Consider the following 120,654-nt stretch of genomic DNA (forward strand, 5'->3'; position numbering starts at 1 on the left):
CTTCACAAGGATTCTACATGGACTTTACATACTAAAGGTGGGAGAGGGAGGAGCATCGGTTTCTTCACGTGTTCTATGAAGGTTATAAATATATCTTCAGCTCTATGCCTTTTGTAATGATGAATGGTTGTTGTTGGACTTGAATCCTTTGATTAAAAGAGAAAGTTAGAATCAGTGAGAAGAAGAGGAAGCAAGAGATGGTAAATTTTCATAAGAGAGGAAAGAAGAAGAAGATGACAAGAACAGAGAGTTCATGTCTAGCTAGAGGAAGAAGATGAGTCAACGACAAGAAGAAGAAGAAGAAGAAGCAAGTCGACGAGTCAAGAAGAAGACTAAGAAGAGTGGCGTTAAGAAGCAATGGGCCACAAGTTTGGCTAAGCCAACACGAAAGAGTGTTGTGTTGGTTAGAGTCTAATGTAAGTTGCTTAATTAGAGGTGTAACTGTGTAAGTGTGTGTGTGTGTGTGTGTGGAAGTGTAAAAGGATCCCAAGTTATCAATGTAAAGTGTAAACAATTAGTTTATCTCCTCTATCGTAGAAGAAGATGAGAGAAAGAGGGAGCAACGTTTTTGCTTCAGTTTGAGCAGAGGTGGGAAACAGAGCATAATAGAGAGAACAAGGAAAGAAAGCTTCGCTACTGTCTTTCTTTTTGCTCTTCATCGTTTTTACTTTTTACAATTGAACATGATGTCCTTTTATATCTGCATATTTACGCATATCAAATATAATCTGCATAACAGTGTAATAGAAGTCGGCCGAGTGATAAAAAGAAAAGAAAATAAATAGAGATTATTATTAAAACAGGCATTCCAACAAATGAATCTTCGTATTTAGGCATCGCACATCGGGAGGCATGGAAATAAGTTAATTCGGTACTGTTGCTGACTTATTTACCCTTCAACCGATGTTTGGATACGAACTAAATGACGTCATCACATGAACACAAACCTTAATACACCAGTAAAGAAGATTTAAAAAGGGAATACTAAACCCTAATCAAGGACTTATAAACCCAAACAGATTAATATACAATAGATTAATCATAAAAAAATATATAAAAATGAACCCTAAATCTACACTAACACGGCTTAATTCTTTATTTTATTATTTGTCAACACTCCTAATATTAGAATATTTGACATATAAAATAAAATTAATTTAACTAAAATTGTGTAAAATAATTAAATTATTAGGAAAAATATAACTTAATTACAGCGTATAAATTACTTATTATGTATTTATAAATAAGATTTTAAAAGAGAATATTAAATCCTAATCAAAGACTTATAAACCCAAACAGATTAATATACAGTAGATTATTCATAAAAAATAAAAAAAAATTAAATCCTAAATCTCTGCTAACACGGGTTAATTCTTCATTTTATTATTTGTCAACACTCCTAATATTAGAATATTTGACATATAAAATAAAGTTAATTTAAATAAAATTGTGTAAAATAATTAAATTATTAGGAAAATATGACTTAATTACAGCGTATAAATTACTTATTATGTGTTTATATTCCTTAATTTTTTATAATAATTAAAAATCAAAGTATAATCTTAAACACTCGATAAAACAAACTAAATATAACAAACAAATGGTCATACAATTTACTGCGGATTAAAAATTAATATAAACATTTAGTCGCACAAGCAACCAAAAAAATTAGGACAATACTTGGGTTCACCCCTAGGGGTGAACCTCTTCATTCACCCCTTTATAAAATAAGTAAATAAAATTTGTATATATTATTATAAAATTAAAAATTTAAACCGCTCTTTTATGAACCCAAACCGATAGATAATTTCATTCTAATTGTAAAATCTAAACCCTAACTCTCTCATTTGTAAACCCAAACCGACGTATAATTTCGTTCTAATTGTAAAATCTAAATCATAACCATCTCATTTGTAAACCCAAACCGACATAGAATTTTATTCTAATTGTAAAATCTAAACCCTAATCAAGGACTTATAAACCCAAACCGACATATAATTTTGTTCTAATTGTAAAATCTAAACTCTAACCACCTCATTTATATACCCAGATCGACATATAATTTCATTTTAATTGTAAAATCTAAACCCTAATTCTTATTTATAAACCCAAACCGATATATAACCTCGTTTAATTGTAAAATCTAAACCAAGTCAATATTTGATTTTTCTTAAATAAATAAAAGTATACAAAATTTGTTTCCTTATATTTGTTTTGTTTTTTAATTTAGTTTTGATTTATTTTTAAAGAAAATATTAGATAGAACATTTTAAGGAAACAAATATTTCAAAAACATTAAATTTTTTCAAAAACATCCAAACAGAATAAATGAACTGTGCAGATTAGTAGATTTGAGTGGGAGTCTCAGTTTGAGAGACAAATGATCTGGTTACAATCGTAGGGATAGGATAGTCTTTGTACACGAGAGGAGTACCTGAATGCGAAGATAAGTACTCTGAGTACCTAGATCAGAAGATTTGTTTATTGTCTGTGCTCTTTTCGTAAATAACTCAAATAAATATTAGATAGTTTATGAATTGGGAGGTTTATTGGGAGGTTGAGTTCTTAAATTTTTTATGAATTAATTGTGTGCTGTTTGGAATATAAGAACCTATAATCTCTTAGATAAAATTTTCTCTTTTATTGGTAGGTTCTTATTTTGGGTCTCTTATTTTTGAAAATATTGTTTCTTATTTTTGAAAATATTGTTTTTTAAAATTTTAAAATTTTAAATAGAATAGAAGTGGTATAAATGTGTAAACATTTAAGATTTTATAAAAATAAAAAAAAAATATTTCATTTTTATTAATTTTCAAACATAATAAAACATTAATACACATTACAACGAGAGTCACAAGAGTCAGATATATTATTATGCCACTGAAACACATCATTTTGTACTATGTTACAATACTTACACATGAAGCTTTGGGGCTAGCAGTGTACGCCTCACAGTTCTCAACCTCACCCCGTCTCCATCTCTCATAGAACAAAAAGAACTTCACAACCTCGTGACCGAGGTTCACATTCTCCGTCTTGCACTCTAAGAAGTCAGAGACATCCCTTGGAGAAAGGTTTGGACCAAGCTTGAAGTGACCAATGGCTTCTATAATCCCACTTGCACACCTCTCCTTTGCATGGATCACTTTTGGGTTGTCTTTTGCATTTTCAGCATGCCACTTCAACAGCTCTTCTTGAGCATTGCTTACCTGGGAGAACAAACTAACAATTCTCAACATCGATATGAAAACGAAAATGCAGAGAGATGGCTGAACATGATTTGAAAACAAAAAAACCAACCATGACGCCATAAACATCAGGAATGCTAAACAGTTCAGCATCGTTTCCTGAGTCGCCACAAGCAAGAGTATTAACAGGGAGCTTTCCTTCAGTCTTCAGCTTCTTAAGCAGATACGCAAGCGCTTGTCCCTTTCCAGCACCTTGTGGTAAAATATCCAAATCCATACCTCCACTGTAAATGATTTTGACATCCAACTGAAACAACCAACATAAACAATCTGTTAAGTAACAAAACCTCAATAGAGAACAACACAAAAGCTGCAGATGCTACAATAGCATTATCAAATCAAAAACTCACCCCACGTTTCTCAAACCGTCGTGATAACTCCTTAGTAACTTCCTGAGCCTTACTCTTATCAACATAAAAGCTAACCTTGTGTGGCCTCTGCTCAGTTTCAGCCTACAAATCAGCAATTGAGTAACCATTGAGTAAACCACTAGAGAGAGAGAAAGAAACTTTTGTAAAACCAGTGAGAGAGTGAGTACCTGAAGCTTCAACTCAGAAAACTTGCAAGCTTCTTCTTTGACAATACCCAAATCCCATTTATGGTTCAAAGTATCAACCCAACCATGATCAGGAACCATAGAGTTACCATAAGTAATCGTTTCACCTAACCAAAAGAAACAATTAAACAAGCTTATTTGATATTACTACAAGCTAAATCAAACAAGAACAATGTACTCTTAAATTATACAATCATGTGTCAAGAACACAAACAGTTACAAAAGCAGTGATATTGAAAGAGATATTGTTTTGACAAAATCAGTTAAATCGGCGAGACATGAAGGCCAAATCTTTTCAAATTCATCATAATCGGAGATTAAGAAGACAACATCTACTAAACATATGGATCATATCAGAACACATGAACACCAAGAACCCTAATTTTCTAACAAACATAAAAACCCCCTAAATTGCGATCAAAAATCAAAGTACCCTAATCATAAAACACTAATCGGGACTGATTCAATCACTAATTGTATTGATAAACTTACCATATGATTCAAATTGCTTCAATCTCTTCTGATTGAGTGGGATCCAAATTCAAATCGCCTCTCATAGATCCTCTCGGAGACAAGGCATCGTCGATTCAATCGACGGAGAGAGAGAGGAAAAAAGAAAAACTTCTGATTGAGTGGAATCCAAATTCAAATCGCCTCTCATGAATCCAGATTCAATCGCAACCGAGAGAGAGAGAGCGCGAGAGCGAGAGAGAAAGAGAGGAAAAAAGAAAAAAATCGAAGGGGAAATGTTTTTTTTTTCCTTTTTGTATTATTCTTTCAACCAACCGAATGGTGACACATACCGCCCCTTAAACCAAGATTCAGTCCTTTATATAAGGGGAGATCTTACCATTTTTCTTCATTTCTGATTATTTTTTTTTTAACAAAAGACTAAGAGCTCTTCCCTGAACCCCCGATAAATAAGGCCTTAGAGCTTCTCCAACGATAAGGATGTTATTTTGAGGTTTTTAAATTTCTTAAGAATATATTTTGTACTTTTTGAAAATAAGAATTTGTGAAAGACTAATTAAAATTTTGCCCCTCCAATGGTGAAACTCTTATTGGGTTCTTAATTTTGAAAAAAATATTTGTCAAAAATATTATTTATGAAATGAAAATATTTTAAGTAAAACATAATTCCACTCTTTAGTGAGAATCTGACACAAGAAAGTGTGCAACTTCATACTTTGTTGCTATGTATCCGAATTTGGAGGAGCTGTATTCCTATGTACTCCTGTTAGTTTATCCGTTGCAGCTTTCTGATGCAGCCTTACCATTCTTCTACAACATTCTCTGCAACAACAAACACAAATCGACTCAAAGATCAGTTTTATGTATGTGATTTCGTTATGAAGATCAATCTTTTAGGATTCCCTTTTGTGCAAATGGATAATAATGACTTACAGGAGCTGATGTTCTGAGTAGTGACTGTGGAATTCACAAGTGCTGTTTCATTCATTGAAGCCATGGATTGCACATTGAGCTGTGTACACTGCAGTGGCGGCTAGCAAGGATGGTGAATACCGAAGCATTTCGTAGTCCACAAGGGCAAGCTCGATCAAGAACGACGCCAAGATCTCAAGCTGTTTCAAGTAAACAAAATAGTTGTAATTCATAATGTTTGATGAGTATATGTTAAATTACGTACAAGTCACTGATAGATTAACTGATTTACCTTCTTTGTCTCTTCTTGAGGTCTGCACATATTCAAAAAAAATCTTAGATCTTCTCTCTTTTCTCAGCCAAAAACAAAATCAGGTCTGCACATAAGTTAATGTAGTGAGATAAGCCTCTTCTCTTGTTAACAACGCAAGTATAAGCTTTTGAACCAACGAGATTCTGGTTAATCACACTCAATGCTCCTCTCCTGTTCTGTCTCTTCATCTCTATTCCGACTTTTCTGCTTCTCGTATCATAATCATCTGACAAAAAAAACCCAGAAGAAAAAAATCAGATTTTTTTTCATGTTTTTGAAACCGTAGAATTCTGTGATTCTCTATCAAACTCGTTTTTACAAACTACCTTCAAGATGAATCTCTATAATGGGTTTGGCAACGAGATTACGATTATTCACTGGATTAGCCATTCTTTTTTTTTTTTTCTCGATTTGGATAGTGTTCCGTGGAGAAACACCTGGCAAACCAGTAAACTTAATCGCCATAATGATCAGATTAATTCCAATCTGCTACTCTCAAACAATAGACAAGACCGATGGAAACAAACAATTTATGCCTAAACTCATCTTCAATCATGGATAATTTCATTAATCCTAAGTTTAATCATCATGCCTATCACATAAATAAATTACGATACGAAGAACCGTAATTTTCAAAATCAAATACCCAAATCTCTAAACAACTAATTCATACAAACAGAAATAGAAACGTACCATGACAAAGACAATTGTATAAGTTTCGATTTGGTGAAGGAGACTCATCGTTTTCCATGAATTGACTGGCCGATTCGCTGACCACAGTCGACGTTGAAACTTGGCAACGGTGGAGATGATGTTAAAACGTCCGATCACCTCAGATAACCATAAGCTACTCCGATTGTCGTTCTGATGGTCGATCTCACAAAGATATTATCGGGAAAGAGAGAGAAGGAAGAAGAAAATGAGTCGATTATAATTTTTTTTGAAGTATTAAAACATCATCGAACTAGAAGCTGACACGTATCAATAAGAGCTACCTCTTTTTGATCCAAAATTAGAACTGCCTCTTATTCTTTTCTGTGTTTTTGATTTATTTTTTGCCCAATTTTAACATAAGAGGCTTGATAAGAGGCCCCGTTGGAGAAGGTCTTATCCATCCATCTCCAAGGTCGGCTGCTAATTTTTGTGGGGATCCCTTTCTAATAATAGAAAATCGAATTAAAAATATAATATTGTAGAAGGAAACTATATAAAGGATGATAAAGATAAGTACGACTTCGACAAATGGAGATTTATTATTCATTCCTCTCTATATTATTTTAATCATGTGCCTGTCGCTTTTACGACCAACACCCCCAAATTAATCCCCGCTACTCCATTCACGTGTCACAAATCTAACGGCTAAGATCTTGAGTCTACTCGAAGGAGTAGGGTACATACAGAACAGTCACAGGCTACTACTCTACACTCATTTCACTAACCACCAAATTCCACAATTTATAACAAATCACAATGAAATCCATTTTGTTTCAAAATAACCCCGAATCTTTATAATAAAATCGAAAATTCCGGGATGTTTTTGATAAAATAAAAAACTTTAGGGCTTTATTCATAAGATTTAAAGACAACAGGGGTTTTTGAATATGTCTCTCTGCTTCGAGATCTCTACTATGGTGTCTATCTCAATCTCTCTTTGTTCAGTGAAAAGATCATAACAGCTAATTATAGAATACTTCTTCTGACGGAAAACATAAAAGAGAGGATTTTTTTCATCTTCTTGAGTTACCGGAGAATAAAGACGGTTCCTTTTTCACTGATTTGACTTACCCGGATAAAGATGGCGGCCGTACCGGAGATAAAGATTATGAGAAGCGAGAGCTTGGGACATCGGAGTGACGTGTCGAGCCCGGAAGCTAAGCTAGGTATGCGTGTGGAAGATCTCTGGGATGAGCAAAAACCACAGCTGAGCCCTAACGAGAAGCTCAACGCCTGCTTCGAGAGTATCCCCGTCTCTGCTTTCCCTCTCTCTTCTGATTCTCAAGGTATATGAGGATTTTGATGATGTGGGTTTTTGATTTTGATCATGAGCTGATCTTTAGTTGGATAAATAGTGTTAAAGTTTGAGGATTGATCATGTTCATGTATGGGGGAATATGGGATGTTGATGGTTGACTCATCTATGGAAGATTTGGAAATTGATTGCTGATTTTGATATACTTATTATTAATGAGTTTCGTGATCTCTTGATATGCCTAGTATTTGTTGGTGAATATTTATTTCAAATTTGTGATCAGAAGTCAGAATTTGGAAACCAGTTCAATCAGTTCAATTTAAGGAATCAGGACTAGTTCTTGATTGTTCAGTTTCTAGGTCCTATTCTTGAAAAATCTTCTCATGTACCTACCAAAAGTAGATAAAGAGTTGTTGTTGTGCTAATATTTCTTTGTGGTTTCTCTCCATTTAGACATCGAGATTAAATCAGATACAAGTTTGGCTGAAGCTGTTCAGACACTATCGAAATTCAAGGTCTTGAGCGCGCCTGTTGTAGATGTTGATGCCCCTGAAGACGCCAGTTGGATTGATCGCTACATCGGTATTGTAGAGTTTCCAGGCATTGTTGTCTGGCTTTTGCATCAGGTAACTCTTCTTCCCTTTTCACCTTCGCCTTTTTTTTTATCTGAAGAATATGTGAGAAGCGACCTATTATGTTCATGTCTTTGCTTTTCTTGTCTACTTAAAAAAAAAAAAAACAGTTGGAGCCTCCATCACCAAGGAGCCCTGCTGTTGCAGCTTCAAATGGATTTTCTCATGATTTCACCACCGATGTTCTAGATAATGAAGATTCAGCAATAACTTCTGGAAACTTCTTTGAGGTCCTTACTTCTTCAGAGCTATACAAGAATACCAAGGTGAGGCTTGTAATCTTTATCAAGGGGATAGAACCTTTTTCCCCAGATTATGGCTTCTGAAATGCATTGAATATTCTCTCTAACAGGTTCGAGATATCTCTGGAACATTCCGCTGGGCACCGTTTCTGGCTCTGCAGAAGGAGAACTCCTTTCTAACCATGCTATTGCTTCTTTCTAAATACAAAATGAAGAGCATTCCGGTGGTTGATTTAGGTGTAGCAAAGATTGAGAACATAATCACACAATCAGGAGTTATCCATATGCTGGCAGAATGTGCAGGGCTTCACTGGTTTGAGGATTGGGGAATCAAAACTCTCTCTGAAGTTGGTCTTCCCATTATGTCAAAGGATCATATCATAAAGGTCAGTGTGTAACCTTACTCATAAGTCATATCACCGTTGAGTTCTTCTTCTAACAGATCATCATTTTCTATTTCAGATATATGAGGACGAACCAGTTCTTCAGGCGTTCAAGCTGATGAGGAGAAAAAGAATCGGAGGCGTACCTGTCGTTGAAAGGAAAAGTGAGAAGCCAGTAGGTAACATAAGCCTTAGAGATGTTCACTTTCTCCTCACTGCACCAGAGATCTACCATGACTACAGGTTAGTACTTCATAAATCCTTGTAATATATACCAAGTTTTGCCGCATTGTCAATCTTTAATGCTTTCTACTGATGTTTTTTTAGGTCAATCACAACAAAGAACTTCTTAGTAGCTGTTAGAGAGCATCTGGAGAAGCAGGGGGATACATCAGCTCCTATCATGAGCGGTGTGATCGCTTGCACTAAGAACCATACACTAAAGGAACTGATCTTGATGTTAGATGTCGAGAAGATCCATAGGATATATGTGGTAGATGATTCTGGTAACCTCGAAGGACTCATCACTCTCAGAGACATCATTGCAAGACTTGTCCATGAGCCATCTGGCTATTTTGGGGATTTCTTTGACGGCGTTATACCTCTTCCCCAAAACTACCGAGTTTGACAAAACAGTGTCTTTCTTGTGTAAATTGTCCTTGTTCTTTCCTAATGCTTCTGTCTGTTTGTGGCAAAGTTCTTGAATTTGTGTTATAAACTTTCAAACAGAAATAATAAAAGATGAAAGAGCCGGTCTTTGAGTGAATGAATATACGTCTGAAATACAGTAATCTTAAGATTCTAATATTTGGTCCTAAAATTGGAACAATTAGGTCTCTGGTTGGAGTAAGTGTTCTTCAAACTTAATCATGATCTGATCCATCTCCGGTTGATGCTTCCTAACCTGAAAATATTTTTGCTACGGTAAGATATAGATACCAAAACAAGATTTCCCATTACAATCATTGTATAGAAAAGTCATGAGATGATAATTCAAGAGACTTTAGTTACTTTGATGTTGGCCAGGGATAAGAGCTTGTGAGAGGCTACATAAATAACATCTGAGTCATTTGGTGTCTTTTCCACAAAATAGATGACCTCGCTAACACCAGACTGCAAGAAAGAAAGCTAAGATGAAAAGTCCACTTGACTCTGATGCTCTACTTGCATTAGAATGTTTAATAGGTCTAAATAGATCATTTGGGTTCTGGTGTTCGATATCAAAATGACAGGTTTGTTGGAGACATTAACCATCAAACGTTTCTATAGTTCCATTTTAGGATCCGAATTTGACACATCAATCCAAATAGTATGAAGAACATACCTGTATAATAACCTTTGCACATTCATTGCAAGGGAACATGGTCACATAAAGCTTCTGCAAGACATTACAGAAAGCAAAAACAAACCATCTCACACAAATATGACGGAACAGAAACCTCAGCAGAGACCACAGATAGCAGATTCTGACAATCAAATTATGTAGAATATTCGATATAAGAAACGAACCTGGCCGGCTGCAGATGCATGGTTTGTGTTTAGTATGGCATTTACTTCAGCATGACAAACATACCTACAAAAGTCAGAATCATAAACATCAGTGCTTAGCAATGAGCCAAAACGGATAAGAACTGTAAACATCTCACCGTATTACAGATTCCTAAATGAAAGTGTGCACAATACTCAGCAAAACAAGAAGTTAAAGGTTTAGCTGTAGTTTGCACATTGAGATTAGTACTTACGGATACTTCGTTTCCAATGGGTTCCCAGTTTTCGATTTCTGTAAAAATGGCATGAGCAAATTATCATCCAAAATACATCTAGGGGATAAAGTTACTTGCATTATCTCGAGAGATTCATTTCTTTACCATAACATTGTTTCTTTTCTTGAACCCATTATTACCCACACTTGTAGTTTACTGACTACTTTTGAATCAACTTCAGTAATTTTTCTTAGATTTAAGATGAATATAATACCTTGGCCCAAGGAAGTCTGTCATCAGAGCAGCCTCTTGGAAAACCATTATAGCCAATCCCTAGATGAAACATGAAAGCTATTTTAATTCATTGTTTTAACTGAGCCTTGCACCATATTGTTAGAATAAGCACAACTTTGGAGTGAAAACATGAAATAAACTACACAAAACCACAATGTTCCAAAAGAGATCAAAAGGACAAGTTTGATCCCTTTATCTTACCCAGAATTATACCATCTTGACTCACCAAACACGCACCAACCTGCCAAAGCATAAGAATAGGAAAAAAGACTGTAAATTTTGAATGCTTCCAGCAATTAAAATGAGAATGCACCACAAGACGAGATTCCAACCTGCCTGTTAGGATCCTTTGATCGTTCTGCTGATAAGAATGCAATCGCCATGAAATAATCGTCCCATGATAAGTACCTTTTTTTGTCACACCAATCAAAACCAAATTACTTACTAACATTAAAAAAAAAAAATCAAAAGCAACTTGAGATTTTTTTTTTTCTGGAAGTTGGAAAATTTCGATATGGGAACAACGAAATCGGAACAAAAACAGAAGAAATTAACGAAATTGAGACGAACCCTTTTCGTTTCAGAGGACTGAAAGGATCTTCAGGTGGGAATCTTCTGGAAATTGCGGTGATTTCGGTGGAACAACTACTAACTCGTCGGGATTTGGGGTTTTTAGGGTTTGGTGAGAAGGCGCGAAAGGCTAGTGCTGAAATCAAAGCACCGAGAACTGCAGAGGTAGAGACGAGTGCAATATCTCGAGAGTTCATTGGAGCTTAGAGAGAAACTCTTATCCTGCAAAAGATCTTTGCTTTGTTTTGGCTGTGTTGGGGCTCTTTCTCTTTATCTGTTTCACTCTTATCAACGGAACAAATGTCGCGGGAAACTAGAGAGTGAGAAGTCCCCTCCCCCGCCATTCCGGTTCAGGCTGGTTTATCGGTACCATATAAAATTGTCGGTTTATGGTGCGGTTGATAACCTGATTGGTTTTAAGTGACTGTGTTTTACACTTTTACTGTTTTCCCTTCTAAGCAGAGAAAATCAACAAAATTAGAGATTTTGCCCTTATTAGATTTTAGTTATTTTGAAAATTATTTATTGTGTTATAAGAGTATTTTACTGAACTGATAAATAAAAAATTTGTTCACCATCACATATCAGCTAAAAAAATGGTCCACAATCATAATATAAAACAAAATAAAATTATTCAAATCCAAATTTGAACTAACTCAAATTATACCATAAAGATTATCGAACTGTGACATTGACAACATAATTTCATACATCGAAATTAGTCAAACAAATTTTAAAAATCAACATATAAAAAAAACTGTATTATCCAATGTGATATTTCAATTGAAATATTTTATTTATTAATTAACATTATTTTTTGGGAGATTGACACTATGACACACTTTTGTAAGAAACTTAATCAATTGACACACTTTTGGTCTATGGCACACTTTTTGGCCAAATTTTCTACTGTTCACATGATTTTTAGACTATTTTAGCTCTGATTATATAAACAGATGTGAAACTAGAGAGAAAAATGCAGTTGAATTATGGTCCGTCCGATTCTAACTAAGGATTTGATCCGACGGCTAGAGATGAGTATAATTAAAATGAGGGGTTTGTGTGTAAGAAAGAAAAAAACAAAAAGTAAAAGTAGATAACTGGCATCCTAGACCATTCGATTTCAGTTACTAATTTAAATCTAATGGTTGAGAATGATTGAAAAAAAGACAGAAAAAATTTGCATCTCTCTCTTCTTGGTCTTCTTCCTTCTTCTTTTTTCCTTCTTCACTTTTTTTTTCCTCTTTCTCTTTGTGATCATTTTATTTAATTATTATGACATATATTTTCGATTTTGTTTTTATGATTTATTATAATTTTATTTTTTCTACATTTTAAGATCCATTTTACTATATTTAAAATGAATAATTATAATAAATATTATCCAATTATAGTTGAATATTTGTTAACTGTTATGTGGATGCAAAAATTGTTTTATCATGTGGATACTTATTTGTGGATGCCAATAGTTTCAATCGAATGGTTCTTATTATTTGTGACAAAATCCATAAAATATTTCATGTCCATAAAATCAAGTCCACATGGAAAATGAGTTATACTTGTGTTTTGGTGAAGTAGTCATTGTCAACTATCAAACAATTTTAACCTTATCATATCTCCTAAAAACCTAAGCATGAAACCATTTATACCCTATACTAAATCCTAAACCCTAAACCCTAAACCTCTAAACCCTAAACCCTAAACCCTAAACCTTGAACCCTAAATCCTAAACTTGAACCTTAAATCCTAAACCCTAAAGCCTAAATCCTAAACTTTAGACCTTAACTTTAGATCATAAACCATATTCATAAATTTAATTTCACAACAATTTTAACAAGTGTAACCAAATCTAAAGATCTTTTACTAGAAAACATGAAATTGACCTACCCCAACCACTAAACCCTAAACCTTAAATTAGGCCAAATTTTGGGCTTTTTGCATTACATTCTTTATAACTTTTCAAATTCATTGATGTTGTTCGCTATTATGTGGATGGTTAACATTCATACATGTGTACTTATTTTTGGATGATTAGAAAAAAGTATATGAATACATAATTAATTAAACAACTTGTGGTTTGTAAAGTAGTCATGGTTAACTATCAAACGATGATAATTTTTCATGTCCATAAAATCAAGTCCACATGGACGATAAGTTATACATGTCCACTTAAAACTAGTGTTTTTGTGGAATAGTCATTGTTAACTATCAAACAATTTTAACCTCATCATATCCCCTAAAAACCTATTCATTACATCAAACTGCTGTTTTTACCACATAATTTTTACTGCAAGTTACATCGAATAATAATATTCTGTGCAACTCAACTTTAATAAATCATGTTACCGATCAGAGAGCTCCTCATATCTGATTTAGGTGTATTGTTGTTGTTATTTCTCTATTTTTTTGTCAACGGAAAGGAAATTGCACTCATGCTTCCTTTTTTTTTTTATACAGTCTTCATGAAAGAAGATCTAGAAGCTTTGCTTATATAATGTGAGTTCAATTTGTTTTCTGGGTTTTGTTCTACATTTTGATTTCGTTTTCTGGATTTTGTTCATGTCTAATTCGTCTCCCCTTAATCCTCAAAACCAATAACGTCCACAAAATAATGACCATATGGTTAGTTTACATGTAAATTGACCATGTGATGTCCACGAGACAGTGACCATATGGTTAGTTTCTTTGTGGCATCAACAATCAATTCTCATATGTTGTTTTTTTAAAAGGTTGTCCACGAGACAATGGTCATATAGTTAGTTAGATGTAAATTGACCACATGATGTCCACGAGACAATGATCATATGGTTATTTTCTTTTTATCATCAACAACCAATTCTCATATGTTGTTTTTCTTAAGGGTTGTCCACGAGACATTGATGATATAGTTAGTTTACATGTAAATTGATCATGTCATGTCCACGAAACAGTGACCATATGGTTAGTTTCTTTGTACCATCAACAACCAATTCCCCTATGTTACCTTTCTTAAAATTCCTTGTGGAGAGAACGAAGCAAGTGAGAACGATAACAATAGAAGATGAATGGGAGATCTATGGTTTTTCCCTATTTCTCCTTTTATTTTGTAGTGAAATTTTTTTTTTAATATTTGGATTGAATGTTTTATTAGGATTAAAAACCAAATTGGATTTCATAATAATTTGGTATTTATCCAAGTCAAAGCTTTGTATCTAGAGAATGAAAATAAATTAGAGATATGAAAAAGAAGGTAAGACAGCATGTATTAGAATGATATCATGGAGGGAGGGAGATGAATTGAGTATCTAGAGTTTCCCTATTTTTGGTAGTAAAGATGTTCATTGGAAAGAGAAAGAAAGAGAGATGAAGATGATGGATCTGAAAAATTAAAAAATTATAAAACAAAAGAAAAAAAAGAAGAAGATAATGCTGTTAATAAAAAATCAAATAAAAAAATATTGTGAGGTTTGTTGAACAAGAGATGTGGCTAGTATGGTATTTTTGTTTTTTAAAATTGAGTATTATTGTATGCATAAAAAGAATTGGTTGAGAGAGAAGTGGTGTAGTTGAAGGGTGTTCTTGACAATTCAATCTAAGAAAGTGTGTTGTGGACAAAAAATGTGCTATTGTGATATTAAAGTTTCAAAAAGTGTGCTAGAATGCAATTTTTCCTTTTTTTTTTTTTTTGAAAAAAAAATAACATTTTATGTTGTATCAAGAGTTAGTACTTAATAGATAATTAGTGTAATGTAATAGGAAATAGATAAATTAAAACAGAAAAACAGAGGAAAATTAATTAAGTTTGGAAAATAACAGATAACTAGAATAGATTTATACATGAAACTATAAAACATAAGAAACAAATTAATAGTGTCAGATCCTTTCGTGGGTTTGGGTTGGTGGTTTGGCAATAGTGAGGATATGACAGTATTCCTGGGAGCTCGGTGTTCTCGTTATAGTCCTTCCCTCCTACATTCGGAGTTACAACATTTTTTCAATCTGCTGGATGATTTCAGTCTCCTCATAACTTCCTACCCTTCCTTCACTTTTACCAAGAACTCGCGTGCGTTAAATATGAGAGCTGATTGTCTTACTCGTTCTTCGAGAACTTTAGTTTCTGAATTTTTTTTTGTAAATTCGTATCATTCGGTGTGGACAACCAACCTCATAGTCATTTTCTAATTATATATTTGGTTGATAAAAGAAAAAATTAATAGTGTCCATAATATATACTTCAACTACTAAATCACCACAAAATAAATTGATTTAAGAGTAAACTGTTATATGACAAGAATTTGATTAAATGACTAAAATATTGAACTAAGCATATAGTGAGCTAGTTTGCTTTTGGAATCCATTAACCCACGTGCATCCCCAATTATTACACAACCCACATCCACATTTTCATATCCCCTATAAAGAAAAAAAGGATTAATAATCACAAAGTTATTAGTTACAAAATAACATAACAAAATGAGATAGATGATGAAAAAGTGAAAAGGTTTCTTCAAAAAGCCTCTCATGCCTCAATAACGTGATCCGTTATATCCCATCTCCGATCTGTCTTTTCTTCAACGGAGATTTTTCTCTGCACCTTAACTATTTTTTTCCTTTCTATTTATATCTTCGTTTTACTAAACTACCCTCCACAATTTTCACTTTACAATTGCTCCTATGTTAAAAGTAAAAAAAATGTTGCAATTGTAATTTATAGTTTTGCACGTAAAAACAACATTTATCACGATAAACTTAGAATTAAAATTTACGTTTTTTTACCAATGTTAAAATTAACAGATTGGTGTACAATCAAATCATTTCGTCATATCATATGGAACCACACTTGACATAATGGCGGTACGGTGGTCGTTTGTTAGTGGATTATCGAGAGAGGTTTGGTCCTTTGTCTATATATAAAACCCATTTATCAAACAACCTAACAGATTAGAACAAAGGGGGGCATGAGCGTAAATTACAAATAGGTAAATAAATATATATATGTGCACAGACAGACACACGAAGCAGCTTACATATAAAGTGATTGGTAATTGCCACCCCCACACTTATTGAGAAGTGCAGCCTTTTTAGCCAAAAAAAACAAACAAGAATACAAAAATGGCTGAACAACAACAACAAGATCATCACAAAGAGCTTCAGCTTTTGCCTTCTCCACCGTCGAGTGAATCTTCTGTGGTAAGGAAACAACGACAAACACTTATCACAACTGACCACCACCACCAACACAATCGTTCCTCATCCATGATCCACCACGATCTTGACCTTAAACTCTCCATCAGCCTCAGCTCTATCACAACGGCGGAGGACGAGCATCCAAGCGGTGGTGGTGGTGGTGTGGAGGCGCTGAAGTGGCAGGCGGCCGAGCAGATAAAGCTGGCGGCGATAGAGAAGGCTTACGCCGAGAGGGTTAGAGAGTTGACTCGCCGTGAGATGGAGATGGCTCAGTCTGAGTTTGCTCGTGCAAGGTAAATTAAAGCTATAGCTAGCTCCATATTCAAGTAGTAATTATAATTTCGGTTTGGTTCGGTCTTGTTAACGGTTTTGGATTGTGAACAGGGTGATGTGGCAGAAGGCGAGGGAGGAGGTGGAGAGAGCTGAGAGGTTGAAGGAGAGATCAATGACCAAGATTGATACGACGGCTTGCTTGGAGATCACTTGCCACTCTTGCAGGCAAAGGTTTAGGCCTTAATTTTTTTTTTTAAGTATTTCTTTGTTTCTCTTTAATTATATGGTATTATAAATTGAAATTTGAGAGAGATGTATTAAACTTTCATTAGTTTGAGAAAATAATTTGAAAAAATACATTCTTTTGCTTTTCATTTTTATTTTATTTTTTGTGATTAATTAATTTAGTTTGATTTCGTTTTCGAGTTTGGTAATATTCAGTCTTTTTTTTTTACTCAATGATATGCTCAGATAAGACATGATTTATGTCTCCAGCTACTTTACTTCCTCTTCTTTGCCAACATAAAAAGAACACAACATTCTTAATTGTTTGTTTATGAATTGATAATCACATACTTATATTAAAAACCATCTTTAGTTGAGAATGATGAACTAACAATTCAAATATAATTAGTTACAGTGTCAACATTAACTATGTCAATTCTGCAACGATCAGCTAATATGCTATCCTACATGGAGTATTAATTCTAACTATGACATAAATTAACCGACAGAGCAAACCTTATTACTGTGATCAGTTAGTTAATTAAACACTTGATTTATAAGTAACAAGAGATAGAGTGAATAATAAATAATGTACATATACTAACATTCGTAATAGAAGAATGTGGAAAATATAAAAAAGTACAATCGGCTGACGTCACATATATAGTTCATTTTATTTGTTTGTAACTTGTAATCATCTTTGAAAATGTTCGTTCAGTGGAGATTTCTGAAAATAAGTAATCAAACACACACGTAAAGACATGCATGGAGATAATGGGTATAATTATTGCATTACCATGCTCATTTTATCTACTTTAATTTCTTAGGTCGATTTAAATACTGCATGGGTATAATATTATTGTGTGTTTGTGCGTACGTACGTACATTTACAGAAACTAGAAAACTAATTATCTTATTTATAAGTCTCCTGTTTTTATTTACTAACATTTAATCTTCGTGGAAATGTAAAAGATCTGGATTAATCTAGGTGTATAAGTATTTAGTATTGTAGTGAGAAAGTCGAGATTATATTACCGTAAATTCAGATGTAGTTTTTTTTTCTTTGTGATATGTAATCATTGGATCTTTATAGTCCAGTGTTTATGTTAACTGTAAGAAAAATGAAACACAATACAATAAAATAAAATGAGACAGTACTACACGATTAAAATAGTATCCAAGAAAAGATAAGATACAAGCTGTTCAAAAAAAAAAAAAAAACATAAAATTCTTATATACGTATAATTAATAGCAATACACTTGGTAAGTGTTAAGTACTTGTGTCGTTTGATCTTGTTTTACTTTTTAAGTCAGTTAGAAGTGAGAACCAAGTGTTTGAGTTGCCAAGTCGTCCAAATTTGAGGATGAGCGAACTCTTATGCGTAGAGATCCACTACAAAATAGATCTAGCTAGAGAAGGACTATCTAATAAATCCTTGTAGTTGCCGCAAATAACATCGTATATTATATATATGAAGGCCATGAAACCCTAGTGTGCTCTTTAGATGTATATATAAAAAGATCTCTTTATATTGTCAACATATAAAGATCTTTAATTTATATATATATATATATATATATATATATATATATATTGTTTAAACAAAAAAACCTTACATATTACAAGCACAGTTCCATTCACACGCGTGTATAAATACACATGTACATGTACTTGTAGGTATAAAGAAATAGTATAGTAAACAAGATTCCAATTTGGGTACTAGTCTAATGCCAAATATTTAGTTATTGATATATATATGTGCAGCACTTCATAAAGTACTTTTCTTACATGCGTCTGAAGTTGCAATCTCTCTCAAGTGGTTTTTTTCTTCTCATGAGATCAGTTTTGAAATTTCTTCAACAACTAAACGAATTTGGTGTGATAGTTCAACTAGTTAGAAAATGACTATTTCGGGTTTATCTGGTTCAGCTTCGAACAGAATTATTATTGTTCTCGTTAAATAAAATAAAACAAAATTCGTTTTTTACAGAAAATTGCAAAGTGTGATATCTTATAATTTATAGATCTTGATAATAATTTAGTGGAACCTCTATAATTTCATACTCTTTAAATTAATACTCGTTATAAATTAATAATTTTTTTCAATCCCAAGTTGGACCGGTATATAAAATAACAAAATTCGATAAAATAAAAAATAAAAAACTTTTTTTTTGAAATCTTTTGTAAAAATATGGTCTCATCAATATCATAAATTAATAATGATATAAACTATATATATATAAAATTAAACTTTATTGGTGTTTGACTATTCTTGAATTTGCATCTTTGTTGCAGCCTATCTATAATTATTTTCATTGCATCATAATTTTTTTTTCAAATTGCATCCAAAAATTGTGGAGTTTTCTACACGCGACAATTGTTTCTTTACGTGTAATTGGTTCTAAAGATGCCGCAATAGTTTTTGGACTTCATCATAAAAGGTAGTAACATCAATTTCTTCTAAACTCTGAACTTCTAAACATTTATCATTTTCACCTGGATAATTTATTAAACTATTGATATCAATCCTATTACGATAGCCAAAATTATAAATTAAGAAAATTCTATAAAAGTGTGAATTATAACAAAAGTATCTTATTTTTAATTAAAAATATTCAAAATTATGAAAATAAAAAAATTTCTTTATAAATTAATATTTATTAATTTATCGATAAATTAAAACCTCTATAAATATAATTAATAAAATTTTGTGATCCCGACATTAGTAATTTATTGAGGTTTTACTGTATATATGATCATTAAGCTATTATAGTAACAAAATGGAGTGAAACATGAGGGGCCACGACTCATATTTTTGATGATAGGAACCTTTGATAATGAAAGATAGAAGCAAATGGATCAAAACAAAAGAAAAATAAAACTACAATCGATTTATCTAATTATGTTATTAAAAATGATAAATAATTGATGAGAGAATTACAAGACAACAAAGGGTGGGAAGGAGTCGGAGTATCCACTTGTTTTCAACTTCTTCTTCTTAGACCTTTCTCTATACACAAACTCCAGAGTTAATGTCGCAGAATTTACATTTTCTTTATCATATTCAAATTCAATTATTATTACTCTTTTTTGTTACTTAGTGCTTACAAAATATCACTTCCCATTGCCCAACATTCACCCAATTCGGCTTTCTAATTAAACTCTTGCTATATATGCTTGCACTGTTGCACATAACTTAAAGATATGCTGATTTTATTATTTAAGTTGCTAACTAAAGACAGAAGATTGAATGTAGTTAATTACCTTGGTTCAAAAACAGCTTAATTTAAACCAAAAACTTAGCTGAAGTTGATCGAATTCGTTTCCTCAATTCACCTTTTACTACTATCTCATCGTCCAAATTTAAGCCTATTTCTTGAATTAATGTATTATTTATATGTTCATATATTCTACTTTTTCTAAGAAGAAGAACCAATAGTAAAAGACATCTAGATTCATTGTTTTAGATCATCTAGTTCAATGAACTACTTTTTCTCCGTAAAGCCTTTTGAATATTTTTTTGGTGATTCCAAATAATCTCCTTGTTGTACGTAGTTATAATATTTACATGCCCTGTAAAAATATACTACTTTCATCTCTTATAATTCATAAATATTATGGAACCAAGCAGATGTATATGTATAAAACAAAAATCAATTAATTTAGTAAATTGTCGAAGGCGTATACAAAGATACATACATATATATAGATATTTGATGTACAGTCACGAATACGTACGTGTATGAATATTATGAGTGTGTCTCAACGTACATACCAGAAAAAAGTAGAAATATATAATCACAATTGAATTCACCAGAAGGAAAGAGATGTGTCTAAGAAATTGGAAGATAATGGAAACTGATAAGATACATCAATACACATAGCAATCTTGCCCATTGTGACACAACCTTAACATTTGTCTTTTCACATTTGTCTTTATACTCAATTTTTTACATATACACACATGCATATATATATATATATATTAGATATAGATATTAATGTGTATTGTATCAGCGTATCTCTACATAAATATGTTGTATGTACATCATACATACATGCACATACATATACATACATACATGTTTATCATCAGTTATATAGAATCAATCATATTGGTGTTTGTGAGAGAGAAAGAGATCAAAGAGAGCCATCATTTTCCAAGTGTTGTTTTCCTTTGTTCAGCTTTTTCACAAATTCATATATTTTCTGAATCCCATGTGGGATGGATCTTTGCTTGTCCCCTCTTGTTAGATTTTTTTTCCTTAAATTATAAATAAACCTCAGTCTAATTCTTTTCTACAATACAAACTATTTAATAATAATTTGTGTTGTCTCTTATAGTTTATATCCTTATGACAGAGATTTTTTTTAGTTTCAGTGTGTATATATTTTGTGGTCCTTACACAAGTTAGCTTCATTATTATGCATGTTTATCCCTTTGTGTTCATTATTATGCATGTTCATATCTCTCTACTTCCACCTTCTAGAAATGTAGGTATACTGAGAAAATTTTCATTTGTAACATATTTCAAATGTTTCATTTTCCATATTATATATCTCAGTTTATTTTAAATTAACAATTAGGTCTCTTCATCATGGATTGGAATATATAGTCAAGATTAATCTTGTACAACGTAGATATGAACCTTTGTATATCTGTAATTCTTAATTAAGTAATGTTTTTGAAAAGACAATATTAGATCTTTGATGATAGATTAGCTATTAATTGCTGCACATAAATAGAAGTATTAACTAGTTCTAATAATTGGGACAAAATAAAACAAGAAGAAGAAGCCAAGTTTGGTTGGATTTAAAAGAGAAAGGGACAATGCCCTTAGAATGGAAGGGAATGAAAAGACAGTGTTAGGGAAGGAAGAGGGGACAATGGATGATGGAAGTTACTCTCATCATGTGATCCATCACTACCTTATATCTAATTTTACGTATATTATTTCATTAAAGACCCAAATATTTACCAATTATATATATTTATATATGATTTCATGCATTCTTATTATTTATTTATGCTTATTCAAAATAATTAATTAACAAACAAGAAAAAGAAAAATATTATATTGTAAATGAGATAAAGATTGTTGTTTATATCAGACCATAATATTTTATATATATTGAAAATTTTATATCTAAAAGTGTAAATCTCCAGAGTTCCCCAAGTGTGCAAATGGACAGTAAACAATGGACTCATACCCATGTGGGCAAAGGGATAAAACTAAGCAATTACGTATTTGGGTAAAATCGATCTTTGACCTAGACCAACATAACAACTCTTGCACTAAGACTAGAACCACTATGCCACTACCTCGTGGTTCTTAAAAAATATTTTGAGAGATAAATAGTTTTGTTTTAAAGACTATAAAGTTCATGATCTAGTTTCTTGGTGATTGTCAATGTTTGATCGTCGTTCCGATATTAGCAGGACATTTTTCGAATGAGAGCATGAAAACTCGATTACCGAAAAACAGTCTCTTGGATCCATAAAATTACAAAGCAAAACATTTCAATTGTTTGCAAAAAAGAAAAAATCTTATAGAAGTACAATTTCATTGATGTGCGTGTATAATTTGAGATCAGCAATAGTATTATACAGTACTATACAGATGGCCCAAGTAGACAGAAGTGGCTAGTTTTGCAAATCACCCTTCTATATAACCTATAATTATTTTAAATATTTTTCTCTCATTGACAAATATCAAATAGAAAGAAAAAGTGAGAAAACTAAAAAATAAAATCCCAAGTCCAGAGATTTTATTTTGTATATAAATGGGCCAAAAGTAAAAAAAGGAGAGAAAGTGAGAGTCTTACTTTTAAATGTCTGAGAAAGGCGAAAGAGTCTCCCTCTTTGCACAAAAAGAAAAAAAAAAGGTCTCCCATTTTAATAGTAAGATTGTCTACCTTATTAATAAGATTGAGATTGAGATTGTCTACCTTATTAATAAGAGAGGTATGTATATCGTTTCGCTTGCAAAAAATGGGTTTTGTATTAGTAAAAGTTCATATTTTTCCCCATGCATGAATTTTTTCAAAACGACATTAAATTGAAACAAAAATATAAACTTCTAATGCTAAATTTAACATAAAAATATTCAGTTACTCCATTTTTGACTAACCATTGAATAAAGAGAGCATCAATGCATCATCTTTAAGAGATACTCTGGGGCACAAAATTTGATCACCAAAAAGGTGCTAATTTTTTTTTTTGGGAGATCTTAATTTCTAATTAAAATATGTAAATCCCTAACTATAATAAATTAATAAATTTTGTCAACAATAATAGATTAATTAAAGACTATAAAAGGGAGAAAAGGAAAATCCACATCCTGCCATCATAACCTCATGCTGGAACAAGAAATGAAAATAATTTAAATAACAATTATTTTTCTTTCTTTTTATTAAAATACAACTTTAAAACTAGTTTCTTTTCGGTTTATTATTACTTTAGTTTGAACTTTGAACTAAAAAGCTTTTGTACTACATAATAATAATAAAATACAAAAAACTTTTTGGATTATTTTCCAACTTCCAATGTCTGATTAGTGCTTCTGAATTTCTTTTTTGGATCATGTGAATCCTAAATCAGAAAAATCAACTAATACCTAATTCAAGTATATTTTTCAAACATCAATTTATAAGAGTTCTCTGTTTTTTTTTTTTCTTCTGACTTTGTAGCCGATGTTTTTATTAAGCTTTCTTTTCAGGCATTGGAGATAGTGCAGAGTTGAGAATTACTTTTTCTTGATAGATTGGAGAGACATGAACCGAGTTATATTGTTCAAACAAGTATATTAGAAATTTAGAAGTATGAGATATAAAAACTTTTAAATTCAATCACTCAGTTCTCCATTCGCAATAACCAAACCGAGCCATTCACAACAGTAAACCGAACCGGATTATTTATTTATATATGAAGGAAAACAAACACAACAGTAGCAGTAGTAGTCTGAGGTAACCAAAAAAGAGCAGTTCAACAACTAAGAAACTCAAATTACCAAAACACAAACTGGAAATTGCAAACTAAGTTTTTTACCATATGGATACAAGACCGTAAAACAGTTCTGAGTTTTTCATCTCTCAGTATTTCGTCCGGCCATCTCCTTCCGTTATGACATCATTGAAAGTGCCGCCACTTGGGATCATCGGCAACACATGCTCTTGGTGCGGACAAATCACATCCAACAAGTATGGTCCTGGGGTATCCAGCATTTTCTGGATAGCTTCTCGGAGCTCTGCTTTCTTTGTCACCCTCGCCGCTGGAATCCCGCAAGCTGATGCAAACTGCAGCATGTTCGGGAATATCTCGTCCTCCGCTCCCGGGTTACCAAGATATGTGTGAGCTCGGTTAGCTTTGTAGAACCGATCCTCCCATTGCATAACCATGCCAAGATGCTGGTTGTTTAGTATAAGTATCTTCACTGGGAGATTCTCTACCCTGATAGTGGCCAGCTCTTGTACATTCATTATGAAGCTTCCATCTCCGTCAATATCCACAACAATCGCATCAGGGTTCGCAACGGACGCTCCAATAGCAGCGGGAAGTCCAAAACCCATAGCTCCAAGGCCTGCTGATGATAGCCACTGCCTTGGTTTTTTGTACTTGTAAAACTGCGCCGCCCACATTTGATGCTGACCGACACCAGTGCTTATAATGGCTCTCCCATCAGTCAGCTCATCAAGGACCTGAATCGCATACTGTGGAGGAATAGCTTCCCCAAACGTCTTGAAGCTCAGAGGGAACTTTTGTTTCTGTTCGTTCAACTCACTTCTCCAAACCCCGAAATCAAGCTTAAGCTCCTCAGCTCGGTTCTCAAGAACCTTGTTCATCCCTTGCAAAGCCAACTTAACATCTCCACACACAGACACATGAGGAGTCTTGTTCTTCCCAATCTCAGCCGAGTCAATATCAATGTGAACAATCTTCGCCCTACTAGCAAAAGCCTCAAGCTTACCCGTGACACGATCATCAAACCTCACCCCAAAAGCCAACAACAGATCACTATGCTCCACAGAGTAATTAGCATACACGGTCCCGTGCATGCCAAGCATATGCAACGACAACTCATCATCACAAGGATAAGCACCAAGACCCATCAACGTACTCGCAACAGGGATACCAGTAAGTTCAACAAACCTACCCAACTCCTCACTCGAATTCAAACAACCACCACCAACATACAACACAGGCTTCTTAGATTCAGAAATCAACCTAACAATCTGCTCCAAATGAGAATCTTCCGGAGGTTTAGGCATCCTAGACATATAACCAGGTAACCTCATAGCCTGTTCCCAATTAGGAATCGCAAGCTGCTGCTGGATATCTTTAGGAACATCAACCAAAACAGGTCCAGGTCTACCAGAAGTAGCTAAAAAGAAAGCTTCCTCAACAATCCTAGGAATATCTTCAACATCCATCACAAGATAGTTATGTTTAGTGATCGAACGCGTCACCTCAACGATGGGAGTTTCTTGAAACGCATCAGTACCAATCATCCTACGAGGGACTTGACCAGTGATCGCTACAAGAGGAACACTATCTAACAAGGCATCGGCTAATCCGCTAACGAGATTTGTAGCTCCAGGACCTGAGGTAGCTATACAGATACCTGGTTTACCTGTGGATCTAGCGTAGCCTTCAGCTGCGAATACGCCTCCTTGTTCGTGACGTGGAAGGACGTTACGGATCGAGGAGGAACGAGTTAAGGCTTGGTGAATCTCCATTGATGCACCTCCTGGGTAAGCGAAGACTGTTTCTACGCCTTGACGTTCTAAAGCTTCGACGAGGATGTCAGCGCCTTTGCGTGGCTGATCTGGAGCGAATCGGGAGACGAATTTTTTTTTTTCGGGTTTGGTTGGTTTTGATGGAGGAGTTGTGGTTGAGACATTGGTGGTTGTGTTGAGCACGGCGGAGATGGAGAGGGAGGTTGATTTGATACCGCGGCGGCGGGAGGAGGAGGATTTGGTGGGGTTTAGTGCGAATGGGAGGGTGAACCTGGAGATTGGTAATGGTGATTTGGAGGAGGAAGGTTTTGTTGAGAAGGGGATCGAAGATGATGATGGTGTTGTTGCCGCCGCCATGGTTCAGGAGAAAGACGAAGCCAGAGAGAGAGAGAGAGAGAGAGAGAAAAACAGAGAGAAGAGACTTTTGTGTGAACCTGATGAATCGTTTAAAAAAAATGAGACTTGGGGGAGTTTAAGGGTTTTGTGATGTATTTACGGATTTGCCCTCAGGATTTGATTTGTGTCTTCTATATTTATAGATAGGGAATCTAGTCTTGTGATTGAGCCTTTGAATATACTAAAACTCTAAAAGAGTAAAATCCTAAATGTAGAATTTGTGGCTGAGAAATTTCTCAAAATCTATCTTTTTTCTTTTTGGTTGGTTAAAAGACTTAAGAGGATGAATACAAGTTGTGGTTGTCTTGATTGTGAGTTTTGAACCTAGGCGGCTGCAAGTTGGTTCTAAGAATTGGGACCAAAAAAACAGTTCGGATGATGATGATGATGACTTTGAGTTCCCAATTTGAAATTTTAAAAAGATACTCCTTGATGACGATATAATTTGCATACGTAAAAATGATGAAAACAGAGCAAAAATATAAGTGAAAATCGTATAATAAGAACATAAAAATTTGGCTACAAAAACATAGCAGGGGATAGAGCTTCCCACTGAGGCTGACAATGCCGTTCTTCTTGTCCTACTCCTCGGTGCATAGTCTGTAAAGGATTTCACAGTTTTAGATACTTTTACAAATGAGTGTTTATTTCAGAATTTCTTGCATGAAAACAACCCGAATTGTTGTAATACGCAAGTATGACTGAATAAGCAAAGAGGTAACAACAGAGACTCCATGACAGCACACAGAGAAAGAATTCAAGAACAAACAAAACTCTCAACTGTGAGAGAAGATAGAGAGCTAACTAAGATACAAGTGGACAGAAGCGTGGCAATAGCAGATCAGCAAAGCTCTAATCTTTTTGAAGCAATAAAGCCAAGAACTAGCTAAAATTCATCCTAAATTCCATAAGTCTTCCAATATCTACTCTATAACATCAACTTCTATCTACTAATGTCATTGACAAATCCATGAGCATCATAAAAAACCAAGAAATGTGGTTATTATATAGTCAATGATCCTTAAAAGCAATGGACAGAAGAAGTCACAGAACAAATTGAATCAATGCAATATATAATTCAAGAAACATAACCAAATATAAAGCGAGACCCATTACACATATTTGGCTATTATTACTAAGCACTAAGCAGATAGAAGAAGTGAAAAAAAAACCTGGTAAAAAGTAAGTATCCTAAGAAGATCCAACGATGATGTTGTTGATTGGGATGAAGACGAGCTTGACGAAGAAGCCAACGAATCCCATCACCACAAATCCAATCGCAGTACGCACAGCAACTCTCGTGAATTCTGAGAATCAAATCAAATCCAAATCAAATCACAGAAATTAAAGAAAATGAAATTCTCCAGATCCAATAAAAAAAATAAAAGTCTTAAAATTAGGCGTACCTTTGCGATCGGGTTTGTGACAGCGCTGGACGAGACGAATACTGCTCTTAGCGAAATCTCTGAAAGGATCGATTGCTGAATCAATGGCCTCCATGGTTTTCTTCTTAGATCGGATTTGGTATCGAAATTAGGGTTTCAGGAGGAGGAGGAAAGGTTCGTCGTTTTTGGTGTTGGCTGGGCTGGTTTTAATTTGACATTTTGACTTTTATATACTTTTGAGTTTTGTGTTCCATTGACTTCTCCTCCTCAATAATTACGCAATTCAGATTGATCCGTCCGGTCTGAACACAACTACTCCGGTTTAGTTTTTTTTTTTTCTTTTTCTTTTCTCTGTCTTCAACTAAATGATGACGTTTACAATTGATTTTGATGCTATATAATGTGTTTAAGAGTCCTTGCTCGTTTGAGCTAATTTTTTTGTTAAAAAGAAAAAAAAAAAAAGTGTTTAAGAGGGATTCCTATCATATTTCAGGAGTATTCAGAAGAGCTCGATTGGAATTTTTCAATAGTGCGTTCGCCCTAGCATTCTCTCTCTGGAACAACCTTTGCGACTTCTCTTCTCGGCAGCGTCGAATCAGATCGACGCCGCGGGCCTTTGCTCTGCCATCGCCATCCCCTCCTCTGTTTCCACGCTCTATTTTGGACTGCTCTCGAACCCACCGAAGGTTCACCGGTTCGCCAAGTTACTCCGGCCTTGCTACAGCTTCAATTCCTCTTCTCCCCTTCAGCTCATCTGGTGGGTCGTCTTGGTGAGGTGATTCTCTCGAGACCCCAGCCTTTCGACGACAAATCTGAGATCTTGGAGTGTCCTATGGTTCCTGCTTGCCGTCTATCTTACCGGATCCACTCTAAGTCATTTTTATCACCTCCTGTCTCTTTGGGTTCATCCCCAATCACCAAGTGTTCTACTTGGTTGATGTCGGAAGGGAGCTCTGTCTTGACGTCGGATCTGAGCGAGATGGTGACCGGAAAAGCTTTAACCCTGGCGACTCCTTTACCTCCTCCTACACCTCTGGCCATTTCAGTTCGTGGTGCTGCTCTTAATCTCATCGATCTGCCGTTTCACCTGCTGCAGTTTGAATCCACAAACCAAACCAGAATTATTTCTTCTCTGTCTTTTGGATCCAGGTTTGAGCCCAAATCACACTTGAGAACCCTGGTAGATAGAGCTCCTCGACTTGTTTTTGTTACATATCTGAGTCTGAAGTTTTTTAGACCCCCTAGTAGAGCATCGAGTACAACCCTTCCAGTTCCCTCTGCGTCTAGTTTTACTGGCCATAGAAACTGTAATAGCGTTGCTAAAGCCTCTATAGTTTGGGTAGTTCTCCATCCTTATCAAGATCAACTTATTAGTATGTACCAAAAGCTCACTGAAACCCCTAAACGTTACCTTTACCACTTGGTTCTTGGTACTAACCTAGTGCTGCTTATAACGTCTCAAGCCAAAACCGAATACAGGCTTTGTGTGGGACTCCTTAACCTCCATGGCTTTGAGCTTCATGTGAGGGAGGACCCACCTGCCATGCTTCGAGTTTTCTTGCATCTCACTTGCCTTAACCTCAGAACAACCTTATCCCTCTACCCCTTTCAACCGTCATTAATGTGTAAGCTTGGAGTATGTCTGTTTCAACAATGCAGTCTCGGCTACAAGCTTTGTGTGGGACTCCTTAACCTCCATGGCCAAGGGCTTCATGTGAGGGAGGATCCACCTGCTCTGTTACGACATTGTGTTTACCTCTTACGAGTCTTGGTAGTTTCACCACCTGTTAGGAGATTTGTGCCAAAATATCTAGCAATCCTTGATCACTTGGTCTTGAATTTTCTCCCGTTGGCGAGAACCACATCCCTCAGTTCCCTATTGTACCTCTTTTCTCAACGCTCCAATGCATTTTTTGTAAGAGCCATTGTTGATCACCTGCTAATCAAGGAAGTTGCGGAGCAAGTCTTCAAAGGCACTTCCACCTTGGTCCCAACAGATCTTTCAAGCCTTGCAAGCCTCCCAAAAATTTGCACCTCCTTGGAAAACTCATGGAACCTTTATCTATCTATGCTTTGTAATCTTGTTAACCCTTTAAATTTCACTTTGTATGAATTCTCCTCTTTGAGGCTTTAAGATTAATGCAAAATTTGTTTGACAAAAAAAAAAAAAAAAATTCAGGACTATTCAATGTAACATTTTAACTAATTTGTATAAAACTACCAAATTCTATGTTATTTAATTATGAATTTTAAAAAATCTTGTAAAATATATTGTAACTGAATTATATTAGTGATTTAAAATCTATTGTTATTCAAAATGTTTTGAGGATTTTAATTTTGATTGTTTTTAAGAATTATGGAAGGTTCTAATGTTTTTTTAAGTTAAAATACATTATTAAAAAGATTTTACCATCAAACTCATAGAAAAACTCGATTAAAATCAAATCACTCAAAATACAAGATTCATACATTCCTATTTTTAACTAAGAAAAAACCATTAGAATAGATTTATACATTTGTATTTTTAACTAAGAAAAAACCATTAGAATAAATTTATACATTTGTATTTTTAACTAAAAAAAAACCATTAGAATAGATTCATACATTTGTTTTTTTAACTAAGAAAAAACCATTAGAATAAATTTATACATTTGTATCTTTAACTATGAAAAAACCATTAGAATAGATTTATACATTTGTATTTTTCACTATAAAAAAACTATGATAATAGATTTATACATTTGTATTTTTAACGAAAATAGTTATTTCTATACCTTTTACGAACCCTTGCTTTCATTCATAACTATTATGTACATTCTAACCATCTTTACGATCATATGGTTCTTAAAACCATGAAATTGATTACTACTCACCGGAATCAAAATGATGGTTAAGTTGAGGAGTGATGATCTTATCTCATATGATAAACTAATATGCATAGGAATTTTTGATTTATCTCGAGTAACAACTGCCGACAAATTTTGTTTCAAAAAAGTCACAAACAAAAAAATGATTTTTATGAGTATGATTTTTTTTTAGATTTGTGTTGACAATTTTAGATTAATAGTATAGTACACAATCACGTTAACATTTAGATATAGTATTTAGAGGTAGGATTTAAATGTTTAAGATTTAAATGTTTCAAAATACTACTTTGAAAATACAATTTTCATAAGGTTAATGAAATATAATATAGGATCATCTAGACACGTAATTGTCGTATTGACATGTTGTCAAATGAGCTGTCGCCTTGGTGGCAACTTTTTGGCATTCACTTAATTTATCTTTCAACATTTACCATAACTGAGCAAAAATATGAAAAGCTTATCAAGTTAGAAGTCACCGAATTAATGAGTCAATCCAAACTTATATAAGAGCCTATATAGACTATAGTCACCATCATTTTCTACAAATCTCAACTTATCATTTATCAAATTATTAAAATTGTTTTCATTCTTTTTATTATAAAACCATAAGACAACTTTTATTTGGTTAGTAAAGTGAAATTGACAAAGACATGATTAAGAATTTTTTTTTTATATTATAGACATATTAGGTCGGAGAATCTATGACTGGTGGGAAGTGGTATGGTGGTGATCACGTTATACATATATCACAGCTTTAACAATTGTCACCATAACGGCTTTCACACTACGAGTCATTTTTTCCCTGAGACTACTGAAACAAACAAACAAACACGGATTTCTCGTGATAAACGGATTAGAACGAAGGCCAAAAAGAAAGAAAGAAAAAAGAAGAAGAAGATACAGTAACAAATTTAATATATTACAAAAAAATACGAATGAAATGGAAAATGAAATTTAACTTTGATTAGTGACAACCAGTTTGACTAGGAGTAAATGTAAATATATAAAAATTTAATTAATAATTAGGATTTCAAACACATCATTTATAGTCCAAGCATGACCATTAAAACCCAATGTAAGTGATTTCAATCAAAAATTAATATTTTCTTAGTTAAATGGAAAATTACATTAAAAATATCACTAAAACTCATATCATTTGAAATACAGTAAAACCTTTTTAAATTAATAATATTGGGACCATGACATTTTATTAATTTACTAGATAAGATCCACGTTATTATGCGGGTAAACATTATTGAGAATAATTAAGTAGTAATATACTTGTTTTTAGATTTTATCTTGTAACATTTTAATATTGAATATGAACCTCTCATATTTCATTTTAATATTCTCTCAGTTCATTATATAAGGGGGGTGTATTCAACTTGACATTTTAGGTGATTTGTATAAAAGTTACAAATCCTATGTTATTCAATCATGGATTTTAAAAAGTCTCTTGAAATCTACTGTTATTGAACTGATGATTTAAAAATCTACTTTAAAATCCACTATTATTCAAAACAGTTTGTGGATTTGGATTTTAATAAGTTTTAAGGATTCTGGAGGATTTGAGAAGATTTGTTTAGTTAAAAATACAGAAATCCAAATCTCATGGTTTTAGGTGGGATTTGAAAGAATTTTACCATAAATCATATCAACTTCCCTAAAATCTATCAAAATTCCAAATTTTCTAAATCCCATAGAATTCTCCAAAATCATTGTTTCAATACACCCCCCTAAGAGTTTTAAGGTTTTATTGCTCTATTTTATAATATTTTTTTTTTAATTTTCTATTTACAATGTTTATTAATATAACAATCTATGACTATTTGAACTATGCAGTAAATTTTCCTATCGGTTGAAATTTTATGAATGACATAATATTTATTGTTTATTAATCTTTGTGCTTTTACCCAAAAACTCTTATAGCACAAGGAGTACCATTTAAATATCTATACCAACATAATAAACCATATTTTAAGTTTAATTACACATTTCATCTTAATGCATAGAACTAAATATTTTATATCAAACACAATTAATACATCATATCAAATCTATATCTTAGTAAGAATTGAAAATAAAAATAAAAACTAACAAAATATAATTCGTAAAAAAAATTGAATCAACATTATTTAGGATATATTTGTTATGTTGCTATCTCATAAGTACTAATTTTACTTCATGTCATAATCAATTTTAAATGAGTGAAATTTATAAAATAAAAACATATATAAAGATATAAAGACATTCTCATCAAATAACTGAAGATTCATTCCTATAATTTATAATTTATTTTGAATTATCTTGTGTTTTAACATATCCGTTACAAAAATACATGTGTTGAAATTATAAAATCAAACATAAAAAGGACTAATATTCTTAAATGAATTTGTTTAAAATTATACATATTAATATTTGAAAATTTTTAAATCTAAAATAAATTTCATCGTCAGACATTAAGTTTCATACACTACAACAAATATGCACATTGTTAACCAGAGAAAAACGCTATCATAGGTCTTTGATAGCGTTTTCATGAGCGCTGTTTTAGGGCACTGTTATTATATGTACCCCATATACAATAGCACTTATTACGTATGCTATGTTATAAAAATATAACATAGCTTTAAGAAATTGCTATATTATCAAGATCATAATTTTGAAAAAATTTATACAACATTTGTTTTTTCGTGCTATGTTATAGTTTTATAGCATAGCTCTAATAAACTGCTGTATTATCAAGATTATAATTTTGCAAAAATTTATACAATATTTAATTTTTCGTGCTATGTTATACATATCTAATATAGCTGTTGCGAAATGCTGTTTTATCTTGTTTACTGTGCTATGGTATATTCTTTTATCATAACGTTTACCTGTACTTTTATAGCATTTTCTGATATGTGATTATAGCACACATAACCTGTTTTATAAAATCTCATAAAATCTGATTAATAAACGTCTCAGATCCAAAATACATAACAAAAGTCTCAAGAACATCAGTTTACCATCAAAGTCTCAAGAACATCCAAAATAAACAAGCAATCTCAAGTACTTAACATTACACAATAAAACCATCAGTTTAAGACATAATGACCTTGTTCTCTGGCCAAGCAATGCAGGAGCTAAGTGCATCTTCAATAATCTCTATTTCATCGGATGGCCTCCAAACTTTTACATTTTTCACCTTCACAACATCTATCCACACTTTAACTGCATTAGAACCCAAGCGAGTAAAGTGAACCTTATGTTCTGGATCATTTGTTCCCCATCGTCCTTCAGCCACAACCCTATTCTTTTCAGTTAAATCCATCAACTTGCACTTCTTATTCTCCTTGGAAATAACTTTATTAATGCGCTGCCATGTTTACAATATAAACCATCAGTCATCATATAATTAACAAAAACAACTTCATAACATATGAAAACACTTACTGGAGACTTCCTGAGAGGAGACTGTGATGGTAAAGTATTCTTTATTGGTGATATTGGACCCGTTGCATCATCAACAGGAGACTCAGAACCAGATGCAGACTTAGAAGACATAGATGCAGATTTGGCCTGCGATGCAGCCTTTGAAGCTGTTGCTGAAGTTTTGGACTCTGTAGCAGACTTAGAAGCTGTGGCTGCAGACTTGGCCTTTGATGCAGACAAAGAAGCATGTGATGTAGCATTCTGACCAGTTGGAGTTGAGGGATTTTCAAAATCAACCTTACTCAGGGGCCAAGATACGTAAGCCATCAAACAGTCCTCAAGAAATGACATTTCAGCTGTAGGTCTCCATAGTGATGTATCAGGCTGCTTTACTGAATCCACAAATACTTTAACTGCTTTTGGTCCAAGAGGAATTCCGTTAACCAACGCACTTGGTTCTTGTGTCTCCCAACGCCCCTCAGCAACAATGACGTCACCCTTAGACAAATCCAATAGTTTACATTTGTTTCCTTGTATACCCTGTTAAACACAATCAGTAAACAAATCCAATATAATTAATTAGCATTATAGACAGGGGTAATACATTGCTAACACATTGCTAGAAATTATAAAATACCATAGGGGCAATGTCTTCCATTTGGATGTTGTTGTCTACCAGTCTACACTTATCAGTTGGCCATGCGATTATATGTCCAACAGCTTCTTTCATATGAAAGATCTTTTGTGCAGGTCTCCATAGAAATGCATCTGGTTTATATGCAGCTTCAACTAACACTTTGAGATCATAAGGGCCAAGACGACAGTCATTCACTATGTCATCCGGATCAGAAGAAAGAATCCGACCCTCACCAACATTTTCATCAATGTCAGACCAATCAACAAACACACACTTAGGATGTGCTCTTTTGTTTACACTCTGCAACAATTTCATGAGCAACTAAGAATCATAAACGACACTAAGAAGAATCACTTAGCTGATATGAAAAGAAGTAAGAATATGTTACTCTTGCAGCTGAGTTTTCATCCATTTCAGCTTCTGGTCTCTGTAACATAAACAAAAATAACATCAATTTATATTACTCTAACTGGCTGATGAATAGTAGAGAACTCTTAAGTATCTAAATATCGGCACATAGAACACATGGTAGTCCAACAATATGATGTCAGTAATTCTCCCATAATATGACACCAAATCAACTACTTGTGAAGTATCCTTAGCACTAGATCTACACATAGCCGTTGCCTCATAATAAACACCACTGTTCTGACTCTGCCTTTCAAGTGAGTATGTGTGAAAACGTTGTCCATTAACTATATAACCAGTATAGGACCTTGCAGTACACCGTGGACCATATGCTAGCCATTTAACTATGTCTTCATGTCCATCAGAAGAGGCAGCAATCATTAACACATGCGTCGATCTTTTCATATCCCATATGAAAGCTCTTTAAAAATTTCTTGACATCATACAATGATGTGTGAAAGACATTACCATCTGGCAACATGCTTGGCAATGTCTGAAGCAGTTCATTGAAGCTCTTATCCGACCAGCCATTATGTGTCTTAATCCTAAACAAAGTCACAATAGCCGATAACTTGCTGTGGTTTGAACAGCTAGGGTATAGTGGGGTTTCAGCATCCCGGATCTTTGCAAGGAACTCATCCTCTTGTTGGTCCTCACCCTCTGCAATCTCACTTAAGTCGCCCACAGGTTGGTCAGCTAAGTCACCTCTAAAAGCCAACTCTTGATCAAAAAATTCAGCAGCTTTATATAACTCAAAAACTTCCTCATTCCACTGAGTTGGTTTACTTTGAAATTCATCTACTGACTTCACATCTCCATGATGATACCAATCACTATGCACCTTGTATGCCTCATCCATCCCTCTTATTACAAGATGCTCAACCACAACACTGTTTAACTGTCGTACTACATTACGACAGTCTTTACAAGGACATATTATCATTTCTATGTCACCTAAAGCCGCAGACACATCCCTTACAAATTTCCAAGCTCCACTTTTATAACCAGGATCAGCTCTTCAATGGATAATTAAAGAAAAAAATCATAACTAAAAGAACATCTTAAAGTATCCAAACCCAAAATAAAACCTAATTATGAAATATAATTCCTTACCTGCATAGATGCACCCATGCCTTGTCCAACATTATATGTTATAATATAAATTTTAACCTTTATAGATAAAATAGAGATACATATTATACAAAGCTCACATTAAGCAACAATTCAGACAATACTGCACTACTTCAGACACATACAGATGCTCTTAAACCAATATCTAACTGTGTAAAATCTCACTAATCTAATCACTATTTATACGAATCAGACTCAAAGGACAAAACATAGCAATCACCAATATTCGTGTGTAATAATAATGTTTAACTATTGGTTGAGTGATACTAACCTGTTGTGTGAGTACAGAGAAATGAGAAGCTTCAGTTCCCCAACATTTCAATCACCAACACTTGGGAAAAAAAAAAAATCGTTCAGTTTATGAAGGCGCAAATACTCAAATCCAAAAGCTATTTTTGAGTCAAATCTGTAAATAATCGAACCCTAACAAAACAGATGGATTCGAAACTCCACATTCTCAAAATCTGTAAATAATCGAACCCTAAAAAACAGATAACGAAATAAATCTAGATAAATCGAACCCTAACAAAACAGATAACTAAATCTGACCCTTATCGAAATCAAAAGCTGTTTGAAATCACAAATAATCGAAACAAATAACGAAATTAGGAGGAAGAAGAAAGACATGCCTCAAAAATGGATTCGAGCTATCAATTGCGATGGATATGGAGATTTAGGGCGAAATTGGGGCTTTTCACAAACGGCGAAATTGGGGCTTTTCACAAACGGCGATAAAACTGAAGAATTGATAAAAAATTTAGAAGAATTTGAGCACACACAGAGAATTTAGAAGAAGAAATCTTCTTAGGTTGAGCTTAGGTTGTAACGAGAGAGAGAGAGAGAGTGTGTCGAGTTTTTGGGTTTTTTTTTTATTTGGCGATTAAGTGAATAATTTCACTAAGTATTGGCGGACAAAAGTCACTTTTGTTTCCCGCTACATAATTTTCCTATCATAGCGTTAATAAGATGCTATTAAAAAGTAAGCGAAAAAAAATCTCATCTTTCATAGCAGTGACGGAAAATGAGCTATATCCGTCTGCTATCAATGTACATATTTGTTGTAGTGATAATCACATTTAACTATATATTTCATCGTAAAACCATAATTCACTTCTTCATGGATTAGAGTTAAAATTTTAATAAAAAAATCATATGAGCATCATATGAGATAATATGTATATTGGTTAGTATTTTAAATTTAACAGTAAATATAATCAGTTAACATCCACAAAATTTTTGGAAACCTAAAAATATCCTAAAAATTATGCTTCTATATGTCATAATTTCATAAGTAATACTTGTCAATTTTCATCAATTAACCATAATTCATTCCTACAAACTCATTTTTTATATTTTTTTTCCAGATTTCTCATATTACTACATGCATTAAGATCTTTAAAATAAAACATGTAAAACTATACTAATACACATCATGTATTGAATTTTTTTTCTTTTTAAGTTCATTTTCTTTCAAGGTTTTATGTATTTACTTACAATAAAATATTATATTACAATGATAAAGATAATTTATATCCGACTAAAATTATGTTATTCTTTTTAACTTTGTTATTCATTATTTATTGATTAATATACATGTTTAATAAATTAAGTTTTTGCTTACATATGTTAAATTTTATTGAGAATACACGTATAATATAATTAGCATACAATGGAAAATATATTGATTTTGTTAGTTTTTCTTTTTTATTTAGAGAAATAATTTTTTTTATAATAGAAACATGTAAAATCCTGTAAATATAATTACCTGTCCTACTACGTTTATTAAAAAAGAAATTTTTGACACGTGCCAACATCTAATCAATATATTTAACATGTTTCACGATATTGTTAATGAGTAACTTTGACATCAAGCTTTATATAATAAGATAGTGATATTAATTTATCTATTAATTAATAATAATTATTTTATAGTATATATTAATAATTATTAATTTTTAGATATATACTTTAATTGTTTAACTTTTTTAAAATTACGAATTGAGAAATTTTTAGCAAAATAAGATTAGCCTTTAGGATGTTATCAATTTAGAATTGAATTTGTAATATTTAGAAAACATTATTGACAATAAATTACATATAATCTATAAAACTATCAAAATGAAAATTGTGCATATGTAGAAATTGAAAACTTTAAAAAAACTTAGCTATATTTATGACATGTTATAAAATATTCTTTATCATTATAGTTTGAAATTACAACATAATAATTATTTATAGATATGAGTTTTAGAAGAAAATTCCAAATTTTAAAGCATATATATATATATATATATATATTAACATGATTATTAATTTATGATATTATTGGGACCATATTTTACATGGGAATTTCAAAAAATTATTATCTTATTATCTTATCAAATATTTTTGACACTGGTCCAATTTGGGACAAGCAAAATTTATTAATTTGTAGTGTTTATTAATTTATAGAATATTAATTTATAAAGGTTTTACTGTATAGGATTGAATACACACCCTTATTCTTTCTTTCATTTTTTGGCATCAAACATTCCCCAATCCAAAATTTTTTACTTTGTATAGGAAGCTTTCTTAGCTAACAAAACCTAAGTATTAAAACGTGAAAATATAAACTTTTTTGGATGCAACGATTGATGTGTGTAAAACGAGTTGGAACAGCTTTCACAACGCTAAGAAACAAACTTAATCGCAAACAGCTCAAAATTATAATGGATTAAACTGAAAATTTATTTAAAAAGGATATTAATTAATTCAATGGGATTATATGAAGCAATGGATAGAGACTACTTTGTTTTTTTGTCAGTTTTGACTACTTTGTTTAGAGAAAAAAAAAAAAGAACGTAACGTACGTGGCTGATCTATGCCTATATAACATAGCCCAAGAGTGTCGTGTTCTAGTGTGATTAAGTAAAGTGAGGGAAAAGCAAAGAGAGAGAGAGGGAGAGATCAAGATGAGAGGATCTAATCAGAAGATTCTACTGATGATGGTTCTGGTGGTTTTAGCCACAGCTCGAGGTGAAGAGACTGGTGGCGGGTTCGTGACATGGGCAAACAACAACTACCTGACATGGGGACATCAAGCTTTGGTTATTAATGAAACCTCTGAACTCCACCTCACCCTCGATCATAACTCTGGTTTCTCTTATATCTCTTTATTTCTTTGTCTCTATGTGTGATGAACCTGTGTGTCAAGACGATGATGATGATTGTTCTCATGTTCCTTTCAGGATCCGGGTTTGAATCCCAATTAATATACGGATCAGGATACTTCAACGTAAGAATCAAAGCACCACAAACCAAGTCTACGGGAGTCATTACTTCCTTCTGCGTACGTGAATCACATTCACTCATGTTTGTCTGAAATAAAGATGATGAAATTACGTACCTGACTAGCTTCTTGAAATATGTTTACTGCTATATGGCAGTTAATCTCCCGATCAAGCCGCCATGACGAGCTCTGTTTCCAGATATTGGGAAGGAATGGGTCACCGTATTTGCTAAATACGAATATGTATCTGTACGGTGTAGGAGGAAAGGATCAAAGGTTCCGTCTCTGGTTTGATCCAACCAAAGATTACCATTCCTACAGTTTACTTTGGAAGCCAAATCAACTTGTGTGAGTATCCTATAACACTTTTATCAGATCATCCCCTAATCCATTGATTAACATCGGTAACAAAAGAAAAAGTTTTTCCACATTTTCAGGTTTTATGTCGACGATACACCAATCAGGGTGTACAGGAAGAATCCAAATGCTTACTACCCATCGGCGCAGACAATGTTCCTAATGGGAAGTGTACGAAACGGATCGATAATTGACCCGAAGCAGATGCCTTACATTGCTAAGTTCCAGGCATCAAAGATTGAAGGGTGTCAAACTGACTTCATGGGAATAGATAAATGCACTGGTCCTTCATTCTGGTGGAATCGCAAACAGCTAAGCTCTAAAGAGAAGAAACTGTACATTAACGCAAGGAAGATGTACCTGGATTATGACTATTGTTCTGACAGACAGCGATATCCAAAGGTGCCTCAAGAATGCGCAAGTTACAGTTAGAGAAGGATCAATACCTGTCAAAGGGTTAAGCCTACAAAACAAAAATCTTGAGGAAAAAAAAACAACTTATGTTACTGTGACATGCTCTATATATAACTAGCTGTTTCCATCATTTAATCATCAACTAAAATAACAAATTTATTTTCATCGCTGCTAGTTCCATTGCTATGTCACAAGTTCATATACAGATACACATGTACACAGAACCAAGCTGGATAAATTATATTGGTTCAGATTGAGTTTGCTTGAGCTTTACAAACACTGAAACCTCTGAAAAGAACCTTACAAGTTACAAGACTGCATTTTTCTCAGAAGAAGTGAAAGAGGAGGAGCAAAATACGAGAATTAGAAACTGCACATTAGATATATAGTTAGGAGTGATTGTTTTGCTGCAATAACATATAAGTTACCAGAGAGAAATAAGAGTTTTTTTTACTCCTTCTTAATGTAAAGCCTTTTAAATTGAATTCAGGCATAATCTATCAGACACATCCAAAATTCAAGGCAAGGTCGACTAATAACATCTGCTGTCTTCAAGCAGCAGGGTAAACTCACATCATCTGATTTACTCTGAGCTTCTAACTGCAAACATAATACAAAGACATTGAAAGATACATTAAGGAGTGATACTTCATTGATTGATCCATTCAAGTTCCAGCAGAAGAGCAAGAGACTATACTATACATCAGTACATTTGAAGATTGCTATCATTTCAAATCCTAAAACCCTAATCAACCTAAAAGTGGCTTCCTTGACATACTCATGAGCTTAATTTCACAATCAAATCTTAGATTAAAGATTGCAAATGGTGACATGATAATAGCCCAATTAATCCTAAAACCCTAAAATGATCATCAATGTAACTACATTGCACAAATAAAATGAAATCTCACCCTTGGCCGTCGAGATTCCCCTGACCAGTGCTTCCACCACTGCCGTAAGAGACATCATCACCAGTCCCCGCCGAAGTCTGCCAAACGCTCTGCCACGCCTGAGACGGAGGCTGAACATAAACACCACTCGGATCCATAGCCGGTCTCCCAATCATCATCCCTCCAGGACCAGCTGGCTGTCCCATCGGCGGGTAATAGTAAGGCACGCCACTGGCGGTGGGAGGAGCGACCATCCCACCACCGAGCACGGCGGCCTCGTCCTTAATCTCATCTCTAGGAACAATATCGACAAGGAAATCGAATATATCGGTCCTAGTAATCGCAGCGGCGATATCGTTTTTCTGAAGCGTACGGCGTTTGTTCTCCTCAGCGTGAAGCCAAGATCTGATTGTGAGCTCGAGGATGAAAAGCTCACAAGCTTTGGCGAATAGGATCGGTGCTTCCGCGGAGATCATACGAACATCTTCGTCGGCTTTCATGATCTTCTTGATCCTAGCGAGTGGGAGCTGATGGTTTTTGAAATCGTTCACTTGTTCGATCTCTTGCCGTTGGTATGTCCAGAACAATTGGAGCTGTTGTTGTTGTTGTTGGAGAAGGTGGTGGTACGAGGCTCCTCCTCCGGTGGCGGAGATGGTGGTTCCTGGTGGTGGAGGAGGCGGAGGGATTCCGGTGACGGCGGAGGGAGGTGGTTGGTGGTTGTTGTTGTTGGTGTCCATTGGTCGGTTTTGGATTTTTGATTTTTTTTTGATTTTTTTGGATCAAATGGGTTTTTTTTGCCAAAGGGATTGAGGTACAAGTGGATAAGGTAGACAGCGATGTAGCTGATTATAAAATAATGACACTTAAAATTAAATTTGGTCTATTACTTTGTTCTTTAATTCCAGTTTCCAAACATTAAATCACACCAATATTGTTTAATCAGTTTACTGGTTGCGTGGTTTGTGTAGTAAGCGAAGATCGCATATCGACAATGGCAGATTTATCGGCACCAAGCTTCATTGCTTCTTTGCTAGCTCTAATGAAACGTGATGTAGCTCCTTTGACGTATTCGTGAGCTTGTTTTACAGTCATCTTTTTCCCAACTTCGTCAGGGAAGCTACTGAGGAAGTGATCACCGTTGAGAACAGCTGCAAGCTGAACTACTTCACCTTGAAACTCAGAAAGCGCTGCGTCTTCTTTAGGCTCAGTGGCTCTTATTGGTGCAACGTCAGGTAGAGTCATGGGGCAATCGGTTCGAGGAGTGGTTAAGTGAGATACAACGTCTTCGAAAGTTGCAGCCCAAGCATCTCTATGTGTTAAGAAATTGGAAGAGAGGTTGAAGAGTTTCTTGATGGTCGCTGGTATTGATGAATGTTCAAACTCTGAGCTCTCTGTTGGTCCTTTTGCTTCACTCACCACTTCAATCAAAAACACAAAATCATATAAGATTGTTATTAAACTATATAATAAAAACAAATTAATCAAATGGGGTCAGATGATGGTTGAAAACATGAGTCACGCGACGACGCCGACATATTATAATAACTAAACATCTTTCAATGGAATAGTAAACAGATTCAATTATTTTCTCCACCACAATTAATGGATTCAATCTTATATTATAGTTGTCACAAATCCTATCCATGTGATTTGGTTTTTTGCAGACTTAATGTTTACAAGTCTGTCGGAAATAGTAGTAGAAAGTGGAAACACATTAAAAACAAATGACTTTCTTATTTGGGGTTGAGAAATAAATAGTTTTTTCAACTAAACTTATGGCTCTAATTCATATGTGAATTAAAAAAACTATAGTATGTTAAAATATATATAAATAATATAAGTAAATATCATTAACGATTAAAACATATATGCAATGGGCATATTACTTCCTATAATAATTTTTTTCCGCCTTTGTTAACAGTTTCAAATCTATTTATATATCAATATATCATGTTCAAAACCATAATTTATCTAAATTAATAATAATAATAATAATCTTGACCAAAAAAGTTATACCAAAAAAAGCAATGCACACTAACAAAATTTATAAAATTATCATAGAGAAAAACACTAACTAATTAATAAAAAGAAAAAGAGAACTAACCGGTTCCTTTTTTAATCCAAGGCGAAACCATAATAGTAGGAACCCGAACACCTAACCGGTCGAATTTAAAGAAACCAGGAGCCGGTCCAGTATTCCCATCCGGGTTTGGTATACCAACATAAGGAGTCTTGACATGATCATAGAACCCACCATGCTCATCATAAGTTATGACTAGGAGCGTCTGGTTCCACTGTGGACTCGACCTAAGTGACTCGTACACTTCCTTAACCAGCTTTTGACCATTAGCCACGTCATGCGACGGGTGATCATCGTTGGCCGGTAGACCCTTGAGATCGAAATACCTCGGTTCAATTACGGTTAAGCTCGGTAACTTCCCATTCGCTGCGTCTCTCTTGAATTTCAGATCGTACTGATGCAAATTGAAAATGTATTTTAGCTGTCGGAGATTACGGTAGAATAACGTGGTCGGAATATTCTGAAAGTATATTCCGAAGTCGATGTCGTTGCTATGGAGCGAATCGAATATAGTCTTTTGTGGATACCTGAAAAATCAAATTATAATACATAAATTGGTTTACAATAATGATTATATAAGAAAAATGGTAATTTATGTTACTTTTTACGTAAAACAATATTTTTAAAAAGTCCAAAATTAGAAATTATTGCTAATTCAATTTCTATATATTTGAAGAAAGAGTTTGATAACGTACCCTTGAGCAAGTTGTTTCTTGACATGACTTGTCGAACCATGTGAGGTAGCCGAATAAACAAATAACCGGTTAGGTTGAGTCGGACCAGGAATCGAAGAAAACCACCGGTCAAAAACAGCAAATTCTTTAACCAGCTCAGCGTAAACCGGTACAGATTCAGGCCTAAAGCCTTTCATCACAGTCTCCGACAAGTTGCCCGGCATGGAGAGCGCTTGCTCGACGAAACCCATCATCGACGGGATCTGACCCGACCCGGACCCGGATCCGAAAACCTGTTGCTCAACAGCTTCAAACGAATGACCCGGATCCGGATCCACGAACTCAGCATCACTAGAGAAACATATGGTTTGTGTAGAGTTTGGAACCGGGTTGCATTCTTGACCCGTTACACCGTTTATCGTCGGGTTAACTGATTTCTTCATCCATCCCAAGAGGTGATCGAAAGATCGGTTCTCTAATACTAGAACGACGACGGTTTTGATTGGTGAGTCCCATTGATGAGATCCTTGGGTTGGTATGAGAAGACAATAGAGTGTGAGTAAGTGTGAGAAAGTTAAAGAAAATCTTGAAACTGATGATGGTTTCATTTGGTTTAGGCTTTTCTTTTGTGAAGGATTTGATTCTGTGGTTTTGTTTTGCCTTAAAAGATTGGTTTCTTGAAAGAACATAAAAGACAGTGGTGAAGAATCTGAAGATAATTGTCTTGTCTTTGAAAACAAAAACAAAAAAGAGAAAAGTGAAAGGAAAAAAACAAAAGAATTATAAAGGTTTTGGGTAAATGTGAAGTGTAGAGAGCAAGAAGGAAGAAAAGCTATGGTGTATAGTTACTGCTTTTTATATTTGTTGCCACTACTACTGGCTTTGATTTTAGGTGGGCTCTCGATTTGTAAAAGAAGATTCTGTTCTCACTGCGGAAAAATAACTTAAAACTCGAGATTTTAGATTTACTCGGTCAATGAAATTCCTAAATATAGGCTGATTTTATTATTTATAGCTAAATTTTGGAAATACATATGCACGTGAAGACATGGCATTGAGAAAACCGCGTAGATGACCACAGATGTATAGTATAACTTTTATGTATTTATTTTGGATCTACAATCTATATAATCTATACAAATGTTTATAATGGAATGATCTGATGTAAAAAGCTAATTTAGGACTATTGTATAAATTCTCCGCACCGAGAGTCTTGAGACTTGAGAGAATGTAGTTTAAATATAGTGTGTCTTACCAATAAAGAGTCATCATTATGCTAATTACTTTTGGGGGTTATTATAGAAGTAGGTACTTTTTCCTCTGAAACTTTCATTTTGAGCACTTCTATCCAGTCTTACAGATTTCGGTAGTTTTACTACTGTATAATGACGGATATAACCCGATTAATTGAGCGGGATTAAAATGACTTCGAAATTGGAAAGTTATGACGGTATTACACGCGCTGGGACTGTACAATAATTTCTATGGCGAAGAATTAGAGATGTGGCAAAGTGAACAGCGAATTAGGTTAAGGGTTTGCAATTCGACGTACATGAATCAAGAAAAGATATCCAAGCGGAGATGCCAATAACTCTTGGAGCTCAGGCATCCCATCCAAGACATTTAAAACATCAAGGAGGTATCGTGGCCTTGAGTATGAATTGATACGAACTGGATGAGAAGGATAACAATTGAGGTCAAAAAGGCGTCGCGGCAAATCAGCTGAAAAAGAAAATGTTAAATTACTTTTAACTACACTTCATCACATTGAAAAAAAAGTGAGGCACTTAAATCGGTTGAAGCAGATGTGGTACATAGAAACTAAACCCTAGAACCCCGTTTGTTATGGAGAAAAGTATATAGAAACTAAATCCTAGAATCCCGTTTGTGAGGGAGAAAAGTAGAGGACAACTAAACCCTAGAATCCCGTTGTGAGGAACAAAAGTTGAGGACAATTAAACCCTAGGGTACGGGAAATTGATTACAAATAGTGTATACGGATATACCCAGTGAGGCAGAAGGAATGGATTGACTGACTGGCGATTGCATATCTAGAATAAGGAAAACAGAGTGATCGGAAACGGGCCGAACAAGTGCAGTTACATAAATATGCAGATCCGGTCGGATGTGTAACTATTACAGTCAAACCATACCTGTGACGATAATTAATAGAGTAAGGTGCGGACGATATTGGTGGGAGAATGTAAAGGACGAGTTGTTGGTGGTATGAAGCTTCAATTTTAGCCACCAGAATGGGAGAGTAAAGAGAACCTGAAACTCAGGACGCGGCAGCAATAACGGACCCCGATAAACGTAGGGTTAATAGATTGGAAGCGCGTGGCGTCAAACAGGAACAATAAAAAATAAATGTCGTAACTGAGATAAATGTTGAATATAAGATCGAGGCTAACTTAGTAATTCTATGCACACAAAAGTACCTAATCCTGTAAAACCGGACAGAAGATCCTAATTCTATAATACCCATTGAAAAAAGTACCGATCTCATAATTAATTCTTACTTTTGTCTAATGTGTCCCACTTATCTTCCATTAAGGAAAATAAATAATTTGGAAAACCCTTTATCAAAAATTTTAAAATTAAAGAACAACTACAAATATTTAGTGCTTTTGTTTTTCATACCCAAAAAAAATGTTTGTGCTTTTCCATACCTGAAAATCTCATCACCTATTTGCTAGATGGTGGTGGTATTTTTATTTTGTGACATTAGACGATGTTGAAGGAACAACTACATTTCTTTACTACAAGAGAGTGAAAAGTGAAGCCAAAACGATAAAAATAACTAGGAGAAAGATTCAAGGGACTGAAACTGAAAACAATCGCCCACAAGTTCACCACCAAGCAGCTTGCCCAGTAGTGTGAACTGCTCATAGCAATCAACTAGATTTGGTCGTGTAATCAGTACACATTGTTATCATATTGATATGGTCGTAAAGCTTTTAAGTTTGTCTTTTAACCAATTTTCAAAGTAGTATAATTTATCTCTCTTATTCACAGTTTCCCGAACAGGAGAGAAGTATAGGTTAGTGACTCGGTGGCTCGGTGCAAGACTGCAAAGACAGAAGAGATTAAGAGAGTTAATCCACCTAGGCAACAAGCAATAAAAATGTTTTATTGGGCCTGATTTGAGAAGACTAAACTGAATTAGATCCTAAGTTGGCCCATTTCAATTTTAACCGGCGACACATTAACTGTCACATTAGTCACGGACTCACGTGTCCACATCCTTCGATAACAACGTCTCCGCACGTGACATCGCCACCGGCCGTTTCTTTTTTACACACCGCACGAGGAAGTTTTTGGTTTCTGCAAAAATCAAAACCAAACTAAAACTCTCAAAACCATTTTCTCTCTTATAACTTTCTCTGATACATATATATATATATATCTCTGTCTCTCTAGTGGGAGAAAAGTATGGCGGATTGGGGACCTGTAGTGATCGCTGTGATACTGTTCGTGCTTCTGACACCGGGACTTCTCTTTCAGATTCCGGCGAGAGGTCGTGTCGTCGAATTCGGGAATATGCAGACTAGTGGTGCGTCTATTCTAGTCCACACCATCATTTTCTTCGGTCTCATCACCATCTTCACCATCGCCATTCGTCTCCACATTTACACCGGTTAATTCGTAATGTCCCCCGGACCCGGTTGGTTTGGTTCATGGTTATGTTTTTTCCATTTTTAAATTGCTTCCTTTCTTTTCTGTATTTGTTTTTTTCTATTATTATTCTGTGTCTAGTGTAAAAAAACATTTGAAATCTGAATATCTCAATGTAATGCATTAAGTTATCTTCAAAATATCTGTTCTGTTTGATTTTGATTTTTGTGGCTCTGTTTGGTTTCTGGTTTAACTTGGTTGGTTCTGGGTTAGTGATTTTGTTAGAATCCGGTTTAGCTCATTGGTTTCCGAATCAAAATTTGGAATCAAGTACTGTATTAACTAACCCGGTTATGCATGCATATCTGAGTTCTTTTGGTTGGATGCCAAAGAAATAATATTAGGCGTGTAAAAAAGGTTTGTGACAAATATGGGCTTTTAAAAATTAAGTTTTTAATGGGCCAAGATATGACCCATCTGGAAGGAGTGAGTCTTCTTTAGATTCTCATGTGATGTGATAGGACGTTGAAGTACACAGTTACGCACACCTGTGAAGATGTTTCTCACGGCGTACCATGTATAACTTTCAAAGTGAGTCAGTCCCGTTTAATGCGTGTAAGTAAAGCGCGTCGACACCATTCGAACACACACAGATGTTTCCTTCCATTAACTCATTGTAAATTGCAGTGTGTGGCATAAACAATGTTTCTACAAATTCCAAGAAACGTTATAGAGAATCAAGATACTGTAACTATTTCAAGAAAATCTAAAAATTCATCCCACAGTTACAAAAAATATAAAAAAAATTGATTTGGATAGAACAACGTTATATTCGATGTGTTCTCTCTCTCTCTCATCTTTACTTTTATTGACTTTTTTTATATTTATTTATTTTATGTTTGATGTAAAAAAGTTAAAAAAAAAAAAGAAAAAAGAAAAAAGAAAAAAGAAAAAGGACATAATTTTTCTTCAACCCTACAAGTACAAGGACAACACATAAACAAGTGTAGAGAGACTAGAGAGAGAGAGAGAGGAGAGAGCTTCTTCTTCTTCTTCATCATCTTCCGGACCACTGGGCACCACACTCTCCAAGCCTTCTTCTTGTAAGTTTCTCCTTCCCCAATTACTCTGTTTTCATCTTGTTTCCACATTCTTGAAACCAAAACAGAGATATTTAGGGTTTAAAGATCGATCTCGTTTGATTTCCAAACTCACTGTCTCTAGACACATTAAAAAATCAAACATGCAAATCATAATTGTGATGAAAAGACCCAGTAGAGAGATATAAAGAACGAATAGAATAACTTTATAAAAAGAATCAAATTGACGGAGAAAAAAGTAATGGAATTGAGTTGCATTGTCGAAAAATCAAAAGCAGATCATGTTTTTGATTAATCGATTTCAATTTTGATTTGTATGTAACCCTAAGCAAAGGAAACAAGATGGGGAGCACGGTGATATTGAGCTCAGATGATGAAGATTCAGATATCAGTGAATCTGAAATGGATGAGTATGGAGACAAAATGTACTTAAATCTAAAAGGTGGGAAGCTGAAAGTGAAACTCTCTCCTCAAGCTTTTCTTTGTCCTTACTGTCCAAACAAGAAGAAACCGAGTTTTCAGTACAAAGATCTACTTCAGCATGCCTCTGGAGTTGGTAATAGCAATTCTGAGAAAAGAAGTGCCAAGGAGAAAGCAAGCCACCTTGCTCTTGTCAAGTACCTTCAACAAGATCTTGCTGATTCAGCTTCAGATGCAGCAGAGCCTTCCGCGAAACGTCAGAAAAATGGAAATGCTATCCAAGATTGTGACCAGGACGAGAAGCTCGTGTGTCCTTGGAAAGGTACACACTTTGTTAGCTTATCTTAAGATATGAGAATTAGAGTAATGTAGTTTTCTTGAAAATAGGTTTCTTGAATTGCAATGTGTGGGTTTCTTGAATATGTCTCGAAAGGTTATTACTTTGTCCTAAAGATTGAACTGCAATATGGTTGAAACAGGTATTGTGGTTAATATACCAACTACAAAGGGAGTGGATGGTCGATCTGCAGGTGAGAGTGGATCAAAGCTTAGGGATGAGTACATTCAACGAGGGTTTAATCCGACTAGAGTTCGTCCTTTGTGGAATTACTGGGGACATTCAGGAACAGCAATAGTGGAGTTTAACAAAGATTGGAATGGACTTCACAATGCTCTTTTGTTTGACAAGGCTTATCGAGTAGACGGTCATGGTAAAAAGGACTGGTTGAAAAAAGACTGTCCAAAATCAGGTCTTTACGCGTGGGTTGCTCGTGCGGATGATTATAACGGTAATAATATCATCGGAGAAAACTTGAGGAAGACGGGTGATTTGAAAACTATAGCTGAGCTAACGGAAGAAGAGGCGAGGAAACAGCAAAAACTTGTGCAGAATCTGAAACAAATTGTGGAAGAAAAGAAAAAAGACATGAAGGAGATGGAGGAGCTGTGTAAAGTGAAGTCAAGGGAACTTAATCAGTTGATGGAAGAGAAGGAAAAGAATGAAGAAAAGCATTACCGAGAGCTGAGTGCTTTGGATGAGAGAACATATCGTCACATTAAAAAGATAGTTGATGATCATGAGAAATCGAAGAGGCTGCTGGAGTCGGAGAAGGAGAAGCTCGAAATCAGAGGTATTGAGTTGGCAAAGCGCGAAGTGCACAATGAAGCCGAGAGAAAGAAATTGACTCAAGATCTTGAACAGGTTTTGTGTTTACTTACTCGCTATATCTCTCTTCTACAAATATTTGTAGGCTTAAGTTCGACAACTAATTCGTTTTTTTGTTTACCAGAATGCATCTAAGAATAGTTCTCTTGAACTAGCAACCATGGAACAACAAAAGGCTGACGAGGAAGTTAAAAAATTGGCAGAGGATCAGAGTGTTAGTGACTTCCCTCTTCTTTTCTTTAAATGGTTTGGCTTATTTTCATGATTATTGAGAAATACCATGTGTTGATGTGTTCTTAACAGAGGCAAAAGGAGGAGCTTCATGAGAAAATCATAAGACTAGAAAGACAAAGAGATCAGAAACAAGCAGTTGAGCTAGAGGTTGAGCAGTTGAAAGGACAGCTTAATGTGATGAAGCACATGGGATCAGATGGCGATGCTGAAATTGTGCAAAAGGTGGAAACCATCTATAAAGATTTAAATGAGAAGTTAGAAGAACTCTCAGACCTCGATAAACTTAACCAAACTCTTATCCTTAGAGAGCGCAGAACCAATGATGAGCTTCAAGAAGCTCGTAAAGAATTGGTAAACGTATGTATCATAGTATTGTTCTTTTGGATCATATCTAATATAGCTCTGACGAAGCTTGACAGTTTTTGCCTAAATCTTGGTTTATTTGTTTCATTGTCATTTGTAGATAATGAAAGAATGGAAAACAAATATCGGTGTCAAGAGAATGGGAGAGCTCGTGACGAAACCATTCATGGATGCAATGCAGCAAAAGTATTGTCAGCAAGATGTTGAAGACCGAGCAGTTGATGTTCTCCAACTTTGGGAAGGCTATCTCAAAGATCCTGATTGGCAACCATACAAGCGGGTTAAGCTTGAAAATCAAGAAACAGAAGTGGTAAGACAGACTTGTCTTTCCGACCAGGGTTTGGTGTTGTGGTTTATATTGAATCTTTCTGAAAGATTTTTGTTGTGAATTGGGTTTAGGAAGTGATAGATGAGACAGACGAAAAGCTGAGGGAGCTGAAGGCAGACTTGGGAGATGGTCCATACAAGGCGGTAACGCAAGCTTTGTTGGAGATAAACGAGTATAACCCGAGTGGAAGGTATATTACATCAGAGCTATGGAACATAAAAGAAGATAGGAAAGCTACACTTGAAGAAGGTGTCACTTGTTTACTTGATCAATGGGAAAAAGCGAAACGCAAGCGCGGAATGGCCTAAAGGTTTAAAACCTATTTGATACTTATGGTTCTTTTTGCCAATATTTTACGCTAATGTCGGATTTCGATTGATGTTTTGCAGGTGAAAGAGGACGGGCAGGGTACTGAATAAAAAAGCTAATGCGGTTTGTAGCTGCAGAGAAATGTGTTTGGTTTGATGGAACTTTGGTGATGGGTTCTATTTGTTTTCCGTTTTAGAAGTTGGTGAAAATAATGGACACAGCTTTGATGTCTTTGCATCGATGTTTCATTGTAACATTTGTAGGAGTTTGACCTCTTTGGACAATCGAGTAATAAAACGTAACAAATTATTGTTGTAATATATTTCACTTGTAAAACAACTTTAGATTTTAGACCGTACGTTACTAAAATCAATAGAAGAAATTCCTACCTGAAAGCTAATAAAGTAACTAGTAACACAAACTTGGTCGACATGAGTTACTTTTTGAAGTGAAACTTGAATATTGAGTTATTGACCCTTAATTATTAAGCTAACGTTTGAAAATTAAATACCACCAATTTCATCATATGACCCTATAAAAGTTTTTGTCCATATATTCTGAATCATCCAACTATATAAGTTTTTCGCCTCATATGTTTCCGTTGAACCTTTTCTTCCCTCCTCTTCTCAAGAACAACTGTGCTCGCATTGTTACGCCTCCATCAGAAACACACAAGTGAAGGCTACATATATAGTTTATCAACATGTTACTATTTTCTAGTGGCTGATATGATAGTGGATCAAGCTCTCGAAATTTCTTATTGATGCTTGAATAGCTATTTCTTATCGCCATCTTCGTTTCCCCGTAAGTTCTTCATCTTCTTCCTCTCTTTTAAATATCCATCTTTCTTTTTCTGTGTTGGCATGGATTGAGAATCATTGATGGTTTTGCTCTTTGTATACGATAAAGATCGTCTTTGTTATATATACGATCACATATAAAGTAAATCTTGTCTAATATAGCAAGAGATAGAGAGGGAGATAACTTAGTAAGAAAGATAGGGTTTTTTTCATATTCTTAATACCCCTTATAAATGTTTTTATCTCGTTTATAAGGTTGTTTAAGGATTTATAACAGGTCTTAAAGACACAGTATAAAACCATATAAAAGCTTTTTGATTAACCAATTTTATTATAAAAGTTTTTCATTTTAGTTTGTGATAAAATAGACTGATGTATATTATAAAAAAAAATCTATTCACCATTCTTTTAGCAAGATGCAAAAATATGATATAAGCTTTAAAAAAAATACTTACTAATGTCAATAATAACAGTAAAAAATTTCTATGTTTAATTTTCATCACACCAAAGAAACCATAGCTTATAATAATCATTATTTTTGCATTCTTACCAAAAAAATTATTATTTGTGTTTCATTTTTCAATTATTTACTTTATGTTAATAGATTAAAAAAAAATATATTATAGAAATCCAACATCATTCTTCCTATTTGGAGGTCATTTCTAATCTTCTCTCCTAACTACATGTTGAACTCCGCTTGTTGGAACTCAATCTATCTCTCCAACGCCATGGGTCCCTTCCACATCATGACCTCTACCTGGGAGCACTGACACACTCGTTCTTTACTATGCAAGAAAATTGAAAGATACTACATTAGATACATATGTTAAAAGAACATAACTAAACTAATATCTAGCAGCAAGTGAAGTACCTCACTAGACTAATAGAAAAAATGATCATGAGGCTGAGAATTGCTTAATTTGATCAAAGCTTTGCTCGAATCATGAAGCTCATCGTTAGCGTAACCCTATTTTACAGTAACCTCTTTCAGTATTTTCTTTAATTTTTTTGTATTTTCATTCATATCATGAATGTGTCTCATGACCTGTAGGTCACTCCTCATGATCTCTGTCTCCAGCTCTAATGCCTGCTTAGCATAGAGTTTTCTCACCAGCTCACAGGCTTTCTTATGTAACTCATCTTTTTCCCTTTGTGAAATAACACCAAAACTTGATCATTAGTTACCCTTCAAAGTGAATGATTTTTCAGACAATAAACAAAAGCTCACCTTTTGTTGTTTTGCCAATTTTTTCATGTTTTCGTCAACTTTCTTTTGCTCTTGAATAGCCGTTAAGTTATATGACAAATAATTCAAAGATTTTCACGAATCAAGAAAGGGTTTTCTTATTACAGAAAAAGTTGAACTAAATGATGTGAGTGTTACCTTCTGTTTCTGCCATTGAAACTTTTTCTTCGTTACCTTATGTTTCTGCCATTCACATCATTTAGTTGAAATTTTTCTGTAATAAGAAAAATCTTTCTTGATTCGTGAAAATCTTTTAATTATTTGTCACATAATTTAATGGCTATTCAAGAGCAAAACAAAGCTGACGAAAACATGAAGAAATTGACAAAATAACAACATGTAAGCTTTTGTTTATTGTCTGAAAAATCATTCACTTTGAAGGGTAACTAATGATCAAGTTTTAGTGTTATTTCATAAAGGGAAAAAGATAAGTTACATAAGAAAGCCCGTGAGCTAGTGAAAAACTTAATGCTAAGTAGGCATTGTAGCTGGAGATACAGATCATGAGGGGACCTTTAGGTCATGAGACACATTCATGGTATGAAGGAAGATACAAAAAATTAAAGGAAATATTGAAAGAGGTTACTATAAAATATGAATACGCTAACGATGAGCTTCATGATGCGAGCAAAGCTTTGATCAAATTAAGCAATTTTTAGCCTCATGATCAATTTTGCTATTGGTTAGTGAGGTACTTCACTTGCTGCTAGATATTAGTTTAGTTCTGTTCTATTAACATATATGTATCTAATGTAATATCTTTCAATTTTCTTGCATAAGAAGGAACGAGTGTGACAGTGCTACCAGATAGATGTCATGACGTGGAAGGCACCCATGATGTTGGAGAGACAGAACGAGTTCCAACAAGCGGAGTTCAACATGTAGTTAGGAGAGAAGATTAGAAATGACCTTTAGATGGGAAGAATGATGTTGGGCTTCTATAATTGTTTTTTTATCTATAACATAAAGTAAGTAAGTGAAAAATGACACAGAAATAATGATTTTTTTTGGGTAAGAATTAGCAAAAATAATGATTATGTTGTTTTTTTGGTGTGATGAAATAAAATAAATAAAGTTTTACTAGTATTAGTAAGTATTTCATTAAAACCTTATATCATATTTTTTCATCCTGTTTAAAGAATGTTGAATAGTTTTTTTGTAGAATATACATCCACAAAATGAGAAAATTATAATAAAATGATGTCAATTAAAAAAATTTTATAAGTTTTTTATATAAAAAATTTGGTATCAATTCAAACATGTCCTGTCATATAACCCTTTTTGTGTTATTTTGAAAATGTAATAATTTAAATATTCATAATTTTAAACTTTTTATTAAGTTAAGATATATATAATAATTTAAACTTTTTAAAAGTTTAAAATTTACTATATATGGTTAAATTAATTAGTTCAACTAAAAACCCAAATTAAACTCTTGGTATACCGTAGAACTATATTTGTTTAACACAATCTTAACTAAATCAGTTTAATTCGACATACATTATATTGATATTGTTAAACATATTAAAATGAAAATTTAACATGTATTAAAGTGTAACGCCCCGACCGCCACCTCTTAGTGGATCCCATGTCCAATCCCAGTCTATGGGCCCACCTTCTTTAATAGGTCTCATGTCCTCTCACTAGTCCCGTGAGCCTCAGCCTGGGCGTTCGGTTCTTCGGATCGGTTCGGTTCGGTTCTTGGTTTTTTTGGTTCTTCGGATCGGTTCGGTTTAGACACATCAAAAGAATACCTATAAATAACCGAATTAATTTCGGTTCGGTTATATTTGGGTAAAATTATCCAAACAACCAAAAAACCGAAAATAACCAAAAAGATTACAATGTTCAAGTGCCCACATGCCACATCCATACGCTACATATCAGACTGTTGGTTTTAAAGACTTGCTACCATCCCTACAAATCACCAAATGATCTTTCCCTGTATTTTGTCCTTACTCGCACAGTTCCGACAGTCACTTCCCAGAAGATCACCCATCCTAAGACTACTTTACCATAATCACACTTAACTGTGAAGTTTTCCCATGACTTTTGACCGAAAAGATAAGTGCACTTTGGTGACATAGGTGACCAAATCAAGTTTTTTAAACATCTCCGCAAGTCTCTGATATCGGGGTGTCACATAAAGTATCAGATTAATGAAATTATTATTTTTTAGTATTATTGATTCAAACTCGTCCCGTCATATATATAACTTATCATGCAATATAACTCATCTATGTTATTAAATTTTTTACTATTTATAACTATTCATAATTGTAAATTTTTATTAAGTTTAAATATACCAGCTATATAATTTAAACTTCTTGAAAATTTAAAATTTACTATATAAGGTAAATTTACTATATATGTATGTTCAACATACACTTTTTATATTAATTGAGTAATATATGTCCGTTTTGAAAAACTTCAAATCACAATATATGCAGAAAATTATATACTTTTATTAACTTTATATATTATATGATGATTCTCAATAATTTAAACTTAAAACCAATCAAAATGATAGGAGAATAAAAAAAATCTGGATTAAATCTTCTAACTCCCCTTTTTAATGAAAGGGAAGTACAAAACATAGTTTTTGTAGACTATATATTTTTAATAAATGATTACAAATAGGTTATAGATTAATATTAATGGTTACACCTAAATATTAGGGATATTCCAATTGATAATTGATATACTAATGGTAACAAATAAAATCATGGATATTCCAAACTGTATTTTTGGAAGATTTTAGTCCTATATCACGTTGTTTCCAAAGATCTTTAAACACAATATTACAAATTTGTTTCCACAGGTTTTATCGATAGACCACAACGTTAACCAAAGATAAATTACGAAATTGATAGATTGATTGGTTACAAGTTAAATAGTGGGTTACAAGATAGATTACGAAATAAAATTTAACCAGTGTTATAGCACGGGTAATTATCTAGAATCATTAACAATATAAAACTTACAAATAAATGTTTTTTTTTCAAGCCTTCATATTTAGCATATGATTTTATTGCATAATGTTTAATCAAAAAAACTTTTAAAAACAATAACATAAATTATTTTTATATAAAAAATACAATATAAATAAAATAAATTTCAACCCGTGCTCTAGCACGGATCTTAATCTAGTCATCATACATAGTTACATATCATATATGTGGATCATATGGATTAGTTTTTCATATTTGTACAACATGGAAATTCCATGCTCATCATAATTCTTTCAGATACATAATATAATTTTATGTGTAACACCGTATATTGACAGAATATAAAAGTTTATATAATTAGTTGATCGCAATAATTAATTGCAATAAAGTATTAAAATATAATTTAAATACCTACATTATATTACTAGTCTTCGTACTATATTATTAATACTAGTCCTAATGGGCTTATTAGCTTAGCCGGACGAGAACCCTCTCGTTTAACGGCTGTTCGAAGTTCGATGCCGTCTAGATTAGAAGGTGTCGTTCTTGGTGTTGTACTACCCCATTGTGAAGACGGGGTTACAAATGGAGGCGTTTCCCACATGTGGTTTTGTTAATATCCTGATAAGTAGAATATGTTTTCATATTTTCTTTATATACTGAAAAGAGAATATTATGACATGAAATGGTGTTTGTGTATTAGAAAAAGATTTTACGTATTATTATGTTAAAAAGAAGAAAAATTGTTAAGAGTGAGAAGAATACGAAAATATGAAATGATGTTTTTTGTTCACTCTTCTTATTACTTATCAAATGATTTGACAAATTTTATTGAGTCTAGAAGATTTATTCTCTTCCACTATAGGTGTAACTGACAGTAGTTTATTTGATGTTAGTTTATTCATTTTAATATTTTGACTTGAAAAAGTAGCTTAAATTTTTCTTATATTTTTCTTATATTTTGTTTATATTTTGCTAAATCTTAATTGAACTAATTTTGTTCTAACATGTATAATATTACTAGTGTTAATTATGGAACAATATGGATACCTATAATTTTAATTTTTACTAAAATCTTTTAATTTTGTTTGGTTATATGAATAGTATAAAATTTTAGTAAATTTTGTTTGGATACATAGATAAAAGTAATGACAAACATTGTAACTTTTTTTGAAAATCAAAATTTATTTCAAATTCGTACTTCAAAAATATTAGTATAAATAAAATATGTGGACCGTCGTACACTTAACTTTGAATTGATTCACTACCTTGATATAATAAAAGAAATTTCAAAAATTACTAATGAGAGTTCAATATAGGCCACATAAATTTATTATATAAGTTTTGTTTTCACATTTAGTAATTCATATGATCACAAATCCATAATGATAAAATTAAAAAAATAGATATAAGCTTTATCAAAATGTAAAATATATAAAAATAAGGTTATATAGTATTCCACTATATGTTTTGTAACTAAGATTACCAATGGTACACCATGGAAAAAGATTAGTTTACTATCTTTTAAATTTCAGAAACAAAAAATAACATATAAAATATCTTATTATATAAACCTTGATGACAAAATTACTCATTAACAAGATCGTGACACGTGTCAATTATATTATTCAGATGTTGATACATGTCAATTCATTATTAAAATTTTAAAAAATAATAATGTAAAAATTCAAAACCTAACCTATAAAAGTCTTATATAATAGTAAATAGATTAAATAAAACATAATTTTATTTAAAATCTAATTATAAGATAAATATATATATATATATATATATATATATATATATATATATATATATATATATACCATAAAATTCAAAATTATAGGAATTTGGCTAATGGGCGGCCAGTTATGGCCCAATGGTTGACAAAAAAAAAATCAAAATTATAATATTGTCACTACAAGAAAACATCATGTATTCCTACAAATTTTCCTACAAAACATTTGGTAGGAAAAATTTCCTACCAAAACCCTACATAGTTTTGACGGAAAGCAATTATCGTAGAAAAAAGGAAGATAATTTTCCTACCAAACTAGTATGAGAAAATCATAAGAAATTTCCTACGAAAGTCCTACAAATAATTTGTCGAAGGAAATATTTGTAGGAAAACAGAAAGCATATAGAAAGAAAAGATGTTGAATGAATTTGGTAGGAATGTTTCTTTCAAATTTCCTACAAAAAGTTTGTTGAAGGAAAATTCGTAGGGACCTAGAAAGAATATGAAAGGAGATGACGTAGAATGAATTTGGTAGGAAAAATTTCTTCGAATTTCTTACGAAACCAAAAAATATAATAAAAAAATATGGTAAAAAATTGGTAGGAAAATTGGTAAAAACCCTAGATATAAAAACCCTAGATACGCTGCAGCCTCCATGTCGTTCCTTTCTCAACTTCTTCTTCTTTTTCCTCTTTTTTTTCCTCTCTTCGTTTTCTCCTTTGTTCTTCTTAGAAAATCTAATATTTTTCTCAGCGTTTTCTAATCGACTTCAATCTTGTTGATAAGCAAGTGATCTCTTTCTCTACCTCTTTGATCTCTATCATCTTCTCCACTGGAAATAAAAACAAGATATCACCAAGAATTGAGTCAATCCATACATCACCAACAACTGATTCACCGGAGCAAACTTGAAGCTTTAGATTCCATCCTTACAGACTCTGATCTGTGACTGGCAGAAGTAATCTGGGAATCTCCATCGTCGAAGCCAGCGTTGTTCTTGATCTGAAGCTTTGGAGGAATGTTTAGCGTTTCAGTCAATATTAGTTTTTTGTATTTAGTATTTAGTTTGTAAATATTTTTTATTAGGCTTGTAATTTAGTTTTAAAAAGAATTGTATTTCTAATTAAATTAATAATTTGGTTAAAAATATAATTATTTGGATTAATAATTAATGTTAATAATTTTTGATTAAATTCGAAATAAATATAATTATTTAGAAAACATTAATTCATTTTATTTTTATTAAGTTTGTAGGAAAATTGTAAGACTAGTTTGGTAGGAAAGTAGAAAGAATGAATTTCCTACTAATAAATATTTTGGTAGGAAAATAGTCAAAAAATCTCCTTCCACTTTCCTTCGAAATTCATACGAAATATTTTTTGTAGGAATTCCGTAGGAAATTTCCTACGAAAATCTCACTAATATCGATTTCCTACAGGCGATTACCTCTACCTTTTTTTGTAGGAAAACAGTAAGAAACATGTGTTTCCTACCATTTTACTACAATAGTTGCGGTAGGAAATTGAATGTTTTCTTGTAGTGTGTTTACTTATTTTAATTTTAAGTTGCTATATTACAAAAAAAAATTAAATTTTATATAAGATAAAAAAATGATTGTGAAAATTATACAATTAGTTACTGTTTCTAAAAAATGTAAATACTCACCTTTAAATAAAAAAAGAAGATTATTGAAGTAAAAAAATAATGATCATCTCATATTTTTTCTACCAATCAAATAATTTATTCAAAAAACTGCTATTGTAATATATATGATAGGAGTATGTAAGATTAACCTATGCGTTTTTGTAACTATAAAAATGTTAAAGTGAAGAAACATATAATAGGTTATTTAGTGTGTTCATAAAGATAATTTGTTAGTAGTAGTTAAGACTAAATAGTATATTTTAACAGTAAAACATATTTGTGTATACAAATAAACTTTTAGTGGTAATGTAGATAGTAGATTTTTAAACGGATATACGTTAGTGTATTATAGCAAAAAAAAACAACTATTTTCTATAACTAAAAGTTTATCTCTTTACTTTTATACATTGTTTTTACTTATGAAAATAATTAAATATATATTCTTTTTTAAATTTCATTTAATTTTAATACTTTTGAACTCATCTACAACTATTTTCTTTAACTAAAAGTGTATCTATTTTTTTTCAACCAAACAATAATTTTAAAGAAATTTTCTCGGTTAGTTGCCCAAGCCAGAGGGAAGGGGTTTACAAAAGAATGCTAAGCACGTGCAAGAAAATCCGCCTTCGAATTTGTCGCATGCGGGATCCAAGAGATGGAGAATAGTGGAAAAACTCCAGCGAATTAAACTCATAGAGCAAGTTGGAGAAGGATGGCCAATATTTAGGGGAATGCACCATAGTTAGTAACTTAGCACATATCCGCTCCTTGGCCCACAACAACGCTTCTAACTTTGAATGCAGAGGGAGGGGCTCCGTCTTAGACACTTGGCCTCCAACAACAAGGTTCGCTCCTCACCAACGCAACACCACCAACCTAATCATGAATGCTCATTGGTTGCTTTCCAAGAACCATCAATTTGACAACAAGGTGAAGAAACCTGGATATCCGAGGACGGAGATGGAGCCGACATGACCGCCGTAAAAGATAGCGCCTCTTCGCATGCTAACTTATCGCCCAAAGCCTGAGCAATTGTATCATTCGTCTCGATCTCTAAACCTTTAAAAAATTTATTTATGGCCTTCCAGATTGCTCATAAAAATCATGGTAATTGAAGAAGTTGATCAGTATCACTCTGTTCAGAGACATCTTTCCAGAAAACAAAATCCAAATTTGAGTACACCGACTCATATGGAAAACCCTCTGATGAGACCGGAGTTAGAGATAAATCCTAAACTTCTTATGAGTGAGGGCATTCAAAAAAAAAATGTGATTAATAGTCTCAACCACAGAGTCGCACCTTTGACACCAGATATTTATATTGGATACCTCGGTGTATCTATTTACTTTTATAGATAGTTTTTACTTACTAAAAATACTTACTTTATATTCTTTGTTAAATTTTATTTTATTTTAAAAACTCTAACCCCGCACATCGGACGGGTCCTAATCTAATATTTATATTAATTTGTAGAATGTTATATATATAAATATTTAAATATTTTAATTGTGTTTGGTTATAAAGATAGTGAAGAGAGTTAATTAAACTTATTTGGATATAGATATAAGTAATGACAGTCATTGTAAATAAGTTAAAAATGAGGATTTATTTACTAAAATTGCTGTAAAAATACGAGTATAGATATATTGTGTTTGCAGTTGCATGGCTTACCTTATTAAGGAGTATAACATTTTCAGCATTTAAAATTTGTAAAAGAAACAAAACGAAACGAACATGAAAACGCATATACAGTAGAACCTCTATAAATTAATAAGGTTGGGACCATGAAATTTTATTAATTTAAAGAGGTTTTAATTTATCGATAAATTAATAGTTATTAATTTATCGATAAATTAATAAAATATTAATTTATGAAGAGATTTTTAATTTTCATAATTTGAAAATTATGTATTACAAAATAAGATACTTTTGTTATCATTCATATTTTTAAAGAATTTTTTTAATGTATAATCTTGTCTATTGTAATTGCTAAGTTTAGAGTTTAGGTAAAAATGATAGATGTTAGAAGTTTAGAGTTTAGAAGAAACTTCTACTAGTATCATTCATGTTAATGATGAAGTCGAATAAGATATTGCGGTAATTTTAGGACCAATTATATATAAAGAAGCAATTATCGCATTTAGAACTCTTCGTAATTTTTGGATGCGATTTGAGAATACGACAATAAAAGATATTAGAGATGAGCTCCAATAAGAATGCAAATTTAAGAATATGCAAACAACAATAGAGTCATATTTCAGTATTTCATTAGATTTTCTTATATTAATATTATTTGATTATTAATTTATGATATTGATGGGACTATATTTTTACATAGGATTTCCAAAAAAATATTATCTTATTAATTTATCAAAATGTGTCATTTTCTATACCGGCCTAACTCGGGACCGGAAGAATTTATTAATTTATAGCGAATATTAATTTAAAGAGTATTAATTTATAGAGGTTCTACTGTAGTACATTAAATTTGTAACAGACTATGGCAGAACTTATGGGCCAATATTAATTTAGCCCAAAAAGGCCCAATAATTCTCCGAACTGTTCATTTTTCTGGTTTCGAAGAATCTCCCCGTCGACTCCTCTCTGTCTCCTCCTCCGGGTTGCTGCTCTCTATCTCTCTTGACAAATCCTTGAAGAATCCTCAACCCATAGAAATGGCAACTTCGCTAGCTCGAATCTCTAGAAGAAGCGTCACATCAGCTCTGTCTTCGAATCTGATTCGGCGTAACTTCGCCGCCGAAGCAGTTGCGGTGGCGACGACGGAAACGCCTAAACCGACATCGGAGGTGACACCTTCGCCGGATCGGGTGAAATGGGACTACAGAGGCCAAAGACAGATCATTCCTCTGGGACAGTGGCTACCGAAGGTCGCCGTCGATGCTTACGTGGCACCTAACGTTGTGTTGGCTGGTCAGGTCACAGTCTGGGACGGCTCGTCTGTGTGGAACGGTTCCGTTTTGAGAGGAGATCTCAACAAGATCACCGTTGGATTCTGCTCAAATGTCCAGGAACGGTGTGTTGTTCATGCTGCGTGGTCGTCCCCAACAGGTTCTTTGTTCTCTCTATATGATTTCATTGTAGCTTGTTATGTATATGTTCTGTCAGATTTTGTGCTCTGAGTATCTAATTTTCGTTGTTACTGCATGCTAAAGTATTGGGGAATCAGTGATATTGGAATTTAGGGTTCTCAGCTTCTTCGTCCATTTAGATTATTGAAGTAGTGTAATTGAGCATATTGGTTTTGCACAAATAGTGTGTTCCGAGTGAGGATGTTCTTTAGATCAAGAATCCTGAGTGAGCTTATTGAAGTCACTCTTCAGAGCATTTTGCGTTTAACTAGACTAGGATGCATAGAATTGTCTAGTCTTGAGGTGATTAGTCATACTGGAAGCAAGAGTCCCATTAAGGCTTGTGCTTAATCTTGAGTGGAGTTATGTTATTCAGGAGTTGAATACGGTGGATAACACTATAAATGACCATCTTGTGTAGTAGAAAGTTACTTAGATGCTCTGTATAAGTTCTGGAACAATGTCACAGTAAGGCTTTATAACTTGACAAAAGAGATTCTCCACGATACTTTGTGATAGAACCGGGATTCTAAGCTGCATTAAGCCTTATGAGTGTAGCATCTTGTAGTCTTGCCAATGTTTGATTTTATGCCAAGTTTTAAGTACAAAAACCTCCTTGTTTGATTAGGCTCTAGTTTGAACTTTGACGTACTCTGAGTTACCTTTGAAGTGTACAACTAGTACTTCATTACTTGAATTACCATCCTTTCTATTCTAGTCAACTGTCAAACAGCCTTCTGCAGTTTCTGCACAAACATCTTGAAGGGTAGAACATCTCTTTGTGCTGGGTTTTTGATATGGTAGATAAAACATCTGATCTTAGGAGTTACTTTTCTACTTTGGTATTTTCAGGATTGCCAGCAATGACATTGATCGATAGGTACGTGACAGTTGGTGCATACAGTCTTTTAAGATCATGCACTATCGAACCCGAATGCATCATCGGGCAGCACTCAATCCTAATGGAAGGTTCGCTGGTCGAGACACGATCAATCTTAGAAGCTGGTTCTGTTGTGCCACCTGGCAGAAGAATCCCATCTGGTGAACTTTGGGGAGGCAATCCAGCAAGGTTTATTCGAACTCTCACCAATGAAGAAACATTAGAAATTCCGAAGCTTGCTGTTGCCATTAACCACCTAAGTGGAGATTACTTCTCTGAGTTCTTGCCTTACTCAACTGTCTATCTAGAGGTTGAGAAGTTCAAGAAATCCCTTGGGATTGCCGTCTAGAAAGCTTTCCATTTCCAGGTTTCTGGCTGCTTCCCTCATTTAGAAAGCTTCTTCGTTTTTATTTGAATCTGATCTGAATAAGTAACTGCGGAACAACAACAAAAGCAAAGCTGTGTCTGAAATGTTGTCTTTCTCTGTTTGTTTTGTTAAATTCATATATCCTTGTGTTCAGACGTTCTAGAAAGATGATAATGGTGAAAACTGAAAAGTGAAATACTCCACTTTGTCTTCTCTCACTATCGGAAAAAGTAGTGTTATAATATTTAGTCGGTAGCAAAGATAATGTAAAGAAACAATTTTAAACATAAATAAAAAAATGAATAGTGTTTTTGGTGGCTGAAACGTAAAGCTTTTGTAACTTTTCTGCGGATTGCCTCGTTTTCAGATTACTTCAACTAGTTTACGTTACATTTTAATACTTTATGAGTCATAAAGCTTTACTGACTTGCGACGTTTCGGATCGAATTCATCAAACATCTCTTACTAAAGTAGTAATTTTTGAAAAATGTTTATTATTGTGTTGCTCTAGCCGAAATGCTTAATCACTGAAAACATTACAGAAACTGATGAGTGACACAACTAAACAGCACCAAATTATTCATTAGAGCACCAAAGCTGCTACTTGTCTCCCTTAAAAAACCCTGAGAATTTATACATGGCTTCAAGAGCTTTCTCACAAGTAGGTTTCACCAAATGAAAAACATGGTCTTCTCCTTCACTCTCCACTACCTCAACCTCTCCTTTCCAACCACTCTTCTCAAGCTTGGCCGCGTAACCCCAACCTTGCCTCACCAACGCGTCTTTCTCAGCAACCATCACCAAAACCTTACCACAACCTAACCCGGACAAATCCACCGACTCTGACTTCACCACGTTGAGCAACGGATCATCTGATCCATCTTTGCTATTGGGACTAGCCATCATCCAAAACGCCTCCACCTTCATCCTCAACGTTTCATCCTTGACGTCCTTCTCGTCGATTGGTGTTTTCGACCAGAAGTAAGGATGAACCAAGATGATTCCAGAGATACCTGTATCGTTCAAGTCAGGACTGAGTTTCTCTTTCGCAGCTCTCATCGCCATGTGATGCACGATGTTCGCTCCGGCGCTGTCTCCGGAGAGGATCACTTTGCTGAAATCAGCGTATTTGTTTAACCAATCTTCCTGACCAGATCCGGCGATATGGGTGAATACCCATTTCAGAGCTGTCCAAGAATCATCGAACGGGACCGAAATCGGATGCTCCGGCGCACGCCGGTAATCAACAGAGACGGCTACACAGTCCGAGGCAGAGACAGCTGCCGTTAGGAAATTGTGGTAAGTCGGGGAGAAAGCGGTTTCGATGATGAACCCTCCACCGTGGATGTAGACGAGGAGAGGGAGTTTCGAATCGGCGGCCAGGGCTTTCTCCGGGAGGTAAATGCGGACGGAGAGGTTGGTGTCGGGAGAATGAACGACGTCTTTGGAGACGACACCGTTTTGTGGGTCGGAAGAAGGTGGGACGGTGGTTTCGCCCATGAGTCTCTCGATGCGGCCACTCTTGTAGATTTTGAGCACCGGAGAGAAGTCGACGGCGATCTCGGAATCCATGATGGGTTTGGTCGGTGAGATATGATAAGATTGTTAGCTTGAGAATGTTATGATTGGTGTGTGTGAGAAATTTATATTGAGTATGGTGGAAACTTTTAACTCCTCTATTGGAAGTTTTTAGTGGTATGGTTGAGACACGTGAGTTGTGTCATTGTTACACGGAATATATATTTACTACACACCATTCAAACTTCAAAGCACACATGTAAAGTTGTTGACTAGGTGAAACATGTTATTCTACGGGTGCACCTTTTGTTTTTATCCTTTTTTGTCTAATTTGTCCCTTCATATATATATCTGAACATTCCATTTTGGTTCCGGATTTTTAAGTTTTTTTTTTTTAACGCCTTTCCAATAGAATCAATGAAATGAATCAAAAGTACACCAATGAAGCAAAAATTAACACTTCCAGCAACAAAAACAAAACTGCAAAACAGAGCAAACTAAAAAACAAATCTTAACTACAAGTGAGACTTATCCTTGCCGTTGCCGTTACTTCTCGATTCTGTCCTGAAGCCAAGCTGGACGTCTAGCCGCCCATCCTTTGTAACACTAGTAGCAATATCCCTAACCAATGTATAAAAGAAAATGGGAAAAATGTCGATAAAATCACGAACTTTCAAATTGTGGCCATTTTAATCACGAACTTTAGGTAAGGCCATTAAAAACATGAACTTCCGTTGACTTACCGTTTAAATCATCAAATTTTTGTTGACCACGACAAATTGGACATGTCGTTAAATCCTTAAACGGAGCAATCAGTCGGCGTTAAGATGTCGTTAGTCTGCCTGTTAGTGTCAAAACGACAACGTTTCGAACCCGAGAGAAAACAGAACAAAACCCCCAAATCGAAAACAAACCCGATAAAAAACCCCAAATCAAAACTTCAATCCCTAATTCTCTCATTTTCTCCAATCGAAAAGCCTAAGATTTTTCCCCAATCGATTTCTCAGTTCTTATCTCCAATCATAAACTCTTATCTCCTTCTTATCCAACAGATATGAGTTGCAATTCTGTGCAATCGGGTGGTGAAAACAGAGACCGTGGATGCCATGAGGTTCCCTCTAAGTGTCATTGTGGTTTAGATGTTATTTCTACACATCGAACACGCAATCAAACCCAGGAAGACCTTTCTTTCGCTGTCCAAACAGAGGAGATGTATGTATTAGAATTGTTTTGAATTAGTGTGTTTTCGAGTTTTGATTCAAGTTTTTGTTTTTTCAGGACCATTTATTCAAATGGGTTGAAGAAGGTGTATACGAAGAGGTTGTAGACTTGAAGGCTCGGATCGAAGAACTGAAGGAAGATGGAATGTTGATCAAAAGAGACAATAAGAAATGGAAGTTGATGAGCTCATTCTGCTTGGTGTGTCTTTGTTTTAGTGTCATTGCCATTGTGATCTTTATTCTTATGAACAAAAACCAGAAATTAGTTCTTGGTTACTAGAGTATTTTGTATTTTGCAATGAAAGACTTTGTTGTTTTGGGCATTGATAAATAGAACTTGTTTTGACAACAAACCAAAAAACTTGATACAACAAAACATAACAAACCCGATTCAACAAAAGAAAACAAATCTGAGACAACATAGATAGTTTCTACTTTGGTCCTGGAACAAAACAAATCCGAGTGAACAAAATCCGAGTGAACAAAACAAATCCAAGACAACAAAACAAATCCGAGTGAACAAAACAAATCCGAGACAACAAAACCAAAATCTAGTTGGAACACTCAAACCATGATTGATACTAGGATTTTTGTGTCTCCTATCCTAGCAGGTTCAATTAACCTTATGTGCTGTAGTACTTAAGGTGTCAATCCAAATGGGATGTTGCTAACACTCAAGATGCAATCAAGCAATCACAAGTTAAGCCAATTCAAAAAGAGTGTTTTTTCTACAATCCTAGAATGACAAAAATGCAAACGAAAATGTGTTCTGGAACTAGAAAAGAGAATGCAAGACAAGAAATGAAAATTAATAAAAACAGAAACGAGTCTAAGCATGAACTAAAAAACAAGAAGCGAAACAATCTCAGGAATGTAATATCAATCAAAAAGATAAAAGTCCTAAGGATGGGGGTAATTGATGTCGGTGGAGTATCCTAGTCTATAGAGTGTTTAACATGCCACAAGCAATCTATCCCTAAACAATGAACATCACAACTTAGCTAATCCAATCTCTTGGTAAAAGCTACTCAGACTCAACCACTTCCATACCTAGCTCTCGCTAGAGAAACGTGGTCGAGCAGGCATGACAAACAAGTTCATTCACGTCAACAAACATCCTAGACAACTAATCTCTTAGGCTAGGAACGTAAGTCTCTGGCACTAGTTGGTCAGACATTTCATCGAACACCTTTTGGGTGTGGAAATGTCTCGAACCTAGTTCCAATTGATCAGAGAGAAACTAGTAATTCTAACTCTAGTCCAGAAGGGAATCATACAAATCAAGCTTAAACACCCTACATCCTAAGATCCTCCACCTAATCTATCCCATCCTCAAGAACTAACACACTACTCAGATCCGGAAATCATCATCAACAACACAAACTCAGAAAACATTGAAACAAGCATTCTTAGATAGGTAAAAATAAGATAAACAAGTTTGTCGAAGAAATCAAATGCAAATACTCAATGTATCAAAAGATATCTGAATACAAAGTCTGGGAACGGTTCTTGGTGGCTAGGGAAACCTTACAAAATAAAAACGAGATAAAAAGTAAGATGTTGTCGCGGAGACTTAACAAAACGTATTTATAGTAAAGACATAAAATCCCTAAAACTTAAAACGACAAGATGAAGAGTTGGTTTGGGAATCTCCTGAAGCGTGTAAGATGGAACGTCTTCCTGACATGTGCGAACGAGAAGTGGCTCGAGTGAGTGATGGCGTCGGCTCAAACGGTAGTCGACGACGGAGTGATGGCGCGACTCGAGCGGAAGTGTGATGACGGAGTGATGGCGCGACCCGAGCGGATGTGTGATGACGGAGTGATGGCGCGACCCGAGCGGATGTGTGATGACGGAGTGATGGCGCGACCCGAGCGGATGTGTGATGACGGAGTGATGGCGCGACCCGAGCGGATGTGTGATGACGGAGTGATGGCGCGACCCGAGCGGATGTGTGATGACGGAGTGATGGCGCAACCCGAGCGGATGTGTGATGACGGAGTGATGGCGCGACTCGAGCGGATGTGTGATGACGGAGTGATGGCGCGACTCGAGACAGCCTGGCTCCAAAGTCTCCTAAATACCTGAAATACTCCAAAAAGCACGAGGTATGCGAAGATAATGCAAGAACTACCTAAATATGAAAAGTGTACAAAAGAGAGTAGAAATTCATGCAAAACAATTAGTTATCCTAACTAGATGCGTGACAAAAACATGCTTAGCAGAGACAAAATATAGACATATTAATGATGCAAATCTACCAAGTCCTTGCCCTTGTGATCCTTGTGGTGATGATCCTTGTGATCCTTGTGGTTGTGGTGGTCCTTGTCTTTGTGATCTTTGTCCTTGTGATCCTTCTCCGTGTGATCCTTGCACATGTGCTCTTGATGCGTGTGCTATTAAGACGTGTGCTCTTGATGTTTGTGATCCTTGTGGTACTTGATGAGTTTGTGATCCTTGTGGTACTTGTTGAGTTTGTGATCCTTGTGGTACTTGATGAGATTGAGACTCTTGTTGAGGTTGAGATCCTTGTGGTGGTTGTTGAGCTTGTGATCCTTGTGGTTCCTAATTCAAGTGTATGTTAAAAACTGAAATAGACACTTATATTGTAAGCTAAAAACTGGTAAACAAACAGAACAAACCTGATATTTTCGTGGTCTTCCTCTTGGTCTCTTTGGCACACTAACGGTGTAATGACCCTCACCAAGAGTAGAAATTTTAAAACAAAAAGGTCGAGGAAATGGGACGGAAAAGACCTAAGAAAGAAGAAGAAGGGAAATAAAGGTGAATGGCCCAAGGAAGTCCGGAGAAATATTTGTGAGTCGGAGAATGGCCGAGCCAAGACCGAAGTACCGGACGTACGGTCGAGACCCTAAAAAAAATTTACCAAGACAAGTGGTCGAGAAAATTGGTCGAGAAAACTTGTCGAGAGAGTCGAGAAAACTCGTCGAGGAAATCCGTCGAGAAGATCCGAGAAAATTGTCGAGACTCGAGGGAGTTGCCGAGTACTCGAGAAAAATTGTCGAGACTCGAGGGAGTTGCCAAGTACTCGAGAAAATTGTCGAGAGCTCGAGGGAATCTGCCGATGACCCGAGAAAGTGTCGAGATATCCGAGACGCGTAGTCGAAGTTGCCCGAGACGTATCGCCGAGGCGTACGGTCCGAATTGCCCGAGAGACTGCCGAACGTACCGAGCAGAACATCCGAGCGGTCGAGAAGATGATCCGAATGAGTCAGGAATTGCCAAAGAGAATGTTGGAGGTACCAGACGAAGGACTCAATATTTTTGGGAAATTATTATTTCCTTAGAAATATTGACCAATAAAAGTTGAGGAAAGTGGGAGATTAAAATAATCAAAGAAGGATTAGTGGAGGAATTAAAAATTCAAGAAGATTAAGAAGAGATACTGGAGGGGATTAGCTTAATCAAGAGGATTAGCGAAGTTGGCGAAATTCAATTGGTTAAGAGCTAAGGATTAAGCTCACTTAACCCACATGCACTAATGGAGATGATCACATGCACTAATAAAAAGGGGATTTGTGGCTTAATGGCGATCGATGATTGGAGGATGAGCTACTTGGCCAACATGCAAGGAATGAGGACGCCATTTGTCAAAACGCACTAAGGGAAGAAGGTTCCAAATTGTGCCTATAAATATGGAGTGATCGATCTCATTTGGGAGTTTAGTCCAAAAACTTTCAAAACACTTAAGCTTTTTCGAGAGAAAGAAAGAGAAGAAAAGAGAGGGTTGTTGAAAGTCGAGTTGATCGAGAGGGAGATCAAGAACGACCGAGAGAAAGATCAAAGGAGAAGCTGTTGACGCAAAGAAGGAGCGGAGTGTCTGATTGAGTGGTGCTGTGAAGTCCGAGTATCATCGACGGTTGCGTAAGAGGTGAGTCTGTGGTAAGGCATGTAGAGTAGATGCATATCGTTTTGGTTGAGATTTTTGGTGCATGCAAACATGGTAGGATTCATGCTAGAATCATCATGCGAAAATGAACTAGTTGCATGCTAAATAATTGGGACTCACTCAATAATTGGTGAAAGGGGAATTTGGGTGCATTTTAAGTATAATCGGACTACTTAAAATTTGGCTTAAGGATTGCATGCATGATTGAACCTAGAGGATTTTGTAAGTAACATTTCTTACTTAAAATCGGTTTCATGCATGACTAAAGGGGTGAAGTATTTTGCATTTTATTGCATAATATTGAGTGAGGTTACTTGCATGCTTAATTGGATTAAGAGGATTTAAGGGAATTAAATCATTTGGCTTTGCATGCATAATTTGGGGCATAGGATTTAAATAGTTAAATCTTAATCGGTTGCATGCATATTAGGACTTGTTGCATTTTGATGCTTAAGTCGATTATATGGTTTGCATGGATATACAATAATCCTAAGTTGCTTGATTTATTTTTTTGCTTCTTGTGTGATTATTGCATGTTCTATTCTTGCTTGATTTCTGGCATGCGTGCTTGGTTAATCATTGCTTGAATTGTTGTGATGTTTTGTTTTGGCTTAGTCTCTTGAATTTGTTTCTTGAGTCTTAGCTAGAGTAGTGTGTCGATAATTCTGGTTCCATAAGCGTTTGTCACGCGTGAGTTCCCAACGACCACTCACGCGGGGACACTGTTACGGCTGGCTAGCTACCAGCGTAACCGCTACATGACGATGTAGCTAAGATTGTGGGCTCATTGCTGGTGACCTTTGTGGTCTCGGCATGAGGGGGATGACATGGAACGAAACAGATTATCGAAGGGCCCTAGGAGTAAAGAGTCTAGAGTAATCAAGTGTCCCTTGTTTATGTCTAGTCGTCTTTACATGTTGCGTGTTGCGTGTTGTTAAAGAGTCTAGGGTATTTCGAGCGATCCTTGTCGTACTCTAGATGTCTTGTTTGGTTGTTCGGTCAAGGAGTTTAGGGTAGTTCAAGAGTTCCTTGTTTATCCTAGTTGTCCTTGCGAGTCGTGTAGAGGGTTTAGAGCGTCGAGTCGAGTCGCGTTGATCTAACCTCTCTTGCATGTTGATTGTTTGAATTGCTTCCGCTAAGCTTTTGTTGCGTTGCTTTGATGTTGTTTGCTAGTTGTTGTGGCTTGCTAGCTTTTTGGGATTGCCAGGATAGTCGGTTTGGGGGAGTAGTATCCTGTTTAGGATAGAAGGGGTACCCAGACTCACTGAGTAATCTTAGATTACTCATGTCTCATTCGTTGTGGTTTTGCAGGGAAACCTAAGTGAGTCTAGAGCCGGAGCAAACGTTAGGGTACCGGATAGGGTTTTCTTGTGTTTCTTTTAAAACCCTATATTTTCTTAAAAAGAATAAGTGTAAAGTTTTCCGACTATCTTTATATATATTACTTTAATGATTTATTTGCGATGAATTATCTTATTAAAGTGATATATATATACGGTTTTCAGGAAACCATGGCAAGTTGCAACTGATACTCGGCCTAGTCCGGGCTAACACAACGCACCAGGCCGCGAGGGTTGCAAAGCCTAAGTAACCTCGGCTGCGGGTGGGACTGTGCTAGGGAGGACCGGTCGGGAAGTCTGCAGCTTCCGTCCCTCGACCAGATCACCTTGGTGCAATTCCACAAGTGGCGTCCCGTGGCTGTCCGATGGCCTTAGTGGTCATAGTACGGTTCGGGGGCGTGACAACGGTGGTATCAGAGCGGTGTTTTCGAACCCGCGAGCACTTGTGCATTTTAATGTTTTATCGAGTAACGTGTCGCAAGAGCATAGAAATTTTATCCGGCCGTTTGCTTGTCTAGTCTAAGTTGAACCTTAGAATGAATTAAGCATCTAACCTTGTTTCTTGTGGGTTTTAGATGTATTCAGGTGATTCAGGTTGCGGGGATGGTTCAGGGGATGAGGGGCCGAGACATGAGGATTGTGGGCATCATAATGAGTATTTGTCGACAGAATCAGAAAACAGTCACGAGCCGAGTGATTCGAATGATTGGGATGAGGACGGGGTGTTCGACGCGGATGACACCAACTGGTCGATCGAGACCGATCCACCAGAGTGTTTAGATGAAACGGAGGAGGTAGAAGCTGATCATGATGATCAGACTATTGTGTTGGAGATTGGTGAGCCGAGCCGTCTTCAAGTTCGAATGGACGCGCAAGGCAAGTTCGAAACTCTACCTGTTGGAGATCATGGAGAGGTGGAGGTGGAGTTCGCCGAACGATTACAAAAGTTGCTGTTAGATTTTGTGGAAGATCAGTCCGACGATGTTAGTCCCGAGGAGCACTTGAGGGAGTACCCGGAGACAGTCGAGAAGATTCTAAATTTCTTGACGGATGTGTATGTGCCGGAGGAAGGAGGCAATGCTAGTAATGCGGGAGTGGTACCCGAGACCGGAGGCACTAGCGGTACGGAGCAGCCTGCGGAGGAGAGACCCGAGATGGTTACAAGAATCGTACTTATGTTAGATGAGATGCGCTCACCGGAGCGAGTAAATGAGGGTGACGGGGAAGTCATAGTACCGAAAGCCAATGGAGAAGAGAATCCGATTGAGGGAGACTCTAAGACCGAGAGGCCGACCAGGGAAGTGGAGGTGATCGATCTTGTGTCAAGTGACGACGAGGGGATTCCGACTTTTATAGTGGAACCAAGGAGAGACCGAGACCGAGAAATTTAGGCTAGTACGGAGCCGAGAGAGAATGTGAGGCGATGGGCCAGTTCGAGCCAAGTCGTGAGAGAACGAGGGGAATCAAGTCAAGCTACGAGAGACCGAGAGGAACCAGATCTCTTGATGCCAAACCAAATTGTGCTGGATCAAGTGGGGTTAAATCAGATTGTGCTAAGGCGCAATAGTCCCATCAGAGCTGTACCATTACAGATGGTGTTGCCGGGACAAGAGGAGGAGCAAGAAGAGGAACCAATGGACCGAGATTTGGAGATGCTTGCTAAGATGTATGAATTAAGAAGGCAGAACCGAGAACAACTAAGGATGGAGATTGGAGAAACTAGTTCGAGTTTGAAGAGAACGAGAGAGTGTTACTAAGAGTTGCAGGCGAAAGGGGAGTTGGAGATGCACTCCGTAACGTTTCAACCGAGAGGCAGGCTGAGAGTGCGAGCCACTGCCAGGAAGAGGGTGGTCTACCCAAACCAAGTTCACATGAGGAACACGCCCTATTGCGAGTTGTGTGAAGGCATTGGGCATTGGACAAGACATTGCTGGAGACCGGCGTTGAGACGCATGTGTGACCCGTCGAATGAGGACTGTGAATGGTGCGGAATGCGAGGGCACTTTTCCTATCGCTGCCCAAACCCGGATCGCATGAGATATTGGAGGAGATGCGAGACGTGTGGAGAACCGGGGCATCCGAACAATCATTGTTGAAGGACGAGACCTAACACTTTCCGGACCCGGAATATATGGTATGTACCGTGTGTGGTGGAAGAGGACACTATGTTTATAAATGTCCATACCGGATGGTGCGAGAGAGAATGAACCCGACCAATCCATTCGAAGGAACGGGAGTGAACCTGATAGGTCGAATCGAGAGAGTTGAAGTGAGCCCGACGAATCAAGCTGGAACCTCGATGTCTGCTGCCTCTACCTCAACCGAGTCTCCCGCCGAACCGCCACCTGATGAGCCAGCCAGGGAATGGGTGTGCACGTGCGAGGCGTGTACTAGGCTCAGGAACCAGTAGGATACTGGGGTGTAAGGGAAGTTTTTTGGGGGTTTATGTGTAAGGGTTGGATAGTATTCTTTTTGTTGTTTCTAGACTTAACCTCTGTTGTTGTTGTCTAGGATCCGAACCCTTAGTATTTTCGGCTAGGATGGTGTAGAACTTGTGTAGCTTTTTCAATCGGTTTGTAAAAAGTACCCTATGTTCTCTAGCCGTAATGTTGTTGGTGTTGTTGGTTGTGTTGTTTAAAACTGCTTGCTAATCTTTGCTTGTTTATATCACTTGCTTTGATTGTTGCTTGAGTTTTATAGGTTTGCATAGTTAATTGCATTGCATAAGTATTTGCATGATTAACTTGCACGCAATCGATGAGGATTCACGTAAGACACCACTAAGTACGATCAGACAAAAGAGAAGACGTCCAAGAGAGTCCAAGGGAGTGTTCAGCTGAGGCAGAACAGCCAGTTTGGGATAATGACTTAAGAGATGGAGAAGAGAAAAGAAGAGGAATGATAGAGGATGATGAGGCAAATTTGAAAGAAATTGAAAGAGCGAAAGAATAGTGCAGAATCGATTGACAATGGCGAAACTAAAGGGATCGAAGTAAACATGACCCAGAAAGTGCAAGAAAATAGTGCATGGTCCAAGGAGTGGGACAAGGAGGACACAAAAAGATAATGCGTGAAAGGAAGAGTCTGTGACTAGACAAAGAGGGTGCAAGAAAATAATAGGCGGCAAAAGAAACAGCATTTCTATGCTAAGGGGCAAGGTATGGGCAAGGTTATCGAACCAAATTTCAAAAGTATGGGAGTTGAAGAAGAAGTTCGTAGTGGAGCTCAGAGTAACCCAGGGAGAGGTTTTATGGAGCTAAGGACATTGGAGAAGTTGAAATCTAATAAAGCGTAAAGCTAAGGGCATTGGAGAAGTTGAAATCCAATAGAGCGTGAAGCTAAGGGTGTTGGAGAAGTTAAAAGTCCTAAGGAAGGTGAAGTTAAAAGAATTGGAGAAAAAAAATCGAGGTTGAAAAACTGGGGGGAGCCAGAGGAGCAAAGCACGATGATTAATAAATTAAGGAGAGTACGGAGTTGTACGAGGAAGTATTAAAACGTTGGAGAAAAGAAAAGAGTCAGGAACAAGCTGAAGAAAGAGAAGTATTGAACTAAGAAGTCCACGTAGTGGGCAAGTCATGAAGCAACAAGGCAAAAGCCTTAGTGTTGGAGGACATAAAGATTAAGAGGAGCCAAGAGAATGCTGGAGATGAAGAAGCCTACCAAAAAGCATCAACCGCAAGTGATCGGATGTTTAAGAGAAACGGTAGTATAACTGTGGAGTGAGATGATGGGTAGGCAACAGCCAAGAAAAAGAGGATTTCGACGAAGATATGAATGTGATGATGATAACAAGGAAATGACCCCTGTGTCAAGGAGTATTGACATTAACCAAAAAGAAGGAGAAGGCGTGAGAATTCGGGGACGAATTCTTATAAGGGGGGGGAGAATGTAATGACCCTCACCAAGAGTAGAAATTTTAAAACAAAAAGGTCGAGGAAATGGGACGGAAAAGACCTAAGAAAGAAGAAGAAGGGAAATAAAGGTGAATGGCCCAAGGAAGTCCGGAGAAATATTTGTGAGTCGGAGAATGGCCGAGCCAAGACCGAAGTACCGGACGTACGGTCGAGACCCTAAAAAAAATTTACCAAGACAAGTGGTCGAGAAAATTGGTCGAGAAGACTTGTCAAGAGAGTCGAGAAAACTCGTCGAGGAAATCCATCGAGAAGATCCGAGAAAATTGTCGAGACTCGAGGGAGTTGCCGATACTCGAGAAAAATTGTCGAGACTCGAGGGAGTTGCTGAGTACTCGAGAAAATTGTCGAGAGCTCGAGGGAATCTGCCGATGACCCGAGAAAGTGTCGAGATATCCGAGACGCGTAGTCGAAGTTGCCCGAGACGTATCGCCGAGGCGTACGGTCCGAATTTCCCGAGAGACTGCCGAACGTACCAAGCAGAACGTCCGAGCGGTCGAGAAGATGATCCGAATGAGTCAAGAATTGCCAAAGAGAATGTCGGAGGTACCAGACGAAGGACTCAATATTTTTGGAAAATTATTATTTCCTTAGAAATATTGACCAATAAAAGTTGAGGAAAGTGGGAGATTAAAATAATCAAAGAAGGATTAGTGGAGGAATTAAAAATTCAAGAAAATTAAGAAGAGATAGTGGGGGGATTAGCTTAATCAAGAGGATTAGCGAAGTTGGTGGAATTCAATTGGTTAAGAGCTAAGGATTAAGCTCACTTAACCCACATGCACTAATGTAGATGATCACATGCACTAATAAAAAGGGGATTTGTGGCTTAATGGCGATCGATGATTGGAGGATGAGCTACTTGGCCAACATGCAAGGAATGAGGACGCCATTTGTCAAAACACACTAAGGGAAGAAGGTTCCAAGTTGTGCCTATAAATATGGAGTGATCGATCTCATTTGGGAGTTTAGTCCAAAAACTTTCAAAACAGTTAAGCTTTTTCGAGAGAAAGAAAGAGAAGAAAAGAGAGGGTTGTTGAAAGTCGAGTTGATCGAGAGGGAGATCAAGAACGACCGAGAGAAAGATCAAAGGAGAAGCTGTTGACGCAAAGAAGGAGCGGAGTGTCTGATTGAGTGGTGCTGTGAAGTCCGAGTATCATTGACGGTTGCGTAAGAGGTGAGTCTGTGGTAAGGCATGTAGAGTAGATGCATGTCGTTTTGGTTGAGATTTTTGGTGCATGCAAACATGGTAGGATTCATGCTAGAATCATCATGCGAAAATGAACTAGTTGCATGCTAAATAATTGGGACTCACTCAATAATTGGTGAAAGGGGAATTTGGGTGCATTTTAAGTATAATCAGACTACTTAAAATTTGGCTTAAGGATTGCATGCATGATTGAACCTAGAGGATTTTGTAAGTAACATTTCTTACTTAAAATCGGTTTCATGCATGACTAAAGGGGTGAAGTATTTTGCATTTTATTGCATAATATTGAGTGAGGTTACTTGCATGCTTAATTGGATTAAGAGGATTTAAGGGAATTAAATCATTTGGCTTTGCATGCATAATTTGGGGCATAGGATTTAAATAGTTAAATCTTAATCGGTTGCATGCATATTAGGACTTGTTGCATTTTGATGCGTAAGTCGATTATATGGTTTGCATGCATATACAATAATCCTAAGTTGCTTGATTTATTTCCTTGCTTCTTGTGTGATTATTGCATGTTATATTCTTGCTTGATTTCTGGCATGCGTGCTTGGTTAATCATTGCTTGAATTGTTGTGATGTTTTGTTTTGGCTTAGTCTCTTGAATTTGTTTCTTGAGTCTTAGCTAGAGTAGTGTGTCGATAATTCTGGTTCCATAAGCGTTTGTCACGCGTGAGTTCCCGACGACCACTCACGCGGGGACACTGTTACGGCTGGCTAGCTACCAGCGTAACCGCTACATGACGATGTAGCTAAGATTGTGGGCTCATTGCTGGTGACCTTTGTGGTCTCGGCATGAGGGGGATGGCATGGAACGGAACAGATTATCGAAGGGCCCTAGGAGTAAAGAGTCTAGAGTAATCAAGTGTCCCTTGTTTATGTCTAGTTGTCTTTACATGTTGCGTGTTGTGTGTTGTTAAAGAGTCTAGGGTATTTCGAGCGATCCTTGTCGTACTCTAGATGTCTTGTTTGGTTGTTCGGTCAAGGAGTTTAGGGTAGTTCAAGAGTTCCTTGTTTATCCTAGTTGTCCTTGCGAGTCGTGTAGAGGGTTTAGAGCGTCGAGTCGAGTCGCGTTGATCTAACCTCTCTTGCATGTTGATTGTTTGAATTGCTTCCGCTAAGCTTTTGTTGCGTTGCTTTGATGTTGTTTGCTAGTTGTTGTGGCTTGCTAGCTTTCTGGGATTGCCGGGGTAGTCGGTTTGGGGGAGTAGTATCCTGTTTAGGATAGAAGGGGTACCCAGACTCACTGAGTAATCTTAGATTACTCATGTCTCATTCGTTGTGGTTTTGCAGGGAAACCTAAGTGAGTCTAGAGCCGGAGCAAACGTTAGGGTACCGGATAGGGTTTTCTTGTGTTTCTTGTAAAACCCTATATTTTCTTAAAAAGAATAAGTGTAAAGTTTTCCGACTATCTTTATATATATTACTTTAATGATTTATTTGCGATGAATTATCTTATTAAAGTGATATATATACGGTTTTCAGGAAAGCATGGCAAGTTGCAACTGATACTCGGCCTAGTCCGGGCTAACACAACGCACCAGGCCGCGAGGGTTGCAAAGCCTAAGTAACCTTGGCTGTGGGTGGGACTGTGCTAGGGAGGACCGGTCGGGAAGTCTGCAGCTTCCGTCCCTCGACCGGATCACCTTGGTGCAATTCCACAAGTGGCGTCCCGTGGCTGTCCGATGGCCTTAGTGGTCATAGTACGGTTCGGGGGCGTGACAAACGGCAGTGGGATTTTTACATGCACTCTTGTTGTGGCCTTCTTGATGACAGTTAGAGCATGTCATGATTCTTTTTGCCCTTGACATTTTCTTGGTGTTTGAAGAAGACGAAGATTCATTTCTTCCTTTCCTCCGATCATGGTTAGAAGGCCTTCTGGGATTTCCCCTTCTCCATGGTGGTGGCAATACAGGCAACCGATTCAGTCTTGACCACAATGGCATCCCTTGCACATGCCTAATACCATCAAGGTATGTCTCTCGCCACCTTTTCTTTGTGTAGTAGTTGTTGACATAATCCTCAATCTTTTCTTTTTTCCCTATAATCACACATGCAGCATGAGAACATGGGATTCCAACCATCTGCCACTTCCTGTATCCACAAGTTCTTGCATCCATATCCACACTATAACCTACATCATTCTCCCATACCTCATGTATATTGTTTCTGGCCATATATCTCTGGCAAAATTGGGCTCCAGCAATTGCTTTTTCGATCTCAGCATGAGCTCGTTTGGTGAACCGTGTCTTCAACCGATCAGCTATGATAAACCTCTTTGCATTTCTGACCATGCACTGTCTTCTTATGTCCTCAAGCAAATCCAGCAAAGGCTTTCTCCTGGCTTGTTTAATTGTCCTATTGAATGACTCACTGAGATTGTTAAGATTGTCATTGCAGCAAGTACCTATCTTGAAAAAAGCTCTTGACCAGGTTATTGGATTTGTAACTTGCAGAGAGGCGTATGCTTGAGGATTGTACTGCTTGAGTTCTGCCATATTGTCGTTGAACTGTCCTGTGGTGTAGCTGCGTGCTATCCTCCAGAAAATGCATTGTAGTTCTTGGTTGTGGCTGTCTCGCTTCCAGTTATCCATTATGTGTTTTGCACATTGTCGATGCTCAGCGTGTGGAAGGATGTTACTGATAGCTTTTACTAAACCCTGCAAACAAAAACAAATTTAACAAAGTGTGAGTCTCGTATCAGTCAATCAAGTCTCAAATGAAACCCACAAAAAAATTAAATGTCTCATACTTACCGATTGTTTATCCGAAATTAGAGCTAGAGGTGTCATTGTAACCAGACCCAAACTTGCAGAGAGATGTCTCAAGAACCAGTCCCAATTATCATCATTTTCTATTTCTACAACTGCCCAAGCAAGAGGGACAATCCTATTGTCCCCATCCCTTCCAACTACAGCTAGAACATGCCCTTTTATATCCCATTTTAAAAAAGCTCCATCTATCCCTATGATAGGTCTACAAGTTTTTATCCATGTATATATCCTTTTGAGCTTTAAAACAGATATACAACCGAAAAAACCTCTGTTTGCTTCCAACCACTGGCCCTGGAACTGTCTCAATCTCAAATTCTGAGCCAGGGTTCTGATTCAATACCTCTGCTTGATAATCCCATATTCTTGCAAAGTGTGATTCATGACTAGCCTTTCTTGCACTCATCACCTTGGTCTTCGCCTTTGCACACTGATCTGGAGTTACTTCTAAGTTATACTCTCTCTTAATCTCAGCAGCCATCTCATATTTTGTAAGCTTCGGATTTAGTCTAAGCCTTTCTTCAAACAAGAAAGCTATAGAAGACCTCTTCAACATCTTTGAATACCCTGACCTAACACATACATGCTCATTCACATAAACTCTAATTTGCATCTTATGCTTCCTCTTCTCATATGAGCAATAGACTCTCCAAGGACACGGAACAACATCATCATCAACGTAGCAACACTTTGCACCAACCAAGAAAGAATTGGACCGATAGAGTTTAATATCATACCTTGTCTTCAACGAGTACATCAACACGGCAAGCTTGAAGTCATCGGGAGAGTTGTATGTTTTCTCCAGCGCTAGCAAAGACTCTGGATCAGACCAATCTTTAGGAGCTGCCTCATCTTTCTCTTCTTCTTCGATCTCGTCTTCGTCGAACAACGACAAAAGATCCGGTAGCTTGTCATCGTCCCATATATCATCTCCACTGTCCGAATCAGAACCACATTCCTCTGTTCTAACAATCCCTGGGAAATCATCTTCGATGTTTACGTTGGCAACTTCTTCGAGAGCCGGTTTTTCGACATTAGCTTCGTCATTTCCACCACCACTTGCATCATCAACATCATTGCAATCCTCATCTCCATACACCGTGCAATCATCCTCACTGTCGTGCTCAACTGGAGCCTCCACTTCGTCATCTTCATCACTTCTTTTTTTACGTTTCCCACGCCGACGTGAAGCTCCACCTCTACCTCTCTTTCCTTTATCTCCAAAAGCTTAGAAGGCATTCATTTGACACATTCAAACAGGCCATGTCTACTGCCCATGTGTTGTCTTTACCAAATTTTGATGAAGTCGTCATACTGGAAGCACACGCATCTGGTTCTGAACTAGGAGCGGTGTTGATGCAAAACAAACGGCCATTTGCATATTTTAGCCATGGTTTGAGTGCTAAGGAGCAATTGAAACCAGTTTATGAAAATTAACTGATGGCTATATTTATGTTATTCAAAATTGGAAGCATTTTCTGTTTGGTACATACATATCAGAAAAGTTTGAATTTCTTACTGGATCAGCGAGAAGTGACTATGGATTACCAAAAATGGCTTATTAAATTGTTGAACTGTGATTTTGAGATTCTATATAAGCCTGGAGTGGAGAATAATGCAGCATATACACTGTCAAGAATGATGCAGCCTCAAGTACATTGTCTTCCCATTTGTTAATGGCACTGACAGTTCCAACTGTGTTACAACTTCAAGACATCTATGAGGAGATTGACAAAGATGATCACATTCAGAGGGGAATTCAAGCTTGTTTGTCTGGTCAGAACAAGCATAAGAAATAAATGGTGAGGAATGGAAGATTTATGGTACAAAAACAGGTTTGTGATAATTTTGAAAGGTCATCTTCTGTTTAGTTAATTTTGGAAGAATGTCACACTAGTTTGCTTGGAATAATTCTAGTTTGCGTTGCACGTGTTTGTAAACTATTCAGGTTAGTGTTTTTGTGTTTTTCCTTTTTATGAACATTTAGTTTCGAAATGAATCATGAATCAGTTTATAAGAACTTTGATGTAACGATTCTTGTCTGCATCGATTTGGTTGTTGATTGATGTTTAACTTTGTTGTACTTCTTTGTTTTCATTGATGTATAGGATTCTACTCTCAAGCTGTTCATCTAGTTGCAAATGCAGAGGTGAGTGTACCAACACGCCGTTTCAACAAAGACATATTAAGAAGATGAAGTTAGTTCAGGTTTGTATATAGCAAATTGGCTCATACAAAAATTTGCACTTTAGGGCTAGTTGAATAAGTTGTTTCTTGTAGACAGAAATGTGGATATCGGATTGCAGCAGATGAAGATATATCATCGAATATGTGGGGAAGGTGATGTTATATCCACTCCAATGTGGATATTGTTGCTCATGTTTACTTGTATAGTTTGTTTTGATGTTTATACAAATGAATCTAGTTTTGAACGAATGTGCTTATCAACACTTAAATGTTTTACAATTTTTTTTTTTTTTTTCAGTTTCTTATTTCGTTTTGTTTCATTGGAGTGGAGATGCCAAGTGTATTACTCGTGGCAGCAATGACCAATGTCCAAATTGTATGCTTTTATCGCTCCTTGTCTTTTCTTTTTTGGATCAGTAAAGACTAAAGAGTGATTGAAGAGAGGATTTATGGATTTTTGGTCACTCTTTGCAGGCAAGACCCACCTGTATCAAGTGGTGAAGGAAATGGTGGACAAGATGGGTTACGAAGTATGTCTCATGGTTTCAGTTTGTCCTCATTTTTGTAATCTCCTCTTCTTGTGAACATATTGTTTCATGGATTTTTAGGTCATTCTTTCAGTTTTTATTCTTAAGAACCCAATTATAGTTTGTACCATTGGAGGTGGATAATTTTGATCAATCTTAAAGAAGTTATTATTTTGAAAAAGTACAAAATTTATTATAAAAAGATTGATAAAAACCTTAAATAACATATACCCTGCTATTTGTCCCCCTTGATAAACTTTGAGAATTTATGCATGGCTTCAAGAGCATTCTCACAAGTAGGTTTCATCAAATGAAAAACATGGTTCTCTCCTTCGCTCTCCACCAGCTCAACCTCTCCCTTCCAACCGCTCTTCTCAAGCTTGGCCGCGTAACCCCAACCTTGCCTCGCCAACGTGTCTTTCTCAGCCACCATCACCAAAACCTTTCCGCAACCCAAGCCGGACAAATCCACCGACTCTGACTGCACCACGTTGAACAACGGATCATCTGATCCATCTTTGCTATTGGGACTAGCCACCATCCAAAACGACTCCACCTTCATCCTCAACGCTTCATCCTTGATCTCCTTGTCGTCGATTGGTGTCTTTGACCAGAAGTAAGGATGAACCAAGATGATTCCAGATATTCCTGTATCGTTCAAGTCAGGACTGAGTTTCTCTTTCGCAGCTCTCATCGCCATGTGATGCACGATGTTCGCTCCGGCGCTGTCTCCGGAGAGGACCACGTTGCTGAAATCAGCGTGTTTGTTTAACCAATCTTCCTGACCAGATCCGGCAATATGGGTGAATACCCATTTCAGAGCTGTCCAAGAATCATCAAACGGGACCGAAATCGGATGCTCCGGCGCACGCCGGTAATCAACAGAGATGGCTACACAGTTCGAGGCAGAGACAGCCGCCGTGAGGAAATTGTGGTAAGTCGGGGAGAAAGCTGTTTCGATGATGAACCCTCCGCCGTGGAAGTAGACGAGGAGAGGGAGTTTCTCACCGGCGGCAGCGGCTTTCTCCGGGAGGTAAATGCGGACGGAGAGGTTGTTGTCGGGAGAATAAACGACGTCCTTGGAAATGACACCGTTTTGTGGGTTGGAAGAAGGTGGGACGGTGGTTTCACCCATGATTCGCTCGATGCGGCCACTCTTGTAGACTTTGAGCACCGGAGAGAAGTCGAGGGCGATCTCGGGATCCATGACTGGTTCGTCGGTGAAAAACGTTAACATTGTAGCTTTGAGAGTGTATGATTGGTGTGCGTGTGTGAGAGATTTTTATTGAATACTAGGCATACTAGGCTCAATGCGCAAGATATATTTTATTTATAGTTTTATTAATTTTTATATATCTTAAATTTACATATATAATTTTAAAATTTTAATGTTTAAATTTTTTAAAAAATATTTAATATGTGTTTTTCATATTTTGACGCAAAATAAAATAAATAGGATATCATGGTAAAAAGTTTTAGTTGAAGTAATTAATTAGTTATTTCTTATTCGTTATCTCATACAAAATTTATTTGATGTTTCTAAATTTTAATACATCATTAATTATATGTGTTTTATCATCAATTGTATTATGCAGATTTTTATATAGAGGGTATATTTTTAAAAATAGATAATTAATAATACTTTAATTTAGAAACACAAAATTTATATAATATCTTAATTTTTATGCAACAACTTTAATCATCAATTAAAATTAACAAAAGGATATCGTAAGAGTAAGACTTACCGTCTTAAATCACTGCTAACAACTTGTTCAAGCTTGTAATTTACACAAATCCACTTCAAGTTTGTGCACATGCCATCTTCTTTCTCTTGTTCAATACAGTTGATACTTTTTCCTTACTTTTTGTGCACATGCAATGTTGCTTACTTTTTCCTTAAATATTTGTAGGCTTTTAAAATTTTTGTGTCGTCTCTCCAAAAATCATATTTTCTAATACTTGACACAAATTAATATTATAATAATAAAAAATTAACTTAAAATTAATATTAATTCATAGCATCAAGACTTAGGAAAATATAGTTGTTTACATATACAAAAAAATTTAGCAGAACACAAATATCGTGTGATTGTTTTAACATTAGTTTATCTAGAAATCAACTATATAGGATATATGATACAAAAAAAAAACGTTTTCTTACTCTCCTTATTTTCTCCAAATAAGTAAAAAACGCAGGTCTCTTCTTTGATGTTAATACCATTTTCTTCAATTGAGAACAATCTCCAACAAAAATCACATACACTATTGTTCTTTAATCAAACACCCCCTAACCCAAATAAAACCCCATTTTCTATTGTAACATCCGCGAACCGGATTATGCGGTTTTGGTAGGAGTGTCGATCGACACCCTTGTGGCATCGATCGACACCACTATTTCTAGGTTCGTCAGGTTTGTTTTAATTCGCGATTTTGGTTTGGTTGGTTGGGTTTAGTTATCTAAACCGAGTATATAAGTAGAGAAGCGACAAATTAAGGGTTTTAGGGTGTCTGGTCGCCGTTTGCAGAGATAGAGAGAGAGGAGAGAGCCTATTGTGGTGTGAAAGAGATTAAAGGAGAAAGAGCAGAATCGTTAGAGTTTGGGAGGAAATAGTTTCGGCATATCAAATCGTTCTCAAAGGTAATGAAATTTGGTAGGTTTATTCCCAAGTCTTTTATCGTCATTCTCCTTTTTACAGAAGTAGTTTTGGATTTAAACTCGATGAGTTATTGGCAGTTTCGTGAGTCACGTTTTCTCAGACGCGAGTTGGAACCATCGGGGATTGTAATTGAGATCGTGGTATCGTCTGGTTCCTGATCGTGCGGAAATTTTGTGGGAAGCTTCGTGACGTCTAGGGATAGCTTTTCACCGGAGCGATTTGGTAGTTAACGGTTGGTTTTCATTTTAAGGTTTCGTCTTTGAGACTGTTCTTTTGTGATGTTTCTGTCCAGTTTTGCTATAAGTCGTTTTTGGTTGTGTGGCTTGTTGTAGGGCGTTTCTGGGCTGTTTCAGACGTTAGGAGGGTCTCAACTGGTTGTATTGGTTGTTATAATCAGTTGATAAGATGAGTGCATGACCATGGCTTATCTAAGCCTGAGAATCCTTTGTTTGCTTGATTTGTTGTGTTTTGTGGTGCTGTTCTTGCTTGTGGTGGTTGTGTTATGGTTATTATAGGTTTCTGAGGCTTTTGGGAGAGTTTGGGACAGATTGTAGGCGGATTGAAACGGAGGTTCGTCGTTCGGATTCGTGCAGTTCGCGTCTGCGAAGGGAGTGTCGATCGACACCAGTTAGGTGTCGGTCGACACCATGTTTGGCCAGTGTCGATCGACACCTCTCTGGTGTCGGTTGACACCAAGTTGCTTGTTTCGTGATTTTTCCTGGTTTGTTTGTGTTTGGTTGTCATTTGTTAAGCATTGGTTTCTCAGTTGCTTGTGTGTATAGCCCAGTAGATGGGAGGATTGCCTCACTAAGTATTTGTGATAATACTTACGCATCTCAATTGTTGTTTGTGGTGTGCAGGTTTGTGTTGTGGAATCATGGCGATGAGGAGGAGGATTATCTAGGGTCTCGTTTTTGTGTTATTGGATTGTTGGATATGTTGTTGGAACCTTGGATAGAGATATGCTAGGTTGATGGATAGAATGCTTAGGATTGTTATTGTATTGATGTTGTAATGGTTTTGTATGGTTGGTATGTTTTCGCTGTGTGTACTGGTTGTTATTGGTTTAATGAGGAGTTGTGGTTTGGGTTGGTTTAATTTAGTAGTATAAGCTGCATAATTGTTTACATTGTATTTAATTGTTAAAAAAAAAAAGGTCGGGTTGTTTCATTTTGGTATCAGAGCCTTTACGGTTCTAGGATGGTTAAATGGATGGTTAGAGCGGTTAGGAAGTTAATTGGGTGAATTATTTTTTTTCCTTTTGCTTGATGCATGATGTTGTGTGATGGAATTGATTATGAGTAGTTAGTCAATTTGTTTGCGGTATGGAGTCCTAGTATCATCCTCTTCAAGCCTTCAATGAGATTCCACGGTAAGATGTGTACTCTATGTGCGGTTTTTGAATTGTGTGCTTAGCCTTCTGTTCTGGGTAGTGCAGATGGCTAGAGAGGGTGCTGTTGGTCGCGGTCGTGGTCGTGGGCGTGGTCGTGGGCGTGGTCGTGGTCGTGGTCGGGGACGAGGTCAGGTTCCTGAGGCTAGTGTGAGTGTGACCCAGAGCATGGCCAGTGAGGAGGTAGCGGAGTCAAAGGTTCATCCTAGTGTGTCTGGAGACCAGGCTGGTTTGGGTGACGGCAGGGCGGATGGGCCCGGTGTCGATCACGGTGTTGCCCCGGGTGTGAGGGATGCAGCAAAGGGTGCTCCGGGCAGGGAGGATGTCTTGATGGACTTGCTAGCTCAGGTTTTGCAGCGACTTCCAGCAGTAGTGCCGCCAGTGGGTGGTGGGCAGGTTCCAGTAGTGCCGCCAGTGGTTGGTGGGCAGGTTCCAGCGGTGCAGCCTATGGCGGGTTTACAGGCAGGTGTGCAGCAGGGGGCTAAGGTAGTGGATGCTCAGTATGTGCAGATGATGGAGCAGCTGCGGCGAGTGGTTGCGGGGTATTTCTCAGGAGGTACCGATCCGAGTGTAGCGGATGAGTGGAGAGAGCGGATGGAGGATCTTTTCCTTTCGCTTAGGTGTCCCGACCAGTTCAGGGTGGATCTGGCAGTGTTTTACTTGTCAGGAGATGCACGTGTATGGTGGAGGTCGGTGACAGCACGGAGGGTGCAGCAGGGTATGTCTTGGGGAGATTTTGTGAGGGAGTTTAACTCCAAGTATTTTCTACTGGAGGCTCTTGATCGCATGGAGGCACGGTTCTTGGGGTTGACTCAGGGGGACCGCACAGTGCGGGAGCTGGATGCAGAGTTCAGTCGGCTTATGGGGTATGCAGGCCGGGCTTGGGAGCCAGAGTCGGCTCAGGTGCGGAGGTTCTTGCTGGCTTTGCAAGATGATCTGAGGACTCGGTGCAGAGTGAGGAGCTATGTCACGAGGGCGGAGCTGGTTGAGGTTGCAGCTGGGATAGAGGATGACTTGAGGTCACAGTTAGTGGTGGTCAGTCCAGCGGCTCGTTCAGAGGAGACATTGGAGCAGAGCATTCCAAGCAAGGATAGACAGTTGGAGCAAAGGCGTAAAAGGAAGCAGGAAGAGACGACAGTGGCAAACCAAGGTGGCTAGGGAGGTTATGGGCGTGGGAGCATGAATCACGTGTCGGCAAGCGGGCCCAGGGGAGGTGATTCGCAGGAGTACCGTCGAGTGTGTTATCATTGCGGGGAGGAAGGGCATATCAGGCCTTTCTGTCCTAAGAGGAGGCAGATGATGGAGGTTGCGGTGCAGCCGAAGGGAGGACCGGGTGTCCATTCCGGCGCTTAGTTTTAGCTTTTGTTTTCTTTCTTTCATGATGTATTTTCATTTGGAGTTGTAAACGATTATTGCATTTGAGGTTCTAATAAAAGTTGGAGTTCTTTGGTTTTGGGAATTGTGAAACCAGCGGAAAGGATATAGCTCGGGAATTCTATACTATGGAAAGTTTCCATAAGTAGAATGTCATTTTAAAAGGAAGTTTCTAAAAATGGAAAGTTTTATGAATAGTTAAAGCTTATCTATTAATGAAAATAGTTGAGGTAGATCTAGTCGGGAGATACTCGATGACATCAGACTTGTTTGCTCAGGATTGTGTGGGCCCAACTCATGTGATACCGATAGCTCGATGGACTTTGTGGCCAGAGAGTGGGAGTGGTATGTTTGCTTCGGATGAAGATCCGAGAGCGCGCTTTAGGGTGACGACCCAAGAGCGGGATTTTGAGACTCCCTGGATACCGTAGCTGTGAGCCGCGGCTCGGCAGTGAGCCGGTATGTCTCGAGGGTTGCGACCCGAGAGCGGGGGGAGTGGGCGTGTGAGACTCCCTGGATACTGTAGCTGTAGGCTATGGCCTGGCAGTGAGCCGGTATGACTCGAAGGTTGCGACCTGAGAGCGGGGGGAGTGTGAGAGACTTCCTAGATGCTGTAGCTTAAGGTGGTTAGCCTAATAGCGAGCCGGCATGATTCGTTGGTTGCGACCACGGACGGGGGAAGCACTGAGTTGTGAGCAAATAATGTCTAGGATGTGAGTATATTGACTAGAGGGAGACCTCATGGTTCAGTCGGAGGTGTGCGGGCTGTTGCGATAGTGCACGGGAAACCTTGGCTGACGGTATTTAGTCCAGTCGGAGGATGTGCGGGCCGTGTTGACGGTGGCACGGAGGTCCTTGACGGATGGACGGTGTTGCGGGATTCGAGGACGAATCCTTATTGGTGGGGGAGAATTGTAACATCCGCGAACCAGATTATGCGGTTTTGGTAGGAGTGTCGATCGACACCCTTGTGGCATCGATCGACACCACTATTTCTAGGTTCGTCGGGTTTGTTTTAATTCGCGATTTTGGTTTGGTTGGTTGGGTTTAGTTATCTAAACCGAGTATATAAGTGGAGAAGCGACAAATTAAGGGTTTTAGGGTGTCTGGTCGCCGTTTGCAGAGATAGAGAGAGAGGAGAGAGCCTATTGTGGTGTGAAAGAGATTAAAGGAGAAAGAGCAGAATCGTTAGGGTTTGGGAGGAAATAGTTTCGGCATATCAAATCGTTCTCAAAGGTAATGAAATTTGAGTTTATTCCCAAGTCTTTTATCGTCATTCTCCTTTTTACAGAAGTAGTTTTGGATTTAAACTCGATGAGTTATTGGCAGTTTCGTAAGTCACGTTTTCTCAGACGCGAGTTGGAACCATCGGGGATTGTAATTGAGATCGTGGTATCGTCTGGTTCCTGATCGTGCGGAAATTTTGTGGGAAGCTTTGTGACGTCTAGGGATAGCTTTTCACCGGAGAGATTTGGTAGTTAACGGTTGGTTTTCATTTTAGGGTTTCGTCTTTGAGACTGTTCTTTTCTGATGTTTCTGTCCAGTTTTGCTATAAGTCGTTTTTGGTTGTGTGGCTTGTTGTAGGGCGTTTCTGGGCTGTTTCAGATGTTAGGAGGGTCTCAACTGGTTGTATTGGTTGTTATAATCAGTTGATAAGGTGAGTGCATGACCATGGCTTATCTAAGCCTGAGAATCCTTTGTTTGCTTGATTTGTTGTGTTTTGTGGTGTTGTTCTTGCTTGTGGTGGTTGTGTTATGGTTATTATAGGTTTCTGAGGCTTTTGGGAGAGTTTGGGACAGATTGTAGGCGGATTGAAACGGAGGTTCGTCGTTCGGATTCGTGCAGTTCGCGTCTACGAAGGGAGTGTCGATCGACACCAGTTAGGTGTCGGTCGACACCATGTTTGGCCAGTGTCGATCGACACCTCTCTGGTGTCGGTCGACACCAAGTTGTTTGTTTCGTGATTTTTCCTAGTTTGTTTGTGTTTGGTTGTCATTTGTTAAGCATTGGTTTCTCAGTTGCTTGTGTGTATAGCCCAGTAGATGGGAGGATTGCCTCACTAAGTATTTGTGATAATACTTACGCATCTCAATTGTTGTTTGTGGTGTGCAGGTTTGTGTTGTAGAATCATGGCGATGAGGAGGAGGATGATCTATGGTCTTGTTTGTGTGTTGTTGGATTGTTGGATATGTTGTTGGAACCTTGGATAGAGATATGCTAGGTTGATGGATAGAATGCTTAGGATTGTTATTGTATTGATGTTGTAATAGTTTTGTATGGTTGGTATGTTTCCGCTGTGTGTACTGGTTGTTATTGGTTTAATGAGGAGTTGTGGTTTGGGTTGGTTTAATTTAGTAGTATAGGCTGCATAATTATTTACATTGTATTTAATTGTTAAAAAAAAAAAAAGTCGGGTTGTTTCATCTATAGTTTTTCACTCTGATATATTTTACTTTTCCCACAAAACACATCAATATTTTTTTCTAATATATCTCTTAATATTTTTCTGTTTTCCCCCTTTTTCATAATTTGATTACCTTAATTTATTCTCACACATTACAATTTGCTAATTTATTTTTTGAAATCTAGTAATTAATTTTAAATTACATAATATTTTAAGATTCTCACAAATTACATCTTCAATTTTTCTAATCTATCGCTTGAAATTTTGGCAATTTCAATTTATCTCTAATTTCTATATAATAATTTAAGTTTCCTCAGTTTTTTTTCTTCGTAATTTTGTAACTGATGTAGTAGTGTCTCCAAATAAGTGATCCACTTCTTTATGTAGCGAAGAAAAAATCTATAAAAAATTACAGATGCTTTTTAACGGAGTTTCTTCATTGTTTTATCTTTTATATTTATTAACTACATCTTTTAATTTTTAACTGGATAAACTAAGGAAAAAAACATAATACAATTGTTTACCAGATACTTATGAGCCACTTAATTGGTATAAGTAATAATAAAAGAGCAAATCCACATAGATCTAAATACAATTAAATACATACAATCGATTATGAAAAAAATACTATCGAATCAGAACCCCTGTCAATGGTCTCATAATTATGCTCATATTTAAAGCAGATTAGTGACAAATTTACGAAGAGTCGAAGCAAATAAGAAACAAATAATGATCGTAAACCATTTTCACTTGATAAGAATAGCGGATAAATCGATTATTTGTTTGATGCATCTTCATAACGATAAAATTCTAGAATATACATTTTGCTGAAAATATCTATATTTAGATATATATATATATATATATATATATATATAATTTTTTTTGTCAACCAAACATTATATATTTATTTTTGTGCAAAACTGAAAAAATCTATATAAGAAGGAGATGTAAATTTTTTTTTGGTTTTGTGGGCCTGTAGTTAGTAAAGTCCAAACTAAAAATAATTTAAGTTAATAAAGTTCAAATAACAAATTAATTAGGTCCAAATAACAAATGAATACATGTGTCAGATATACAGCATGCCAAATGTCATCTCTTTAGCAAAAGTTGAGAAAATCTTCTCCTATTATATAAGATGGTGGAGACTTTTTTAACTCTCTATTGGAATTGTTTTTTTGGTATGGTTGAGACACGTACGTGAGTTGTGTCGTTGTTTACACGGAAGATATATTTACCATACTGGCATATTATACACCATTTTTGTCTATTTTTCCCCCGACATACCTTAATTTCCTAATAAAAGCGGAGGCAATAGTCTATTTTTATTGTAAGTCGGGGAAAACAAGGAGGAAATTGTGTCGTTCTTCCTTTTTTTGGTGGTATGGTTGAGACACGTGAGTTGTGTCATTGTTACACGGAAGATATGTTTACCACACACCATTCAAACTTCTCAAAGCACACATGTAAAGTTGTTGACTAGGTGAAACATGTTATTCAAAGGGTGCACCTTTTTTTAATCCTTTTTGTCTATTTTTTCCCTTCATATATATTTGAACATTCCATTTTGGTTCCGGATTTTTAAGTTTATACAGTATTAAAAAAATGCTAGTAAATTATATATTTTGTATATTTAAACTAAAAAAGTACTAATTTTAGTGGATATTGCATATTGGTCTACATATTTTGTTTGGTTTGGTTGTACTTGTACCATTAAGTATGGTAGTGGCATTTATTCGACATATTTTTTTTTGTTATCAAGCTTGTGTATTATTTATTTGACAATGCGTTATCTCATATTTATCAAAAAGAAGAACAAGATATATGTAGTTTTATTTTCTATACTACATACAATTTCTTGGCTGGGCACTAAAGAAAACAGTCAACCGTTTTTGTTTCGTGAAAACTTTTACCGATAAATAATTTTAATTTTCAACAATTCACTTTTTCATGTTTTCTTGAAGAATTTTTTATATACCAAAATATGGCTTTAATTACACAAGTAGCGCCGCACACAATTGACAGGGGATAAATTTGGTCTGTTTCAAAAAGAGGAAAAGAAGCCCTCTTCTTCGTCCAATAGAGCAGTTCCAAGTTGATCAGAGAGCCAAGAACTCGTCCCAAAACGTAAAAGTGAAAAGGATCCAGCAGATGATGATGTTATCACTGAGCCACCTCTAGAGGGCACAACAATTCTTGAGAGAACGGCACGTTTGGTTGCCAAATATGGCTTGGAGATGGAGGAGAAGCTCAGGACCTATAAGGGGAGCAATCCAATTTTCAACTTCTTGAGGAGCTCAGACCGTTATCACGCTTTTTACTAGAAGAGGCTTACTGCATACCGTTCAATGACTGAAGATGATATCCTATAACTTGATGCTCCTCCGCGTGTAGGTGATTGTAAGGGTTCTCCATCCAGGGATCCGCTTCGAGAATCTCACTTTCCATGCATACCTCCTGAAGGGCTCACTCTTAAGGAACTTCCTCTCGTTAATCTCACAGCGCAGTTTGTTGTGCACTATGGGATGCATTTTTATGATGATTTGATGGAGAGAGTCTCTATGAACCCTCAGGTTCCGTTATTTCACTGAGCTTGTTGTTGCCTATTCATCCGTGTTAAAGCCTTCCCAAAGGTTGACAAAGAAAGGTGCTTGTAGGAAGGCCGTCCTTGAGGGTTTTTTCCAGCATGTTGGATTGGATAAGCAAGACGACGGAGTGGGGATGGCTATGGCTATGAGTGATGATTGCATTCTTTTGCGGGACCTGTTGATTATTATGCTCACATGGAGCAAGATAAGCTTTCTGCTTGCGTGCCCCCCACCTGAACACCTTTCAGGGATGGTGAACACACCTCCACAAATGCAGCCTGGTATGCCTGTAACCCTTCCACTGGCCAGAGCTTCTATTACTTTCAATGGAATGCAATCACCACGTGTAAACACAACATAAACATACATATTTTACGTTTGAAACAATGTAAATTAGATGATATAGTTTTTCCAGAATACTAAATTTTCTTTACGTTTTTTAGCTAAGCATAAAGATCAATCTTTAAATTAAGAGGTAAGAAGACCAATGTTTTTTTTTTTCTCCCAGAATTTGAGCCTCTTTATGATTTCATTGTCGCTTGTTAGGTGTGTGTTCAATCAGATTTTGAGCTCTGAGTATCCATTTTTTACGTAAGCATTGGGGATTCAGTGGTATTGGAATTTAGGGTTTTCATCTTCTTCGTCCATTTTGACTATTTAGTAAGCTTATTCAGATAGTGTGTTTTGAGTTAAGATGTTCTTAGATCAGGAATCCTCAATGATAGTTGTTTAGTGAAGTTACTCTTCAGAGCATTTTGCACTAAGATGCATAGAATTGTCTAGTCTTTAGGTGATAATTGATACAGGGAACAATAAACTCGTTGAAGGCTTGTGCTTGATCTTGAGAGTTCGGTTATTCAGGAGTTGGGTACGGTGGATAACAGTACAAATTATGACCATCTTGCGTATTATGAAGTTTCTTAAACATCTCTTACTAAATATTAAAAATTTTAAAATGTTTATTGTGTTGTTGTTGCAGCCCAAATGCATAATCACTGGAAACATTTACAGAAACTGAGTGACACAACTAAACAGTACCAAATTATTCACTGGATCACAAAAGCTATTTGTCTCCCTTGATAAACCTTGAGAATTTATGCATGGCTTCAAGAGCCTTGTCACAAGTAGGTTTCGTCAAATGAAAAACATGTTCCTCTCCTTCACTCTCCACCACCTCAACCTCTCCTTCCCAACCACTCTTCTCAAGCTTGGCCGCGTAACCCCAACCTTGCCTCGCCAACGCGTCTTTCTCAGCCACCATCACCAAAACCTTACCACAACCCAACCCGGACAGATCCACCGACTCTGACTTCACCACGTTAATCAACGGATCATTTGATCCATCTTTGCTATCGGGACTAGCCATCTTCCAAATCGAATCGATCTTCATCCTCGACGTTTCATCCTTGATGTCCTTGTCGTCGATTGGTGTCTTTGACCAGAAGTAAGGATGGACCAAGATGATTCCAGAGATACCTGTATCGTTCAAGTCAGGACTGAGTTTCTCTTTCGCAGCTCTCATCGCCATGTGATGCACGATGTTAGCTCCGGCGCTGTCTCCGGAGAGGATCACTTTGCTGAAATCAGCGTGTTTGTTTAGCCAATCTTCCTGACCAGATCCGGAGATATGGGTGAATACCCATTTCAGAGCTGTCCAAGAATCATCGAACGGAACTGAAATCGGATGCTCTGGCGCACGCCGGTAATCAACAGAGACGGCTACACAGTCCGAGGCAGAGACAGCCGCCGTGACGAAATTGTGGTAAGTCGGAGAGAAAGCTGTTTCGATGATGAACCCTCCGCCGTGGAAGTAGACGAGGAGAGGGAGTTTCTGACCGTCGGTGACGGCTTTCTCTGGGAGGTAAATGCGGACGGAGAGGTTGTTTTCGTGAGAATGAATGACGTCCTTGGAAACGACACCGTTCTGTGGGTCGGAAGAAGGTGGCACGGTGGTTTCGCCCATGAGTCGCTCGATGCGGCCACTCTTGTAGATTTTGAGCACCGGAGAGAAGTCGAAGGCGATCTCGGCATCCATGATTGATTGGTCGGTGAGATATGATAAGATTGAGGCTCGAGAGTGTATGGTGTGTGTGAGAGAGGGTTCTTTATACAGAGTGAGAATAGTGAAACCTTTAACTCTATAGTCTCTATTGGAGTTACTGATTTGTACACGGCAGATATGTGTACCACAACACAATTCAAAGCACACATGTAAGTTGTTGACTAGGTGAGTGAGACATGGTGTTCTACGGGTGCATCTGTTTTCCTTGGTTTTTATTTTCTTTTTCTTTTTTCTATTTTGGCTGCAAATGGATGCACAAAATTGAACAAAATTGAAAATATGAGTTGAATAAAATTGGGTTGAATAATATTCAACTCATTTATCTCCAAAATAATGGTTGAACAAGTTGAAGATTTTTGTTGTAAGATTAGTTTATTTTTTCAACTTTTTGGGTTGAACGGGCTGAATAGTTTTTTCCAACCTCTTCAACCTTTACAATGCAAATGGTGAAAATTGGTTAAATAATTTTATTCAACCTGTTCAATCTTTTTAACCGTGCAACCATTTGCAGCCTTTGTCCTACCTATCCTATATTTGAAGTTTTGAACATTCATTTTGCTTCCAGATTTTTATAGTTGATACTATAAATAATAAATTAAAAATTACATGGACACATATATATTTTTTGACAAAATATTACATGTAAATATATGGTTGTATATGTGTAACAAAATAAGAATGTTTTATTATATCACTATCAATATTTTGGTAATCTCAAATACTCACAAATCCCAAAAATGGAGATATTTTTTTTATTTTTATGTTGGCTTCAATCATCATAGAAAAGGAATTCCATGTTATTGATGTGTCGAGATCTGATCCTCACACATTTGAAGCATATGTCAATTTCATGGAGCCTTATGTGTCCTTCATATGATCTGTAATTTTTTTCCACCGTCTTTTAGGGGCTTAGGGATTGAGATAGTAAATATTTTGTATTACTGTATCTGAAAATGTTTTGTATTTGCAATATTTATGTGTGGAAAATATATAATACAACAAAAAAAAAAAGCTCAAAACAACAAACAATTTATCAGTCAATGACCCCAACCAAACTCCTTGAATATACATACTTTTACTTGCTGATGCACATATTACATCGTTGTTGCTTCGATTAATTTCTCAACATCTCTTCTTGCGCCGATACAATGGAGAGATGTGTTGTACGTAACGTAGTTCAGGATAGACTAGACGTCATCTGTACGTAAGGGTGAAACAATTTAAATGTTTTCTGTTGCAAAACATTAAAACAATCAAATTAAACATGTTTTGATTTAGTATTTTTTTAGGTTTTTTCATGTGGATTTAGGAGAAAACAAAATACTAATAATTAAAATATGTCTCCTAATTACTAAAGGAAATAAAGGTCGGTTTTTATACGTCCAACCTCTATATATATAAAACACACACGACATATATTTCAAATCACAAAACTATTCTCTCGAGATCTTTTTCTACATCATAGCCCTTATCTACAACAAAAATTAATGTCAACTAAATTGGGAGTAAGCAACTTTTTTTTCATTGTGTTCGTTGTCTTGCTTTTTGTGGGTGCTTCAGAGGCTCTCCGTCCTTGGAAAGTCCCGGTCATCATTCGTGATGGAGTCCAAATAAATTATTATCAAACTGAGGAATATGACTCAATCATGGAGAAGGCCGACTCGGCATCTTTTGGTGACCAAATCGACGAGATGGACACCAACTCGGCATACTATGCTTACTTGCATACCAAGCGTCTAAACATCTACGGCGAGGATTGGCTATGGAGGATTGATTTCCTCGTCATTCTTTTTTGTTTCTCTCTATTGTTGACCCATTTATCTTTTAGAGCTTTCTTTTGTATCACAAGCATATGTTCTGCTAGGGTTTCAAAATCTTAATGAAACTCAGATCTGATAGTAATGACTTAATTTTTCTTCTGGATTATTCAAATCATTGTTGCTGTAATATATATATTTTTTTCAATTTCCATTCTTGGAAATAATCAACATGTCCAAGAGTTGCGATTCTTGTGTAAAAACACTTATTTTGTGTATTAAATCAATAATTAACCGTAAGTGAAAAATAATAGGAAAAAACTTTTTACTGTAATGAAAGAAGATATTTTCTCCTCTCTGCTATATATATATATACTAGATAAGATAAGGCGCGCATAATAACGCAGATAAAAATTTTAAAAAATTATTGAGAATAATTGAGTAATATACATGTTTTTAGATTTTATCTTATGATATTTTGATATTGAATATGAACCTCTCATATTTCATTTTAATACTCTCTCTCTCTCTTCCATTGTATAAAAGTTTCAAGGCTTTTTTTTCTCTATTTTATAATATTTTCTCAAATTTCTATGTACAATTTTTATTGATATAACAATTTATGACTATTTGAACTATGCAGTATATTTTTCTATTTGTTGAAGGTTTATAAATAACATAATATTTATTGTTTATTAATCTTTGTATTTTTACCCAAAAACTCTTATAAGACAGAGAGTACCATTTAAATATCTATACCATCATAATAAACTATATTTTAAGTTTAATTACACATTTCATCTTAATACATAAAAATAAATATTTTATATCAAACACAATTAATACATTATATCAAATCTATATCTTAGTAAGAATTGAAAATACAAATAAAAATTAAAAAAATATAATTCGCAAAAAAACTGAATCAACATTATTTAAGATACATTTGTTATGAAGTTATCTCATAAGTACTAATTTTACCTCATGTCATAATCAATTTCAAATGAGTGAAATTATAAAATAAAAACATACATGAAGATATAGAGACATTCTCATCAAATAACTAAAGATTCATTCCTATAAATTATAATTTTTTCGAATTATCTTATGTTTTGACATATGCATTACAAAAATACATGTGTTGAAATTATAAAATCAAACATAAAAAAATAACTAATATTATTAAATGATTTTTTTTAAATGATACATATTAATATTTGGAAAAAATTAGTCTAAAATATATTTCATTGTTAGTGTAACAATCTGTCCCGTGGACCTCACTAGTCCCCCGCTAGCTGCCCCAACGGACCGTCTGTTGACCCTGCTAGCCCCCGCTAGCCATTCCAAAGGACTCCAAACTGGTCCTGCAAGGCATCGATCCTAACCCTTCACTGTGGATATCCAAATTCATCAGTAGGTTATTGGTGCGCTAGGCATTCCTCAAACCCTAGTCCCCACCCTTTAACAACCTTCCCACAGGACAAGCTATCACCAATTGATCTGCAGCTCAATTGGTGACAGCTTGTCATGTGGGAAGGTTGTTAAAGGGTGGGGACCAGGGTTCGAGAAACGCCTGACGCACCAATAACCTACTGATGGATTTGGATGTCCACAGTGAGGGGTTATGATCGATGCCTTGCAGGGCTAGCTTCGGACCTATGGGGACAAGCTAGCAGTGGGCTAGTAGGGTCAACGGGACGGGTTATCACAATTAGACATCAGTTTAGTAATCACATTTAACTATCTATTTCATCGTAAAACCATAATTCACTTCTTTATCTATTAGAAATAAAAATTTAATAACAAACATAATATTTATATGAGATAATATGCATATTGGTTAGTATTTTTAATTTAACAATAAAAATAATCAGTTAACATCTACAAAAATTTTGGAAATCCAAAAATATCCTATATGTCATAATTTCATAAGTAATACTTTTGTCAATTTTTCATCAATTACCCAAAAATACATTCCTACAAACTCATTTTTTTTTTTTTTTTTTTCAGGTTTCTCATATTACTACATGCATTTCAGGTACACTTATCGGTCAACGTAGATGGTACACTTAGTTGTAGTGTTGGTACACTTATCGGTGGACGTATATGTGTATCAAAAACAAAGTGTACCAAAAATATCTGACGTACACCTTCAACAGTCAATATGACCCAAAAGATATTTATGGTAGACTATTGGCCTGTTGCGACAGATTTATGCGACAGATTTATGCGACAGACCTCATCCTTTACAGATATTTTTGGTATACTTTGTTTGTTTTTCTCAATAGTTTCTGTAGTGTATTGGTAGACTTCTAGTCTGTGGTAGATTTAGTAGGCATTTTTGACAGCTGTAAAGTCTTACCAGAATAATACGAATTTGTTTGAGCTGGCAAAGACAGTCTAGCGTTGCGATAGACTTATTGGGGATAGATCTAAACACGTTTGCTGTTCTTCCGATTAATGGTGTTCATGTAATAAAGTTTGTAGCAGACTCATCAATCGTGCTCTGTTTATCGGTCGGAGCAAACGTCTTTTTCCTACTCAGTTTCGGAAATCTTTCCTCTGGGTTCATCCATGGAAGAGCAAGATATCGTTTCGGAAATCTATATAACTCACTTTTTATAGGTTTTTAATTTAAAAATCAGATGTTGAGACGAAAATCTATAATAGTTGAGTAAAAACCCCACAAGTGAAACCAAAAAAATAGACATAAGTCGTGAAAAAATAAAGTGAGGCAGGAGAAATTAGGGTTTTCAGTCGTATGTTAGAGGTAGAAGACGAGGATATTCTGGTAATTTCGGGTTCATTAAACCTAAAATCGAACGTGTACGTACATATAAACGTGTACGTACATATGAACTTATACATACATAATGTTCTTGAGATTAATGTACGTACATAACGTTCTTTTGCTTAGTGTCCATAAATCCGTTTTAATGAACGATATTATTGTAATTTTGTAGTCATCTTCAACATATCTTCTTCTGCAACCCTACCTAATATTGTCGTTGTTGTTCACCGGAAATGGAACAAGTAAGAGATGTTACTAGAAAAAGTAAGAGATGTTACTAGAACAACCTATGTAATTCGTAATTGTTTATTTATTTATTATATTTTCGAGAGGTAATGAATAATAACCACACAAAATTATATTTTAATTATAGAGGGTTATATTTAGATAACATAAATATATAATACTCAGTTCAACTAGGTACAACTAAATATATATTTAGATTTGCATTTATATTTAAAATATGAAAATGATAATTAAGGTTATAAGAATTTCTTTACATATTGAACTATTAAATAACCATGTTTAATCAACAATACAAGAATTTATCACTTTCTAATATATACTATCGTTTTCACATAAAACACTCTTTATAGTATAAGGAAGACTTAGTAAGTGATCACCTCAAAAGAAGCAAAAGAGGTGAAACCCAACCTTTTATGAATATTGTGTTATGAAAACCTTGTATATGCTGATTAATAGTAATAAATCTTGTGGTCAACTGCTAATTAATAATTTATATCATAGTCCAACTGGAAATACGAAAAAATGCAAAAGTTCAACTATGAATATGAGAGTACAACTGACAACTATGTATAATTATGTGTATACCAAAATAATTTTTTACTAATAGCCTGTTGTCTTTGGTTCATTTTACCACACGTTTGATGATTATAAATGAATATCCGCTGCCAAAAATCTTTTTTTTTTCGTTTTCACATGATCCATATTTAAACTTATTTGATAGCTCTAGTACAGTTGCACCAAATAGTTCAAGTTATAATGAAATTTTCTTAGTTGTACCTAAGTGATCTAATTGTAAATAAAACCTCACATTCACCCTAAAATTCTATTAATTACAACCAAACAAATGTCAGTTCCTTTATCCTGTTACAACTCTTTTTTTTTTTCTAGTAATATTATAGTAACTCTCCCAAAAAGAAAAAGGAAGAAGATGATCGTTACAGACTAATAATAATCTGTGGACGGGTCGGGACAAAGACTGAACGATACCAAACGAGTGTAAGAAGACACAACAATAAACTATTCTTTGATTTGTGTCATTTTCAGATACATATATAAACTGAAAAGCAAAAATCACGAAATCCATATATAGTATCATTAACAAGTCAAAAAAACGTCACATCATTATCCCAATTATTCAAATTAACGGACGGACACACAACAAAACGTTGCCGCACCTATAAATACACACTCACACACCAATCCTCTTCTTCATCATCTCTTAACAGTAATCTCTCTCAGTTAACTTTTGTATATTTTCTATCTTTACACAAGATGTGCCACTCTTGGAGCACTGCAGCCTGAAGTGCCATGTGCTCTGTTTCTTCTGCTGTCAGCTTAGACAGTGTTCCTTTTTCCTTCTCTTTTTTCTTCTTCTCTTCTTTGTCCTTCCCCTCCTCTTTCTCCTTTTTCTCTTGTTCGTCTTCATCATCATCTTCTTCTTCTTCTTCTTCTTCTTCGTTTTCTGATTCCTCCTCTGTCTTCGGAGTCTTCTTCGGCTGAGCAGCCATCAACAAAGTTATCCTCTCCATGGAGATCTTCAGCTTCTCGGCCGCGGTTGCCTTCACTTCGTCCTCCGGCATGTACTTAACGCCCCCGTCAGTTAGATCATCACACCATCCCTGGAGATCCGACTCTATTTGCTTTGTGATTGATGCTTTTGAGGCTCTAACCACGAACTTGCACATCATGTTGGTTGTCTCGTCACCCAGATCCATGTTTCTGCTCACTTCACTAGCCCCGAAGATCATCATGCCCCCAAAACCTCCATGCCACGTTTTTGCAGCGTAACAAAGTTGTAGTGACATCACGTTAGCGTAAATTAGACCATCAATCCAGTTAAGGGACATGAAGGATAATAAGACCATGCTGAAACTAATGAATCACCTGAAAGCCAGCAACTGTGCGTATGATGTGGGAACAGACTCTGTGAAATGGCATGACAATGATTTGAGTCCGCTTAAAAATGGTGAAGCACCATATTGTTGTGCAGCTGTTGCCATGAAGCCGCTTCCTTCATACATATATGTGCCAGTTTACTCTGCAACAGCTGGCAAGCTAGGCCACAAACGAAAGAACTCGACCGGTGAGATTTTGTGCGGGAGAAGAAGCTCAGTCAGTGGAATCTTGTAAGGCTGACATCTTAAGATCACAGGCTCTCCGAGTTCTGCTTTTGAACCTCTCTTCTGCTTCATAATCTGTGGATCCTCCTCTAGGTAGTCACCGTCATAATCTCCTCTAGCACCACAGAATGGATAGTAATGGACTTGAGCCCAGAAACCACATCTTTCAAATTGGGACACACCAACGGTGACACTGCATTGTACAGGATCCTACAAGAGTAAAGCACATAGTGGTTGATAAGACAGCTAAACCGATTGATTTGTAAGAACAGAAATTGTTTTAAAACTGGCAAAACCTTAGATATTAGAGAACTGTAATGAGATGGAAATATATAATCAATGAATACTAAAATCCAACCTGTGAGACAAGATTACGCAGCTGCCACACTGCTTGAGGAGAACCATCCATGAAGTATAGGGCACCAGACAATCCAACCCGTATATCCACACAATTGAGTTCAAGTTCCGTCAAATTAATTATCTGAAAGGTAACATAAAGCATAAGAATATGTTGAAACGCTAAACTCTACTAACTAAACTATAATCAAGTAAAAATGCAGGATGACACACTAGAATATATACCAACCTTTAAGGGCAAAGTGACCCTTCCATCATTTGTATCTGCTAAATGGTAAGCTTCTATATAGCAAGGATCACTACTTCCAGTCAAAGGATATGCTGTGGGAGGAACCTTAATAGAAGTCGAGTCGACCCCTTTCGTAAGGAAGATAGTTAATTCGGTGGGCTTTGGCCTCCAAAGCTCTAGAATGGCCTTGTGAGCTTTTGCCGTGACTTGTGGCTGAGTAACTACTGCAAGTTTAGCCAGAAAATCAACATTTTTTACAAAATAAAAAAATATCATAATGAATGAAACAAAACATAGAATGCTAATTAACCATTGTCTTCAATATCCACATTTGTTTTTGACGCTTTCTGCTTTTGTAAGTAAAACAGTTAAGACAAATTCTTAGATTAGGAAAAGCAATCCTGAAAAGATCTTAAAAACAAGGAGTCTCACAGATACAACGTTTTCCAGTCCTTCCAACACTGAAAAATCCACACTCTCCATGTCAACTAGAACCAAAAAAAAAAAAAAGATTCAGATTAGTCAATTTCTGATTAAAAATCCAACCTAATTGCAATATCTAATAAGACTATACTGTATTCAACCATCAGAACCTCTTTACTCAGAAATTTTCAAGATGTAACTGGCCACTTACTTGAGCCTTTGAGAAGATCTGAAGTAATTTCATGTCCTTCTTGTGCCAGTGAGACGAGCTGAGAGCAACAAAATAGTCAAATAATTAAGAAATTTAGACTTCAAATTGACTCAGTAAGATATATAAATCTCACACAATCATCATACCTTCATCGCAATGATGAACTCCACCAAACCCAGAAATCCCTGTCGCTTCGAATCCAATTCATATTCTCACAAGTGTTATCGATTCATGAAATCTTAAGAAAACTAATTGAATGAGTAATAATATACCTGTTTGAGTTCCTGGCGAGAAAGCTTTGACATCGCGAAGAACTTAGTAGCATCGTTACCGGAAACATGACCGTCTCCATCTGAAATTTCAGAGAAATACACTTTTATCTTAATGGACCAATACAGAAAAACCTAAACAAAGACAGAACCTAAGAAATCAACTCATCACAAACCATGCCACACACCATTTTTGACAAATGACACAAGGAGCAGAGGCTAAAGAGACTTAGAACTGCAGAAGTATATATTTTACTTACTTGAGTACGCAAGATACGTTTATCAAGGTGAGTCCACATTCTAGTTAATCGTGGTAATTGGTATTCCATTTGTGCAAGAGCAACCTATTTTAACAACTTGGTTAACCTGTGCAAGTATCAGACCTTCTCCTAGTACAAGAGAGTCCAAACCAGCTGAGACTTCGAATATATGTTGTATGACGTCCTTGTTATACAATAGAAAACGGTGCTGACAGATCTCCGAAACTGGGATCCCACTCGTCTTGCAAAAAACATAACAAACGTCAGCATTTGCTATTGAGATTGTAATATAGTGATGAGAACATATGACAGAGAAATCATCAGATGGGGGTTGTTGTCACAGATAATGAAAAGTGCATTCTTAATGACCGAGTGAGATTTAAGCATTGTAATAAAAGGCAAAGACCTTAGACATCCACTCAGTAACTTCTTTGACACCACGCTGCTGAGAGAGAGCCAAGACATAAATCTCCATGCGGTTGCAAGTACTGAGAACAGCAGCTTCTTCGATATGATTCAAACCGCATAACTCAGCGATAGCTCGTGTCCATTCAGCTTCAGGAATAGCAAGCTTCTCACGCATCTCAACAGGAGCTGTGTGAATACTAAGCCCAATCACCACAATACTACTTCTTTCCTTTGTGTATCCTGAAAACCATGAAAACAATCGGAGTTCAGTAAAAACTGACACTTTTTAGCTTCAAAGAAGTATACAATTTAATCTCCTCCAAAAAAATCAAAATCAAGAGTAATTAAGGAGATCAGCTAGGAGATCAATATATCGTAAAGATGATTGCTTTTACATCAAAGTATACGAGTAAACTATTCGAATCCAAGCGGCAACATGTTGAATAGCTTATCAAATCCCATCAAAATTTAGAAATTGGCAGCCAAAGAAAAGAAAAAGCTCCAAATTTGGGATTTGAAGAGAGAGATAACGTACGGTCAATAGCAGAAGACTTGAGCAGTTCAAGAACAGAGACGAATCTTGGCCGGAACGGGAATCTGAAAAAGCTTGATGTCTCTTACAACCACCTCACCGGACTTATCCCCATGGATTTATGCAGAGGCGAGAAGCTAGAGATGTTGATACTCTCTAACAACTTCTTCTTCGGTCCAATCCCAGAAGAGCTTGGTAAATACAAGTCCTTAAACAAAATCAGAATCGTCAAGAATCTTCTCAACGCAACTGTACCAGCGGTGCTTTTCAATCTACCGCTAGTTACGATTATCGAACTCACCGATAATTTCTTCTCCGGTGAACTCACCGATTCTCGAACTCACCGATAATATCTTCTCCGATAACTCAAACAAAATAAAAACTAGATCTAAAACTTTGTTTTCGAGAGAGAAAGTGAATCAAATTAGAAGGAATCAATATGATGTTTTTTGCCCACCCAAATTTAAGAGAATCCAAAAAAACACGAATCGATCATTTAAGTTTGTTGTGTTTCAGATCTCAAGATCAAAAGCATAAAATCTCAAGTTTTTTTTCAACCAAATTTAATTATAAATGGCATAAAAGGTAATAAAAACACACAACTCAGGTATAGAAGTAATTTGCAAACTTTTATGTGTTATTTGAGTAAGTCGAAAATCTCAACGTGTTAGTCTAGTAATAAACCTACTTTTATGTAATATTCTAGGTAATTTCCCTTAATTCTTTTCTAATAAATTCTTTCACATTCTCTCCTTCAATACCACCCTCTAAGTTTTTACTTACACATGTCAAATTTCATTGAGAACACATTTATAATATAATTAGCATACAATGGAAAATATATTAATTTTGTTAGTTTTCTTTTTTGATTTAGAAAAAAAAAATTTAGCTGTCCTACTACGTTGATTAAAAAAAAAATTGACATGTGTCAACATCTAATCAATATATTTGACACATGTCATGATTTTGTTAATAAGTAATTTTGATGTACTTACTTACAATAAAAAATTTATATCACAACGATAAATACAATTTATTTCCGACTAAAATTATATTAAATAACTTATGTTATTTTTTAAACTTTGTTATTCATTATTTATTGATTAATATACATGCTTAATAAATTTAGTTTTTGCTTACACATGACAAATTTTTTTGAGAACACACGTATAATATAATTATATTACAATAGAAAATATATTGATTTTTTAGTTTTACTTTTTGATTTAGAAAAATAAAAATTTTAAAATATAAATATGTAAATTTCTGTAAATATAATTAGCTGTCTTACTTTGTTTATTAAAAAAAAAATTTGACATATGTCAATATCTACTTAATATATTTGAGATATGTGTCACGATCTTGTTAATGAGTAACTTTGACATCAAGTTTTATATAATAAGATACTGTAAAGACGTAACATTAATATATTGAATCTTGATGACATGCATCATAGATACTTTTACTATCCCAAAACAAAAGATGTTGTATACTTTTACTATTCTAAAACGGGTGTTGTAGGGATTTTTGATAACTACCTCAAGCTGTTCTGTCATTTATATTTGTGTGTTGCATGTCAATTGATCCACACACACAAAAACAAATAAAAACCACACACATACAAAATTTATCCTCAAGTACAAATCTAAAAATCTAATGTAGGCATGAAACGTTTCTTTATTTTTCTATTTCTCAGTTTTCTAAATGTCATTATATTCTACTTCTTCTATTATGACCTCTATTTAACAAGTCTTGCTAATGTGTAAAATTTTTTCTTTGGACTAGAAAAATTTAGGCTAAAAAAAAAAAAAAAAAAAAAAAAAAAAAAAAAAAATTTAGGCTTTATCTATCTTGAAGTCGAGAGACAAAATGAGTCATAATGAAATATATTAAGGTTTTTTTCCTTCTATCTCCCATGTTAACATTTAAAATCTCTTTTTTTTTGTTGCATATAGCTTTTGTATGTTTGAAGAAACATTTTATACCTGACAAATGATTAGCAGTTATTAATTGATGCAAGATTTAAAATTGTCTGTATGGCTGTGATTAGACGACAAGAAAACTATAACACTTTACCTAGGAAATGCGTCATAAAAAAATTGCATCTAGAAATCAGTCACGAAGGAAAGCAAAACACAAGAATGCATCATTAATGTCAACTATATGTAAGTATGGCATTCTATTATTTAATTAGATTAGTTTACTTTTTTGGTTATGTATTAACATTTTATTATTTTGTATAGTTCTTTTTCGGTTATTGTTTGTTTATGTTTTCAAGTAAGAAAAAATACTTTAACAATCTTTTTTTCGTACGGGGTAGAATACTAGTAATAATAATAATTAAAGTCGGTCGTCTATCAATTCCTAAAGGGAATAAGGTCGGTTTCTTTCTACACGTCCAACCTGTATATAAAAACACATGCACACACAATATTTCATATCACAAAACCATTCATTCTCTCGAGATCTTCTTCTACGCAGAAGACCTAGCCTAACCTCTTTGTTTTCTCTTTCCAAATCTTACTATACGTACGTCCAAACCCTAACCATTCCCTGACACTATCTTTTTTTTTTATATTTTCCATCGATGGCAAAAGGTTCTACAATAATCAGCTTCATCATACTCTTGCTCTTGATCAATTGCTCTGCCTTGTCTTGTGCGGCACGTATTCTTCATGATCACACGAGTGATACCTTGGATGTTCATGACAAGAAGCAACAAGACTAATCTCAAGCTTTGATGATGATGATGATGATTCATGCCTTCCACCCTACTTCGACACAGTTGAAGATGATGTCCTAAACTATGATGATGTCCTAAACTACGATGATCTATAATGTCGATTTTTCTGTAATGAGGAGGCGATATCTTTAGATCGTTGATGAAGCCAATACCAATGAAGATGAATCTCTTTGTTTTCTCTCTCTTTTTTTTTTCTTCGATTTCATTATAACTTGTAATTTTTTTTCCCAATTTCAATATATGTTAAGAAGAATAAATATAAATTTTTAGTAAGTATTGTCTATTAGTTATGTTTGGGCTAAACATAAAAATCCGTATACTTTTTTTCCTTAAAGATTGTAGATGAATTTATATAGCAACATCCACAATTGTATAACATGTATGCAGATCGTCTTTTACCTAGCTAGCTAGCTGTTAACTTCCAGAATTAACCGGTTATGCTGTTTTCCATATACATTATGATTATAAAGATATATATATATATATATATATAACAAAATTGCGAAAAAACTATGTGTAACGAAATAAGAATGCTTTTATTATATTATATCACTATCGACATTTTGGTAATCTCAAATACTCGGACAAACCCTAAATATGGAGACATTTTTTAATTTTTATTTTGGCTTCAATCATCATAGGAAAGGAATTCCATGTTATTGATGTGTCGATCTGATCCTCACACGATTGAAGCATATGTCAATTTCATGGAGCCTTATGAGCCTTTTCATGTAATGATCTGTAATTTTTTTTCACTATTTTTTAGGGGCTTAGGGTTAGGGATTGGGATAGTAAATATTTTGTATTATCTGAAAATATTTTGTATTTACAATTTTTATGTGTGGAAAATATATAATACAACCATAAAAAAAAATTCAATATGACCCCAACCAAACTCCTTGAATTTACATACTTTTACGTGCTGATGCACATGTCACGTTGTTGTTTCGATTTCTCAACATCTCTTCTTGCGCCGATACAATGGAGAGATGTGTTGTACGTAACGTAGTTCAAGATAGACTATAAGTCATCTGTACATAAGGGTAAAACAATTTAAATGCTTTCTGCTGCAAAACATTGAAACAGTCAAATTAAACATGTTTTGATTTAGCAATTTTATAGGGTTTTCATCTGGATTTAGGAGACAAAGAAAAAGGAAATAAATTAAAATCTGTCTCCTAATTGCTAAAGGAAATAAAGGTCGGTTTCTATACGTCCAACCTCTATATATATAAAACACACACGATATCTATATTAACATTTTTGAAGTACATTTTGTATTATACTCTTTTAGTTTTGTTTATTTAAAAAGTTATTTACAACATTAACCCCTAAACAATTTCTAAAACTAACATTACTACAGATTTTGTTTCCTAAATATTTTACATTTCATTCTAACTAAATAAATAACAGCAATCAATATGAAAATAGAAACTATCATATATTTAACCACACATTCTGTTGTGTTTTGAAGATATTCTATATATGAATCCTTCACAAACAAAGAGGGGGATATTCAACTTGTTTTTTTAAAGTATTTTGTAAGATTTTAATATTTTAGAATTTTGTAAAATTTAGGAGATGTTTAGGAGATTTGATTGTGTTTTAGATTTATTTTTATTTTTGTTTTAGAGAATGAAATGTGATTCTATCAGATTCTATGAGATTTTATTAGTAAACTTTGTGTGATTTTAAAATATTTTGCTATAGATTTTTATTAATCTTATTTGTGAAGAAATGTCTATCTAGACCAGAACAAAAACAAAAACAGAGTAATTAAGCTAAAAAGCTGCACAGAGATGAACCTTGTATCTACTAATTATGAACATGTTTCTCTAAGTAAATTAGTAATCAGTTTTTTTAAATACTCACCTTGACGGAGATGAACCTTGTGTTACTGTTGATGGAGTTTTGAAGATTTCTCCCGAATGTAAAGGTGTGAAGCAGAGCATTTAGCTTAGCGTGGAGAGTGCGATTGATGTGGAACAGTGGATCCGACTAAGTATCCGCTAAAGCAATAGAGGTACTTGAGCTGAAGGAAAGGTATTTGATAACAAAGTGGAGTGGGGAATGGACTTGGCCTCAGAGCATGAAAGGTTTGTGATAATCCCTCTAATAAAAAAAACAATTCCTCACCTTCAAACCACTTGCAAGAAATGGTTGTTAACCAAACAGAGCTATGTGAAAATGAAACACATTCAATATTTTGGCTCTTTTATGATCGTTTTATGAAGGAATCTATGGTCTTATGTAACAGGAACGAGGAGATGGGTCTACCAATTGAGCTGTATGAGTGGTACATTGAGTTGCGTCGTTATGGAACAGTGAGTCATTGTGAATTTTGGACTTGGCTTCGAAGTATGATTCAGTTCGCTACAGGAATTGATAACATCAGAGATGTTTTCCTTTCCCTCGCTATCCTGGAAAAGCTTATCTCTGATTCCTCCTCTCTAGACAATTTCGGTTTGTATCAGTTTGTACACAAAACTGTACACAAACATTATTCAGTTTGTACACAAAAACTGTTGAAGTTGGTGTTTCCTCTTTGACGGAGTTTATGTGGAATCACAGAATTGTGCTCAACTGCTCATTCTCCGTAGAAATCTCAACAGTTTCCCTATCAACTCCAGTTTCCTCATTATCTGCAATATCTTATGTGTCTTACCAACTCCAGTTTTCTCCTCACATCTAGACAAGCTTTCAAAAGACAAAAGCAATGGAGCATGCTGATCAAACATCACAATCGATGGAAGATTCCAAAGAAAAAGGAAAGAAGTTGCAGTTTATGTTTCTTATTAGACAGCGTTTTTTTTTTCTATAAATCTTTCAAAATTCTACTTCAAAATGTATGATTTTATTAGTCATACTTTTCAACTAAAAAACAAAACAAATCTCTTAGAATCATTCAAATAACACTTTTTAAAAAAGTTGTGATATATTGAATAACAATAGATTTCAAGTAAGTTTAACAATAGATTTCAAGTAAGTTTTATAAATCATTGATTGAATAACAAGAGATTGTAAATTATTTTAAGTGATTTTACATAAATATCAAGTTGAATAACATCAGATTTTAAAAGATTTTAGAAAATCATCAATTGAATAACAAGTGATTTGAAGAATACCCTAAAGTCATCTAAAATATAAGGGGGGTGTATTGAAACAATGATTTTGGAGGATTTGATGGGATTTAGTAGATTTGGAATTTCTGTAGATTTTAGGGAAGTTGATATGATTTACAGGAAAATTCTTTCAAATCCCACCTAAAACCATGAGATTTGGATTTCTGTATTTTTAACTAAACAAATCCTCTCAAATCCTCCAGAATCCCTAAAACTTATTAAAATCCAAATCCACAAACTGTTTTGAATAACAATGGATTTTAAAGTAGATTTTTAAATCATCAGTTCAATAACAGTGGATTTCAGGAGAGTTTTTAAAATCCATGATTGAATAACATAGGATTTGTAACTTTTACACAAATCACTTAAAATATGAAGTTGAATACACCCCCCTAAGTTCAATACCTCCCTCAAAGAAAACAATAATTTGATTCTCATTTTGTTTTCCAAAACCCTGTGAGCTTTGATTCTTAACGTAATAAAACCTTCGATTGACATTTATTTAAATATTAAAATTAACATATATAAACTTAATAAAAAAATTAATTATTACGAATATGTAAAATTAAAAAAAGTTTAAAATACTATATAATGTGGTTATATAATAGATGAGTTATAAAGAAGACATGTTGAGATTAATAAAATATTATTAATTTTGTATTAACACGGGTTAAATTCTCATTTAATTATTTATCAACACTACTAATATTAAATATTTGACATAAAATCAAGTTAATTTAACTAAGAATTTGTAAAATAATTAAATCATTAGGAATAATGTGACTTAATCACAGCATATAAATTACTTATTATGTATTTTAGATTTCTTATTTTTTGTTATAATAACTAAAAATCAAAATAGAATCTCAAATACTAAACAAAACAAACTAAATATAACAAACAAATGATCATAAAGTGTATTGCGGGTTAAAAAATAATATAAACATTTATGCGCACAATAACTGGAAAAAATAGTTATTTCACTATTTAAAAAACATCCAATATTTAACAAATAGATACAACATAAATATAAATTATAATAAAAATTATATGTCCGCGGTATACCGCGGGATAAAATCTAGTATAATTCAAATCACAAAACTATTCTCTCGAGATCTTTTTCTACATCATAGCCCTTATCTATAACAAAAATTAATGTCAACTAGATTGGGAGCAAGCAAATATTTTTTCATTGTCTTCGTCGTCTTGTTTTTGTGGGTGCTTTAGAGGCTCTCCGTCCTTGGAAAGTCCCGGTCATCATTCGTGATGGAGTCCAAATAAATTATTATCAAACTGAGGAATATGACCCAATCATGGAGAAGGCACAATTAAGTAAACCAGTCAAACTTGCAATTTCTTGAATCAAGAAACAGTCAAACTTGCAATTTCTTGATTCAAGAGAAGTAAACCAGCAACAATTAAACCAACTTCCTTCATCAAACCAAGATTCATCCGGCAAGAGAAATTGCCCTTTTTCTTCATCGGAGAAACACCATAAAGGCTCAACCAAAACCAACTTCAAGTACTAAAATGAAATACACACCAAGAAAAAACTAAGTATCAATCTCAATAGGGAGTCTCTTTCTCAGCCGCCTAAGGGTGCTCTCCTTGGCATCTCGAGTAAGAAAAACTCCCGGCAACGTCATTAATGTCTGGTTTTTTCTGGAATGTACGTGGTTTCAATAAATCTAAAAAACATTCTGTTGTTCATGATTGGGTGCAAGCTGAATCCCTACAGTTTGGATGTTTACTTGAAACGCGTGTCTAGGAAAACAAGGCTCCTCGAATCATTTCTTCGGTGTTTCGAGGTTGGTCGTCAATAACGAATTATGAATTCAATCATCTTGGTAGAATTTGGGTTGTTTGGAAGGAGGATGTACGAGTTACACCAGTCTTTAAGAGTAATCAAGTTATCACTTGCTCTGTTCTTATGCCTGGAGATACTCATGAGTTTTTTTGTGTATTTTGTGTATGCTTTGAACCTTGCTGAGGAAAGAAAAGAGTTGTGGTCTGATCTCAAGTACCATCATGACTCTCCACTTTTCTCCAATAAACCATAGCTGGTTATTGGTGATTTTAATGAGACTCTTGATTATTCTGAGCACTCTAACCATGAGGACTCCCCCTCTGTTACGTGTGGTATGCGGGATTTTCAAGAGCTGTTTCGACATTGTTCTTTCCATGAAATGCTCTGTCATGGTCCTCTGTTTACATGGGGAAATAAGAGGGATACAGGGTCTGTTTGCAAAAAATTGGATCGTGTCTTAGTCAGTGAGGCTTGGAGTCGTAGCTTTGCTGACACTTATGGTGTTTTTGACTCTGGAGGCTGTTCTGATCACCTTCGGTGCAGATTTACTGTCGGTACACATGTTATTAAACCAAGGAGGCCATTTAAGTTCTCTAATGTCCTTATGTCTTTCCCTGATTTTCAACCCTCAGTACAAGCTTTTTGGGATAGCACTGATCGCCTTTTCCACTCCACATCTGCTATGTACCGGTTTGCCAAGAAGCTCAAGGCTCTCAAGCCCATTCTGCGTGCGTTAAGTCGACAAAAATTATGTAAGCTTTCAGAGCAGGTGGAGGAGGCTCATCGGGTTCTCTGTGATCAGCAAACCGCCACTCTCTCTAATCCTTCTCTGGTTGCTATTGCGGCAGAGGTTGAGGCTTTCCAGCGCTGGGACCATGTCTCTGATCTTGAGGAGAGTTTTTTGCATCAGCGCTCTAAGATGCATTGGATGTTAGTTGGGGATAAAAATAACAAGTTTTTCTATTCTACAATCCGTTCCAGACAGGCTCTCAATGCCATTAGGGAGATCACATGCTCGGATGGTACTACTGTGAAAGCTCAGTCTGAGATTAAAACGGAGGCTGTGAGGTTTTTCCAGGATTTTCTCACACAAACTCCTTCTCATTACAGTGGTATTGATGTTACTCAACTGGAGCAGTTGATACCTTTTTGTTGTTCCGATGTCGATCACGTTGGTCTTCTCAAAATGGTCTCTGCTGAGGAAATACGCATCACTCTTTTTAAGATGGCAGGGTGTAAGGCTCCTGGGCCTGATGGGTACACTGTTGACTTCTTCAAGCAAACTTGGCCAATATTGGGGGATGATTTTATTGTTGCTGTTCAGTCTTTCTTCCTCAAGGATTTTCTCCCTAAAGGGGTTAATTCAACAATCTTAGCTCTCATACCTAAGAAGTCTGATTCCAAGGAAATGAGGGACTATCGTCCAATTTCCTGCTGCAATGTGTTGTACAAGGTTGTATCAAAGATTATTGCCAATCGTCTGAAGTCTATTCTACCATCGTTCATTGCTCCTAACCAATCGGCCTTTATCAAGGATAGACTTATGATGGAGAATTTGCTGCTTGCTTTAGAACTGGTGAAAGATTACCATAAAGAGTCAATCTCTTCTCGTTGTATGATGAAGATTGACATCTCCAAGGCATTTGATTCAGTCCAGTGACCTTTTTTGCTCAACATCCTCAAGGCTATCAATCTACCTGCTGTCTTTATCCATTGGATTGAGCTCTGCATCAGTTCGGCTTCTTTCTCAGTTCAGGTAAATGGAGAGCTAGCTGGTTATTTCCAGAGTACAAGAGGGCTCCGCCAAGGGTGCTTTCTCTCTCCATACCTCTTTGTCATTTGCATGAATGTCTTATCTCTTATGCTTGACAAAGCTGCTGTTGATCGTCGCATCAGTTACCACCCTGGCTGTAAGTCCCTTAGTCTTGCCCACCTGTGTTTTGCCGACGACATTCTAGTCTTCACGGATGGGAATTCTTGCTCTGTTGCCGAAACTCTGGTTGTGTTTGAACAGTTTGCTGCCGCCTCTGGTCTTAAAATCAGTTTAGAGAAGTCTACTCTTTTCATGGCTGGAACCACGCCTCAACAGCAACAAGATATCCTTCAACACTTTCCGTTTGCGGTGGGTTCTCTTCCTGTCCGCTATTTGGGCCTTCCTCTCCTTACCAGGTCGATGACCGCGTCTGATTACTTACCTATTCTTGAGCATATTTGTCAACGCATCACCTCTTGGTCGGGTCGTTTCCTCTCCTTTGCGGGTCGGCTCCAACTCATCAAATCTGTGCTCTCTAGCCTTACCAATTTTTGGCTATCTGCTTTCTGCTTACCAAAGAAGTGTCTGAAGGAGATCGACAGTTTGTTCTCGGCTTTCTTGTGGTCAGGTCCGGATCTCAACTCGAAAAAAGCAAAGGTTTCCTGGGTTGACGTGTGTAAGCCTACGGCTGAAGGAGGGTTGGGGCTTTGCCGTTTGCATGATACAAACACGGTTAGCAGCCTCAAACTTACTTGGCAGCTTCTCTCTGCACGTTGCTCTCTGTGGGTCTGTTGGGTTCGCAGCAATCTGCTCCGTACTGACTCTTTCTGGTCTGTTAATGCTACGAGTGTAAGTGGTTCCTGGATGTGGAAAAAGATGTTGAAATATCGCAACTTAGCCATGACTTTTTACAAAGTGGAGGTCATCTCTGGGCGTGACACTTCCTTTTGGTTCGACAATTGGAGCTCCCTCGGGCAATTGTTTGCTCTGTTTGGGTCTCGCGGTTGCATTGACATGGGGATTTCTAAACAGAGTACAGTGGCGGAGGCACTTACTCTGCACTGCAGGCGTCGGCATCGTACAGAGCTCTTGCTCCAGCTTGAGGACGTGCTTCAGTCCTTACGTCCTTCCTTGCAGCCTCTTGGCTGTGATCGACCCCTTTGGCAACGTCGGAATGCCTCCTACAAATCCACTTTCTCCACATCTGATACTTGGCATTTGATTCGACAACAACATCCATCTTGTGCTTGGTCTAGAGGGGTTTGGTTCACTCACTCTACGCCAAGATACTCCTTTATAACTTGGCTCGCTTTTCACAATAGACTCTCGACGGGTGATAAGCTAGTTCAGTGGAATGTTGATGCTAATGGTGCATGTGTGCTTTGCCAAGGTCATCAGGAAACCCGCAACCATCTCTTCTTTGCTTGTTCGTACTCCTCTCAAGTATGGTCCACTCTGACTAGTACTATGCTGGGGACTACAGTCTTTTTTTGGTGAATATAATTTAACATTCATACAAAAAAAAAAAAAAGGGAAAAACAAAGCTCAAATCACAGACTTTCGTTCATACGAAAAAACCGAGATTGTTGATTTTAGAAACCCAAAACAATCCACTACTTCTCTGCATAACACACCACCAACAATAACACCAATTTTGGTGCTCAACCTCTGTAGAAATCCATAACAATCGAAGGCAGTAGATGCACAAGTCTTCGTCTCTGTCTGAAAACATGGGTGGATATAAAACCAAACTTCTCAAATATAATTTTCAACGACTGACATATAACACCACACTTTGCAACTGACTATCCTCAGCTTCATTTCTTTCCCTTCTCGGTTAAAGTCGACAAACATGAAACCTCTTGTCGAGCTAGACTCACTTTCTTTCTTTTCAAATCGGAGAAAAATAACATGAGGGTGTGTTATTAACTCTTTCTCTAAATTTCCTAACAAGAGAAACACTTGTGATTGCACAGAACCAATCAAACAGACATTGAATCCTCTACGACATGTTTTCAGACAGAAGTAACAACCACACTTTGTCTCTCTCTTCCCCTTCAGAGATGCAGAACTAGGACTCAACCCAAATTCTAGTCATCAACTTTGATCATCCAGTGACACCTTCTTTGCATGCAACTCTCTCTAGAAAACAACAGAGCTCACAAAAATTCCTCGATCATCTCTTTTTCTATTCATGCTTCCCGAAGATGTTCCTGAGAATTCCGGTGGACTAAACTGACAACTCCAATGACTTGACATCAATTCAATCATCCTCATCTTTCTCCGTTTCTCTTTGTTTCTTCAATTTCACCAAACTTAAGAGACTCTGAATTTTCCTCTCAACCGATATAGAGCTTCTCTTCTCTCTTATCTAGCAGCACATCCAAGATCTAACCTGTTAGAGATAGTAATCTCATATCGGTTTCCCGCTCTGATACCAATTGTAAGTATGTATGTGTGCTAGAGTCATAGATTTGTATGATTCATGAGTGTATGTGTGTGCATAAAGTAAATCAGACACAAGAGATTTGTTAACGGGGTTCGGTTAACCTACATCCCCGGAACCTAGTCCAGAAACCATTCACTAGAAAAGTCCGCAACCTACAATCGCTATATGGCCTCCACCACTCTTTCCTAGAATTACAATGAAAGAAAAACTACTACTCATTGTCTTTTCCGACAAGTATAGATCTTCAACAAAACCATCAAAAGATCTCTCTATCTTCTTGATGGGGCAACGTCACACACATGTGTGCCTCTCTCGATAAACCCTAGACGTGAAACCTCTCTTTGTCACGGCTGCCATCGATATATACTGGAGACAAAAACCCTAAGCTCCAAATATTCTCGCAATATTATTTTCTTTATTCAAAAGTATCTTGATAGCCACTCAAGGAAACTTCACGTCTCTAACAAAATCACGCCACATCATCTTTATTTCAAGCTTGATTCATCCAACGTTTAGTTCTCATCTTGCATAACACAACAGCTCCTTGTTGAACAACAAGACTTCGTACACTGAACACTCGTCTCTGTTGCATCGACATACTCCGGCTGTGTTACCCACACCCATCTCTATTGCAACCTGCATCAATATACTCAGTCTAACAACCAGTAACAAATACACCTTCAAAATCTATCGTAGCTAAAAACAAATATGTTAGACATCTAGTAATTATTTTATCCATGCACAATCTGACACAAAACAACAGATTTTTGTTGTTATATATAAATCGGCTACACATTTCCAAAATCTGTTTTGAGTGTCGTCAACAGAGATGAAGCTCTCTAGACAGCTTACTGTGTTGATTATCACAGTGGAAGCTGTCCGTTTGTCAACTGTATTCCTATTAAACTCAATTGTGCTTTCTAATGATGCAAATGGTGAAACCAGAAATGCTTTGTAATTGTATCTTAGGGGATGAAATCGGGAACTAGTTCATCCTGTTGTCCTTTATGTTCAACGAAAAGGTTAAAACCATAGTGATACAACATTATAGACACTAGGAGAAACCCGAAACAGAGAATTTTAGACCACCTTTCAAGGTAGCCATGACATTGTTTGCATAGATTTTGTCGAATACAGAGTGAAAAAAGCAAAAGCCGTACGTGACACTTGTTATTCATATTGATTTTTCTTATTTGCATACAAAAAAAAATAAGCGCGTACTTTTTAAATGTTGCAAGATCCAGCTTGATCAATACAATTCAATAGTCTCAAATAATACATAAAGTTCAACATTTTCTCAGTGTCTTCAAGTACTTGACAAGATCATCCAAAGCGTTGTATGAGGTACCCCCACTTTTCACAGAGGCTTTGAGCTTCTCTTTTAGAACAAGGCCTCTCTCCTGCATCCCGGCTCCTTCGTCGTCCACCATCAACCTCTTCACAGATCTCTCAACCTCTCCTCTATCCACTTTACTACCTTCAACCTGAAACCCTATTCTCCAAACACTCTCTATATACATAGCGTTCAACTTCTGCTCCCCATGAAAGGGCCTACAAATCATTGGAACTCCTTCTGCCATGCTCTCGAGTATTGAGTTCCATCCACAGTGGGTCCAGAAGCCTCCCACCGCAGGATGTCCAAGTACTTCTATCTGCGGTGCCCGTTTCACAATGTATCCTCTTTCTGAGATCATCTTACTGACTTCTTTTGGCAGTGACTCTATCCCATTGAAACCAGGGATCGAACCTGGTCGGATGACCCACAAAAAAAGTTGGTTGCTATTACACAATCCCCAAGCCATCTCCAGCACTTCCTTGGTTTCCATTTGAACTACAGTTCCCATGCTTACGTATATCACTGACCTCGGTTTCTGCTTGTTCAGCCAATCAATGCAGCTCCTGTCCTCTTCAAGTAAACTAGAAGGTGGTGAAGCTGTCATATTGTGAAGAGGGCCTATAGCGTACATCGGAATTCCAATTTTTTGTTCCGACCATGATAGAGACGAGTTCTCTAGACAGCTCACTGTGTTGATGATAACAGCGGAAGCTGTTCTTTTGTTAGCTACTTCCCTACAGAGCTCAAAAAGGTTTTCTAGTGGCCCCAATCCTGAAGTCGGTAGGTCTTTGTATCGTAGTGGTGGATACAAATTTTCCACCATATTTTCTTGCATTCCAGGATCTACAAAACAGAAAAAAAAAAGAAAAATTTACAAAGTTTCAGTGAAACGAATGGTTTTTGGATGTGTTATTAATATTGTTTTGGGCACCTTCCATGTCAACCGAGAACTTGCCAGCATTGAGTTTACTTAGTACACAGCGTGAAACGTAATTTGTAGCACTTCAGTGCTGAAGATGACACTGGGAAGGTTGAACTCCTTAGCTGCAGCTCCACAGAAGTACATGAACTCGTCGTAGATGATACAAGCAATATCATTGCCTTGTTGTAGCAGCAACTGAGCTATACAGTCCTTGAAGCTTGCCTCACTGGTTTTGTTGAGCTTTATCATAAACTCGATTCCTCCTTGATCAGACTCTGGTAAGCTTTCTCTAATGGTGACAAACTGAAAGCCAGGGAAGTGTTGAGAAGATGAGCTAACTTGATTGAAGTGTCCCTCAACAACTGTAATTGAGAATCCCTTCGAGTAAAGGGCTTTCCCAAGTTGCAGCATTGGAGTAACATGACCTTGTGCTGGTATTGGAACTAACACTATTCTTCTCCTGGCTTCCCTTTTCTCCATTGCTTATTTGCTTATTACCTTCTTTCTCTCTTGCCATCATCTCTCAATGCGGAACACATCTAAATAATTGATCCAAATTATTATTAAAATCATTTGCATTTGAAAAGTTTTTGCAATCTTCCAAATATTCCATATTATATTGTTAAGTCTTTCTCCTGTGGCACCTACTCTTTCTAAACTTTTCTACACGTTAATGTGACATTTATAGTAGTGACATTAACTCCAAGAATCACATGTTGGTTGTTTTGTTTTGGCTCACTTAAGAGTTGGTGGCTTTTAGCCAAATTAGCCAATTAGGTATTGTTTTGGAGGTTTTAAATAATAATTAAGATGTCATGACTCATGAGGCTAAACTTTATAATAGTATCCAAATATAACAAAATTTCCTCAGAAGTGGTTCTCCGTATTTGGTGCAATTATTCCAACAAAGTCCAAAGAGTTGGTACATAATTACAATATATTTCCTTTAAAAGTAGCTAGCTACACGTATGGTTCTCCACTCTTAAATCTTGGTGTAATTATTGGATCTAATTAAGGGTTGGTAATGGTATATACAGTATACGATTTGTATGTATACAGTATAACGGTTTGTATGTAACTAGCGATATTTGACACAAATGATAAAATAATTGATGTTTAATTATGCGGTAACCACGGTAGAATAGTAGATTTGTACCACCCAGATAACTCCGATTTAAACAAAAAAAATAGTCCAATACTCAAGTAAGAAAAGCTCGGCCTAGCGAAGAAACGAAGCCCGATCAGTAAGGCCGCTAAAAGGAACCGCCCACCGACCTGCAAGGAGGAAAAAGAAAGATAGAATCGAATATAGGACAGATCGGGAAAAATAAATTATTTTCCTTTTGAAAAATAAGGATATTCAAGCCCTTGTCTGGACTGTGCGTTGTACGATTGGAACGGATAACCAATCTGTCGTTTTTTTTACCGACTGCTCTGACTTAGTGAAGATGGTGTCTTCGCCTTTTGAGTGACCAGCCTTTATACCTTATTTGGAGGACATTCAGGCAGACAAAGATGAGTTTATTTCCTTTTCCTTAGCCTACGTCCCGCGTACTCAAAATAGCAAAGCTGATATTTTGGCGCGACGTGTTCGCACAGTTCCGCATTTAGCTACCTTTGTTAACAATGTACCTTCGCATTAGCTTGTTTGAGCCAATCTTGTTTCTTTGTTGTAAAAAAAAATAAAAAAAATAAGGATATTCAAGATCGACTCTTTTGATATAGATTGTGAGTTCAACTGCGAAAAAAAAAAAAAAAACTCTTTAGAAACCTTGACTTAATGGTTCCGGTACGTAGCGAAATGTACAGAAAAATTGTAAGGTAAAGTTGTAAGTTGTTACGCAACAGTGCAAAACTGTAAGAAATAGCTTTACATGAAAGCTGTACAAAAAACTGAGAGTAAGCTTTAAATAAAGTTGCTGATAAAGTTTTTGTGATGGGTAAAATTTTAAAGTTATACCATTTGTAATACTTTGTTT

At 36.0% G+C, this 120,654-nt stretch overlaps 16 protein-coding genes and 5 pseudogenes across 23 annotated transcripts; 7 read left to right on the top strand and 14 right to left on the bottom strand.

The window, feature by feature from the left end:
- Window positions 1–2,783: 2,783 nt before the first annotated feature.
- Window positions 2,784–6,740, bottom strand: LOC104711347 (putative sucrose-phosphatase 2). Of its 3 annotated transcripts, XM_087464929.1 has the most exons (10): window positions 6,194–6,572; window positions 5,827–5,937; window positions 5,638–5,726; window positions 5,480–5,564; window positions 5,209–5,387; window positions 4,297–5,097; window positions 3,787–3,911; window positions 3,599–3,700; window positions 3,301–3,495; window positions 2,784–3,209 (listed from the first exon to the last, which is right to left on the bottom strand). In XM_087464929.1, the coding sequence occupies exons 7-10, from the start codon at window positions 3,883–3,885 to the stop codon at window positions 2,901–2,903; spliced, it is 705 nt and encodes a 234-aa protein (XP_087321055.1). In that variant the 5' UTR covers window positions 3,886–3,911; window positions 4,297–5,097; window positions 5,209–5,387; window positions 5,480–5,564; window positions 5,638–5,726; window positions 5,827–5,937; window positions 6,194–6,572; the 3' UTR covers window positions 2,784–2,900. The 3 variants fall into 3 exon arrangements, 2 of the variants coding, with proteins under 2 accessions (XP_087321055.1, XP_010426349.2); XM_010428047.3 differs by lacking the exon at window positions 5,827–5,937 and having other exon boundaries at window positions 5,480–5,726; window positions 6,194–6,673; XR_755262.3 differs by lacking the exons at window positions 2,784–3,209; window positions 3,301–3,495; window positions 3,599–3,700; window positions 3,787–3,911 and having other exon boundaries at window positions 4,878–5,097; window positions 5,480–5,726; window positions 6,194–6,740.
- A 184-nt stretch (window positions 6,741–6,924) lies between these two features.
- LOC104711349 (SNF1-related protein kinase regulatory subunit gamma-1) lies at window positions 6,925–9,492 on the top strand. The gene is made up of 6 exons (XM_010428048.3): window positions 6,925–7,500; window positions 7,923–8,095; window positions 8,212–8,367; window positions 8,454–8,729; window positions 8,806–8,969; window positions 9,054–9,492. The coding sequence occupies exons 1-6, from the start codon at window positions 7,296–7,298 to the stop codon at window positions 9,352–9,354; spliced, it is 1,275 nt and encodes a 424-aa protein (XP_010426350.2). The 5' UTR covers window positions 6,925–7,295; the 3' UTR covers window positions 9,355–9,492.
- Window positions 9,412–11,637, bottom strand: LOC104711350 (uncharacterized). The gene is made up of 9 exons (XM_010428049.2): window positions 11,294–11,637; window positions 11,056–11,131; window positions 10,925–10,964; window positions 10,704–10,762; window positions 10,469–10,506; window positions 10,236–10,299; window positions 10,051–10,104; window positions 9,738–9,839; window positions 9,412–9,630 (listed from the first exon to the last, which is right to left on the bottom strand). Exons 1-9 carry the CDS (start codon window positions 11,488–11,490, stop codon window positions 9,556–9,558), a joined length of 705 nt encoding a protein of 234 aa, XP_010426351.1. The 5' UTR covers window positions 11,491–11,637; the 3' UTR covers window positions 9,412–9,555.
- A 4,513-nt stretch (window positions 11,638–16,150) lies between these two features.
- LOC104711351 (uncharacterized) lies at window positions 16,151–17,238 on the top strand. Its single transcript, XM_010428050.3, has 2 exons — window positions 16,151–16,752; window positions 16,844–17,238. Exons 1-2 carry the CDS (start codon window positions 16,385–16,387, stop codon window positions 16,974–16,976), a joined length of 501 nt encoding a protein of 166 aa, XP_010426352.1. The 5' UTR covers window positions 16,151–16,384; the 3' UTR covers window positions 16,977–17,238.
- A 6,617-nt stretch (window positions 17,239–23,855) lies between these two features.
- On the bottom strand, window positions 23,856–26,345 carry LOC104711352 (acetolactate synthase, chloroplastic). Its single transcript, XM_087464377.1, has one exon. It carries the CDS (start codon window positions 26,049–26,051, stop codon window positions 24,051–24,053), a length of 2,001 nt encoding a protein of 666 aa, XP_087320503.1. The 5' UTR covers window positions 26,052–26,345; the 3' UTR covers window positions 23,856–24,050.
- Window positions 26,346–26,495: 150 nt separating this feature from the next.
- Window positions 26,496–27,590, bottom strand: LOC109126174 (protein transport protein Sec61 subunit gamma-3). Its single transcript, XM_019229267.2, has 3 exons — window positions 27,497–27,590; window positions 27,263–27,397; window positions 26,496–26,690 (listed from the first exon to the last, which is right to left on the bottom strand). Exons 1-2 carry the CDS (start codon window positions 27,588–27,590, stop codon window positions 27,282–27,284), a joined length of 210 nt encoding a protein of 69 aa, XP_019084812.1. The 3' UTR covers window positions 26,496–26,690; window positions 27,263–27,281.
- A 5,681-nt stretch (window positions 27,591–33,271) lies between these two features.
- Window positions 33,272–34,922, bottom strand: LOC147938732 (uncharacterized). The gene is made up of 4 exons (XM_087467446.1): window positions 34,785–34,922; window positions 34,397–34,696; window positions 33,781–34,299; window positions 33,272–33,703 (listed from the first exon to the last, which is right to left on the bottom strand). The coding sequence occupies exons 1-4, from the start codon at window positions 34,845–34,847 to the stop codon at window positions 33,428–33,430; spliced, it is 1,158 nt and encodes a 385-aa protein (XP_087323572.1). The 5' UTR covers window positions 34,848–34,922; the 3' UTR covers window positions 33,272–33,427.
- Window positions 34,923–38,560: 3,638 nt separating this feature from the next.
- LOC104711354 (putative xyloglucan endotransglucosylase/hydrolase protein 11) lies at window positions 38,561–40,141 on the top strand. Its single transcript, XM_010428053.3, has 4 exons — window positions 38,561–39,070; window positions 39,163–39,263; window positions 39,361–39,551; window positions 39,641–40,141. Exons 1-4 carry the CDS (start codon window positions 38,887–38,889, stop codon window positions 39,990–39,992), a joined length of 828 nt encoding a protein of 275 aa, XP_010426355.1. The 5' UTR covers window positions 38,561–38,886; the 3' UTR covers window positions 39,993–40,141.
- A 196-nt stretch (window positions 40,142–40,337) lies between these two features.
- Window positions 40,338–41,676, bottom strand: LOC104711355 (nuclear transcription factor Y subunit C-1). 2 transcript variants are annotated; one of them, XM_010428054.3, is made up of 2 exons: window positions 40,886–41,605; window positions 40,338–40,574 (listed from the first exon to the last, which is right to left on the bottom strand). In XM_010428054.3, exons 1-2 carry the CDS (start codon window positions 41,599–41,601, stop codon window positions 40,571–40,573), a joined length of 720 nt encoding a protein of 239 aa, XP_010426356.1. In that variant the 5' UTR covers window positions 41,602–41,605; the 3' UTR covers window positions 40,338–40,570. The 2 variants fall into 2 exon arrangements, with proteins under 2 accessions (XP_010426356.1, XP_010426357.1); XM_010428055.2 differs by lacking the exon at window positions 40,338–40,574 and having other exon boundaries at window positions 40,882–41,676.
- Window positions 41,677–41,721: 45 nt separating this feature from the next.
- LOC104711356 (non-specific phospholipase C6-like) lies at window positions 41,722–44,596 on the bottom strand. Its single transcript, XM_010428056.3, has 3 exons — window positions 43,640–44,596; window positions 42,969–43,471; window positions 41,722–42,282 (listed from the first exon to the last, which is right to left on the bottom strand). The coding sequence occupies exons 1-3, from the start codon at window positions 44,305–44,307 to the stop codon at window positions 41,804–41,806; spliced, it is 1,650 nt and encodes a 549-aa protein (XP_010426358.1). The 5' UTR covers window positions 44,308–44,596; the 3' UTR covers window positions 41,722–41,803.
- Window positions 44,597–46,928: 2,332 nt separating this feature from the next.
- LOC104711357 (uncharacterized) lies at window positions 46,929–47,433 on the top strand. Its single transcript, XM_010428057.3, has one exon. The coding sequence runs from the start codon at window positions 47,051–47,053 to the stop codon at window positions 47,258–47,260; it is 210 nt and encodes a 69-aa protein (XP_010426359.1). The 5' UTR covers window positions 46,929–47,050; the 3' UTR covers window positions 47,261–47,433.
- A 495-nt stretch (window positions 47,434–47,928) lies between these two features.
- LOC104711358 (protein INVOLVED IN DE NOVO 2) lies at window positions 47,929–51,472 on the top strand. 2 transcript variants are annotated; one of them, XM_010428058.3, is made up of 8 exons: window positions 47,929–48,336; window positions 48,663–49,075; window positions 49,233–49,954; window positions 50,043–50,132; window positions 50,222–50,509; window positions 50,616–50,825; window positions 50,915–51,153; window positions 51,233–51,472. In XM_010428058.3, the coding sequence occupies exons 2-7, from the start codon at window positions 48,676–48,678 to the stop codon at window positions 51,149–51,151; spliced, it is 1,947 nt and encodes a 648-aa protein (XP_010426360.1). In that variant the 5' UTR covers window positions 47,929–48,336; window positions 48,663–48,675; the 3' UTR covers window positions 51,152–51,153; window positions 51,233–51,472. The 2 variants fall into 2 exon arrangements, with proteins under 2 accessions (XP_010426360.1, XP_010426361.1); XM_010428059.3 differs by having other exon boundaries at window positions 47,931–48,336; window positions 48,668–49,075.
- Window positions 51,473–62,050: 10,578 nt separating this feature from the next.
- Window positions 62,051–64,066, top strand: LOC104711359 (gamma carbonic anhydrase-like 2, mitochondrial). Its single transcript, XM_010428060.3, has 2 exons — window positions 62,051–62,601; window positions 63,474–64,066. Exons 1-2 carry the CDS (start codon window positions 62,208–62,210, stop codon window positions 63,848–63,850), a joined length of 771 nt encoding a protein of 256 aa, XP_010426362.2. The 5' UTR covers window positions 62,051–62,207; the 3' UTR covers window positions 63,851–64,066.
- Window positions 64,067–64,345: 279 nt separating this feature from the next.
- LOC104711360 (putative carboxylesterase 12) lies at window positions 64,346–65,758 on the bottom strand. The gene has a single exon (XM_010428061.3). It carries the CDS (start codon window positions 65,438–65,440, stop codon window positions 64,469–64,471), a length of 972 nt encoding a protein of 323 aa, XP_010426363.1. The 5' UTR covers window positions 65,441–65,758; the 3' UTR covers window positions 64,346–64,468.
- Window positions 65,759–66,440: 682 nt separating this feature from the next.
- LOC147938733 (uncharacterized protein At1g43920, Chloroplastic-like) lies at window positions 66,441–66,886 on the top strand. The gene is made up of 2 exons (XM_087465746.1): window positions 66,441–66,602; window positions 66,665–66,886. The coding sequence occupies exons 1-2, from the start codon at window positions 66,441–66,443 to the stop codon at window positions 66,884–66,886; spliced, it is 384 nt and encodes a 127-aa protein (XP_087321872.1).
- Window positions 66,887–78,756: 11,870 nt separating this feature from the next.
- Window positions 78,757–81,064, bottom strand: LOC147938734 (uncharacterized; annotated as a pseudogene).
- Window positions 81,065–82,609: 1,545 nt separating this feature from the next.
- Window positions 82,610–83,766, bottom strand: LOC104711361 (putative carboxylesterase 12 pseudogene; annotated as a pseudogene). Its single transcript, XR_015565797.1, has one exon. The product of XR_015565797.1 is annotated as a putative carboxylesterase 12 pseudogene (transcript).
- A 10,028-nt stretch (window positions 83,767–93,794) lies between these two features.
- LOC104711362 (putative carboxylesterase 12) lies at window positions 93,795–95,147 on the bottom strand. The gene has a single exon (XM_010428063.3). The coding sequence runs from the start codon at window positions 94,911–94,913 to the stop codon at window positions 93,942–93,944; it is 972 nt and encodes a 323-aa protein (XP_010426365.1). The 5' UTR covers window positions 94,914–95,147; the 3' UTR covers window positions 93,795–93,941.
- A 5,664-nt stretch (window positions 95,148–100,811) lies between these two features.
- On the bottom strand, window positions 100,812–105,130 carry LOC104711363 (protein TPLATE-like; annotated as a pseudogene). Its single transcript, XR_015565397.1, has 11 exons — window positions 104,547–105,130; window positions 103,604–104,251; window positions 103,347–103,426; window positions 103,221–103,265; window positions 103,075–103,132; window positions 102,873–102,928; window positions 102,751–102,787; window positions 102,441–102,664; window positions 102,213–102,335; window positions 101,622–102,064; window positions 100,812–101,530 (listed from the first exon to the last, which is right to left on the bottom strand). The product of XR_015565397.1 is annotated as a protein TPLATE-like (transcript).
- Window positions 103,644–104,186, bottom strand: LOC147938735 (glutamyl-tRNA reductase 2, chloroplastic pseudogene; annotated as a pseudogene).
- Window positions 105,131–117,561: 12,431 nt separating the features above from the next.
- Window positions 117,562–119,281, bottom strand: LOC147938736 (UDP-glycosyltransferase 76E6-like; annotated as a pseudogene). Its single transcript, XR_015564989.1, has 2 exons — window positions 118,685–119,281; window positions 117,562–118,596 (listed from the first exon to the last, which is right to left on the bottom strand). The product of XR_015564989.1 is annotated as a UDP-glycosyltransferase 76E6-like (transcript).
- Window positions 119,282–120,654: the final 1,373 nt, after the last annotated feature.

The sequence above is a fragment of the Camelina sativa genome, chromosome 9 (assembly GCF_030686135.1).
Source record: "Camelina sativa cultivar CO46 ecotype springtype chromosome 9, ASM3068613v1".
NCBI classification, from domain to species: domain Eukaryota; kingdom Viridiplantae; phylum Streptophyta; class Magnoliopsida; order Brassicales; family Brassicaceae; genus Camelina; species Camelina sativa.

What these genes read in the sequence shown, in the direction of transcription:
- LOC147938732 (XM_087467446.1), bottom strand. Translation starts at nt 34,847, where the DNA reads ATGTTATTTTTGTTTATGTTACAGAGACCAGAAGCTGAAATGGATGAA. An exon ending in ATGAAAACTCAGCTGCAAGA is followed by an intron (nt 34,697 to 34,784) that starts GTAACATATTCT and finishes AAATTGTTGCAG; the next exon opens with AGTGTAAACAAAAGAGCACA. An exon ending in CTCCTCTCAGGAAGTCTCCA is followed by an intron (nt 33,704 to 33,780) that starts GTAAGTGTTTTC and finishes TAAACATGGCAG; the next exon opens with CGCATTAATAAAGTTATTTC.
- LOC104711362 (XM_010428063.3), bottom strand. Translation starts at nt 94,913, where the DNA reads ATGGATGCCGAGATCGCCTTCGACTTCTCTCCGGTGCTCAAAATCTAC.
- LOC104711350 (XM_010428049.2), bottom strand. Translation starts at nt 11,490, where the DNA reads ATGAACTCTCGAGATATTGCACTCGTCTCTACCTCTGCAGTTCTCGGT. An exon ending in TCAAGATGGTATAATTCTGG is followed by an intron (nt 10,763 to 10,924) that starts GTAAGATAAAGG and finishes TGTTTCATCTAG; the next exon opens with GGATTGGCTATAATGGTTTT. An exon ending in CCATTGGAAACGAAGTATCC is followed by an intron (nt 10,300 to 10,468) that starts GTAAGTACTAAT and finishes TGACTTTTGTAG; the next exon opens with GTATGTTTGTCATGCTGAAG.
- LOC104711351 (XM_010428050.3), top strand. Translation starts at nt 16,385, where the DNA reads ATGGCTGAACAACAACAACAAGATCATCACAAAGAGCTTCAGCTTTTG. An exon ending in TCTGAGTTTGCTCGTGCAAG is followed by an intron (nt 16,753 to 16,843) that starts GTAAATTAAAGC and finishes GATTGTGAACAG; the next exon opens with GGTGATGTGGCAGAAGGCGA.
- LOC104711352 (XM_087464377.1), bottom strand. Translation starts at nt 26,051, where the DNA reads ATGGCGGCGGCAACAACACCATCATCATCTTCGATCCCCTTCTCAACA.
- LOC104711356 (XM_010428056.3), bottom strand. Translation starts at nt 44,307, where the DNA reads ATGTTCTTTCAAGAAACCAATCTTTTAAGGCAAAACAAAACCACAGAA. An exon ending in AAGAAACAACTTGCTCAAGG is followed by an intron (nt 43,472 to 43,639) that starts GTACGTTATCAA and finishes TTGATTTTTCAG; the next exon opens with GTATCCACAAAAGACTATAT. An exon ending in TTGGATTAAAAAAGGAACCG is followed by an intron (nt 42,283 to 42,968) that starts GTTAGTTCTCTT and finishes TTTTGATTGAAG; the next exon opens with TGGTGAGTGAAGCAAAAGGA.
- LOC104711359 (XM_010428060.3), top strand. Translation starts at nt 62,208, where the DNA reads ATGGCAACTTCGCTAGCTCGAATCTCTAGAAGAAGCGTCACATCAGCT. An exon ending in TGCGTGGTCGTCCCCAACAG is followed by an intron (nt 62,602 to 63,473) that starts GTTCTTTGTTCT and finishes TGGTATTTTCAG; the next exon opens with GATTGCCAGCAATGACATTG.
- LOC104711354 (XM_010428053.3), top strand. Translation starts at nt 38,887, where the DNA reads ATGAGAGGATCTAATCAGAAGATTCTACTGATGATGGTTCTGGTGGTT. An exon ending in GAGTCATTACTTCCTTCTGC is followed by an intron (nt 39,264 to 39,360) that starts GTACGTGAATCA and finishes GCTATATGGCAG; the next exon opens with TTAATCTCCCGATCAAGCCG. An exon ending in TGGAAGCCAAATCAACTTGT is followed by an intron (nt 39,552 to 39,640) that starts GTGAGTATCCTA and finishes CCACATTTTCAG; the next exon opens with GTTTTATGTCGACGATACAC.
- LOC104711360 (XM_010428061.3), bottom strand. Translation starts at nt 65,440, where the DNA reads ATGGATTCCGAGATCGCCGTCGACTTCTCTCCGGTGCTCAAAATCTAC.
- LOC104711357 (XM_010428057.3), top strand. Translation starts at nt 47,051, where the DNA reads ATGGCGGATTGGGGACCTGTAGTGATCGCTGTGATACTGTTCGTGCTT.
- LOC147938733 (XM_087465746.1), top strand. Translation starts at nt 66,441, where the DNA reads ATGAGTTGCAATTCTGTGCAATCGGGTGGTGAAAACAGAGACCGTGGA. An exon ending in TCCAAACAGAGGAGATGTAT is followed by an intron (nt 66,603 to 66,664) that starts GTATTAGAATTG and finishes TTGTTTTTTCAG; the next exon opens with GACCATTTATTCAAATGGGT.
- LOC104711349 (XM_010428048.3), top strand. Translation starts at nt 7,296, where the DNA reads ATGGCGGCCGTACCGGAGATAAAGATTATGAGAAGCGAGAGCTTGGGA. An exon ending in AGCTATACAAGAATACCAAG is followed by an intron (nt 8,368 to 8,453) that starts GTGAGGCTTGTA and finishes TCTCTCTAACAG; the next exon opens with GTTCGAGATATCTCTGGAAC. An exon ending in CAAAGGATCATATCATAAAG is followed by an intron (nt 8,730 to 8,805) that starts GTCAGTGTGTAA and finishes TTTCTATTTCAG; the next exon opens with ATATATGAGGACGAACCAGT.
- LOC109126174 (XM_019229267.2), bottom strand. Translation starts at nt 27,590, where the DNA reads ATGGAGGCCATTGATTCAGCAATCGATCCTTTCAGAGATTTCGCTAAG. An exon ending in TCACAAACCCGATCGCAAAG is followed by an intron (nt 27,398 to 27,496) that starts GTACGCCTAATT and finishes TTTGATTCTCAG; the next exon opens with AATTCACGAGAGTTGCTGTG.
- LOC104711358 (XM_010428058.3), top strand. Translation starts at nt 48,676, where the DNA reads ATGGGGAGCACGGTGATATTGAGCTCAGATGATGAAGATTCAGATATC. An exon ending in GCTCGTGTGTCCTTGGAAAG is followed by an intron (nt 49,076 to 49,232) that starts GTACACACTTTG and finishes TGGTTGAAACAG; the next exon opens with GTATTGTGGTTAATATACCA. An exon ending in AATTGGCAGAGGATCAGAGT is followed by an intron (nt 50,133 to 50,221) that starts GTTAGTGACTTC and finishes TGTTCTTAACAG; the next exon opens with AGGCAAAAGGAGGAGCTTCA.
- LOC104711355 (XM_010428054.3), bottom strand. Translation starts at nt 41,601, where the DNA reads ATGGACACCAACAACAACAACCACCAACCACCTCCCTCCGCCGTCACC.
- LOC104711347 (XM_010428047.3), bottom strand. Translation starts at nt 3,885, where the DNA reads ATGGTTCCTGATCATGGTTGGGTTGATACTTTGAACCATAAATGGGAT. An exon ending in TTTCTGAGTTGAAGCTTCAG is followed by an intron (nt 3,701 to 3,786) that starts GTACTCACTCTC and finishes GCTGATTTGTAG; the next exon opens with GCTGAAACTGAGCAGAGGCC. An exon ending in GACGGTTTGAGAAACGTGGG is followed by an intron (nt 3,496 to 3,598) that starts GTGAGTTTTTGA and finishes TGGTTGTTTCAG; the next exon opens with TTGGATGTCAAAATCATTTA.